At 48.3% G+C, this 141,857-nt stretch overlaps 4 protein-coding genes across 12 annotated transcripts; 2 read left to right on the top strand and 2 right to left on the bottom strand.

Annotated features, from left to right (window-relative positions):
• Positions 1 to 3,947: 3,947 nt before the first annotated feature.
• mymx (myomixer) lies at positions 3,948 to 34,614 on the top strand. Of its 5 annotated transcripts, none has more exons than XM_076018989.1 (34): positions 3,948 to 4,603; positions 5,084 to 5,170; positions 6,553 to 6,681; positions 10,406 to 10,552; positions 11,098 to 11,289; positions 12,180 to 12,263; positions 12,456 to 12,574; positions 12,674 to 12,788; positions 12,863 to 12,940; positions 13,065 to 13,180; positions 14,089 to 14,251; positions 17,293 to 17,459; positions 17,567 to 17,633; positions 17,920 to 18,069; positions 18,293 to 18,442; positions 18,904 to 19,160; positions 20,448 to 20,583; positions 21,131 to 21,325; positions 22,136 to 22,288; positions 23,843 to 24,060; positions 24,423 to 24,606; positions 24,680 to 24,835; positions 25,487 to 25,846; positions 26,044 to 26,163; positions 27,790 to 29,709; positions 30,350 to 30,484; positions 30,576 to 30,650; positions 30,791 to 30,877; positions 30,985 to 31,076; positions 31,708 to 31,793; positions 31,878 to 31,929; positions 32,009 to 32,226; positions 33,422 to 33,547; positions 33,676 to 34,614. In XM_076018989.1, exons 1-34 carry the CDS (start codon positions 4,097 to 4,099, stop codon positions 33,942 to 33,944), a joined length of 7,110 nt encoding a protein of 2,369 aa, XP_075875104.1. In that variant the 5' UTR covers positions 3,948 to 4,096; the 3' UTR covers positions 33,945 to 34,614. The 5 variants fall into 5 exon arrangements, with proteins under 5 accessions (XP_075875104.1, XP_075875105.1, XP_075875102.1 ...); XM_076018990.1 differs by having other exon boundaries at positions 12,177 to 12,263; positions 17,570 to 17,633; XM_076018987.1 differs by having other exon boundaries at positions 12,177 to 12,263.
• A 5,975-nt stretch (positions 34,615 to 40,589) lies between these two features.
• ntpcr (nucleoside-triphosphatase, cancer-related) lies at positions 40,590 to 44,903 on the bottom strand. The gene is made up of 5 exons (XM_076018986.1): positions 44,795 to 44,903; positions 43,956 to 44,118; positions 43,773 to 43,875; positions 42,292 to 42,501; positions 40,590 to 41,328 (listed from the first exon to the last, which is right to left on the bottom strand). Exons 1-5 carry the CDS (start codon positions 44,886 to 44,888, stop codon positions 41,251 to 41,253), a joined length of 648 nt encoding a protein of 215 aa, XP_075875101.1. The 5' UTR covers positions 44,889 to 44,903; the 3' UTR covers positions 40,590 to 41,250.
• A 680-nt stretch (positions 44,904 to 45,583) lies between these two features.
• On the bottom strand, positions 45,584 to 48,591 carry map10 (microtubule associated protein 10). Its single transcript, XM_076018985.1, has one exon. The coding sequence runs from the start codon at positions 48,482 to 48,484 to the stop codon at positions 46,055 to 46,057; it is 2,430 nt and encodes an 809-aa protein (XP_075875100.1). The 5' UTR covers positions 48,485 to 48,591; the 3' UTR covers positions 45,584 to 46,054.
• Positions 48,592 to 49,235: 644 nt separating this feature from the next.
• On the top strand, positions 49,236 to 138,528 carry LOC142883785 (signal-induced proliferation-associated 1-like protein 2). 5 transcript variants are annotated; one of them, XM_076018980.1, is made up of 22 exons: positions 49,236 to 49,396; positions 80,317 to 82,088; positions 87,207 to 87,340; positions 89,093 to 89,281; positions 94,181 to 94,355; positions 94,668 to 94,771; positions 95,714 to 95,871; positions 96,408 to 96,984; positions 102,969 to 103,243; positions 110,116 to 110,370; positions 114,826 to 114,972; positions 116,413 to 116,516; positions 116,983 to 117,071; positions 118,073 to 118,446; positions 121,426 to 121,692; positions 123,317 to 123,370; positions 124,961 to 125,099; positions 130,311 to 130,515; positions 131,815 to 131,946; positions 134,473 to 134,590; positions 135,580 to 135,655; positions 136,142 to 138,528. In XM_076018980.1, exons 2-22 carry the CDS (start codon positions 80,576 to 80,578, stop codon positions 136,286 to 136,288), a joined length of 5,232 nt encoding a protein of 1,743 aa, XP_075875095.1. In that variant the 5' UTR covers positions 49,236 to 49,396; positions 80,317 to 80,575; the 3' UTR covers positions 136,289 to 138,528. The 5 variants fall into 5 exon arrangements, with proteins under 5 accessions (XP_075875095.1, XP_075875098.1, XP_075875099.1 ...); XM_076018981.1 differs by lacking the exon at positions 49,236 to 49,396 and adding an exon at positions 68,891 to 69,190; XM_076018983.1 differs by lacking the exon at positions 131,815 to 131,946.
• Positions 138,529 to 141,857: the final 3,329 nt, after the last annotated feature.

Genomic DNA, 141,857 nt, shown 5'->3' with positions numbered 1-141,857 from the left:
CGGGCGAAGCTGGCGGCGATGAGAGCCGACTTGTTTGGCGGAGGCCTTGTGTAACAGGACTCGCGGGATAAGATAACACAGGTGTGAGTGAAAGTCATGAGCAAAGCGCGCAAGGAAAAGTCTCATTAGGTCAAGTTTAGCCTCAGGTGATGAGCAGAAGTACTGTCTCCCAAGAGTCGGGGGTGGGGAGGGGTGTCTGTTTACAAGAGCGACGATTACAATTCATAGGTTATCCAAGAGGGTTTGACTCATTAACTCATCAGGGGTGTTTTTTTCGAGTCCAAAAATGCACCAGCTGGACTTTTAATTGTGGGTTTATGAAAGTTTCAGAGACGCACGTGACCGTGAGCCGAGTGCTAAAATGGCATCGCATTGGGGATGGTGTGCAGACTTTTTTATTTTGTCCATAAAGCGCAGCTGAGAGAGGATTTGTCATTGTCGGGATGCGGGTCTGGGGCTGAGCTCAGGAGTGAGGAATTTAAAGCTGCTGAGATCAACAGATAAGCATGAACACAAATACATGACTTCATGTGAATTTTGCTGGCGCGACGCCTCAACTGCCTTGTCATTTTTTTGTCTTCTGGAGCATCATAAAACTTAATCTCTCCCTTTCGCCAATGTTTTTTCGCATCGGCTCCCACAGGGCGAAGAAAGAGGAGCCGGACCAGCGCGCATGTGGTTTCACGTTGCTGCAGGCCTTCGCCAAAAGACTCTTTTCATCGAGAGACGTCTGTTTATTCTCCGTCTGACCCGCTTGACTTAGAAAATACGATTCTGAAATGACATTTTGCCCAATACGTAACAACGCTGTGCGGTTTGAGCTCATGGCGCAAATATGACAGTGAAACGCTGTGTTGAATTTATCCGCCCGCGTTATCTTTGGTGAAGTTGGAGGAGAAGCCTGGCAGAGGATGCCTGACATAACCCATGTCAGGCAACTATTTCCTCTGCATTTCTTTCCACCTTTTTTTTTTCATATCGTTCATTTTTTTAAAAAAATTCTTCAACTTTCCTCATAATTCCCGACCGAAAAACATCATCTTATCTGCGCTGGAAGTGCGGCATGCCGATCATGCCTGCGGGATGACACACGGCCAGTGGAAAAGTACAGACCCCCTCCAGCTCCCATGCCTATTCTCCCCTTCGCCGCAGCTATCGCTCACCTTTCATGCCTAGGCGGGTGCCGGCGGTGACGTCACCCGCCGCCGACGGCTCACCCCGAGATGTATTTACTGACTCCATAAAAATACGGGATATCTAACAAGGGTGATAACTGTGTGTGGGCCCCGTATAGAGGAGAGAGCATCCGGACTTTATTATCGTCTTGGGAGGCAATGATATCAGCCACCGGAACAGAACCAGCTGCTGGCTGAGGGCGCGTCGACCAATCGAATGGCATGAGCGGCGCCGACGGTGGTGATGGTGGTTGGTGGGGGGAGTCGGTCTGGGACGGTTCGTCAGTGATGTGGCCGGCGCAAGTGACACGCGACACGTTAATGAGAGCCGTGGAGACGCGCGGGCTCCCAGGGTAAACAACATCAGGAAGGTGTTACAGTAGCCTAATCGGACTCGGTTGGCAGAGGTGGGACACCTGGTTCAAATCTAGTAACCTGACAGCGGCTCAGCGAGCAAATTGACTTTCCATTCTTTCTAAATGTTTGCAGGCCGAGTGGGAAACACAGTCAGGCCTCGTTGTCAAGTTTAGTTCATCTGGTTTTGGTAAAACCCTTGCACTGCAACAACGAGAACAGAGATTCTAATCTACAGGCATATCTTTACTGGTTGTCTCGATCTGGTGGAAAACCAGATTTAAACAGATTTAAAGCTGTTTGGAAACACATTATAGATGTCTTTTTGGTATATTGTTGGTAGGATAAATGGTCATAGGTTTTTGTTTCATGTCTGTGTTATATTGTGCTTTGCTGATAAAAGCATCATCATGGAAAACAAAACCCTTTAGATATTGAAATTCCAAAAAGCTCTTTCGGTTTCCAAGATGGAGTTTTGTAAAAGATGTAAAGCATCAAAGTAACTAAATGAGTCCCACTATAATGTGTTAAACTGAAAAATCCCTAGCAGTTATTTCTGATACTCTCAGTTGAACAAAAACGAACAATGAAACCTTTTTTTTTTTTTCCTACATCAGAACACTGTTCTCTGGGAATGTCTTTTTTTGCCCTCACGGACCATGACTTGCAAAAAAAACAAAAAAAAAAAAACATACCCGCCCGACCACACACATGCGTATTCGCAAGTGTCAAAACATAAAATGTCTGATTAAAAATAATGCACCCTTAAGGGTCCAGTATAACCGAAACCGTAATGGTACCCGCCGGAGACATAATTCACACACTTTTGGAGACGCTCGCCAGGGCTGTATGAGGAAATGGCGCTCTGAAAAATCATCCAGGCCCTGCGATGAGCTCTGCCCATTCAGCCTGCCGCGAGCACCACCCAGCCTGAATTTATCTCTGATTCCAAGCTGCAACGCATTAAAACTCGTCTCTGGATGACTTCACCAGCGGCGAAACCCGAGCCGCTTTTTTTTTTTTTGTTTCAAGCGTCGTTAAGAGCAGCGTCCACGCCGGGGCCACCTCCGTCACATGGCCCCGCTGGTCCCACTTTGGTACTGTAAAGGGCCGCAATTCCTTCAACGTGCCCTTTATGATGTCAGCGCGGCGGCGGCGGCGTTTCGGTAAAAAGTGCTGAGCTGTGAAACAAAGTGTAGGCCGACTTTGTTTTCAAAGCAACCTCCCCCACCGCACCACAAGAGGCTCTGGACCAGGTGCTGGGGGGGGGGGTGGCGGGGGGTCGAGTCAGAGGGCGGCCAAGCGAAGAGTGAGAGTTCCTTTTTTGGGGAACGCTTTCACCGGAGGAAGCACATTTTCTTCCTTTAACGCCCTGCAAAATATTTTCTCTGCTGTCTCCCCTCCTCGTGACCCCCACTCACCCCCTACCAGTCCGATCAGTCAGCCAGACTCCGCTGAACCCTGCCGCTGTTGTGTGTGTGTGTGTGTGGGGGGGGGGCATCACCTGCTCGGTGGCCACCCCCTCTCCCCCGGGCAAAACACTTGTGATGCCAGGCCCCCCCGAGCCCTCGGGAGAACAACGTCGAAGGGGGGGGCTGCTCCAGTGCAACCCTGCGCGACAGCTGCCCCTCCACAGTCACAGAAAGAGGAGGTCTCCCAGTTCCCAGCCAGCAGTCCACTCTGCCTCCCGGATGAGACGGCGTTCACATCGGCCCGATTGCGCGCTCCGTTTATTTTATTTTTTTTGATCTTTCACTTTTTCGAGAAGTCCATCAGGGCCACGAGCGCTTGGCAGAGGCTCTGTGAGACTCGAGGATATTACCTCACAGAGGATAAGCAGCGATTGAGGAAGAAGTCTGACTCGGTCCCCCACCAACCGCTTGACTTTGTTACTCTTAGCCTCTTATCTGGGCAGATTTTCTGTTCGGGTTCAGAGGGGAAGTTTTGACAGCCAGGCTTTACCGCCCCCTCCACCTCCACCCTCACCCACTCTGCTCTGTCGCTCCTGACAGAGAGCGAAAAGAGAGTAGAGAGCTGGTGACTTCATCCCCTCTCTTTAACCAACCCTCCCCTTCCCTCCTCCTCGAGAGAGCTTTTTTGCTTTTTTTCCCCTTGTCCCGCTCTCTCTCTCTCTCTCTCTCTCTCTCTCTCTCTCTCTCTCCCTCTCTCTCCCTCTGTCTCGCTTGCACAGTCAGGCAGCATGCCAGCAGTTTTCATCCTGCTCCGGTCCCTGGTTATCAGGCTCCTCAGTAGCAGACTGGCAGGCTCAGCGGCTCAGTTCCTCAGGAGAAGCCTCTCGACAGGCGCTGCCCACCTCGGAGCGGCGCTGCGCCACGTCTGGGACCGCGTGCGATCCCAGGAGTCCAAGGAAGCCGTGCTGGGCTGCGTGCTGTGCATTCTCAACATGCACAAGAAGGTGGAGAACTGAGCTCTCTCCCCCCCGGAGAAAAAAAAAACTAAAGACAGACTGACGGACTGAGAGGCAGGGTGAGTCGGAGTGGCGGGGGGAGAGGAATCTAGTTTTAAAACAGCTTGTATTTTTTGGACTTTGCTGTTCTGAGCGGACCATGTCCGAGAGCATCGCGAGGAAGGTTCAGCCCTTCACCATCGGTACACGGCTGTCGGCCCCGGCCGTGCCAAAGTGCCAGGAGTTTGACCAGGGCTACCTGCAGAGCCAGAGCCTGGACAATTGCGCCCTGCAGCGCAACCTGAACTCGCTCTACCTCAGCCGCTCCCAGGTCCGCGCTCACGGCCCGCGCCTGGTGTCGCCCGTCGCCAGGCAGGTGGACCCGCCGGCCGAGAACCAGCAGGAGGACGCGGCAGCCCAGCTGGACCAGCTGAACCAGAACCTGGTCCCCGGCTCCGCCGTGTCCAGGTCCATCAAGAAGATCACCATCTCCGGGAGTAAGAACAGGTCAGAGGGCAAGGTGCCGGCGGCGGCGCAGCAGCTCTCTGCGACGAGGCCCAAGTGTGAAAACAACAATAACAACAACAACGTGAGCGGCGCATCGGACCCACATCTGCCCAGGATCGTGGGTGTGAGCTGCGAGAACAAGCCAAGTTCTCAATTCAAGGTACGGCCATCTTAACCCACGCAAACATCTGATAATATTCATGGGAGGAAAATAATTCTCATCAAACTATCAGGCACATGTGCTCTTTGTTTTTACAATTGTGTGGGGAAAACTAGCCTTCTGGATTGCAACGTAAAAACACTTTAGATTTAGAATTTCTCAAGATGATTCTTGTAACTTTAATTGTAACAGTATTTTTGTAACTTTTCTTTCAAATGCCGTGTCAAGACTTTGCATTAAACGTGTTATACCAGGTGACCTCAAACTTTTGGTCCTATTTGTGAATCACTTTTGCAAATTTTCTGCTCCGATAGAGGACTTTATTGTGACATAGCTGAACTGATTTGACTGTGTGAGATCTTGCTTGTTATTCAGTTTTTATAATCACTTCTTTCCCTGCTCCTGTTTCCGTCATTCTGTCCATCTTATTTAAGCCTCATTTGAGCTGCACTCACCACAATTTCTGTCTAAATGTTTTAGGTTTTACTCAGAAAAGACAGCTGTGACAAATTTCAGCCATCGGGACAAAGCAGCATAACACTGAATGAAGAGAGGTCAGGCCAGAAGGTGAGATGCTGATTTAATACAAATAGTTCAAATAAAAGTTTGAATGTAGTCGTAGCGAAGAAAATGATTTGTCTAAGCCTTTCGCTATGGCACTGATGAATGTCTTGGTGTTACGGGAATGAAGTCATCTGTTCTGTTCGTCAAGCTCGGCTTTTTATGTAATGTGTTCAGGGGCTGCAACCCCAGGTGGGGGACAAGTCACAAGGTGCGACAACGTAGGACGAGTTTAGTTTCTTTTCATCTGTGTGCTTTGTTAAAACCGAAAGAGGAAAAACGGCGCGAGCGCACTGTGGGTCATTGTCTCATGTCAATCGGCTGTTGGCTTTGGCCTGTCGCTTGTTGAAGTCATCGGTGCGTGATGTGGACGAGGTGCTGTGTTACAGCGGGGACTCACTGGAAAACATGAGGTCAGGGAAGATGTTAAAAGAAAAGGCTCGCGCCGGTCTCTCCAGAATAAAACAAGTAAACGAACTCAAAGTAAGGTCCCGTTTTCCCCTTTAATGACAACAGTCACATTGTATAACTCTGGAAGTTCAGATCATTATTGTTTATCCTGGACTCAAAGAATCAAAGAACCTTTGCGTGATTCATGATCCAAAACATTTCCAGGAAACAGCACATTTCACCTTCTGCAAAAGAATATTTTGTTGTTCCTGCCAATTTTTTGGGAACTTGATCAAATGGATGGCAGATTAATGACCTATTGCTGAGGGATTTGTGACTAATCAGGAAAGTAATGTTGATGTGCCCTTTGTGGCGTCACAAATGGCTGTTTTCCATAATTGTGCATTTTAGGGTTAGGGTTACATACGTTTACATACGTGTGTGTGTGTGTGTGTGTTGTATGTTGTCTTATCTTGTATTTAGCATGAAGCGTACATTTTCTGAAAGTGGAAGTGCAGGAGGACTGAATGTTCTTCACCCGTACTTTTGAGTCAAACAGAATTGTTCGAGTGACCATAATGATTAAACTTAGCTTTCAAAGGTGAGCACACAAGGCTGACGGTAAAAACATCCAAGAGCCGTGGTGTAGCTCTCCTCTCCTGCTTCCCCTGCGCGCCCAGATGTTTCCTGATAGGAGCGCAGCAGGAATGCCCGTTCATTAGTGAACCTGTGCCAGCTGTCTTCATTTTATTTACGACGTGCCGACAGGTCGGTAATATCAGAACAAACCTTGAGCCCGGGCAGACGCAAGCTAGCAACGTCACCCGATGCTATACCGCGAAGGCGTGAGGTGAAACTTCCTGTCGTCTGTCTATGCGCGGAACGTTAGCCCTCCTTCGCGCTCGCGCATTTCATCCGAGGTTTTTTGACGTGTTCAACCTAAATGCCGTCTAACCGGCTCGAGCTTTCAACACTTGCTGTCCTGTGCCCCCGCGCAGACCTCAGCGCCTCAATCGCAGTCGAAGGAAAGTCGTCCTCGCACGCCGACGGAGGAGCCTGCAGCTGCTGCGTCCCAGAGCGACTGCTTCACTCAGCGCAACTCCCTCTTCGGCAAGGAAGCACTGCAGGTAAAAAAAAAAAAAGAAAAAAAAAAAAAAGAAGAAGAAGTAGCGTGAACACACCATTTCAGCAGGTTGTCGTCATCAGCCAGGGGACCGTGTGGACGTCTGGCCATGAGAGAGAGAGAGAAAAAAATAAATAAATAAAAAAAAAATCCTGCACATTCCTCCAACTTTGAAGTGTTCCCCCTGATTTATTTGGAAACGTAATTAAATGATTGAGAGTGCGCTCCCCCCCCCACCCCCCTCCCACCTCCACCTCCACCTGAAGGTGGAGATATCACGATTCATTCTGATGGGAGCAGGCCCGTAGGACTCTCCTGTATCTCCTTTGATCTGACAGCGTCTAATGAGAAGAAGCTGGGTTATCTGACGGGCAACAAGTCACGGCGTTTAGATGGAATCAGAGTGGGAAGCTGCCTGAACACATGACCCTTGGAGGAAGGACAAAAATATGAACTGGTTCTTATTTGGTCCCGAGAACTGTGTGAGCTGTGTTGGGCCTCAGAGAGGAGGGGGGAGGCGGGGAGGGGGAGGAACCGCCACAAGTGAAGCAATTATTTGAGGATGAGATCATTGTTTGGCTCCATCTCTTCACGCCTATGGCTCAGAGAGGCTCAGCTCGCCAAGCAGCACAACTGGCTGTGTTATCTCATCGCTGAGCCCGCCTCGTTGTGCAAGGACATTTTTTCTTTCTTTTTTTTAGGGGAGTTTTGTCCATTCTGTCTGCCGGCTGCTTCAGTCATCATAGCCTTTATCTCTTCAGCAACAATGAAAGCCTCATTTTTGCAGTTTGAAAAATAGATGGGTTCATACGTTTGCGTGTTTTGAACGTCTATCACGCGATGTGCGCACACGCTTTGAGCGAACACGGCTCGGAAGCAGCAGGCCGTTAACGTTAACAAGGTTCTCAGCCCATTCGCTCTCAAGTGGAGCTTGCATATCTGTTGCCTTTGGAAGGACTCGGCCTCTTTATGGCTTCATTTGAGTTGATGTTATTTAAATAACCCCAGGTTTAAGAGGCCAAGGGCCTGCCTGTTTTACGGTGACTCGGCTGACTGCTATCGCCTGACGAAAATGTGTTATTGCAGCGTTACGCTGCTAAGTGGGAGTGAATTTCAGGGACGGACTTTTAAGGGGCCCCCTGTATTTGAAGCTAAAAGAGCAAATCAAGTCATGAGGAACAGATCCGCTAAGGGCCATCTGTCTCAGCGGCTGCTCTAAAAACATTTTGCCCTTTAACCACTCATTTCCATGACACGCACTCCCATAAGCTTTTTTGAGGGGCTTAATTACTAGAGAGGCTAAAATTCTGGCTTGTTGGTAAACATAAAAAAACATAGTAAAATCTGCGTCCTGACGTCCTTCTTTCGATGAAAAAGCTGTTACTCTGAAGCTTCCTGACAGGGAGTCGTTTTCTGCCTGTGCGCTGCACTCAGAGCGAATTGATGTTTTCTGTTTGGCCTTTTTTTCCCCTGGGTGGCCGCACATTTCAGAGGCGGTGATGCAATCCGAGCGTTTTCGCCGACCATTTTTCCAGAGCGAGACAATCAGCTTCACTGTACATTTCGATAAACACGCGATTGTTGTGGAGAGCTGACGGGAAGAAACAAAGAAATCGCAGACTTCCTGAATGAGGTCACTGTAACGCCATGGGAGCCAGTGTTCAGAGATACCGCGAGACCTGATTTGTCAAGCGCTTTTCCTTCTGTTCAACGCAGAAATACCTCTTCTGCAGCGAGTGCCATGTAAAGTTAATGGCTTGCCTCTCGAAGGAGAAGGGACGTTATGTAGTAAAAAAAAAAAGGAAAATATCACAATGTTAATTCATGGCAGTGGCCTGTCATGGCTTTTCTATACTCTCATTATTAGTTCTAAACAATCTATCATATTTTAATGAATAGTGAATGTGGTTTGGTTTAAATGGAAGCATGTTTGTGTTTTCACAGTTAGACGACTTGCACGAATACAATCATTGTCGTAATTCAGGACTGAGCAGGGGACACTTTTGCCAACTGCTCTGCAAGTCACTATTTCCATATGAAGGATCTATGGAGAAAGGGTGAATGTCCTAAGGGAGGGAAAATGTTAATAGCTTAAAAGCCATTAGATATTCTTTGTTAACCCACGCCTCAACGAATCTGCATGAAAGTCACAGGACTGATATGTATGTTTAATTTGGCATCGGGTTTTACATCTAAACACGTTTTTCTCGTGACTCTTGTTATAAGTCACAAGTTGATCAAAGCATCTGACCATTTCATGTCAAGACTGTACACACGAAGCGAACATTGACCAGACTTAGAAATGTGCGCCAAAATATCCCGCTTTTCAAAACAACTCTGCCTTTTACTTTCCTGTGTTGTGAACAATAATGAATTGCTTCAATTACAAAGTTTAAACAGAACGTTTTGTGAGGCCAGTTCATCCGCATGCAATCCCTGGGCCACGTAGAGTGCTTAGAGATCGCGCAAAAAGCAGGGATATTTTCACATCACTCGCTGAAGTTAGCGCTGTCCCGAAGCGCTGAGAAAGCTGCTAGCTTTGTCCCTTTTTGTATCGCGGTGCCAAATTATCAAGTTGACAACACCGCAGAGTTAACTCGATTCATCAGTCCGTTTCATTGCCGTGACTGGTGTCGGGTCAGTGACTTCAACACCGGGCTCTTTGCGGAAAACAAACATGTACTTTGCAACACGTTCTCCACCTGGTTTGCAGGTCTCGCTTTGCGCTGACGGTGCCAGAACAGGCAGCGAAGCGAGACAAAGCCTTAACCAGGCTTTGGAGTCGAGTCACTTGCCAAGAGAAACGTCTGCACTGCATAACGTGACTCTGGAGAACAAAAGGCTGCGCCTCATGTGTCTCTGGCTCCTTGCTGCCATAAGTCAAGAGGGAAAATCTTGCCTGTTTGCCGCCCTGATGTGGAACACCATGACTACCATTTTGTTTTGTATTATAATTTAGCGTTCAACCGGGTACAGCCCATTGGGCGTAAGAACTACGAATGTAAACTTAATAGAAAATATTTTTGGAATATCGATTTCAGTATTTGGGGTGGACAGAAAGAATCCCATCAGCACTGACTCAACCGAACCAAACCAAAGAATAACAAAATGTTCCACTCAATTTCACAGGTGTTCTTAGTTAATTAGAGCGCTGAGCTCACGGTCATCGCTGCGATGAACTAAAATGACGTCAATACTATAACTATTAAGTGGTGTTGAATGGTTCTCACAGCTGCACAGTTTTACCAAATCATCACCTACAATATAACCAGAACCATAACTAGTCAGTACAGTTTGATTAATATTGCAACCACATTTTTTTTGCAGTCGAAACAAAAAACAAAACAAAAAAAAAGAAGTTCAATTGGTTGTAAATCAGTTACCTGGACGGTGTAAAGGGTTTAGAGTATTTTGCTTTCAGACTATTCACCTAACTTGCCTTTGTTTTGCCAGTCTGATTCTTTCTATTAGTTTGTATGATCAAAGAGAACCACATTTTTTCCCCCCCGTGTGTTGTTCAGACTTCTTCCCTGATGATGCGGTAATGGAATGACGCTGTCTGTTTCCACTTTAAAAGACTTACGGTCTAGAAAATCTGCTCCATCATAACCCCAAAAGCGAAATAGAAAGAGGCCTGCCCTCAAACAGCAGCTTCAGATCTACAGGAGGACAGGTCACAAAGTTTACCTTGACGTTTTTTTTATCATTTGTGTCTATTTTGGACGTAGGCCGAGGCGTGGATCAAAGGCAAGCTGCAGGACTTAAAGGATGGATGTAATATTCAGCGCTGCCCCCTGCAGGACTGGGATGAGGCCTCGCAGACGCTCCAGCGAGACCTCAAAGACTTTGAGAACACTCTGATTCAACTCAACCAGGTGAGGAAAAGTGATTCAACGTGAAATTCGGCCTGAACCGAGAGTTTCAGGAACACATCACAGTGAGCCCCACTTAAAGTGAAATGTTTACTTTAACTTTTAAACTGGTGATGGGGATCTGAATGTAATCATTAATCACCGGCCGGTGTTCTCAAACAGTCTGTCAGATCACATAACGCACAACATAATGGTCTGGTCTGCTATCCCAGCCAACGCAGAGAGAAAGGCAAGGCCTCCGTGTTCCAGACAGCCCTGTCAGCCGAGTTTACACTTTCTCCCTCAGGAGAAAATGTTTGGAAATGGTACATTGCTGATAATTAACCTCCCCTTACACTCAGACAGCCCAGGAAGGGCAGAGGCGGGACAGGGGTTCTCAAACTCCAAGAAATGAATGGCAGGCTTCCAACATTTGTGAGCCTGACTGGAACATATAAGCAATGACCGTCAGACCTTGAGGTGTCAAAAACGCTCTTTCACCGTCCCGTGTTTGTCTTTTCCATCCTATCTTTGCCACGCTCATTGTCGTTTCTTTTGCCCTCTAAAAGATGGGCGAGCAGCTGATCTGCAAGACCAACCCCACCTCTGATCTGGTGCGGAAGCAGCTCAGCCAGCTGAAGGATCAGTGGCAGACCCTGAAACAGACAGCCGCCAATCAGAAGAGGGCGCTCGGGGGAGCGAAGAGTCAGCAGGAGTTCAACAAGAAAGTGGACAAGCTGGAGGCTTGGATTAAAGAAAAGGTACAGAAAGTTTATACATATGTAACTTGCAGAGTTTTAGAACTTTAGTCATTTTTGTCCTGACTGAAACCTTATTTGTTTGTGTTATGTGGAAAATGTGATATGAATTCTTTCCTGCATTTAAGTCAAGAAAAATCTCAATAGTATGAATTTGTTTCCCCCCCCCTTTTTTGCTTGAAGGCAGCGTTTGTATTTAAAGGTACCGACACAGATGAAATACATTAGGAACACACATCTGGTTTGATCACTACAATCATTAATACAATTATTAATAATAAGATTTTGCAGTACAATATATAACATAAAGGGGTATTGGGCCAACTCAAGCTCAAAGTTTAAGATTAAGCAGGGCATCAGGAAACAGGGATCAGGCTTTCATACATTACGGTAACATTAGATGTTACTTCATCTCACATGCGGGGCCTTCTCACAATTCTCATTTCCTTATCCTTAATAACTCCAACGACTGCTAGAATATTGGCTGAAAGCAGTATGGGTTGATGAAAAGCTGCAATCAATTACAGCACAGATAACTGAAACAAAAGCCACCACTTACTATTACAGGAAATTAGCTTAACATCCTGGAGACAGCTCTTGTTTGTGTTTATCCGCCAACATCTGCCCGAAATTATCAAAAAAGCATTTCAGGCTGATGTTTATCCCTCTGTTTACACCTATGTCCTGCATAAGAGATAAACGACCTGTAGGGTAGAACAGCGGATGTGGCTTCCTGAGTCATGAGACTATTTTCTCCAGTTACTTCTGTTCATCGCTTCCTTTGCGGCTCAGTGTCAAGTTCAGAGTTCCCCTACTCAACGCTGGAGGCTAACGTCTCCTTTGGTAACGCGGCTTCCGTGGTTTCACACTAACGCATCTGACTGTGCCAGCAGGAAGAGGAGCCGCATCTGGTCAACGTCCTGGAGGGGAACGTTGACAAAATGCAGTTGACCAGGAAGATTTTGGATCTGAAACAGGTAACAAAAGAGTCGGTGTGAACGAGATTGCCGAGGCCGACCCTCGCGCATTCCCATATGTTCATCGTTTACATTACAACGTTGCCTCGCCGTCATTAATCTATGGATGACGGTAATTTGTCTCCCAGCTGGCTTTCCCATGGTTACGACAGCTGAGCTCATACTTGGACGGTGTTGTGTGTTTCGCTGCAGGATGAGCAGCTCTACAGGAACCTCCACGAGGAGATCAACCACTTGGCCCTGAAACTGGAGAAACAAGAGAAGACAGATGGCAAAAACATCTCCAGCAGGCGGAAACACATTAATAAAATGTACACTTTGGCCCATAAATTGTGCAGGCTGCATAGAATAAATATCGTCAAAAGGTAAAAAAAACCACAACTACACAAACTGGTCTCTGGTTGTTTCAGGTGGCTGAAGGTCCAGGCTCATCTGAAAAACTACCATGAAAATCTTCAGCTGGCCCTGGAGGTCTCCTCATTCTACCAGCAGGCTGATAACACCATGTTTGCGATTGACAACATGGTAAGATACCCTGATCTCGGACCTCAGGTTCACTTTGTGATTCCATCCACTGACTGGTGTCGTCGTCTCTTCAGAGGGAGAACATATCTGCATCCAAAGAGATGGAAGGCCTTGGCGACAGAGAAATACGGGACATTGCCAGCCAAATCATGGTAGGAGACACATTACCCCATCCCCCCCCCCCCCCCCCCCCCACCTCACTGAGGCCGTTGCCCAGTGGTCGGATGTGTGTTGCAGAAGCCTTCTCCACCTAACGTGCAGGCCTGTGTGTGGCAGATACTGGATGTCAGCATGTCCCAGCTGTCAAACCTCCACCCTGGCCTGGCTGCCGGCATCACGCAGAAGCAGAGCGAGGTGAAGGACTGCTGGTTGCTTCTGCAGAAGGTTTTTAGGTAAGAAGGTCCAGCATGGGCCGACGGTTACGGTGGCCCCTGGGGAAACGTGCACATTTCACCTAGAAATAAGTCCTTCACAGGTTTCGCTTGAGCTCGAACTCCTGTTTTCTGTTACCGCTCTTCTAATATCAGCTATTTTAGTATTTTAGTATGGATTAAAACCAGATAACGTTTACCAAATGAAGGGTCATTTTATGTCGATCTACCTTGAATGATATAATTTCCTTTGATTAAGATTTGAATTGAATTAAACATCTTTTTGGGGCGCGTGAAACAGCAGATTACTGTTCAAACACATTGCAAATCAGTGCGCAAACGATAAACCTCGTGGATTCATCCATCCGTTGTGCGTGACGAGATACAGCTGACCTGTTTCAGGCCAGTGGCACCGAAAGATCAGATGTAGTAAACACAAAAATTAAAATGACCATTTAAAAAGTTAGAATTTAATTTCCATACAATCTTCATTTTTCTTTAAGAAACCCTTTATTAATGTGATGGTGACTATAACACATTTGAATGTAAATCTTCATATATTATGTAAGTCTGTTTTCATCCCAAGTAGGGCCAGTTGACCTTATAAAACAAATACTGTTACAGCTGCTTAAACAGTCTGTCATAACATATTGCATTTTTGTCGCGGTAAACACATCCACATGTATCTCCAGCACACTTTTCAAACGTCTCTTCTTCTGCCCTGCACATATTTCTCAGGCTTAGAGCTTTTCATGGCGGTCTGGACTATCTTTAGATCCAGGCGTTACATCATCTCACTGCTCCTTATCAGCTGCGTTTTATAGCTCTTGAAAACGACAGTGGTAGAAAACTTGTTGGCCCTCAGAAAGTCCTCGCTGTCATCGCTCATGGCAGCCCACCCCCCTCCTCTGATCTGCTCTCCCCTGCAGGAGCGACAGGGCCGCTCTCGCTCCCAATGGCTCGGCTTTCGCCAGGGAAACCGCCGACCCCCCGACCCCAGGCCGAGAGCCCCAGTGCATCGTGGGAACGGACGCTCAAAGGATCATGGGAAAGGAGGTGAAGGAGGAGCAGAACCGTCTGAAAGGCTGCGGCGTAAGTGGCTCGAGTGTGTCCCCGTGCTATTGCTGGAGAGACCGCAGCGCGACTGACAAAAGATGAGCTCAGCCCTCCGCAGGGCCCGACCAACTCCTGCGACCGCACAATGTGAAACGCCTCGGATGACGGACAGGCTGACTTTTCCTCAGGGCCGGTATTTTTAGAGCGGGCGCAGACTTCCAGACTTGGTGTCCATCACAAATAGTGCTTTTCCACCAAAACACCTAGTTAGCTGCACCCCACACGGCATCACCTGACGTCCAAGCCGTGTGGAGGCCCTTAATGGGTTTTGGCCCCTAGAAAAATAAAAAAAATAACCCAACGCCGTCGTTGCCGAATAAGTTTGTCCTCTGTTTTCCGTCCAGTCATCCCCATTCACTGACAGGAACCCTTAGTCTGCTAATGTAATGAATACCGCCCTGTAGGAGATGCAGGAAGAGCTTTAGAGAGGTGTTATTTGCACTGGCACGGGGATCCCGCGGGTTTTCCATAAAGAGTGTCAAGTCGTGAACTGACAACAAGGTGGAATGGCGGGCCAGAGCAAACAAGCCTTTTACCGCGACACAGAATTTCACGTCGTCAGCCGAATGAAGTCTTGGATTTCGAGTGTCTGACAACAGTGGGCAGGCACTAGGAGCTGCGTGGGTCACTCCAGGGTGAGAGGACACTCTGTGACATTCCTCAGGCGTGACATTGTTCATTCGGGAGGCCCGCACCGGCTCTTTATTGAACACTTGGGCGCGCCAATGGCAACCCCCGCCGCCCGTAAAAGCTCCGAGGAAATTATGAAGAGGAGATCTCCAGGGACGTGACTATTATGCGGCATGTTTAAAACCGGTCATTATGTTTAAATTTAGTCTTTTAAGTTTTGCACGTTGGGCCTCTTTACGGCCCTTGAGCGAACGCACAGAGGGCCATGTGTGTCGAGGCCGCAGGCATCCGCCGCCACAGCGATCCTCTCCTCGTGTTGACCCACTGTTTTTTTCGTCGAGTCCCTCTGGCCTTGTTTCGCCCAGTGTGAAAGTGCCCAGATGCTCAGAGAGAGAGAGAGAGAGAAAAAAAACTTCTCTCTTTCCATTCTAGTTGCGTTATTTCCACCACGCTCATGTTTTGAGCTCGTTGGCCCCGCAGCCCCAAAAAACTGTGACAGGAGCCCATCAGGCCAACTTTTCCAGCCTAAGTATTTCTTTTTTTAAAAAAAAACAGCACAGAGTTTGCACAGCTGATCTGAGGCCTTTTTGCAATGAGGTCTAATGCCTTTGTGGCAGAAGATTTTGTTGCTTTCAAGACACTAATATAATGTTTCGAGCAAGCGTGAAGCTGTAAAAGCCATTTCTCTTATTTTCACTTCTTGGTTTCGCGAAAATTGATGACATTGTTTGTGTGCGATGCATCGGAGGTTGATATAATAAGCGCTCCTGGTTGTAACTCGGGATTGTTTGCAGGCACACGCAAGAAAACATTTTCTTGTTCTCTCAGCCCACGCTGATTAAATTGAACTGTAAAGTTTCAGCATCCAGTTGCACGTGTATCGCATTCTGCACGTCTGCGTGGGCTGCACGTAGCCTCTCGTTGCTGGGCCATCGCCTGTTTCTCCCGCTAATAGCAGCCAGATGCCGGGGCTGTGGACCAGATGGGCTGGGTGCTAAGTGATAGTTCTTGGCTGACATCACTTCATAGCAGACGGCAGAGAGAGGCGCAGGATCAGGAGATTGGCCGGACGAAGATAAGAATGATCAGATACGGAGACGTGCGCTGAAAAGGCGGCGATTACATGGAAACGGGATTGGCGTAAACTGACGCGGCAGCTGATTGAGTGGAGGCTTTCGGGGGGGGGGGGTCCGTTTTATTTGCTCTAGCTGACAGAAGTTGTTTACAGTGGAGGCCGCGCGGGAGACTAAGGACAGAAGCGAATATCTGGGGAGGAGACGTCAGCGATGGTTATCGACCCTTCGGTTCGGCTGCCTTGTAACATAAATTGGCTAATAATGTGCCGTCGCCAAACTCAGACTGGCCAAAGGGCTCCGCCACGTCACTGTGTCTCTTGCGTAATTTTGGAGTCAACTTTTTTTTCTTTCTTTTTTTTTTTGCTCACCCCTGACTCACAGATTTTATAAGCAGGGTCAGTAAACACTGCGGTTAAAACAAACCACTCCATAAAACGCTGTTATTTATTGCTGCTTCCCTGCGGCATCTCTGATTATTCGTACTTTTTTACATGCATGCGAAGGCTGGTGAACACAACTGAGGAAGGAGAACGTTTTAAAATACATATAATAACAGTCCGTCACAAATGTCTGTTGTGATCCCAGCATGCTGTTGTTATTGTCCAGACCTTACTACCAAGTCCTTCAGCCAACTTTTAAAGCCCTCGGGCGGTTGTAAAGCACTCCTAGTGGCTGTTGAAGTCTTTAATACTCTTTCTGCACTCAGTCCAGGTCTATAGTTTTGGCACTGACCTTCCTTAAAAGTCACGCACAGCTCAAAATAGAGACCGTTTGGACAGCAGCACAAATCAGAAGTCTGAGGCTTTAAAAACCTCGCAGCTATTAATGGAAGCCGGGAATGGTGAATCGAAAAGCGGTCATACCTTTGACTCTGCTGGACTCCTTTTGATCATCGGAGTGGTGGAGCACATGTTGGCAATGGTCTCGGACACGATGAGTTCATTCATAATGTGATTCTGATGTATTTAAGCATTTGTTTCCATCTTTGGAGATTTTTTTTTTTTTTTTACGACAGGCTTTGATGCCGTCAAACAGAAATTATTTTGAATCTCCAGCTCGGCCTGCGTTGCCTCACCGAGGAACAGCGCGGCCTTTGTGAGGAACGGCGCTTTGTGTCACAATCAGGAGAGACTGTAGCTCTGGGCACACTAATTGTTTAGCGTATGCTTAAAATCCACCGATTGCGATGTTTACGACTCCGGCGAAACCTTCATCCGGTGTACGGCTTACAGAAAAAAAAAAGCAAAACATTACTCATCGGGTCTTGTCACTGAATTTTTCCAACAGAGTGTTTTACACTTTTGTCCACAGAGTGCGCCGGAGTGTGGGTTTGGAACGAAGTCGTCGGGCAGCCAAAGCCAGCAGCAACAGCAGCAGCAGCAGCAGCAGCAGCAATCAGCGGGCCACGCCCCCTCACCCATGGGAAGCCCTGCCTGTGCCGATGATGTCATCGTCAGGCATCAACAGAAGGGGGAAAGGTGACATTTTCGTCTCAGCCTCCTTTTGTGCCTTACATAATGAGAGGTCTTTTATATAAGTCATAATTGGAGTCACATGGCTGGTACTGTTTTTTTTTTCTTTGCAGCAGGAAGCCCAGAGCTGAGCCCAAGCTTCACGTACAGCTCCAGAAGTTCACCGTGTCTGTGGACAAGGTGGTACAACGGCTTCCGTGACGCACCTGCAATAAAAAAAACATGTTCCCTTACTTAAACGAACATAAACAGAAGTTGTTTGTTTTGAGCAGAATTCTGTGACTTTTATTGCAGTATTCAGAAGGTGTACTATGAGGTAGTCAAAGAGAGTGTTCAAATTGTCTTGACACGTGTAAAATAGACCTTAGTAACTGTGTTTGCTGTGGCTCTTGGCATCAAAATATGACCTGTGTTTTTTTTTTTTAAATCCTAAACCTGCGTCCGTCTTGCTGCCCTGTCCTTTCAGACTCTGTCCTGGCTGAAAGATAACGTGTCCATGGCCACGCAGGTGTGCTCGGTAGCCAGTTTCGAGGGCTTGGAAGCCGCCCGAAGGTGCCAACAAGCTCTGGAACAAGAGATCCGGACCAACAGGGCCAGGATAGAGGTGGTGAAGAGAGTAAGCCAAGACACACTGTCATGTTCACTTTTCCTTAGACGCTGAGCAATACTGAATGAGTACCCTCTGCTGAACTGGGCACCTCGTCCGGCCTGGTCAAAGTGTTAATCTAATCGTCGGAGACAGCTTAGTTACCCTAAACATCACATCATGTCTGTATTGCCCAACATAAATAGCCGTTAGTCATCGCCTGGGTCCCATCGGTTTAATGCTCTCTCCTCAGGAGGGCCGCGGGCTGGTCCGTGCACGGCACCCGGGCAGCGCCAAGATCGAGGAATTCCTGGGCCAGCTGGAGGCCCTGTGGGAAGAGCTGCAGAGGAGGCACCAGCGCAACGCCGTCTTTCTGCAGGCCTCAGGGGAGCTCGGCTTCAGGGTGAGAGTCAGTTTGAAAAATAGACAAACACCTCCCAGCGGTGGTGCGCGCTTGAGTTCAGGAAGGTATGTTATTGATCCTGCGAGATACCGGAGTCGTAAGAGGGAAGTTCATGGATATGACGGATCCTTCTGGATGACTTCTTCCCATTGTGAAAGAGCTCAGCTCTGGCCGAGAGCCTTGTCTGGTCGCATAAAACTCATGTTTCAAGGCTGCTTTGATCCTTCCTGCTTTAACTGGCAGGCTCATAAGGTACAATTCCAATCCCAAATTTCCATTTATGAAGACTTTAGCGCCTATAAATTGTATTTATACAATATAATTACACTGTAATGTAATGTGACTACATGATAGAAACGGAACCAAATAGCATTAAAAATTTATGGCGAAAGATGTGGGTCAAGGGAGAAAGCTTGTTCTTGCGCCCTGCCTCATCTGACGCCTGCCTCTGTTCTGTTCAGGTCGTAAAACTGCTTCAGGCCCTGGGGAGCCTGGAGGCCTGGCTGGAGTCGGTGGAGCTCTCCATGAAGGAGTCCGCGCTGGCCGGCGACCCCGAAACCATGAGCACGGCCGAGCGGGAGAGCTGCCTGCTGGAGAAGGAGGTGGCGGCCCGCAGGACGGAGCTCGGCGCTCTGAGGCAGGAGGTTGACTGCCTGCACGGCCACAGCCACCCCCTCACGCACGGCCTGCAGACGCGCATGGAGACGGTGGAGCAGAAGTAAGTCCAGGACGAGGAGGACGAGGTCTGGTCTCCCTCTTAAAGGTCCAGTTTGTGAAATTTGGCTTTATTTATGATTTTTATATTGGTAAAAATTTACACAGTGCCCATAAATACATTCATTTAAGTGTATACTCGATGTACAATAAAAGTAATTTGGTTTTCCTACCCTTAGAATGGTTCTCATAGCCATAAGACCATACATAGAGCAAGGTTCTTGCTCCTAATTAGCTGCCCTTATGCGCTGCCATTTTTTTTTTAAGAAAGCCCAGTATTTAAAGAAGGAACGTGCTGTCAGACGGGTTGCCTTCCTAATAATTGTACACACTGGACCTTTAAGTCCTGTCACAGAGCAACCCTTATGCTGAGGATCCGCAGAATCGCAGCACCTGGGTGGCTTCATCCCGCCGCTGGTGGTCGGGAAATTAAGTCAGGGTTTGTGTCAGTGTTTCCGAGAGGTCGCGGGTGTCCGCTTGCCATTTTCTCGCCATCCAACCTTGGAGGGTTTCCTCGTAAAAATCACCCCCGTTCCGATTTAAGACAAACAGTTTCACCTCATAAACCACAAAGTATAAATCCGTAATTCACATTTGCTTGCCCCCCCGCCCCCCCCGAAACCCCATTTCTTTGGATCGCCGAATACTCTCCATGCACTCACTCGTCTGGGTTTATTCATTCGTGATTCATGCGGCGCTCGGTGAGCCTGACACGTCGCAGGGTCACAAACAACGGAGGGTTGATGCCTTTTCCCGGTTGGTTTTCCCGTTTTCGATGGAAAGTCGGTAAATATCCGCAGCGTCGGCTGCAAAAACTGTAAAAGTCCACACTGCAGAAGGAACAGAAGTGAAAACAAAAGAATTGGAGCTTGCGCTCCAAGATGTGGGTGTTAGATGGCAGCAGGGGACGGAGGGGCCATCTGAGGATCCATTCATCCAGGTTGAGGATCCTAAAAAGCAGCTGCTGGACTGTTGGGATGATGTCAGAAACTTAAGGCCGTGAACAAGCACAGCGAGGTTCAAGTACTTTGGAGTGAAAACACCCTTTGAAATGACTTCTTTTTTACTGTGTCAAATGTAAACTGCGCACAGCCAGCATGCCGTCATGCCCTGAAGGGGCAGGATGTGTTTACGCGTCACATGATATATGATTATTTAAATAAGGTGGTGACATGCCCTCGGCGCGCCGCTTGTGGTCTGTGTGATGTGGTTTTGCTGACATGTATAGTCGGATGTGGATTAGCCAAGTGACGTGCGTGTGTGTGTGTGTGTGTGTGTGTGTTTTTTCCAGGTACCACCGTGTCCAAAGTGCCTTGACACAGCAGAACTCGGAGCTCCGGGACACTCGAATGCTGACCGAGTTCTTGGAGCGGGTGGAGCTGGAGGAGAGCCAGGAGCTCGACGGCGGTCATTATAGTCTGGGTCAGGTGAGACCCGTTTGTCCAAATGAAAAGTGTCATTTTAAGGAGGGGAATTCTCCAGTTTGGTGTGTTTTTCCTCTCCTGACCAAAATGATTTGTTTGAGGATACTTATTTCTTTGGCGAACCAATAACAGCTCTTTAATATTAGCTGGAAACTGAGTCTTTCACATCAGCATACGTGTCAAAAACTCGATGCAGTTCTCCCAGTGCAATAGTGCAAAAGAGTTGCAAACAGAACGCGTGCTAACATATTAAAAGAAGGAGAAGATCCTGAAAAGCCAATATAGGAGAGCTTGCTGGACTGAAAAAAACAAGGAGAAGCAAAAACAGGAGAAACTCCAATGCACTTTCATAGAAAAGTTAAAAAGCCTTTATTGTAGCAGCTTGGTTACATTCAAAACCAATAAGACCCAATCAATCCTTCCTCAGAGAGTCAAAAAAAGCAAAAAAAAAAAAGAGGAGAAGATCCTGTTTGGATGAAGGTCGCTGTAAAAGAAAGGTCATGTGACAGGCCTGGAACACTGTGCTAACATCGCCGTCTGCCACTGCCAGCCTCTCCACAGCGAGATCTCCTCAGCCCCAACACTGCTGGGCCTCCAGAGCGGTAGCAGCGGCGAGCCCCTGATGGAGAGCATGGGAGACCCCGTGGAGGAGCTGCGGGAGGCCGTGGAGATGCTGAATGACACCGTCCGAGAGAGAGGCCGCGCACAGAGCCACGACCACGCTGTGCAGGAGTTGCTGAGCAAGGTGAAGAGACCGACTGCTGTCTATGCAGAGCTCGCTTTGAAACCACAGTTGTTGTTCTTAGAAGTTTGCGTATGAGGCTGTTAAAAGTTTTGGATTATATATGTGAATCTTTTGCTTCGTTATCCTCGACAAAGAAAACAGAGATACAGCGTATTTAGCCCCCTTAGCTAGGCTCAGTGCTGATGCTTGCCTAATCCTGATGCTGTTTTGAACAGGACAAAAGCACCTTGTTCAGGTGTTACTAACCTGGCAGATGTATCAGTGTGACATCAGAAAGAGCTGCTTTGCAAACTGTGTTTTTGAGCTAACACATTCTAAAAAATGGGGTACAAAAAAAGCAAGAACAAACTTTTCTCATTCCTGGCTGGTAGGTTGACCTGCCAGAGGCGCATATTTCTATTAGAGAACACTGGCAAAGTGAATCTTTACACAGTGTGGGAGATTTAAGTAGTAATGGTCTCCGATTATATGAAATGGTTTTAACAAAAGCCCAGAGAGTCACATCTGGTTTCCTTTTGTCCGTGGCTGTGTTCAGCCCCCCAAAACAAGTCACTTACTCCTCCTCGTATCAGTGCTTTTTGTGTTAATTCCATCAACTCTGAGTTTAGAAAAAAAAAAAAAAATAGCAAAGCACACATGCACACGCGCGCACACACCCAAATGGGACTTCGCTCCGTTCTAATGTGGAAAACAAACAAGGCAACAGTAAAGCGTAACGACTTAACACCAAGCCTCGAGCGCTCATGAAATGACCTTTTTTTTTTTGCCTTCTTCTTTTGCCCCCCCCCCTGCCCCAATTCCGCTCGCCAGCACGCCAGCCTGCTGGTGCACGTGGAGGAGTGCGTGTGCCGCTGCAAGGAGCTGAGCCTGGACATCCTGGAGAGGGAGACGGACATGGCGGTCCAGTGTGAGCCGGACCGCTGCGGCCTCCGGGCTCTGCAGGAGAAGCGGGACCACCTGGAGGTGAGAGGCACCGGTCGTGACACGTGTTGCGGCGCTCGCAGTGATTCACAGGCTGCGCGCCGCTAATCGGTCCCAGCGACTGCGTGGATCATGTGCCTAGAAAGTGGAAACCACCGCCTCCCGGTTTCTTTCCTCTCCAACGCATTGTTCCACCGTCTGTTTCCTGTTGTGCCAGAAGTTTTTTTTTTTTTTTCTCACATTTAAATAAAAGGGGAGCAGCCCACCCTGCTGCTCCGCGGTGTGTTTTGATTTATAACGTAAACTTGCGGCACGGTCACACGGAGCGTTGCGGAGGTTTATTATTCACACAGGATATTTATCCGCGTCAGCGTGAGTCATTGTGTGAGACATTCGTGCCTGCGTGAGTGTGCCTGTGCCTGTGTGTGTTTGTTTGTGTGTGAGCGAAACCTGGTGGGCGTGGATACGCAGCCAAAGGGTCACTCACTTGGAAAATAGATTTGAGTCATTTTCTGGGTACGCTGCTGTTGAACACAAGCAACGTACAGCTGCCTGGGCTTGACACCGCAGAGGAGCGGAGATGATCTAACTTTCCAAACACAAAAGCAATTAATAAAAATGTACAGTCGGCTGACAGGCCAGGGGATTTTTTTTTTCTTTCTCTGTCTCTTTTGCTGGGAAATGACATGAATGATTCCCACTGCTGAGACCTTCTACATCATAGGTGTCAAACTCAGGCCCACGGGCCAAATTTTGGCCCACACTGTCATTATATTTAGCCCGCCAGGCCAATAGAAAATCACTGCTAGAGCTGCTGGCCCGCTGCTGTAATACAGCACATGCACTGCTAATACTACAAAATCCCAGAATGATTTACTTGTTTTATTGTTGTTATTTTATTTTGAAATGTATTATCAGCCCGTGGGAAAGGTTGCTGCTGAAATTTAAATCAGAAGGCTGCAAATAAAAGAGACGCATTTTTATTTACATTTTGAAATAAGATAAACTTTTACTTATTTTGATGAGTTTTTTAAATATGAAATTCGATTTTGCATTTGTGCAATATTGACTCGTTTATTATATAGTATTAAGCTTTGCTTTCTCCATATTCAGCGTTGAAGCAAAACCTCTTTAGGTCCATATAAAAAGGTTTAAGGTTAACCTTGTCTTTGTTCATCGACGTACACAATCATTTTTAATATGTATTAATACATGTGTGTTTTCAGTGTGTATAAGGTTCTCTGACCTGTTGATTGGCCTGGATTTTGTTATTGGTGGAAACTAGACACTTGGAGAAGAAATTTATTGTAACACTAACCCTGACCCCAGGACAGTTGGAACTAGCCGATATAGCTTTATTATCAATATCAACATTGGTGAAGCTTTGCTTCTAATTCAAAGGAATGATGACATGCCCACTGTTATGAGGTCACCCTGAAAACATTTAATGAGTACAAAAAAAAACTACTGGAACAATTGGAATAACAAAAGCAGTCATGTAGTCATTACAGGTATCGACTTACTGCCACCTCTGTGCCAGTCATGATCTCACCCTGTGGCCACCCCGAGGAAACATGTCTGGTTCTCTGCACGCAGGTTGACTTTGAGGCCATCGAGGAGAAGGTGGAGGAGTTGGAGCGTCGGGCTGCTCAGCTGGAGGAGCTGTGCCCGGAGAGGATGCACTCAGCGGGGGCAAAGATCCAGGCCTTGCTGCAGGGCTGGACGGAGCTGGAGAGGAGCGTGGCAGAGAACAGGTTCCGCTTGGAGGAGTTTGTGCGTCTCCAGGGCTTCTTCAGGAGTTACCTCGCGATGATGTAAGCAGGGGCACGGGGAGGTCGTGACCCCCCCCCCCCCTTCTCTTCCCGGGCGAGACTTTCTTTTTCGCTGTGTTAGAACATCTGCCTATTAGAGAGCTTCAGAGAAAGAACAGGATGTTCTCATTTTCAGGCGCGGGTACCGTGGGGAAATGTATGATTTAGGATTTGCCGGGGGAAGCTGAGAAACACTCGCGCCGGCCAACCGTGACAAGGCGATGAATGTGTGTCCTATCAGAGAGAGTCTGGCCATTCTCATGTAATTTTTTTTTTTGTTGTTGTCATTCCCATGGCTTCATTCACAGACCTGTTTCTTCTCTCCTCCACCACCTGATACCCCTACCCTCTTCTCCTCTGATCAGCTCGTGGACCGAAGACACAAGGTCGCGCATTTTCTCCGACGCGGCCCTGCAGCCGGGGACGGACGGACGGAGACCCGTCGCCGCAGAGCTGGACATGCAGATCGAGCAGAAGTTCGACGAGTTCGACGAGCTGGTGGCGACCGGCCAGAGCATTCTGGGCAAGGACCACCACCTCACGCAGATGGTGAGCAGGGTCACTGAGCGCCGTCCCTGCGGCTGCTGCCCGTCCCCTCTCTCACGACGTGGTTGCGTCGCAGGTGAAGGAGCGCATGGAGGAGCTGAGGAGCATGCTCGGCTGGATCCTGGTGCACTGGAGGGCTCAGAAACAACAGTGGCTCCATCGGAAGAGCAGACGGGAGCCCGCGCAAGATAATATTTACACCGAGGCCGCAATGTGCTCTCCATTAGCCGAGGTAAACAAGCACAGGTGCATCTGCTGGAGGCACAAGTGTGCTTTAAAAGCACTGGAGAAAATGTGTGTGTTATTTTCTCATTTAACATTTGTATGTCAGCATTAAACTGGAAACATGGAACAATAAACATATCTGCATTTAATTTATATAATTATATATAAGTATAATTATATAATTATAATTACGGTATATATAATTTATAATTTCATAATAGTTTATACAAATTAATATTTATGAATACTAATACATTTATAAATACTTATGATAATAATTATAAGTATATTTTACTGTAATAACTACACATATGTAGTTGTTTTTTTTTAAGTAAAAAACAGATTTTATTTTAAATAATGTAAGTACTTCTTTCACCTCAAATAGCACACTGGGCAAAGTGTGCCTCAAACCATTCATTCATTCATTCATTTATTTTTCTAAAACTTGAAAGGCAATTGGCTGAGCCATCTTGCTCATCATTACATCATCATTGAACAAAACTGAAGCAGAACCAGTTTCCTGATGCTTGCTTAGCAGGAAACCAGCAGTTAGTAAATCAAAAACACGCTGTGCACCATGAAAAGCCGCCAGTGTCAGCCTCGAAAACTGGAAAAAGGTTAATATTTGTTTTCTATTTGCCTTTGTTTTTTCACGTAGACTTCAGTCTCGGAGCTTGAATTTCACCAGTCCCACCAGTGCCCTGCTGCCACCCCGGATGAAGACAAACTAAAAGCATTGTGCGACAAGCAGCCTTTGTTCCTGCCCTTCACACACGCTGAGGAGCAGGACGGGGCTCAGCTAGAGGACGGGTATGAGGTTATGAAGAGCATAGCGCCCCCTCCTGGCTCTCCTAAACCTTCCATTGTGCTGCTGAAGGAGCCCGGCGGCCCTTCGGCGGGAGGCACAGTCAACCTGATCCTCAGTCTGGGTGCCTCGGGGGACGGCCAGGTGCAGGTGCTCGACTCACTTGCTGCCGCAGATGAAGTAACCAGTGAGGCCTCTGAGCCTCTGCACAGGGTGAGGAACGCCGGGCGCCTCAGAATTGAAAGTCTGCCACAACTCTTTTATATGCATTAGCTGCCGGTCCTGCCCAGCTGCATCACCAGATAAGACGCCGCACCGCAGGGGGGGGTCACCCTGACCACCGCCTGTCGACTCTCTTCCGCTGTTCATTCCTCCTTCTTGTCCTCCTCTTATCCCCGTTTCTCCCTCAGCATTCTGTGCCTCCGTCTTCTGCCGGTAAAAGCTTTTGGAGGCGCTGCCAGGGTCTTTTGGAAAATACTTTGGGTAGTTTAAAGCGAAAGAGAAAGATTTATCGGCAGAGTGCGAATGAGGTAATTTGCGCTGTGTGAAGCTGCCCGTTGCATGATGAGTGTGGCCGGGAGCTGCTGCATGCCAGCGTGCAGTGGGGCGTCTTTGGGTGTGACGGTGTGGTTTACTAACTCGTGATACAAGATACGGCCGGCCTGCTGCAGTGTCTGCATGCCAGTCACAAGACTGTTGGGGAGGAAGTTGCTGTGGCTGAGAATTTACAGTTTCAGTGCAAGAAAAAAAAACACGATACTCTCAGAACTTACAGTTCAGTGTTCGACCGTTCTCACAAACCAAACCATTTCTGTGTTTTTTTTTGTGTTTCGCCGTCTTGAAGGTGATAGTGATTGCACCACTGTTTGTCATTGCACAAAATCAAATGACTGCAGCAACAGTTGGGACAATAGTTATGCCCTGAAACCAACTTTTTTTTGATTTTACTACAGGTTTCAGGTTTTAGCAAGAAGAATAACATTTTTTGCCGCAACTGTGATTTAGAATAGCTTAACAAACCACAGTACAGATTGCTTTAGGGGCCTTTTCATTCAAAAGTAAACTCCTTTAATTCAAAAGTAAACTCTACGGTCTTGTAGCGGAGTCACAGAACCTGGGAGACATTCCAGCCTAAAGAGCCAGGAGTGCTCTGTGTTCCCCCCCTGAGGCCCTAAAATGAGCCCGTGTGTGTTTATTGTCTGCTAGGATGGATGTGAATTCATCCCCAGCACTCGTCTGTCAGCAGTGACTTTTCTCTTTCAGTGCGTCTTGTCTAAACTCAGATACAGCCCGATAGGATTCTGTAATATCAAGAAACCGAATCAGTGGGGTTTCGCAATCCAACTTTCCAAAGAGTCATTAAAACTTCTTCGGGGGCTCAGCTCGGAATTAAAACCTGGGAGCCGGCGATGACAGAGGCAGAATGGCGGCGATGACGCGACGCGCTGTCGCTGCTCGTCACGGCCTCTGACTTGGACTCCTCTCTGCAGCTTTGCCACCATTGTGCGAAAAGCGGTGACCTCACCCTCGCCTTCCTTTGAAACCTGCGCCGCAGAATGCGGCTCCCCGGCAGGGGGCTCCTCCCGCAGACGCGGGGAACTGCGGCTGAACTCTTTTGCGAGCGGCCCCCAGACGCCGTTGCGCTGTGATTTATGGTCTGCGGCTTCCTCAGAAACAGGAGATTAGTCACAGAGTTGAAAGGTCAAGCCATTACAGCTGCACATGACGACATGCGGCGGCGGCGGTGCATTTGTTTTTAATTAAGCGTCGGCAAAGTGTGCAACTGCGTCCACGTCAGTGCTTTCATCTAACTTTTTTATTTATTTGTTTTTTTCATTTTTGCACCGCTGTGCAGATCTTTGGATCCATTGTTTTCTCAGATGTGTGGGATTTGGAGGAAATGGCAGTGCTATTTCTCAGCTAAAAAAGCCACTGATTGCACCCGGTCATTTTTTTCCCCCCCCGCTCTCATATCGTCATTCATCGGTTAATACGCGAAGCGGCCCCCTCGCCCTGTCACGCTGCAGGGGCTGCAGGGGCGTCGGAGGCCCAGCGGCGCCGCTGCATGAGTCGTCCCTCGGTTAACCCCGCCGCAATAGCCGAGCTCCGCCGCCGATGATTCCCCGCGTGCGCCTGACGCTTTTCTCTCTCGACAGGTGAGTACCTACCTGCATGTCAAGGACAGCTGCGTGGCCGCGGCCCCCGTGTACGAGAGCATCACCCTCCCCCGCCAAAAGTGCCGCCCGTCGGCCTCCCCAACTTTCTCCACTCCGTCGTCCACCTCCTCCTCTTCCTCCTCCTCGTCCGGCTCCTCGCCGGCCTCCACGGCGCCCACGCAGCCTCAGGCAGCCAGCGTGACCTTCCACCACCACCCCCAGGCCGGGAGCAGCTCCCTCTTCAGCAGCCTCAAGAGGATGGGGAAGAAGAGGAAGAGGAAGCGGGACGCCCGCAGGCACACCATCCAGAAGATCATGGGGGTGGAGGAGCAAAGGGAGGTCCTGTACGACACGCACACGTGGCCTCTGAAAGAGGGCAGGAGGAAGAAGGGCGGCGGCAGGGGCGGAGCCCCGGCGGCGGCCTACGTGAAGAACCCCCTGCAGGGGGACATCGAGACGGAGTGCTCGGCGGAGTACAGCATCACCCCGTACGCCGTGTCAGAGGGCCAGCCGGCGGCCGCCGCCACTCACGCGCGAGGCCACTGCCGGTTCCTCTCGCTGGGCTCGGTGCTGAGCTTTGACCTGCCCAAGGACATGACACTCATCCCACCCAGCATTCAGGACATCATCACCATCGCCCCACCTGAGTCCAAGACGCTGGCCGGGGCCGACCCCGACCCACTCTCTCAGAGGCACACGGCCCTCAGCTCTTTCAGACAGACCAGGGCCAACCCCGCCACGGCTCCCCTGGCCAGCGAAGATCAGACCGTCCCGTGTGATGACCTCCATGAAACCCAGCTCAGCCCGCATGAGGACGCGGAGCAAGAGTGGGAAACGATGTCGTCTGGGGTTAAAATCGGCGCCGCAGAGAGAGAGAGAGGCGAGAGCAGCCCGACAGCCCGGCCGCCTATTTACGTGAATCAGGTCCAAAACGCAGCCGAGTGCAAACGCCACCACAAGTGCCTGAGCGTTCACACCCGCATCCGAGACCTGAACGGACACCTGTACCACAAATGCGGCCCAGGAGCCCAGGCTGCGCACGGGGACGGCGCGGTGGGGCCGCGGTGTCACGGCCAGGCCTCCTCCTCCTCCTCCTCCTCCTCCCACGTTGTCGTGAGCCTCAAGTCCACGGTGAACGTGAGCGTCCGCCAGGACTCGGTGGACTCCGGGATCTCCACCGCCAGCAGCGCCAAGCTTGGCGCCGACACCACCGCCGCCGCCGCCGCCTGCCTGGACAACGCTCAGCCGAAGGGGGTGGTGGGGAGGCTGGTGTCCCTGGAGGTGGGAGGGTTGGACTGCGGCAAAAGCAGAGACACGCCGATGTGCTCGCCGGAGTCGGAGGCGGAGCCCATCCACCCGGACCACCAGCAGTTCGAGGAGGAGGAAGAGGAGCTGGAGGACATCTGGAACCGGACGGCCAGACACAGGCAGAGCGTCTGCTCCGACATCATGTACCAGCCGGGCCACGACCAGCTCCCGCCGTCGGAGGCGTCCGTCAGCGAGGTGCCTTCCCGCTCCCCTTCGCCCAAGGCCCCTGCCGTGCTCTACAGGAACCTGGCCACGGCCTCGGCGCCCAACCTGCTGGTGGCCGAGTTCAAACTGCCCCCCTCCGTCCAGAGCTGGTTGGGATACAAGGAGCAGGGTCCCAAAGGTCAGCTCCCCCCACTGGCCACAGGGGACAGGAGGTCATGGGCGGCGTTCCCCAACAGGGAGCCGAGCAGCAAGGCCTCCGTGGCGGCGGTGAATGAGACGGCGGCGGAACCAGTGAGGCTGCCAGACGTCTGCGACAATCAGAAGTATATCTATCAGTACAGAGAGGACGAGGAAGAGGAGGCGGAGGAGGAGGAGGAGGAGCAGGAGGAGGGGGAGGAGAGGGCAAAGGTAGGGGAGGAGGGCGATGAGCACGGGAGCTTTTCAAAGGTGAGGTCGGCACCTGATGTCCTGTAGTAATGTCTGCACTTGGATCACTTCACCCAAATAGCCCATTTATAAATGTATATACATTACCTCATATAGAATATAAGATTGTCACTGCTTGTAATAATCAAGTCATTATAATTTTTTTTTCCGCAATTTAAAAGAATCCTGTTAGAGAAGGAATTTCTTTGAAGATTTGGAAGGAAATTAGATGTGGCGAAAAAAAGAAAAAATTGGGCATTCAAAACGTACAACCTGTAATAATGATAATGTGTTGGAGGCGAGCAACAAAGCAATCAAAAGTCAATTTGGCCTTCAAACTGCATTATTATACTGCAACTGTAGTTTAACACTGTTGTGAATGTAGACTTTCCTCCTCCCTTTCCAAACATATTATCTTAGTGGTGACTGTTTTTGTAACATATTCAACCTAAATACAGCTTGTGTAAGTAGTAGGGCATAAGAAAAACTGCAACTCAATATATATTTGAATGTTATTTCGGTGAACTGAGACTTTCTGAGTCTTGAGACCCACTTGCCTCATTCTGTTTCTTCTGACCACAGTGTTTATAAAATGAAGATAGAACATTTTATCAGCAATATATTTGTTTATTAATAAGAATGCATTCTTCCCCCTCGACAGGATGAATCCATGAGTCTGCTGTCCGTCCACATGGGTCTGGAGAACCTCTGCCAGCAAAGAATTCCCTCCCTGAACCTGGACAACATGGACAAGCAGGAAGGTTCGGTGGCCACAGGAGGGCGCTGCTTCACCTTGGTAAGAGGGCCTGAAGTCAGACGCAAGTGCCTCATGCACGAAGGCGCAGCAGATTCTTTTGCTCAAAGTGTGTGAATGAAATGTCCCTCAGAGTGGGAAGCCCGAGCTGCAGACCATGGAGGGAACGCTGGAGAGGAAGCAGAAGCTGCAGCTGGGAGGAAAGAAAGTGAGAAAGGTTCTACTTAGCGTTAAAAAAAAAAAAAAAAAAAATATATAACAATAAAGCCGACACGGTCAGCAAACGCAAAGGCCGCAGTCAGCAACAACACTGACTTACACTGCAACGCTCTTATCTTATTTTCACAGGCAGCCTCCCGGGGCTGGAGCTCCTACCACGCCGTCTTACACCGGCACACCTTGTGCTTCTACCAGGACAGAAAGGACACGCTGAGGGTGAGCGCCGCCCCTCCCGCTGCTGAAAGAAGCGCAGGAGAACCGTTATGGAGATGGTGGTTTGGTTTGCGAAGCCGGTTGGTGATCAGGCTGTTCTGTCGCTGCAGAGCTCGGCGTGCGGCCTGCCGCTGAACCTCACAGGGGCCGAGTGTTCGCCCGTACCAGAGTACACCAAGAAGCCCAACTGCTTCCAGCTACGGTGAGATGTAACCCTAATATCATCAAAGCCATAATGGACATGTGTGACGTAAAAAAACAAAACAAAACATACTAACGCACAACAGATGGAACATTTCCCATATTTGTGTACTTGTTGTTTCACACAAGCGTCTGCTCAAGAAGCCGTTGGTAGGTAATTCGACAACCCTTCTTGCCTTTGCTGCATTCAAAGAGGGACATTTATTTTTTTTTTAAACAGCAATTTAAACCAGCTAGCTACACACAACACTTCTTATTTGGCCAATGGATGCTTTGTTCTGAGGCTGTGTTTTGCAGAACTCCTGGCGAGAGGTTCAGGAGCACAGTGAAATTTGTTTCTCCAAGAAAAGTCCATTGTTTGTTTTCCTCCATTTTTATTTTATTCCGTCTATGTGAGGATACCGTCTTGTTTCAATATAAGAGTAGCACAAACCTCTGCGCTAGTTTCAAGCTGCGGCAACCTTCTGCTGTTTGTCTCGACAGAAAGGAAGGTGATTTGCTATGACTGTGAAAAACACTTTTGATCCCAGCTCGGCAAAACATCCCAGCACCGAAATCTCCGCGATCCAGTCACCTTGCAAGGTCATGTTGGAAATCTATGAATGCTCAAATGTATTATTCTGGCTCTACAGGCTCCGTGACGGCTCCGAGTACCTGCTCAGCACCCCGTCACGCTTCATGATGAAGAAGTGGATGATGAAAATACAAGCAAACACAGGTAGGAAAGGCTCACCCTGCAACTGATGCACGCATATTCTGCACTGGATCCTCACAACCGTGTTGTTTTCCTTTGTCTCCAAAGGCCGGGATGAGTCTTTCCTGTCAAGTGTTGATCACGACTTCCCTGCCTCCATGTAAGATTTCTGAATATAACCACACCTACTGGTTTAAAGGTTTAATATTCTAACACAGTGCCTCCTTTCCACCTTTTAGAAAGCCTTTCTTTTGCTCCAGCTGCAGCGGTTTCGCCCAGTGCCGCTGCCCGTCCCATCATGACGTAACCTCCACGTTCCCCAGGCGCAAACCGCCGGGCGCCGCCCAGCCCAAGGAGATCGTTGTCCTCACCCGAGAGTTCACCCACTTGCCGCACGGCCATCTGAGGAGCGTGGAGGAGCGGTCGACCGTGGCGCCCGCAGACCAAGGCCGCTGTGGTAAGGCCTGCCGCCACCGCCGCCGGTGACGCTGCTGCTGCTGCTGCTGCGTTGACAAAAACTAAATTTACATGAGCGAATGGAACTGATGTCAGTCAGTCAGTCAAACCTTTATTTAACCTGGCAGGGTACTAGGAGCGAACTATAAGGCTTATAGGTGGAAGCAGGAGCCCCCTGGGGAAAGGAATGGGGAGTTACATATAACAGATAAAAACAAAAGATAGTAAAAATGACAGACTTAGAAGAATGATTTTTTTATGCAAACAAATGAATATATCTGTTCATTATATATGTATATATATATATGTATATATTATAAGATAAAAAGACAACAAAAAGAGAAACAGATAAACAAAACCAAGTGTATCTTTTTACTATTTTACTATTCATCACAATTGATACAATTGTGTTCTATACAATTCAATACATGTAGAAATGTATATTACATATCAATATACAATATATATACTAAACAAATACAATAAATAAATACAAAAATACAATGTACAATTTCTTCTAGTTTTATTTACATGCTAAACATACTCCCAATTAATACCCTTCCTCTTGCAGAGACCTATTGAAGCACACGGACCAAAGAAACAGTGCAGTACAGCAGCAGTCATAGAGGAGAGGGATCACATAATGGAATAGATATCACAGAACACACAAGAAAAACAAGGGACATAGTTAAAATGACAGACTTGAGCGCAGGACGCGACGAAACAACACGACATGAGTGTACAACAATCACAACGAGCAGGGATGAAATAAAGAAATGCTTAACTTGTGGAAGTGCTGCATGTTGACATACACCATGGAAGACCCTGCCTCTACTGTCGGCCACTAAATATCCCCTCTGAGCCGCCGCTGGTTTGAGGATGCACTCTTGTGCTGTTGTTATTGATTGGATGGGGTTTTTATGGGTTTTCTTAGCAATGACATCACTCAGCTTTTTATTTCATTCTTTTATTTGTTTTACTCTTGAGGCCGCCGTTGAAGGTTTCCACATTTTTATTGACCTCTGCTGGGTTTCAAATTGCTGTTAAAGTGCTTTCACCACAAAGATGGGGACGAATCACGGCTGTTGCAGTCCCAGTGCCTCCCACTAGGGGGAGGTAGGGTATCGTCTCGACGGTGGAGGGAGCGTCTCCTCACGGCTCCTCGGCTCACTCTCCGCCTCTTTGTCCTCGGCCAGGTGATGATGAGGAGCGCTGGAGGCAGACTGTGACTCACAGGATGTCTAAAGCGTCCGACACCTCCCCTGCATCTGGCGGCCTCGACTGGCTCGGCAGCAAGCGTCGCTCGCACTCCTTCACATCAGGTTTCTTTGCAGTTATTAGCCTCGGCGACCCTACAGTGCGCCTCCTGTGAATCATAAACATCTATTTTTTTCCCCCGTTAATGTTTCCTCATTTTTTTTTTTTCTGGTTGGTTTTCTGCCTCCCTCAGCAACCTACCAGAAAATCAAACCCGTCACATCCCACACACCCGCGCTCACAAGTCTGGAAAAAGGCTCCAACTACTGCGTGACTCTGGTGGTCGGGGACAAGTCATCAGACAGTCAGGCCCCGAGCAGGAGTTCCGACCCCCCGCTGCTGACCCTGGCTGGATGGCAGCAGGAGGCCAATCGGGACTCGGCTCCGAGGAGCTACGCCAGCCTGCCGCGGCCCTGCAACAAGTCCGTCTTCAAAAGGTTCTTTGGGAAAAGAGACCTCTGAGGTGTTGAATGTGTATATGTATATATATATTTTTTTTTTGCTCACCAATAAAGGGTTTTGGAACCATTACAAATGTGCAGCGCACATGTCGACGGCACCGGCAAACTACTACTGACTATATTTATGATATAAGACGAGCAAGCACGATTGTTTTATTTTACTGTTTTTTTTTTATGATAATCACTTCTGCAGTCTGAAAAGGTCCTCACTATGAGTCATCTCGGAGTGTTTGTATTATTTTTTTTAAACGCAAGTGAAAGACAATACGTGTGTGTGTGTGTGTGTGAGTGTGCGTGTGTGCACTTTGTAACTGTACACGCGGCCCATTGACAAACTGTGTTCGCCGGTCTTATTTGCTCTTTTCCTGTTTTGTTGTGTTGTGTTTACTCTGCTAACAGTCTCTGTATAAAGAAACCTCCCACTTAATATGGAGTCCATTCAGACAGCAAATTCAGAGAGAAATCTTGTGTTGACTCAGCTTTGACAAAGTATTCACAGTAACTAGGGTGCATGTCGACTTCCAACGGTCTTCCTTTGCATAAACAGCACGCGGCGCGCCATAGTATTTCCTTTCTTTTGTTCAAATTAGCAGTTTGACACTGCCTTGGTCTGCTGGCATCACTTTCTGAATACTGCTTGTGACAAAGACTATTCGCAATAAACATAAAAATCAAGCTATTGCTTGCCCTCTGATGGAGGGATGCGGGATTTGTTCCCGCAAATGTGTTATTTGTGTGTCTGTGTCCCCTCGGCGGGCTTTGAAGAGACAAGAGATTAAGCGACGAGATGGAGATTAAAGGCCAGGAGCGTTCTCACATCATTAGCTGTATCTTTGCATATTAAAAACCTGCCGTCTTTCAAAGATTAAATAAAAAAAAAAATCCATAATCAACGTTGCGTTTCCGCAGAGGAACCAATTGTTCTCCACAGACATTATAGCTGCATAATGAGTTGCATGCATTAAGAGTTTGGCAAAAAAAAAATGCTGTTCAGAATTACAAAGTAGCCACTCATCCCCTACAAGATCTCCCTATAAATTTAATTTATGATTAGGCCGTCTGTGATAATAGCCACCTCAGGGATTTGGGAACCAGCAATTTTCTTACATCTGAAAAGCTTGAATCTAAGAGCGCTAGTCAATTAAAGGGAGGTGTAGGTTTTTCCTCAAATTAATTATCACTGGTCACCAAAGGCTGAGGATATTATACAGTAAAGTGTTTAGACCAACTATACTATCATCAGTATACTAATAAAATGTTTTAGGCTTGATCATTAGTCTGTGTGTGTGTGTGTTTGTAATAATATGTTGTCATCGAGCACCTATATTAACATGTGCCACTACCTAATAGGATGAACAGAAACATGTATTGTGTGCACCCTGATGACAGAAGTTCCTCACCTGTTCCTGGTTTCCTAATCAAGCACACCTGTTGTTCATCAACTCATCAGGCCTCAATGTATTAAAACTTGGTTCTCCAGCACCCCCCATTGCCTGATTGTCGTTCAGTCCTGCATGCTGTCTGGTCCCATCCGGTGGGCTTACGAAGGCCCCCCCCCCCCCCCCCCCCCCCCCCATATAGATGTATGTATTTTTGTGCTTTAGGACTAACAACATATTTTTCCTGACCAACCCCCCCCCCCCCCCCCCCCCCGACCTGCATTCTGCTCTGCTTCAGCCATCTTGCCTGCGAGTGTTGTTTGCATCATTATAGGTTCTAATTCATCACATATTGGCAGAACCTGCATCTGGGTCTGCCAGTTTGTGGAATTGTGACAACACCAGTACAACCGCAACAATTCAACAATACACAGTTTTGTAATATTACTGGAACAAGACGACTTTTTAAGATGAAATGACCTGAGTGAAACGTTTTACTTTTGCATTAAAACTGTTTTCTACACAATTGGGAAGAATGATATGGACAAAAAGTGAGGCGGGGGGGATGAGATCATAGCTGAAGTGTTGCGAGTCCCGACAGAGACACACAAAGGATGTGGTTCTCCAGTGGAAATTTTAAAAATTCACAGCATCAGATTAGACGCGGCGAACACTGATGCTTGACTGGCATGCGAGCGCGGAGAGCAGAAGATAAACGCAGGTGAGTTGTCAGTTAAAGAATGACGAAACCCGCTGAAACGTTAAATGAAGTGAGAGCGGATAAAGGCATTGTGAAATCTCACTCGAAGCCGAAGCCCCGGCTGAGGCGCGGGGGAGCGCAGCGCTTCCCAAATTGACAAGGGGCATGATGTGAAATTGGGCGGAAAACAAAAAAAAAAAAAAGGAGGAATCCAGTCCTGGTGCACCTCGGAGCGTCATTCAGCCCAGTGACCCAGTGCGGACCTCAGCACGTACGCGCAACGTGCATTGCTTGCAAGGCACCGAAAGCAGCTGACAAACATCATGCGTGAAAGTGGTCAAAAGCCTCCGGGAGGAGTATTAATCATGGCGGGCCAGCAGCAGTCTGTGAGTCATTACTGCACACCAGCGCTGAATACTGCATGACTCAACCTCCCGCAGCCAAAACTCTCTTTGGTTCTGTGTACAAACTCCCTGCGTGCGTCCACATATCACTGCTCCCTGACAAGGTGATCGCTCATTTTGATATTCAGCGCAAAACGGGAACGTTCACGTGCTGCTGATGCCGCACACATGGCACCTATTTTCTTCATGTGTGTGGACTTCAAACACTTGTACACATAAAAGAGTATTGCGTGTATTGCGAGTGTGTGTGTGTGTGTTTTTTTTTATCTCTCCTCTCCCGCTGGGCAGCTCGACAGCCACTGCAGCCCCGGAGGCTCACGCATGGTCAACAGCCGATGGATTGATCACCGCCCTCGTGATCTCCGTGTCCTCCCCGTGCCCTTTGACCTCCCTGCCATTCGCCGACGAATCCCATCGCGGCTTTGAGGCTTTCGACCCATTTTGTTTCCCTCTCCTCTCTCTCTCTCCCACCCTTCCCCCGCCGGCAGAGATGACTCCGCACTCACTTGCGTGTCACCGCAGACATCCGGCGCAGGGGGGGGGGGGCGAAAACCCAACAAACCACGACACCCTGTCTCACTCTCTCTCTCTCTCTCACACTCTCTCTCTTGCTCGCTCCCCTCTCCACGCTCGGCCTGCCGCATTTCCGCCGTTTAACCGCTAACAACAACCGGCACGAGGTGACCTCCCCGAGGTGAGGGCAACGTCCAGGGTTTGGTTCCGCTTGCCGAGCGCGGGGGGGGGGGTCATTTAGATCACAGCGAGCCACGGAGGTAGTGTTACAGGAGGAGGATGTCCCCAGGCCTCGACCACCCCTCCCCCCCCCCACCGTGACGCAGGCATCCGTCATGACCCTCACGAGCTGCATCGCGCAGGGAAAAAACAAAACGCCATCAGCTGCAGCAACGCATTCCAATCCTTTGTTCTGTGCCCCAGTCGGTATCAATGAACCCGCCTCGCATTTTAGGAATGCGAGAAAATTGTGTAGCATGCATGAATACAACTCAGCCGACCTCCCGACCTGTTTTTATTTAACCTTCCCCGGTCTCTTTGAACTGGGCTCCCAGACCCAAAAAGGTGGGCTTCACAGTGGGGAAGGCCTCACAGCGGGGTAGGCAACGGCAGCCAAGCGACCACACTTTGAAACCCAACCCTGCCCGCCTCCAGCAACCCCGGGGAGCCCATAAAAGTGATGTAATGGGAAGCATCATAGGTGGCGTGGAACAATGTGGGATAGCGATGAAGAGGGCCGGATCAAATGGCTTAATTTCCAACCCCATTTGACATCGGCTCCCCACCTGTCAAAGACTTTGTCACGCCTATTTGCCCGACCACATTTGACGCCCAAATGGCCCCGGTGTTCTGTTCTCGACGCCGCCGAAGTGAAACTGTACATGGCGGAAAAATCACAGACGTCACGGAAGCTAAAATAACTCGTCTTTTCATCAATCACGTCACCATCTGGGGAAATAAACACTGAATTTAAAGTCCGGCTTTGGAAACATGGAAAGACCAAAAAAAACAAAAAACGGAGGCTGTTATGAGCTTATATTTCTCCCCCGAGGTCTTCGGACAGTATGTCAAATTTTCATCGGCTGCGTTTGGCATTTTGGCCGAAGACTTCTGGGACGGCTCATCATAACATCTTCTGGCCTCTGCAGCTGTCACGCTGCCTCCTGGGCCGCGACCACACAGTGCAATAACTGGAGAGAAATGTCCCCATTTGAGCTGCGGCTCTCTGCAACCCGCTTGCAACCCTCCACCACCACCACCACCACCACCACCACCGACCAGCAGCAACCAACTCCCCCACCCAACCCCACCTCTCCTCCCTTGCTTTGTTCTCAGTGGTCGGGTAAGCTCCTGCCAGCTCTGTGACCCCCATGCGTAAAGGGATAAAGAGTACAGGGTGCTCGCAGACATCTGTCCTGCAGATATGGCGTGAATGCATCCCTGCGATATGGATATCAGCCCACTTCAAATTCATTCACGCGCGCTCGCCGTAGCTTTTCACGCGTCACTCGCACAATGGCTCGTGCGCTGTCTGCGCGCCACCATGGCGTCCCCGACGTGAAAGGACGGCGGGCGGGGAGCACCTATCTGCTCAAAACATATACAGCGGCGCCGAATGCATTTTGTGGAGGATTTGTTCTTTGCGCGTCGCTCTTAAATCAAATTATGTGCGGTGCAGTCACGCGGCAGAATAGAAATTCAACACTGAAGTGTAAATTGAGGCTTACAATGCATATTCAGGCACAGATTTGTCAACAATGTCAATATAAATGCTGATTATACATTATCCTAAACCCATTGTGAGCATTTTTCCAAACATATCATTTCCATACAATTTATTTAATGTTATGTAAAATTCATTCATTGTAAATATGTTATTTTAAGATGACAGTATACTCTACTACATTCATTCTTCTGCTAACCCTTTTATATTGTTCAACACTACAGAGCGAGGAGTATCTGCTCGTTTCCAGATATTTCCGATACACGTTAATGTAATGATAAATATAGGACGGACTGTTTTCTTGCTGCTGGTTGCATGAGGAAGTTTAAGTGGCTTTGTCTCTTGGGTCCATGCAATAACTTAAAGTTGTTTATATGCTGTGTCACGTTTGACCAATAAGATGTTCCTCATTATCATTGTATTTATGTCCAGAAGGAAATCAATGTTCTTAAAATTTAAATATAATTCTCTTCTCATTTTTACTTTTGCATAAAAACAAATGGACAAAAACCTTGAATGTCTGGCGAACTTTTTATAGAAAATTCTTTTGACTCTGATTTTGCCTAAAACGGAAAAACTTTTAAAAGTCACCCATGTTAAATTCTCCTCTCCTGCCCCCCATCAATGGTCTAGCAGTTGCATTTTACATATCTAATTGTTTCACTGAGCATCCTATAAAGGGTCAACTACTCTAAGAGATACTCAGCATAATATCACATATGGTCTGTAACTGCATCACAACACATTGCACGCACAGACCCACACTTTGCTCGCTTAAAACTGGCAAGGTCACCGTCACTGTTGCGTAACCCATCTGCTGTCCGACCGCAGGGTGCCGAGGATCACCTTCCAATATCAGCAGTCGAGTCCGTGGGCCCATCGCCGCTACTTGGCTCTTGACTTTCCCGAACCGCCGACCCCACCGGCTGACTCCGGCGGTCAGAGAGGATGACGCCGGTGCAACGTCATGCTTCCAACACCACTTCAAAAGCGCGACCCTTTTGCGAACGTGGACTCCGGAGCCAGTTCGGCGGCTGCCAGTTCGGCGGCTGCCAGAGGCGGCGGATCCAGCTGTACGTCAGCGCCGGCCGCAGAACAGATGCTGGCACAGCAGCAGGTCTGATGCAGATCGCAGCTGGCAGCTCCGTTCCGCAGCCAAACAGACAGGTCACATCAGTTACAACAGCAGTGTGACAGAGGCACACGGGAGGGGGAAACAGAAAAGGCACAAAAGCTTTTCATGAATTTCACATTGAAATGACCGAAGGATGTTTTGGTGCTGACACGAATATTGGTGCCAATGAGCTTAATAAATAAAAACAAGTCATCCTAATCTAACTCACGAGATGAATTTACTTGACCTTCCATTACGACCCAAGCAAACACTCACAAGCTCAGTGATGACGCCCAAGATAAAAATCACAGCAGTGTGTTTTGCTCCAAGGTTTGACAGCTCCGAAGTTGGTGTTCTACTTCACTCAACCTCCCCCTCCCCCCAAGTAACCACAATATCTATCCTCCAGTGTAATCTGACTGAAGTCCATTATTGGCCACAATGAAAACCATGTTTGTAGTGCAGCCGAAATGTTATATAATATTATGATTCTTTTCAAGATTAATGTTTTGTGTTTTTGCCCCTATATGCGTTAGTCCATCTGTAAATATGTAAATCTAGAAATGAGATGTTGAGGCTGAGGGGCAAATAAAGGCAGCAATTCAACAATGGCGAAAACATTTAATCAAACGTTGGAAACTGGTGTTTTGTTTGTCTTTTGTTCCATCATAAATTGGTTGCTCATAATTTTATTGCTTAACGTGGAAATGGAGATTGAAAACAAGTCTGTTGTTTAGCCTGAAAACTCTAACTGCTCAACAAATGAATGGTTTTCCATTAAGTATGCGGGATGAATATCATAAATACGATCTCGGCGCAGGGAAATAATAACTGTTTATTTTTTAATATTTGTGTTCTGTCTCGATACATAAACCATGAGGGGGCTGGATGCAGTTGCACTTTTAAATATTGATTGGTTTTCAATGAGTATCCTCTCAGGTTGACAAAAAGAACACAAAGGGAAGCTCAGGCAGTAAAGAATTACAACAGGCAAACTAGGACGAAGCTTTTTCCTCCCATTGTCATTTCCAAAATAATAATTTGTGCCTCTTCAACGAGAACAAAAGAAATTTTATAAACTGATTAATCACAATTGCCTGCAGGGGTCTTAACACAAACAGCAGCGCGAAAATAAGATGGAGCAGTTTGGGGGCACTTACAGTCCAGGACAGGGGGGGGGTTTACACACTAACTGAACAATTCCCTCGCTGCGTTCCATCTTGCAATCAATTATTCAGCGTGCAATCCATTTTAAGGCCGCATGTAGGAAATAAAACGAACGGTGTGCATAAATACATGCATGTGACACACTAACTCTTCGGCAGGACTCGGCAGCTCAGCGTGCCCTTGACTTTGGGTCACAACCTCGAGACGCAGCCTGCACGGCTCCGCTCCGAGCGCCGGCTGCGTGTGGCCGACGGAACCGATAGTCCTCGGCGCAGAAACGCTCTTCTACGACGCTGACGTCTCCGCGTTAGGCTGCTTGTCTGAGGCAGGTCTGTACTGCCTCTAGAATCTCCTGCAGAAGAGCGTTTCTGTTCTCCTTGGACACCTGATAGGGAGCAGAAACAAGGGCACTTTAAGGATTGCATACGGTATATTCATTGTCAGATATTTCACTTGTTTCATCTCAGACTCTAGCGGAGCAGCGCCACTTGAAACATGATTGAAGAGGGAGAAAATATATATATATTTAGCCCTCTGTTTACAGCATCTACCCTTCAGCACCTGCTGGGGTAAACCTGGTAGATTTTTTTTGAACTATTAACTTCCCTTTGTGACATCACAATGGGTTGATACACAGACGCGCACACTTCCAGCAAGCAAAAGAGGTAAAGGACCGGCTTCTTTCATTCCTGCGGAGGCTGCAGACAGGCTAGACACACAATGTTAATATTTGAGAATATGGGTGAAGTAAATTTTGCATGGTCCGGGACCTTTAACCACGGCAGGGAGTTTGCGTGCAAGCACGATCACAATCCGGGCTGCCAGAGATAAAAACAAAAAGCAAAACAAAAAACAAACATACAAACTGCGACAATCGTCTCTGAGGCCCGGGATCAACGGGCTAAACCTTAGGAGAGCGCACGACCACTTTGAGATTACAAAAACACTCAATCTCTGACCCGCCGTCTCGCAAGTGAAAAACGCAACTCCGACTGCGACGCTGCCTCGCGAGCCTCGCGTCGTCTCGCCTCGGTGCAACGGCTACGCACGGCGCGCAGTTTTGCATGACAATATCTGTAAGTGAGTCTTCCGTGAGGAATCATTTTGACATGTGAGACCACCCTTTGTTGTTGAATCAGTCACGCATGATTTAGAGTTAATCCCGCTATAAGAGAGGGATAATGCAGGGCGTGCCACCTCTGCATTACTGAGCAGGCTCGCTGCCCCCTCCTCTAGACTGCGCAGATACAGCGCGGCCACTGTCCTCTGGCTATTGTGAGCCTGGACAATCATTAATGTGACCTAAATATACGTGTCTCTCCACGCCGGTGTGTTTTTTTGTACTCACGGTGAAGACTTTGACGTCTCTCCGGTTCCGCACCTCCTCGACGAGGCCCAGCGGTTTCCCCTTGGGGACGGGGACGGTGCCCAGGATGGTGAAGGAGGAGCCGTCCAGGGTCTGTCGCACCGCCCTGATGAAGGACTGGCTGAAGAGCTCCATTTTGCCGATCTCGTCGATGACAAACACCTTCCTGCTGCCTCCATCCGCAGCAGCCACCTTGGGGTGGTGGGGGTGGGGGTGGGGGTGTGTGCACGTCAAAGTTAGTCAAGGACAGGACTGCAGCTAAAATGGCTGAGCCATATGTAGATGGAAATATTTTCATTAGACCATAAGCATGCATATCACGTCACACAACATTTTCTGGAGAGTCAAAATTGAATATGATACAAAAAGATATTTACCATTGCAATATTTTTGGACAAATCAACTTTTTAAATTCAGCATCTCGGGACAAACATCCATGAAGGATCCTGCCCATTTGGCTCAATGAACTATTGCACCTCCTTTGGGATGTGGCCACAGCCAATCATCTACCCTTTGTTTCTTCTTCCCTCACAGCAGCTAACCTAATGTTCTCTTTCACAACCTGGTTGCTCTTCCTCAAGGGACCCAGTCCTCCCAGTCCCAACCTCAGCATCCTTCTGCCCATGTGTTCACTGACCATCTCAGTCTGGCCTCTCTGGCTTCATCTCGCAAACATCCAACACGTGCTGTCCCTCTGATGCACTCATTCCTGATCCTATCCATCCTGGTCAAGATGGATAGGATCAACTATTTAATCTCTGCTGCCTCCAGCTCTGCCTCCTGTCTTTTCCTCGCTGCCACAGTTTCTAAACAAAACAACATCGCCACTCCCGCCACATTTTTGTCTGCCTTCCCCTTTTATTTTTGCCCTGACACCCTTATCACAAATCACATGCATAATCAGATGACACATGAAGTAAATGAATTAGAATCAACCAATAGGCCTTGAGTTTCTAGTTTCTAAACGTCTCATTTTGACCAACCCTAACGCCAATGTAGTTCCATAGCTTTTGCAGAAGGATAAAGTAGGCTTATCAGTCGCCATTTGGCTGATCTGGCTGGACATAGTTCACCATGCTAATGTCTCCTGTTTGATCTCACTCGCGCACAGTGTGCCATGTTTTTGTGTTGCGTGCGATTTAAAATCTGCAGTCATTGTGGGGAGGTTTAAAGCGAGATGAAAGTAGAAAACGCGGCGCCAAATCACACGTTCCTTCACAGCAAACGTGTAGGCGTCACTCTAGGCTCACTTTACAGGCTGGATTAATCACGGTCAGTGACAGCCAGACGGCACCATGAACACTAAAAATGCCAGTTTGGAATTTATGTGTTTTTGAGCTTACAATTACTCCATCAATTCTGCAGGAATCAAAGGCTTGACGATTGGTTAAGTGGGTAGACGGGGAGCTGTTTGCTAACTGGGATCCATTGATGTGTTCAAAAAGCACGCGGCAACATCTTACATTTCTGAAGAGGGGGAGAGCCAGGTTTTCAAACGAAGGCAGGTCGACCACGTACTGCCCTACAGTGTATTCCCTTCTGCCTTGAGACGGACCAGAAGTATCCCTGGAAGTTAAAACAACGTTAAATGCTGCACGTGACACCAAAAAGAGGAGCGGTTGGTTTGAACTGGATATGCACACTACCTGATTCTGGACAGGCGGCCCCTTTCTCCCGTTACTGTGACTACATCAAAGCCCACTCTTCGACCACCGTCCCTGACCTCCTCTGTATAAAAGCCTTCCAATCCCACACCTGATGACGCCAGAGCTTCACACGCCTTCTGGACCAGAGTGGTTTTTCCAACACCTGGAATTGAAAAGTCATGACAAACCAACAATAACCATTTGAAACATGGGAAACAGTAACTTGCCATGACCCGTTTGAAAATCTCTCTGATTTAGATAGTATCTGTTGAGTATTGACATATTTTTCTTTAGGGACAAACTGAATATAAAAGACTGCAATATAAGAAACAAAAAGCACGCCTGCGGAAATGTACTCAAGTCAATTTTATAATGGCAAATAATAATAGCAGTTTAATTAAAAATTTAAAATCTCAAAACTGATGATCAGAAAACCCATATTAACATACCGTGTTAACTACAGTCGTAATTTATCGACAACATTTTACGTAACTATGAAATAAATTAGTCCAAGCTAGTTGTTTAATCATCAGGACTGCATTATGCGCTTCTTCCAACCAGAACTACGACGGTAATGTCTTCGCGACGGTCGCTTCTCATGTTTAACAGTGGAAGCTCCTCAAAACAATGCTGACAACAAAAATAAATCCCGTGTTTGAAGACCTTGCTCAGAGTCATTTGATTTTGACAGGTTACACGTAGCCGCGCAAGCTATGGTCAGTAACAACAGACGCACTCGATAAGTGGCGTGGTAAGCCTGGCACGGTAGTGACGGGTAGAGACACGACTTAACATTTAACAAAGCCGGTCCCAGACACTTGGAGATATTTTGTTTTTACCTGGAGGTCCTGTCAGAAAAACGTGTTTGAACATCTCGAATTCCAGCGTGGAGCGAGCTGCAGAGGCGCTTCCGTACACAACGACTTTACGCATGCGCACTACGCCGCAGACTATCGCGAAGCAGGCTGTCTTGAAAATGGGTTTTAATGCACCACTTTTCTAGAAGAAAAGCATTTTTCTTAAGTAGCAGCGTCATCAAATACAGCCTGAAATGTATTACTATTCCTATAAAATGTGAATACCAAAAAGTAGGTTCCCTTTAAAATAAGATTGTTACTTGAAGACATGAAATCAAAATCATAATCAAAAAGCAAATGGAAGAGAAAACACCACAAATGCAAATAGATGACCAGATAGCTCAATTAAAAACGAGTTCTGCAAGAGCAAAGCCTGTCACTGTGCCATGCAAAACACATCACAGTGGTATTTAAATCAAGCGTGACCCCATTCCATAACTCTGTTTCCTCGTCAAATAAGGGAGACGGTATGCAAAGTAGCAGGTTCCTTTCAAAGCAAACATTGGGAGACCAACGGCTTAATTACAGCTCGTAAACGGCTCTTCTGCAAATGAGAGCTTGGAGTGAAAGTAATGTGCTTAAACAGTGCATGCATGACTATTTAAAAAATTGTATTCTATTAGAAAATTGATCCTTTTGTTACCTGGGTCCAGTTGCAGAAGACATAAAACAAGAACACTGACCTTTTCTTCACAATATGTTTATTGACATATAACAGCCAAAACATTGCAAATTCATTCATCTTCTATACCTGCTTATTCCTATTCAATGTCACGGGGGTCTGCTGGAGCCTATCCCAGCTGTCTTAAAGCGAAGGCAGGGTGACACCCTGGACAAGTCGCCAGTTCATCGCAGAGCCACATAGAAACAAACACCCATTCACACTCACATGCACACCTACGGACAATTTAGAATGTTCAATTGACCTCACATGCATGTTTTTGGACTGTGGGAGGAACCCGGAGAGAACCCACGCAGACACAGGGAGAACATGCAAACTCCACACAGAAAGGTCCCAGGCCCAGGCCCCCGGAATCAAACCCACGACCTTCTTGCTTCTGAGGCGGCAGCACTAACCACTGCGCCACCGTGTCGCATTGCAAATTTATTTAGAAAAATAACATCTTAATTTTCAAACTAAGGCTTCCATATCTAAAACCTCACTGAAGATTTACTTAATTGCTATAAAACAAAAATACTGCAGTAATACGACATAATATTGAAGCTAATATTTTCTTTACATTACAAGGTATAACCGGGAAGTTTATTTACAATTAAATTAGAGATAGGCTGACACTGCATTCTGAAGTCTAGACTTCCGAGCTCATCACTTAGTTCCTCCACCTCCTCTGGTTCAAAGGAGGACACAGATTCTCTCGAAAATCCACAAACATGTTTGCAGTTTTTGTTTGACTCGCTGTGTTGACCTTCCGAAGACATAAAGCTGTCACCTCCAGGGCTCCTCCTTGATCTCCCCGACTGTTTTTGTGCGATTTGTGAGGAACCTGAACTGTGTCTGTCGCCGGGGCGGAAGCTCCGGGTGGGTGTATGGGCTCGTGGCCGGATGATGTGCGTCCCCATCAGAGCACGATGTGGAGAGGTGGAGGCTTTGATGGGCACGGGGAGGACTGCTCTAGACCGGAAACCTTCGGAATCAGAGTCAGAGACACGGCGACCGTGACGGCGAGGGGACCTGGGAGTTTTGGCGGACTCTGGGCTGGTCACAGGAGAGTCGGCATCGCTGGGCTCCAGACTGTTAAAATCATCATCATAGCGTTCCTCCTGGTTTTCTTCTCCACTGGAATATGACGATGACGATTTTGGGCTAATACCTCTGCTACTTCCTAAAGATTCAGCCTTTCCTCCGTGCCTGTCAGAACCACTCAGTGATTGATCTGATGCGCTGTGACGCCTGGTCTTGTTGCTGACACTTCCATCAACAGCCACACTGGGGAGACGGATAACTTTCAGGCCTCTTCCAGAAACGGAGGGTCTCTCTTTACTTTGTTGTTTTCCAACTTCCTCCTCCAGATTTTTCTGACTAGTTGCCACTGTTTCTTGTATTGCAGTGTTCACTTGCATGCTTTGCATTATTGTCTCAACATTTTCGTCAAGACCGGCGCTTCGATTCAGTGCAGATTTTCTTTTATTGGCCTTCATCTTATTAAGTGAAACTGTTTTCTCCTTGGAGATACTTGTGTTTGTTTCATTCTTTATTAGCTCCAGACATTCGTGCCGCTCATTTCTTGGACGAGAATTTAAATTCCGCCTCAAATTAAATGTTTTTGTTGTTCCATAAATAAACATTTTTCTGGGTGATGTCCTGGAAGTGTTAGCATCAGCTTGTCTATCTTTAACTCTTGCAGATTCACTTTTTACAGGTACAGAACAGTTCCTTGGAACATGCATCTTTGCATGGGGACTAGCTGATTTTGTGGTTTTCTGAGGCCGCTTTCTTTGAGCCTTTTGCAATGAGTCAACATGTACGCCTGCAGGCTCTGCGGAAGCAGGTCTGTAAATCCACGCAAGGTTGGGATGAATAGATAATGGCCGTTTTGGGCCCTGGTCATTCAGCTGTGCTAACTCAACAAGAAGAGCATTCAGTAGGGGCAACTGTTGTAAGGCTTCTCCTAAATTATTCAGGTTGGTTCCACTTTTACATTGGGTTCTGGCCGTTTGAGCGTCATGCCTTAGTCTTTGATTCATAGTTGGAGAGCTTGTTTCCTCCACTTTTAAGGAGGGCTCTTCCTCCGAGTCTTCATAGGTAAAACCCACAGACTGTGGGGTCAGATTTCTGCAATCCTCTTGTTCATTTTTGTTTTCACTCTCGAACGAGCTGTTGTAAAAAAGATGTGGTGGACAAAATACATTTAAATAATCGTCAAAACTGTTGTCAGTCTCTGTTTGTTTCTGAGGCATTTCATTTTCTGGCTCAGGGACATTCTGCACAACGGACACTCCGTCCTCTCGATTTGCTTTCCCCGGGCCATGGTCATTCAATTTGATATCTGTCAAGTCCCCTGTGGCTGAGGGTGCATTCCCACATTCAAGAGGAAATACATCTGCAGATACCTTTTCCACAATGACACCGTCTCCTTGTGCTCCAAGAGCACCACATGATTCATCACCCCTGAAGTCCGTGATATGTGGCAAAAAGCTCGCTCCCACACTTAACAATTTATAATTAAGTGAAATAGATCCAATTGTGTCCCCTTTGAGGTTGCAAACTGCAACAATCCCTCGTTCACCATACGACGAAGGAGAAGAAACACCATTTTCAGTCACATCCAGCCAGATCCTGGCCACCACTTTAGCCAGCGAGATGAGCGACGTGCCAACTAACCTGGGGAGTTCCTCTTTCACATCTAGCACCATAATGTAGAGTGGGCTGTTCAGTAGCTGGTTGTGCAAAGAGTTCAGGTTCATTTTGAAGAAACATGACTTGCCCCTGTTAAAGATGTATTCGCCCTGCCGAGAGTCTCCACTCTGCTTGAATCCGTCACTCCGCTGTTGAGGCTGATAAATGAGCAATGTTGGAAAATCCAGCAGCCGAACTCCAATAGCCAACTCGTCGGACACTTTGCTGGCTTCTTCCGTAATTGAGACACGTTCGACTAAAAGCTCGAATGAAAATAGTGTCTCAGCGATGTCACAGCTTTGTCGTCCGGACATTCTTTCGCCCGCGAAAACCAAAAAACCCGAACGAGCTAGCACTGTAGCTATGGGATAAACACAACCGTCTAGCTATTTGGGTCCCATGGAAACAAGATTTGTCGCGAGTTTAATACGTCATACAAAAGGCGTGGGGCACATGGGGAGTGTAGTTTTCAGGTCACAAAACAAACCTCACCAATGTTTAGACTTAAATTCAACATAATTAATGTTTACATCATCATTTTGAAAACAAAGACATCATTTTCTTAATATTCAATAAACGGTAGAACGGTGAATATGTTTGTTTTTTTTTTTTTTTTACAATTAAATGTGGTAGTAATACTGAGAAAACAACATCGGCATATTTTGTTGCATCTCAGTAGAGGAGGATAATTGCATGCTTAAGACAACGTATTGTTTGTTTTAAACAGTATTTTGGAACATGCCTTCTGCTGTTCACCAGATGGTGCCACTGTGGAGGTTATTTGGCTTGCCGACTAAAATAGTCTTTGGTGAATGACACCAAAGGGCACCGGACTCGCTTTGCAAAGCGAACTCGTTATTCGCTTCTTTTTTCTTTTTCTTTAGTTTATCTTGAGCACCTCATGTCGCCCCGTCCAAAAGACAACCTTTCAGAATGTGACCGTCATCCACCAGGGCACGAAAGAAGTGAATGGTCGGAGTTTGTACGGGCGTCGAGTGGGCGGAGTCTCTCTCTCTCTCCCTCTCTCCCTGTATGTTGTCATCATCAGCGAAAGGTGGATGGTTTTCGCTGTGGCTGTGCCGCTTCAGTCTGGAGGTTGAGCCTGTTGGAGAGCGATGTGAACGCCACTGTCCAGCACTGCGCCGCTTCAGCTGGCTCCAATAAGGATAACAGACAGCGTCGACAACACCTTAAAACCGAGGCGGACGCGCCGAGCTCACTGAAAGGTAGGCGACATGTTTTAGTTTTGTTTTTTGTGGGTCCGAGCCGACCGACAAAGTAAAAACTCGGGCTGGTCGCTGGAAGTGAGGGCACCGCGAGAGTCGCGAGAGCCGATCCAACTCACTGCTGTGCTGATACAAAGAGAGAAAGTTGTTTGGTGGCCAATGGGGCCAAGATGTCAGTGCAGTGGGAGAACAGACCAAAGTGGAGACCATGGGATTTAATTTTATTTATTATTATTTCTTTTAAATCAATCTGTAAAGTTTATTGTGTGGGCTGATTGCGACTTATTGTTGTCACACGGCTGCTTATTTATCCCTTGAGTAGCACTTATCCTCCGACGTAAACACTGTTCAATGGCAAATACACACTTCTTTTTCCATTGCAGTAAACGCACGTGTATTTTATGAATATCCCCCCCCCCCCCACACACACACACACGCTTATTAACAGTGTTCGAGTTGACGTCATACTTTTGAGGTGCCAGGTTGTGCGAGCGTTCGAGGCAAGGAGTTTAATTGGACTAGATTCGCGCAGAAGCGCCGGTATTTGATTTGATTTGATTTTTTTCCTTTTTTTTTTTTATAATGGATCCGATCAGTGGAGTACCGCCATGTAATCGGTTGGGGGCGATAAAGGCATCATTGTCTGTCTGGTCATGGGTAATAAAGCCTCAACTCATGCCGGCTGTAGGTTTTGAAGCCTTCAGCTGTAATTTAACAAATCATATTTAATTGTTCTGCGGATCAAGTGGGAGCGCGTTTGTTTGTCTGTTTGTTTCCCTCGTGCACCTAATCAATTATCTCACACCCCTCTGCTTTTGCTGTTGTGCTTCTGCATCTTTGCAGCTCTGGGAGCTTGTTCAGACAAAGGACTATTTCAATCTTAGAGTTGTTTGGATACTCCATAAATTATATCTGCCACCGTGCTCATACACGCCAGCTACACGGCCGCGCTCACCCCGTGGCCAATACAACACACAGTCTCCTGGAGAATAAACAAGTGAAAGGCTGTTTGTTATCTGCGCACCGTATCCTTGGCTGTTTTTCCTGCAGGAAGCGCAGCCTCCAAAACAACCAACTTCCTAATAAAAGGCAACAAACAGGCCCATTCCAATGCTGGTGGCAACATGCAGACACAACAACACTGCCGGTGCTCGCCGGGTTTGTGTAATTTTCCATTGTTTAATTTTGCTGCTCTGTGGATTTAAGTCCTCCTGGCTTCACGGCTCCCATCCGGGCGGATCAGGCGAGAGAGACTTCTCCGCGTCTGGTGCGTTAAAATCAATAAGACATCATTATTTTTTCACAGGGTCTAATGTCTGGGAAAGATTACTTTTCTGTGGGGCTGCGCTGAACTAAGTGGGCACAGGAGTGTTTTTAAGAGGCATTCCGCTTGGTGATTGCCTGGTGTAAAATTTAATGTATTTTCCTTCATGCCAATTGTGTTTGGCTTAAACTCTGCTATGGCTCTGCACATCAGAAAGGCAATTTCACAACTGACCACTCTCCGGAATGAGCACCAAGGCATCTGCAACGATGTGGTCATAATTTGCTATTATTGCGCACAAAAGCAAAACAGTTCTGTAAATAACAAAATAGCATTTTGTCAAGCTTCTGGCTATTTGCCTATGGAGCCATGGCGATGACAGGGGAAGTGTCATCACCATGAAGTCTGAGCTGAAGTCGAAATCAGTTGCGCTCTGCCGTCACTTGGGCGCAAAGAGTGACTTGGAAAAAGTAGTCTACATCTGCCTACAACTATGCAAGACAAAAGGTGATAGAGCCGTATAGATTTTGTGCCAAATGTATGCTCAGCTGAACAGCACTGACTACCCTGACAGACGCTCTTGTCAGGGTAGGCAGTCTGTCTGTGACATGCCCACGGGCCAAATCTAGCTGTTATCGTTGCAGAGCTGCTTCGGATGTCTCCTGGCCTCTTGGGCACGGAGACGCCTCGCTTCTGGTTACAGCTGATACGTTGGCATGGCGCAGCCGAACTTTCCCCTGAAGATGTTACCATAACACTGAACACACCGCAGTGCAAACAAATCTGAAGCCATTCAGGTTTTGGCGATGACTAAACGGCGGCGGCTGATACAAGCCGTCTTGCTGCACCGCTCCCCCGGTGTGTCAAACACCGTCTCCTCCCCTCTGCGTCTGCTTGTTCGCCTCAGTTCCCACGCTGCTTTGCAACTAGTGTGCTGCCTCGCAATTTGGAAAACGTCTTAAAATGGAACAAAAAGAGACTCAGACCACATGTGTGAGAGGTGATGCGTGTATCTTCACTGTATCGCAGGAGCACGTCGAAGCCATGTGGCCCCTTTTCGAACAGATTCCACCCCCCCCCACCCCCCGCGCATGTGACGAGGATCAGGAAAACTGGTCTGGCTTGCGCTGGCTGACTGGCTGACTGGCTGACTAGGCTGGCCAGGAGTCACAGTAGGCCTCCTGACAAAATCCTGTTGCTTCAAAACCAACCAACCAGCAGACAGGGGATCACATGCTGCCTGCTTCTGTTGTGAGAGCCAGATTTTCTCGTCGGCCTTTTTTTCCCCGGCAGCCTTTGTTTTGATACCAGTCTGGATTCAAGGGATTTTTTTTAAAAGCCTACTCATCATCATCATTAGCATCATCAGCATCATTGTGAAAAGCGCAAATGCTTTGAATGTTGTGCAATTCTCTGTTTTATTATCTTTGGCAAAAATGTAGGAGGTTAATTGAGCGATGTTTAGAAGTTGTGTTAAGTTCCTCTTTTAATTTTGGGTTTAGGTCAACTGCTGCTTGGTTAATTAAATTTATCAAAGAAATAAGAAATGGGTTGTATGATCCTCTCAAGGCTGAAGCATTGTCTGATTGTCCATCATACATCCATCATCCCTGTCAGTGTCCATCTTCTCATGTGTAATGGGTGTATTAGCATCAAGACGGTATGTTCAACAGCTTGCTGTGCGCGCTAACGTATGGCAGCAAGGAGACAGCAGCCCCACGCGGCACAATATTTGCCGCTCTTTAAGTAACATGCGCGTGTGAGAAGCTGTGTTTTGCTTCAAGACACGTTTCCGATTGCATGCCCTGATATGTTGTTTTGCTTGTTTGCTGATTTGTGTCAAACAGACGTATGTTAATCTGATGTGGTTAAGCCTCGCAGTAGATGGCGGTAGATTAGAGCCTGAAGGGCGCTATATGCCTATATGGACGTAATGCTCGCCATGAAAAAAGGCATTTAATGCAGGGATATCTGCACCACCACGCCTGTGGTTTTAATGGTGAAATGGATCAGTTGGACCATTTTCATGCTTTGCGTTGCATACTAGAGGACCTCGTCCACGCTGTTGGCTGAAGCGGCTGTGAGTGTTCCGCCAGCCGCATTCCGTTGTCTCTTGTGTGTTTTGTTGATTGTCGCCTTTCCACCGCCCATCCAGTGGCTCGCTGCCGCGTCGGGCACAATTTGAGTGAAAAGGCAGCGGCGTGGCCGGAGGGGAGGCAGCCTTGCCGGATGGGGCGGATCGTGCGGTGACAGAAGTCAAAGGCTGGTTTGCTCCGTGGCTGGTGTGGATCCGGTCGACCTACGGTCACACGCTCACAGCTGAGCTGCTGGAAGGCCAGGGAGCAGGAGGTGGAGGTCGAGCGTGGTGCCAGAGGAAGAGGGAGGAGGTTTGAGTCCCGCGATGACCAAATCTGCCATCATCGTTGGCTCACCAAGACCAAATTATGGAAACGATTTCACACCTCGGACAACTTCAGCCAGAGCCACGATTATGAAGAGTATGTTTCCCTTTGTCCTTACAACCTTTTGAAATTCCCTTTGTTGGACTACAGATGGCCAGTGTCCATTAGATATATATCTATTTCTATAGGTCATTGGTCTTATCTACTAATTGTAAGGCCAGCTAAGGCCATCTTTGGCCTTTTAACAGGGATGATCTGAATGTGGATGAAGTGAAACCCGGACATCGTTTAACATTATTCTCCTGGCAAGATTGACCCCGCAGAGCAGCATATGATACGTAATTGTATGTTTGTTTTCATAGGGTTGAAATCCTCATGGTTAACACAGATGTGACTATAAGATGCATTTCCATCAGAAAGAAAACCATTAATCCCCCTGATAATCTGCCCCAGCTTCAGACACAATGAGGAAATGTAGGTCGACTTGGTTTGTAATGGACAAACATCCCTCTCATAACGACAACAATGGGTGAAGATTTTTCAGTATTTCCATACCATACTGGTGATATATAGTATATATCTGAGTACATACTCAGATATATACTGAATATTGGACAATCAAGACTTACGTGTTGGGTCAGTATAGTAGTATTCATTTTATATTTAACTCTTGAACACGCTGGTCATCATTTATTTTTCTAAAATATTCTTGAATTATTTTACCCATCAAAATACTGGCTTTGTTGCTTGTGTCAATCCTGAATAGAGTTGCTTTGCTGTTTCTCATCGGCCCAAGACAAATGTCAAAAGATCATCCATTGTTTCACTAAGCCAATCATTTAACCGTGTCACTCCATGAAAACATCGTGGTCATGCATTATGGATCCGCATTCGTCGAGCATATAGAAAAATGTGTCTTGCGACGATGAATTATGTCTGCGCCTCCTGTTCCCTAAGGGACTCATTAGTGTCCGTATCAGGAATGTTTTGGAAAAGGCCGCTGAATGTTGCTGACCCTGCTTGCATGTTTTGTCTACGTGTCTGTCACTTGGCCACAATGGGGAGAATGAGCGCTGGCCAGTCATTAACCCAATTGCCACTGAGTCCAAGGACCAGTCGTGACCCGTGGGGGGTTAACTCAGTCTGTGTACCCCTGAGTGGACCCAGACAATTGGGACAGCTGACCTCTGTGGTGGAAGCCAGCTTCCAATGGGAGATAAGAAGGGATTTGGTTTAGCACTGGTGTGCATACCTCCTCCCTACTGTAGCGAGAAAGGAGCGGTCTGCCTGAGTCATGACAGCTTAGACAGCTAGCCACAGTCCACTCTGCATACCACTGTAGTATCTATCTATCTATCTATCTATCTATCTATCTATCTATCTATGGTCTATAACGTCACTTGAAACCATCAATAAGTCAACAAGATAAAATAAGTTGGCTGATGGTTGGGCTTATTTCACATTCCATTATTCCATATTAATATATTTAGTGTTGGATGAATAAAAAAACATTATTTATGCCTTATTGCCTCATCAGAGCCTTTTAGGAGGCAGTACTGAGCCAAGCTGTGGTCATTTAATCTACGTCACTGCTGCAGGAAACTCCAGCTGCAAGCATCTGCGCCTCTGTGCGTGTTAAAGTGACCTCTGGGTTAACCAAGTAGCAAATAGCCATCGGATGAGCTGTCCTGAAGCGTAAAAGCGAGCCGACTTTTTTCTGATGCAGGCTGATTGTAATTAACGAGTCAAATGGAGCAGAGCTGTGACAGATGTGCCGTAAAGTGCGCAACTAAAGTGTGTGGTGCATGTGTTATTTGTTAGCTGTTATCCTTTACGGGAGCCCTTCGCAGCTCTGCTCACGACGCGCACACTGTTGCTGCACCGGGTGGAGGCGGGGGCGGGATTTATGAACTCAGCTGAAGTGGCCAATTGACAAAGTTGACAACTGGCCTGTGCTTGCAAGAAGAGAGGAACACGTTCTGTGTTAGCATGTTCAATGTAGCTTCATAAAGCTAAAATGCTAAAAGCTAAAATGTTTAAAAATGTAATGTTTATTTAATGTTCATTTTTGTTTGCTTGTTTTAATTGAACCATTTTAGTGGCTGAACAAGTCTACTTCTGCTTTTACTGTTGCTTCATCTTTTTGCGATGTCACATACTGTATAATGTTTTAAATGACATTCATCCTGTTAATTCTTCTTTGATATTGTCAAAAGAAATGTAAAGATTTCTGTTTATTTGAAAACATTTTCTAGTCTGAGTCAGAAAGGCTGCGAAGCTCAGATATTCTGTTTGAGGAATGAAAGAAAAGGGGAAAAAACACATTTTTTGTGGGCTCATATGAAAGCTATATTGAATAAAGAATAGATTTATAGCACTCTATGTTGTTTCAAACAACATGGAACAGCATCTCTTTGTCAAACAAAGGCTACATCTTGCCCTTGTGAGACTGGGGTATTTTTGGTTTGTTGTGTAGTGCTGTTCGGAATGCAACTTTCCTCGGTATCAGCCTTTTGACAGGAAGGAACTTTCTCCAGAACAGCCCCTTTATCAATTGTGAGACAGTGTCTTTTTTCAGGTTCCTTTCATGTTAGCAGCCCTGTGAAACATGGAAAAAAAAAAAAATTCAAAGGTCTCGCCGTAGTCTGTAGCCTGCCTTTGTGTTTTTAAAAGCGCTGACAAAACAAGTCAGGAAGTTATTTTTGTTGCGTGTTTCCACTGATCCATTAGTCAGATGATGATTAGCTTGGTTTATACAGCGTATGCAGTCGACCCTGGGAATCCCAGAACCCTCACAACAGAACCCAAACCAAACTCCCAGTTCAGTGTTTTGTGGCTGGTTTCAAAGTGCTGCAATATTGTTGCGATCGTGTTATTCTTTGATCTGACAGCGGTGGCGAAATGTCAGAATCCGGTGTTTGCTACAATAAATCGTGAGCTGTCTGCGTTCTTTAAACAAGCCTTTTCAAATTTGGTCAGGGCAAACATTGTGCCTCCCGTACAATATTCCCAGAGACCAAATACCGCGTCCCGTGTAATTCATTGTGGACTGTACCTCTGAATTATACACACCATTAAACAAGGATATTACTCTGTCATCCTTGTACCCGCTGCGCTACGGGCCGGGGGGGGGGGGGTGGATGTTCGGGACGTCACCTTCAGCCTGCTCTTGCAACTCGCTGTCGCTTAAGACGCGGCGGCCCTTGACTGCTTCAGACAAGCCTGGGATACTGGGGCTTACTGGCGTGCACTGGAAGCCCTTTTTACCCAGAGTGGAAGAGGAGGTGAAAGCTGAGTGGAGTTGAACTGGCTGGCAGTTGAACCCGGCTTTCTCTCGCTCTCACTCTGTCTTGCGCTCTTGCTAAGCAGCGCCCGTCCAGCCAAGCACGTCTAATTCAACGCCAGAGTGGTTGTACTCCGCCTCACATCCAGCCCCCCCCCCCCCCCCCCACTCCCACCCCCACCCCCCCAGTCTCGTTCTTTGCAATGTCATTCTAACTAGCCTCGCTTTTTAAAGGCTGTTTGTTAGGGACGTTGACGACGGATAATGATCCGGAGTGACAGCGGCCTGATTTTTTTTCTTTCCCCCGTCGCATCTGTTATCGCACTGTCTGCCACCGCGGAGGAGATCAACCGCGCCCCTCCTCCCCTCCGCCGAAGCTCTGCGGAGAGCTTCAGCGCCACCGGGAGGTGGGTGGGGGTGGAGTGGGAGGGCAGCATGGGCAGTGCGCGAGGAATCCTGAATGCCAGCCTTTGTACGGGTTTTACTGCCTTAAAAGAAGAAAGTGGGGGGTTGGGGGGAGGAAAAGGAAGATTACGTAACATCGAGAGGGAAGCGCGTCCCAGACACTGTGTCACGATCCTTTACAAAATGTCCCAGACACTTTTTTTTTTAAATGTATTTTTCTTGTTTTTTTTTTTAGGCCCTCAATCCTCCTTACACAAATAATATCCTGCAGCTCCTTTTTTTTTTTTTTTTTTTATCCTTCACTGTATGCTCGGCCCGGGTGCTTACCTTCCCCGGGCTGTGTTTACTGGAAGCCCCCCCCCCTGAAGCTGCTCCGAAATGTAAACAGGGCCGCGGGGCCACATGCAGTTCAGCGCCGGAGCTGTGTGGGCTCGGCACCAAAACACAGTGAGCGCAACTGCCCTGGAAACGCAACCAGGTGCCGCGTGTCGAGGCCGCAGAAGCAGCTGTGTAATTACACCGCGCTCATCTGTCCCCCGGGGTGATCTGCCTTTAGGTGGGCCAATCTCGTCAATGGATTTGCGATACATTTACTTGAAGGTGCTCGAAAACTCCTGTTGAATCTGGCCAAGCTGAAGGAACCCCCCCCCCCCACCACCACCACCACTGTAAGCCCTGTGCCGCAATTAAAGCCGCGCTCTCTCATTTACGTGACTCTAAATAAATCCCATTAACTCAGAAAGCCCACAATAATCAGGTTAGGTAAGTGCATGTAAACACAGATGCTCTCATCAGAGCTGCACTCTCAGGTGGCGACATTTGACTCCTGGGGGGGTGGGGGGGGGGGGAGAAATAAGCAGCACAGGTTAATTGCTTCCTGTCATTTTGTTTCATTTGCGCTGAAAGGAGGTCCGAAAGTCCCCGAGGAGACCCCGCCCCCCCCTCACACCCCACCCCCCCCCTACACTTCCCCCCAGCTCTGTTTGTTGACTTTATAGATTGCACCGCTTTGTCACCCCTGTGTGTTTTTGTTCTCGCGCCACGGCGTCAACAGCGCGCCGATGGCTCGGTTCACAAAAGGCTCCGCGTCGTGGCTTTCACAAGGTTTTGTTTTTTTTTTTCATTCCGGAGCCGCGGACGCTGAGAAATGATGTGCACGCTGAGTTGGTGTGTGTGTGTGTGTGTGTGTGGGGGGGGGGGGTTCGCTCTGATAAGATGCTGCCCCCGGGGGAGTCCCTTACTGGAAGACTGCCTGCTATTGATTTGCCATCGAATGCTATTACCTTCCGCTTTCTGGAGGAAGAACGAGGCCGCCGATTATTCTAACGGCCCCTCTCTCTCTCTCTCTCTCTCTCTCTCTCTCTCTCTCTCTCTCTCTCTCTCTCTCTCACCCTCCCCCCCCCTCTCTCTCTCGGAATGCGTAGCGGCGTCGGAAGGGCCAGATGCACACGTTAGCGTTTAACAGGTTTAAACTGCTAAAGGGCTCTTTGGCTCTCTGATTAAGCGGGCAGGCTTGCTAATGCCGTATTTATAGCAACAGCTCACGCCGCCTTACCTGGACTCTCACCCTACCGGCTTTGCGTTCGCGGTCAATTGAAATGTAAACTTGAAACAATTTCTCCCTCGTCCGCCTGCTTGGTTGGTTGTCCCGGGGTTTCGTGCCTCAAAGCTCCCGTTGCCCGATTTCTCCCCCTCTTTTAATTCCGCCACCTTTTGGCGACATACTTCGGGGCTGCGCAGGCTGCAGCTTGGAGATAAGGAAGTGTGGAATAAGGAAACCTGCGCTCATTTGGTATTCCGCCGCGAAGTCCGTCCAGCTCTGTGTTTAAGGACGTCCACCCTCCTGCAGGCCTCCTTTCATTTCGTCTGCCGCTTGATCTCTTGTGTGATTGAGGTGAAAGTGTGTTGAAGATCCTTTTTTTTTGTGTGTGTCTGTGTGTGTGTGTGTCTGTGTGTAATGCTGAATTGCATAAATATTAATGCTGAGGACTGCGCGCACTCACCAGATCCCCGAGGTGGGAGGGTTGGGAGGTGGGCTAACCAGGACGCAATCTTAACTCCTTGTGACCGTTGGGATGTTTTCCTCCCATCCCCCCCATCCGTCCCGCCCACGCCGCTCCCTGCCCCCCCTCCCGCCCCCGTCTTCATGAGAGCATCCCATCAGATCGTTGGCCTCGATCAGCTCGGAAGGTCAAAGGCCACTCGATCGCAGGGGGGCACCCCACCCCCACCCCACGCCAACTCGGATCAGTGCACTTGGCTTCTGGTGGAAGGAAGGAATCCATCGGCGCTCATCTCCCTGGACAGTTTTCCCCATTTAGCTTCCAGACAGGAGGGGAGGGGGATGGTGGGACGTAAAGGAGGTTAGAGCGAAGACATGGCAACGAAAAGATGGAGATCTCCTCCGCTCGCATTTTGTTATGCTCCCGAGTTCCCCTCACGCTTGCGCATTTTTTTTTTATCCTAAATGGCAGGAGAAGGTGACGCAGGAATGGTCTTGCTCGTCGGAGGGTCTGCTTCCCTCTCCGGCTGCTGACTCTCCTCTAATTCAGCGGCGTGAGGGATGAGCAGGAAGTTGACTTCTCTCAGGGGTCGTTTACACGAATACGGGATTCACTGAAACCGCACAAATATTTATGCGGTTCGGCCTTGCATTCACACAAAGCCGGCGTTTTCACTGAAACCGCACAGACCGAAACTGTACTTTTTCTAAAGCGCCCCACAGAGTGTATTGTTTCCGCCTTGCCTTGAGTCGTGTAAATGCCAAAACAGATATTTTTTGGAAACGCTGATGTCACACCTCTAAACCCCACCCCCGCCCTGCAACCTGAGCGGCCGTGAGGTGCAGACGACCGCTCACAACAACAACAACCACGTCGGGCAGCGGACTGACTGCTACTAATGATCAGCCTACAGTCTTCCCATTTACCTCTACCACAACCGTAAACAGTAGTGAACAATAACACACGGTGCTCGTGGATCGATCGTGGATTGTGTGCAAAGTGAAAATAAACACAACATAAACGATTTGCAAACATCCTGTTTTACTTTTTATTGATTTTATTTTGGGTCGTCGGACTGGGATATTGAGGCAATCTATCTGAATCTTAACATGGACCTTTTAAGGCTTTGTGTTTGAAAGTAACTCGAAGCAGCAGTTCAACTCTGTCGTCTTTTCACCAGCAATCTCTCTTTCTATTCTCAGTGGTCCTCATGTTGTTAGCGAGCTGCTGCTTCTTTAAGCACGCCGTGCTTCATGTGTTCTTCTCCTTCCTCCGCCTTCAGGGAGTTAACTTGCGGCACCACTCCAGGCCGGGCATAGGTACTACATCGTTTTCAGTCGTTTCCAGCGTATTTGTGTAAACGGGATTTTTTTTTAATATGGCTTTGTGTGCAGTAAACGTGTTTTCGAAAATTTGCGGTTTCAAATAAGTCTGTATTTGTGTAAACAGCCCCCCGCCAGTTGCTTCCGGCGCGCCGGCGGCGTCATCGGCCTGGAGGCGACAAATGGGCGAGACGCAACGGGAGCGTGTGCATCAACGTGGAGGTGTTACCGCTCGCGTGCGTGTGGGTGGCTCTCGGTGGGAGGTTATTCTCCGACACCCTTTCGGCTGGCCCCCTGTCCCCCTACCACCACCGCCGCCACTCCAACACGCCCACCGCATGCCACGCCAGCCGCAGCTGTTGCGTCTCAATGCGGGAGATGTCAAAAATCCCTCTGGCTCCGCAATTAGAGCGGCGGATTGCTGAATGGGGCACATTGCCGCATCCTAAAAATTGCGCTCGGTAACCCCCCCCCCCTCCACACACACACACACACACACACACACACACACACACTCCCCAGCAAGGAGTAAATAAGAGAGCGGCGAAAGGGGATCGTGAATAAACTGCATCGCCCCCCACACACACACGTCTGCCGACAGATTGTGTTGTGTCGCAAGCTGCTCCCTCTGATGTGCCGTTATAACGGCGGCCAGGGGAGGACAAAAAAACCCAAAAGGGTTGAAGGAAAGAAAAAAAAAAGGGCCTCATTGACGGGGTGTGGGTTTCTCACGCCTGAGTGAGAACGTTCGCCCCTTCCATCCGAGTCAAGTGGCGCATTGTGATGCGGCCAAAAGAAATGCAAATACAGGGAACAGATGTACTATTTCTTTTCTCCTCTCGCTCCCTCTCTCTCTCTGCTCGGCCCCGTGGAAGAAATCTCCGCCTGGGACCGAGGCTGGGACTCTCTCCGGGTGCTAAAAAAACTCAAAAGTGCTAACAAGGACGGTGGGGGCGTGGAAGACACATCACCATGGCGCGCGTCGTGGCCGCCCGCCTCTCGGGGGGGCCCCCCTACCTTGCAATACTCAAGATAGATAAATGGAGAGGGGGGTGATGGGGAGGCTTTACCGGCCTTTGCCAGAGGGCAGAGCGCACAATGAAGGACACACACAGAGCGAGGTTCCTTTTGCAGGCAAAACGGCTAAAAGCAGCATTTCCACGCTCCTCTTCCCTCCTCCTTCATCTCTGCCACCCCCCCTCCGCTTTCTCCCGTCGCTCACCCTCACTTCCTGAATCTTCCCCCCCCTCTGCCGTGAGAACTCAACCTTGCTCCCATAAACCGTGGTGGTGGTGGTGGTGGTGGGGGGTGGCTGAGGGAATGGAAATAGCCGGGACCATTTCCCACCGCCTTCCCCCGTCCTCTCTCCGCGGGCCCGCCAATCTCTTTACGGGGGCCGGCGCGGACAGCACTTAAGCACGCTCGGCCCCCTAATGACGCGCAGTGCTTTCACGGCACTGCCAGCAACCGGCCGAGTGCACGTTTCAAGGAATTTGATGGACTGCGGACGCAGCGGCGGCCTCTGAATCGCTGCTGCTTCGTCAGGCGAGCGGGGGGAGAGAGGTCTAGTTGTTCTGCCTGCACTGGTTTTTCTGAGAACCTCTGCACCTTCTCCAGTTTGGCCGAAATCACCCGACTCGGAATTGCCTGCCTTCTCCAAGCTCCTCTAATCCAGGCTTTTCCCCCTCTCTTTCATTCTCCATCACGTCTCCCTTTCATTGCAGCTCTGCACTCATACTCTCAATTGAACTTGTTTTTATTTATTTTTTTTGTCAATGCAGCTCTCAGTTGAACTTGTTTTTTTCACTCACTCTTTGTGTTGAAGGGTTAAGTTGAGGTAACTGTGCTGGTTTCGCTACTTTGAAGACTGTTTTTCCTCCAGTGTTTACGAGTAATCTATTACTAAGTAATCCACTACTGTAATTAAACTACCTTTTGAGTGACGGAGTAATGTAAGGAAGTAGGAAATAATGATTCCATTACTTTTCTGAAATATTTTTCAAGATAAAAATGTGTTATGCTGCTGTGCCGTGTGACGACGCACCGAAACAAGCACAGTGGCGGAAAAAGAAAAAACAGCGTTTTTGCGTTAGCTGGAAGCACAAAAATTATTTTGAGTTCATCTCGTCCAAATCAAAGAATATCGTGTTTCATTGTACGTTCTGTGCAGGAAACAAGATGTTCTCAACTTCGAAAATATCCACGTTGAACCTCATTATTTGTTGAAAGCCATGTTTACAAGTAAGTCAGCAGTACTCTGCACAGTAGAGATCTTTTAACTACTGTGCTTCTAATTATTTTAACAACATGAGCCGTGCAAAAGGCACCAGTGCTGTTCATGAGTTTGTTCTGTGAAATGTGCAGTTTGTGTTCAGAGAGCAAACATTCATTCATGTCGAGAGGACAGAGGCAATATTTGGAATTGCAAAATTTGCACTTTAATAAAGTTCTCCCCGGGTTCTCCGGCTTCCTCCCACACTCCAAAAACATGCATGTGAGGTCAATTGAACATTCTAAATTGTCCGTAGGTGTGCATGTGAGTGTGCATGTGAGCTATGACAGCTGGGATAGGCTCCAGCAGACTGTGACCCTGTATAGGAATAAGCGGGTATAGAAGACGAATGACTGAATGAATGAATGAATGAATGAATGAATGAATGAACAACTGTTACTAAAGTAATTAGTAATTGATTACTTATGAAACAAAGTAGTTAAAGAAGTAATTAGATTACTTTTAAAAGGAGTAATCAGTAGTTGGATTACTTTTATGGAGTAATCCCAACAACGCTCTTTGCCTCTCACCCAAAAGGTCTTCAGAATAGCAAAACCCGTGCAGTTGCCTTAACTTATCACTTCTGCCCAGGATGACTAAGAACCTTCAGAGACGCTCTGTATTTTCTTGCTTTTTCCCCTCCGTGACTCACCTCGTGGGTCCAATTCTCATGTTTAACATGCAAGCTTTCAATGTCAGTCGCCGCCCCGTCCTCATCCAGATGTGTCGTGTGGGTGTCTGTCTCGCGCGCAGATGTTTTTGATGCCACTCGTGAGGAAAGTTGGATGGGGGCGGGGGGCTTTGAAAGTGACTCTATTAAAAACACACCGGCTGCATGACACACCGCTGTTTGCTGCTTCGTTTTTTCGTTGGAAATCCGGAGCAGGAGCCGCTTTTTTTTTCTTTCTCTCCGACCTCTGAAAACGTGGCCTGTTGAGAATAAGAAGAGTTTTCACTTAATCAGACTGTCCCCTTCGGAGAGCTCCCTTAATTACAGGAGGTGGAATCTGCACTTCCAACATTCGCTCCAGATGGCCGCCGCTTCTCCTTGTTATTTTTGCTGCCTGGATTCAGAACATTCACACATTATTAGACCTACCGGTCGCACCTACCGCGCATAAACAGTTTCTATGTTCATGCATTTATTAGGGCCGAGCTTTCCACACCCCTTGCCAGCCACGGCTTTGGCATCTGGATCCTCCGTGTTTACTGGCAACCTTGCCCGTGCTGCTGTGAACAATTTGGTTGTTTTTTTTAAGTGTCAACTTTCCTTCGCTTCCTGACGAGCTGCTCCCTCCCTCCGTGGCACCCCCTGATCTGGCACCCAGCACCCTTCGCCCGTGCCAAGCTCGCAATGAAAAGCAGCTCCCGCGGCCGCCGATTACCGCTCACGTGCTAATTTTGGCCCCTCGCGTTCCTTAAAAGCCCCTATTACGCGCCCTATGGATGAAACGCGTCTTTCGCACCGCACGCAAAATGCGCCGAGCCGGAACCGCCCGGTGCCAACTCTCACCAAAGTATAGTTTGTCGGGTCGCGGCTGTAACGCCGCCCCGGGGAGAATCTTGCAGATGCTAATCATATGTTCTTAGGTAATGAAAGAGGCTGCGTGCAACTGCGGACTATAACCAAGGCTTAGGTAAGCACTTAATTACTGAAGAGATTCTTGGTGTGCCAACGGCAGCTTTGCGGCACTCAAACATTAATCCGCTGCAGTTTGTTCCGCAGCAAGATTACGCAAATGAAACTACACTTTGCTTTATCTGGTGGGAGCAGATAGGGGGGTTTGTTTACTGGAGACTGGCAGATACTTTTCCAACTAGAATTCTGAAACTCGTTGGGCCCTTTAAATCGATGATCTCTTTTACTTTTGGCAGGAGCCCCTCGTGCTCGTGTAACCGGAACAAAAAAAATCCCTGGAAGTGATTTATCCAGTCAGCAAACCTGGTTATTTGGCTGCAGCACCTTTTTTTCGGGAAAGTGCACACAGGACTGATTTAGTAGAACGCAGAATTCGGATGGCAGTTGTTTACAGCTACGACCCCCCCCAAAAAAAACGGTGATTTCACGTTGAGCGAATGAAGCGCGCGTCTCCTCTTTCATCTCGCTCTTCTCAGATCTCGCGTCAACGTTTCACTTCCCGCCGCGCCTCTGGGACTTTGCTATTTTTTTTTTCTTTTTTTTCTTGAAAGCGTCCCCCTCTGCTCGGTGTTTGTACTTTTGATATTCCTTGAAACACTGCGTCCTTCCTCCGCGAGCGCCCCGTCACTTCCCATCAATCCCCGGGTTGCCTCCCTCCGCCGTCTCTTTGTTCTTCGGGCGAGGCCCTGCCGTCACTCAGGGCTGACATGGGCAGGAAAAAAAAAGTTGCCTGGCAACAACACAGAGGGATGCGGTGGCACTGTTTACTCTCTACCCGACCGCCTCTTGTACCCACTACCTGCTTGTCTTACACCGCCTGGCTGAAAGAAACCTCAGAGTGGGGGAAAGGAGGGGGCCTTTCTTTTTTTTTAATTCACTCTCTGATTTATTCAGACAGGAACAAACTCGGTAGGAGGAGGAGAGGGTGGAGAAGAGCCGAGGGTGGATAAGGGAGGAGTGACATTCTTAAATGCCGTTGCTGCCTGTTGCCTGCCAGCTGCTGCTCCTCCTCCTCCTCTCCTCTTCTCTCCTCTCCTCTCCTCCCCTCTCCTCTCGGCGGGAGGAAACGGCCCCACTCTCGCGAAGAGCTTTCGCTCACACTCCGTGTATCCGCGGAGAAACTCGCCCCGCCACAGCGTGCCTGTTTATCAGCGGGGGCTAAAAATACTCAACGGCAAATGCATCACATGCCTGGCCGTCGCCACGCCCTCATGAAAGAGAGCTCGGTCCTAAGAGGAAGCAGGTGCCTTTTGTCTCCCGGTGGATTGTTCAACGTCCCCCTGCTGGAGGCGGTCAGGCGGAAGTCCTCGTTCGTTACCACATTATGCTGCTTTAATTCAGTTAGCCGCGCCAGGCGAAATGTCTTCAGCATTATAATGCTGGGGCTGCTTTTCCTGTCTATTCAACTGTGGAAAAGGCATCAGGCGAGATTGTAAAAGAAAGAAGATGCTAGTTTTGTTTGGTAGTATTTAGTAGCTAGTTACAACGCATCAGGCTGACTAGACTTGGTCTTGGGTATTTGTTTAACAGTGTAGTCCCCAAACCTTTGCAGTTTAAAAAGAAATACCCGCTGCCAATGTTTCATAGGCGTAATAGCAGAAACAAATTAGAGCCAAGTAAAACCTATATATTTTGTTTTGAGCAAAATCAGATGGCAGCAAGTATGTTTTGTTTTTATGATTATAAGTGTTTTTTAATGACATGAACACTGTAGCTATACTTATCCAGAACTTTCATAGTTCTGTTAATAAATATGTCACATCTGTCTCCTTGCACTGTGTTATTACAACGGTTTCCAAGGGGAGAGGGTGCAATAAGCTACTCCCTCTGCACTGCAGACACATGCTCTGTAGCAAAAGGCTATCTGTTTATTCTTCCAAACTGCTCAACAGGTTTTTGGAAAGTTCATACACATACTGAGTGTCCTTTTTCTTTTGCGCAGTCGAGCGCTTTATGTGATGATGAATGAGTCAACGTTGTCTTTTTTTTTTGGTGCTACCATCTTCTTAGATAACCCCCATTTGAAATAGACACATTGCGCTAAGTTTGAGAAGAAAAACAACCCCTCTGCCACTCAGAGGCCTTTGTGAACACAGCATTTTTCAGCGTCCTGAGCTCTGAGGGAGGGAGAGGGAGGGAGAGAAACAGTCGCAACTCTGTGCCACACTTGAAAGATTAGAAGTGAAGGATGTTTGTGAATGTAGGTTGTTCCGCATGTGTATCCGCTTGTGTAATGACTACCCTTGCCATGTAAATTACCCATCAGAGCCGGCCATCCATGTGCAAACGAGCTGTGTTTGTGGAATTGTGTGTTCCTCCGCAGGCCCCTCACTGCACATGCGTGTAGGCCGGTGAATACTTTTGTGTGTTTGCCGGGACGCGCCGACAAAAAAAAGACCCTCCTAAGTGTTACCTCCTGGGGCTTCCCACTCTTCAAATAAAAAAGGCTTTCCTCCCCCCCCCGCCCCACCTTCCCGACTCGAATCAAAGCTGAGAACCTGCCTTCCAAAGCCAGATCAAAGCCTACTGTGGCGTACTCAGACCTGCGCTGGCTGCCACTCATTCGCCTTGATTAAAGTCTGTCATTTCCTGCTATTAACGCGCTTCTGCTTCCAACTATACAGGGACAAAACAAAGCCGCCATCAGGAAGCTGTTAGAATGACACTGTTTTGTGTTTGCCCAGTTAAGCCGCCCGAAATTCAGTTGTGGCGCACGGTCATGGACGATAAAATGTGCATTCAAAAGCGTTTTTCTTGTTTACATTTTAAGGGTGAAATAAGGCGACAGGCTTCGCGGCAGCGTGCAGCTGCACTGCGCGAGCAAAAAGGAAACTTCCTCAAATCTTTTCCCAGTGCTTGCTGACTTGGTGTTTTTTTTCCCTTTTTATTGGTCTCGACGTCTTCATTTTAACCCGACTGCTTCGCAGATTCCGCCCACAGACGCTCACTGTCACAAGTCTGTCTCGGTAACTCAAGTGGGGGGGAAAGAAAACCCCAAAGTGACCTCAAACAACAGGCTGCGGCAAACTTCAACACTCTAATGACAGGTGACTGCGGCCAGCGTCTCCTACATCCTCACTCGAAGCCGAGCGGAGCGGTGTTTGCGTGGCTGACGCCCTCCGCGTGCCCGCTTGCGATTCGGCGTGCGGTGGTTTTCCTTTGTCGGCCATTTTCTCCTCTTTGATGAGGCCTGTTTTGCCACCGAATGGCAAAAAACAGACACATTTTTCATGAGCCCTTTCATGATTAATGATAAAGATGAATAATGGGTTGCAGAGACGCTTCATAAAACCGCTACCACCTAGCCGGGCTCAAATTTCAAAGCCCCTTCTGTACTGAGCTGTTGATTATTAAATGTCAAATGAGTTTTAATATGATAGCATAAAGAATGAAAATCAAACATATGAGTTTGGTCAATGAGTCACATTGAAATCTCATGTAGATATTGAGTAAAAGCCTGGCAGCACTTGATGATTACAATTTGTAAAGTTGTTTGAGATGGTTCAGAAGTCTAATATTTGATTTAAAAAAAATGATGTGCCCTATTAGTAGACTAGGTTAGAATAAAAGAGACTAGCTTTCATTTCAACATGTGGATAAGTTAAGTTCTTAGATATGCAGATGTATTTCTTCAACATGTTTGAGTTGATTCCTCATCATCGCACAAAGGAAGCAACACTGTGTTTCTGCTCTGAAGTATGATTTTTTTTTTTCTTTTCTTTTTTTTCATGGACCAAATATTCGCACATCGCTGTCAGTGGTCACCTTGTTTTGCAGCTGTCGCAATTTATACTTTGCCTCACATCTCCTGATAAAAGCAGCACTTCAACGGCCGGCCGCCAGCCTTTGTTTGACGCCGGCTCGCTGGGCGCGCTGTGAGTAGGCCCTTCAACCCTGCAGCTGTTTGCACAGAAGAGCCGCGTCCTGCGGAGATACAGACCCTCTTTCATGGCTTTCCTCTGGGCTCGTACCTCCGCCTACCTACCGGAGAACCGCAGAAAACGCAGCGTTTCAGGTTGATTTTGGTGGGAACCCCTGCAGCGTTGCCTTGAGTTTTCTCCTCCGACTGCATCAGCGGCTGTGTTTGAGCTCAAAGCGTCGCCGCTGCCAATCACCCGTCTCAACTCCGCAGCGTAAGACTACTCGACTCAACGCGAGAATGACATGAAACTCACTCGCTGTCGAGCCAACGCACCTTCCCGCCTTCTTTGGTTGCGGCGTTAGATGTGGTGCGATTGCAGCTTCGCTCCTATCTGCAACTTTGGCCTGTGCCTGATGCTGAAAAAAAAATTAATAAAAAAGAAAAATGCAGCCTCAGCATATGGCATGCAGCCCGAGGGAGTGGGAGGGATTATCAGTTTTGAAAAGACCAGCAGTTCCCCTCCCTGCCGTTGTCGTTCTTCCCTTATCTTGATGTGTTTAAGGTGGTCATGGTTGCTGACTCTGTTTGTCAGAGAGACCTTTTCCACCGCGCCGCAGTTCATAGGACAGGGGAGCGGCCGCGCAAGAGGATCCCTGCGTCTTCCCACCGCCCCCAAATGTCAGCCATCGCAAGAAGAACTGAAAGGTCACAGGCCTGACCTGGACATCTTTTCTTAGGAACAATAGCCCCCCCCCACACACCCCCAACCCCACCTCCCCCACCCCCATCCTTCCTGTCAGCCGGAGAAGTTGTGAATGTCACGGCTCACTCCCTCAACTCACCCAGCTCACCCCCGACCGCCACCACCCAACACACCCCCCCCTCCGCCTCACACAACCACCTACTTTCCCTTACATATGCTAATGTTGCAGTCTCATTCTGTTGGTGGCTTTGTCAACGGGCAGGGGGAGGGGGAAAAAGGCCGCGTGCATTAGGGGACAGCTGTATGCATTTCAACCAAATTGACTCCTCGGTGGCTGCCAGGCTTGTCCTCAATCTAGTCTCTCCTTCCTTTTCATTCCCTCTTTTTTTCCCCAACGTCCCCCGACCCCGGACTGGTCGCTGGATGAAGAGCCGAGGGAAGACTTGTTTGTTTTTACATCTCGGCTGCAGAGCACGGCGGCTTTCTCCATCAACAAGTGGCTGACGGGTTTAATGCAATCGGACGGGCGCGTTCGCAGTGAGCTCATTACCGCAGCGGCTCGGGAGGCCTTCTCGTCCTCTTGCTCTTTGGATTTATGGTGCCAATGAAAAGGGGGGCGGGGGGGGCTTGCTTAATCAGGTAAGCATGGCAACGGATCTCTGACGCTGATTGTCAGGAGCGCCGTGGGGGGTAAATAAAGGCTAAATAATGCATGTTGGCCACGGTTTTATTTGCTTCAGACAGGGGATTACGCAGACTGAAGTGCTGTCATTGACTTGTGGCTTTAACGCGTGGCGTGAATCGCTCCGGGAGATGTGGCCGCTAGCGAGCCCGGACGTTCCTGCGCGGTGAATAAATGTGTGATTCACTGTCGTATCTGCGCTCAGCCCAGTCCTCCCTATAAGATGCGTTCCTTCTGCATCTCTCTGTTGACCTTATTCTGTCAGCGAGCGAGCTGCGAACCGTGCTGGAGTCCAAATTTTTACTTCCTACATCGGATTCCCAACAGCGGGACCAGACCACATTTTCAAAACAAACCTTGAAAGGAAACTGAGCCCTGCTGATGTTAGTCGTAGGAGGGACATCTGCTCCAGAGCGCTGACACGCTCAGTGCGCCGAGTGTAGAAGTTTTTGGAATCCTGAACTGAGTTCTGTGCTCGGGCAGGGACTGCGACGTCACACGGCCGGCCCAGCTCGGTCTCTGCGCTAGCATGTGATGCTGCGGTCTCTGAGTAACCACCGTGGAGAAGCGCAGGCGAGAATGCTCTCAGAAATTTTAACAACTTCCCTTTTAAAGAGCTGAGAGTGCTCCTCGTCCCTTCCTCTCCCCTTTATGACTTTTTTTCCTTCCTCTCCCTGAGAGAGCCGCTAAAAAGCTAGCAAGCCTTTGAGTTTGCGCTTATCAAAACTGGCTCTGGTTTATTCTGGAGGCCCGCTGGGTCGCATCCACCCTGCACATCCCCGAGTGTCTCACCACGGCGGCGGAGGCCGGCGTGGCCGGGCCAAGTTGGAGAAGGGGGACAGATTGTCCCTTTTGGATCGTGGCCACGGCGCTGTGTGGCGGCGGGGTGCCGCTGAGGCCGCCAAGAACAAACGCAATCGCCGTCTGTCGGACGCACGCGGAAACGTCAGCGCACGAGACCTCGATAGGCTCTGGGCGCTGACATTTAAAAACAAGGCGAGCTCGTCTGGGGTGTGGCGGCACCAAAGCCGGATGTCACAGCTAATCGGTCGTGCCAATGACTTTTTCAAACAGCGCTACACGCGAGCCGGTTTGTTGCATGCTGGACTCGGCAGCGGATGCTTTCTTTAGTTCAAACGTTATAGTTGATCCCACCGTGCGCCTCTTGTTTACCCAAACGCCCCATTTAATTTTTATTCTGGACGTATAAGCAGGAGGGGAAAAAAAATCGGGCGTCCTGACTATTTTACTTGTCAGATCACCCTGAAACAAGAGAGGACAATGGCAGTGTGCCGCCTGGCAGGCGCTGGGCAGGTGGCCAGCTGGATGGGCATCAGGGCGGGAGACTCCCATTCTCAGCAGTGCCAAGGCCAGCTTCCTTCCGAGAGTTGCCTCCAGCCGCCAGCGCCGGCGCTCTGATGTTTTATATGCAGCAAAGTCTCACCTCAGAAGCAATGAAGAGTCTTCTTTTGTTACTTGCTGCCACCGCCGCCGCCACCGTTGCACCTCGTGCGAAGCCTAGCCTATTTGGAGCTACCAGTTGATTGATCGCGTCGACTAATTATGTTAGATTTTGGCAGCGAGAGTTGTCATTCCAGATCCGCCGCGGTAATTTCGTTTTTTTTATCACGACTTTCATCTTAACACGTTGTTTGCTGTCGGCTCGAGGAAACGGCACACCTGGAGCGCAAGGTGTGTTTGACGTTTGCGCACAACGTTTGCGTTTACGAAGGACTTGATGAATGGGAGCAGTTGCAGCTGGTTGATAAGAGCCAGGTCTCCTAAAGCGCCTCAAGAACATCTGTTGCGGGTGTTTACTTGAGCGTTTAGCATATCAAAACGCGGCTGAGTAAACAAGCGGAAGGTTGCGTTTGGACCTCCTTTTTTTTTGTTTTTTCTCTTTCTCCGTAAATCTCCGCAGCTTTAAAAGAGACGCTTCACTTTGCAATAAGTTCCACTCCGACGCCGAGTTTATGTTTTCCGAAGGAGCGGAGATTAACGTGTACACGTAATGCGATTTCGAGTTGAGTCGCTGCTATGCACGATCATGATGCTTGGAACCACTTTTCCTGGCAGGCGCCTTCTCTTTTGTCCGCCACTCGGCATATGGTAGATATTAGGAGATTCAAATTTGCACAGGAACGAAACCAAGCACTTGCGCTGTGGTTAAATACTTAGCCGTTCCCTCCGCCGAGTGAAATGAGAGACCGATCACAGGTGACCCTCAGCCTGCGAGTGTTCCACATGGAGCTACCGTTAGCACAGGGCAGAACCGACTACTGGCAGCGCCTCCTCGGTAGATAAACGGACCCACATGACCACGGAAGCAGCCGCCATTGTGAGACGACAGCAAGAAACAACCAGGAGTCCAAACCACAAAGTCCACGGCAAAGCAAACATGCTATCTTTTGTTTAACTTTACACGTGGGAGCAGGACTGTTGACGGATGAGGTGTGGCGGGATGAAACTCGGACAGGCCTGACCTCGGGTTTAGCTCTGTAACCACAGGGGCAGATATACAGCCTCACGCTGTATCTCCCTCTCCTTCCAGATGTTGTCAGTCTTATATCTGTGGGAAGCATTTATGGACTTAATTTAAATCCCACTTGCGGTATGAAGCAACTTCCCCTTTTCTCGCAGTGACTCACGTCTGGTTCTCTCAATCACAGAACAGCTGAAGACTGTGAGGTTCAAAACTCTGGGGGTGAGGAAGGAATAAAAACACAGAAGAAACGATTCCCTAGCAGAGATAAAGCCAGAGGTTGTGTTTCCGAAGACAGTGCGGCCGTTGTTGGATTGATGTTGTGTTCTTTGCAAGTCTCCGCACCTGTGGCACTGACCGGACGTTTGTGTATGTGGGCATTTCCCACAGTGCACTGCACCGTGAGGCCTAGCGTCAGGGGGGATGATGAAGCGGTGAGGGAAGCACATATGTTTACTCTGCGCTGTCTGACTGACCTCGTTTTTTTTTTTTTATCTCCTCCTCTGATTGTTCTTCTGTTGTTGGGTCAGCTTGGGACTGTGTGCTCTGAGATGTAAACACACGGCTCGTAATCGCCGCCCGCAGAAACCGCCTTGGCTCTGTTCCTCTTCTTACCTCTAGAAAAGCTTGTACTCTTATGTACGCGTATTCCTGCCTTCTGTGGCGCCGCCGATATTCTCCCAGTATGCTAGTACCCAGTTCTCCCTGTATATCAGTATCCTCAGCAGCCCCGCCCCCCTCCGTCCACTAGTTCATGTTATCTCCACTTTTGGGAGGATCAGGGGGGTCTTTAGACTTTTGCAAGGCGTTCCCAGCTTGTATCTGCTACACATCATAGCGATTTTCGTGGCGTATTCAAATCAGTTCATAGTGCTTCAGAATCACGCTCGTAAAAACACACTGCTTTTCAATGCACCATTAAGAAGAAAATCTATCAAAGTCAGTCCAGCATGCATGCTTAAGCGGTAAAATGTACGAATTCTCAGTATGCAGTAATGGTCCAAATAGTCCTCGGTGGGTTACAGTGCATGGTGATTGAAAGCATCTGTAATAGCAATGGCGACTGAAGTGCAGTGTAGAATAAATTTGAAAGCGGTAGATTTGTAGATTTTGACTGTAAAACTCTAAAGCCTTGTGTTGACAGGCGTTGTCAATATATCAGAGTTTATACGATCACTGATTTGATTTATTTTTTACTTGTTTTTTTACAATCGGGTAGTCATTCAATTGATTTATGTATTGTGTCAGAAAGCATTGTGTGTCTCTGGGTAAAAAAAATTGAAGCGCTGTAATGTGTCTTAATGTATTATTATCAAGCAAAACTGCATACCAACGCAAATTGGTTGTACATAACCTTAGCCTTAGACAAGTTGTAATAAGCAAACGATGAATGACTTTGGCAGTGACATAATTATATCCTTTTTTAGGGGTGATTATGTCCAAAAGCCAGAGAAATTATTAGCATTGTTATTATTTTGGATTTGGGATTAAGATGAAGTTTAGTGAGATTAAAGCCTGACTAGTGTATGAAGTAGTTTCCTTTTTCCAAGTCTATCCTGGGACCATGGACCATGTGTCTCCAGTTAGATTTTAACAGTTTGTATTCACTGTTCAGGACATGCGTGGGATTGGAACAAACATGGTTTGCCATTCTTAATATGTTATTGTTGCAGGCAAATTTATGGAGTTTCGCAAAAGACAGAGCTATGATCTGTGAACTTTGAAGCAGCGGACAAACACTTGTACCACAGAGTATAACCGTTGGCGGAGCGCGCTCATTGTCTCAACAAAGAATTTGTCCGCTCGTCTCAAGTTAGGGGATAAAATAAATCCTGGGCTTGGTCTTTTTACAGACATTTTTATGAAATGTTTGACTTGCAGAAGTGTTTCCCCCCTCCCTGTAAACTACGGCTTGGTTTACAATTGTTTGGCTGCAAGTTTCCACATATCGGTCTCGATAATGCAGCTGGCTGGAACTCATTTCATTGGTTTCCTTACCTCCCACTGAGGGTGTGACCCTCCTTTCACACTGCCCATTAAAATCGCAGCATCGCTCCCTGCAGGCAATATTGGCACATTGGGCTGTTTAAGGCTGGTGGTCTGGCCACAATAAGGGTGGGTGGAGCCGGGGGTTGATTGGGTTCTCGCCGCCACTGATGGAGTTGAGTTATCGCCGCGTTACAGGAAGGACCCGGTCGGGCCGTTCATGGCGGGGCTTTAGCATCGGTGCCAATTTGAGTGTCAGCCGGTGGGAGATTCCTTCCTGTTGTGAGGCTGAATGGCGAGTGCAGGACATGAAAGAGGGAACAGTTGAATGGTTTGATTTGGTTTTCTTTGGTCCTCACTTTCATAGAACAGGCACACACACACACACACACTGGTTTTGAAGGCACGTGGGGAAGATGCTCTGCCCATTTTCCCAGGCCCCTGGTCTTGAACTCTCATGGAAACCAATGCCAATTAATTGGTGGTTTGGTTTAATTGCACATATTTCCTGGACCAAGATTTGGCAACGCTCCCACTTTTTCCCAAGCCCTCCCTCTCCTCACTTTCCTTCTTCACCGCCTCTTCATTTAAAGAGTTTAAGCCAAGTACCGCTCCGCTGAAGCGGAAACGTGTTCCCAGTCCGGCTGCTGTAGATGGTTGTGGATAGCTCGCACCCTTCCGGGCCGCCGCCTTCCCCTCACTCCTCAATCTGCAGGTGTGAGAGTGAAGCTCCCGTCCCGCAAACACCTCTGACGCGCTTTTAAACGGACCCCTGTGCGGAGACCTGCTCGCGGACTTTGCGGTGCAAATCTCATTGTCACGTGGAATGTGATTGGCGGTTGTTATTATTGCGAGGCTATTGAGAAATCAAACTGCAGACGGTGAAGCGTAAGCAATGTGCCTTCAGGTCTGTTTGCTTTCTGCTTGGATTTCTTCCTTCAACCCCGACTTGATGATGAACGCAGTGTGACACATCCAAGTATCTGACTGGCTGCCAGCGCTTGGCTGTGGAAGGCAGGTAGCTAGAGACTAAAACAGATGGCGGATGGAATGCACAGAGAAAGAACTTTCACCTCACACGGAATCGCCGCCTTTCTCCCGCTATATGACGAAGTCCATGAGGTGGAAAATTGTTGTAATCATCCCGACCTCTGACCCCTACTGCACCCTAATTTGGACGCCGGAGGACAAGATGACTGCATCACGGCATGGCCTCGACTCCAAAGGTTGAGGCGTCTTGTGGGACGGGGGCAGCTACTACTTCCTGCCCGGCGAGAATAAATGAGCATTAATGTGCTTCAATTAGGCCTGGGGTTTATTAAAGATAATTGTGTGTAATCATAGGTTCTTGTGTTCACCCTGGGGGTCAGAGCGGCCCTGCAGCTCGGTAGAAGCTAAATAAACATGTCTAGCTCTGACCCGGGGTCAGTGGAGCTGGACAATATAAAGGATGCCACATTAGACATGAATGTACGCGTTAAAGGGCGAGTGTGTAACATTTCAAAGGGGTCTTTCTTGCACGGAATGTGCATTAGGTGTCTTTTCAGAATTATATGCTTTTTTTTTCTCCAGCAGATGCTACTGTCTCTGCTTTAAAAAGGTACCTGGCTTAATTAAAACTACTGCATGGGAGGACTGTTCTTGATTTAACTTACAATATAGTTTTTTTTTTTTTCGTACCAGGCAGCACACTGTTCTTCTCTTACACTATCCTGTAACCCTTCAGACAAAGTGTGTCTTGTACACGCATGCGCATCACACTAAATTGTGCCTGTGATGGCCAAATATATGCAAATCTTGATATTTCACTTTTGACATCGAGTGTCCTCGGTGAGATTTCGCAATTTAACATAATACCCCCCCCCCCCCCCCCCCCCACACACACACACACTCCTCCATCCTCAGCTAACCCCTGAAGATAATGCTGCAGAAGATATTTTCCAAAGGTAACCTCGTATCCTGATTAGGTATGCAAATCACTTGGCATTCCTCTGAAGAAGCATGCTGAGGGGGTTTCTGACACAGACAAGCTTTTCCGGCATACATTCTGTGCCTAATTTCCTGGAGTGCTGTCAGCTCTCAGCGGAATAGTCTTAATAAGCTGTGCGAAAACGTGTTGTGCGCCTGACATTGAGTAGATCTGCGGTGTTAATATATTCACTGCCGCTTTGTAGATCATCCTCGCATCTTGGGCTGATTTCCATTATTTCCAGTTCATTTTTTTTTCTTTTTTTTGAAATCACTCTTACCTTTTAAACGGCTGGGGGACAAACTGAAGAAATGTAAGGAAGCTTCAACCAGTCCACAGTGCTGTTTAGTAGGACTTTCCCTTTTCAATGGCAGTCGTAGAGTGTTGACGTGTGCCTGTCAGCTGCGGTTGACGCCGACTGTGCATTTCACAGCGCAGCCGATGGTACGTATTAATCTCAGGATGGTGGACAGGACGTCGTCACTCCTCTGACAGTGGCTTAATATCTGCGAGGCCTTTAATCAGGCCACAGTGTCAGAATTATTTTAAGAGCCGGGAGAAGCGACGGGCCACTCCACTCTCCAGATGAGCTGAGAGGAAAAGGACGGCTCTCAAACATCAGGGACAGAAAATGAGTTCATTACTGTAATTAGGCCCGTCCTTCTCTGCCATCTTTCCCCCGTCTTTATTTATACCCTGCCCCCTCCTCTTCACCGGGCCCCCGTGTCTTAAACAGCTACAATGGCAACGCATTACTCCCCATAATAAAGGCCTGTTTGGAAAGCAGACCGCCCACCCCTTCATCTGCCAACCTCCCTTCGGCGCATGGCTACAAAGGAATGGACAGAAAACAGCCTTCTTTAGGTCACACAGAAGATGGATTCTGCTGACCAAGTAGCTTGTGGCGCTCTCCCTCGGCTGGGGGTTGCGGAATGACACAACTGGGTTCATTAATCACTGTCACAGGCAAAGTAGCTAATATAGAAGGGAGGGAAAGGAAACACAGGCCACCATGTGCAGCCGGTTATCCTGTCCACCATTTCAAATAAAGGCCAGGTCACCCTTCCCTACACCCTGGAGGAGACAATATATATTACCACCCTATTTTCGTCTCCCTTGAAAAAAAAAAAATAAAGGAGTAAAATCACAACATACCAAAAGTAGGTGGCGTTTGGTAGCCAATCAAACATCTGAGAAAGTTCACACTAAATCAACCTTGAGGCTAAGTCCTTATGTTCAAACTCTTGACTTCTTGACTCAAAGAACTGGTCACATCGAGACACATTCTGACTTAAGTCTAAAAAAGAATATGTATGTCATATCATATTTTGACTCTTGAATGAGTTTATGGTACTATTCACAATGATATAATTTGTCCCGTTAAATTGCACATAAGGTTTACCTTTGCAAGTAGTGGCTGAAATAAGCTGAGAGTGCCTGAGTAATAGCTTAAAATTGTTTAAAATTTTCTGGCCATGTCTGTTGGTCCCTTCATTGTTGTAATACACAATGACTGCTTTGGACGTTTGTAGGATTCCGCCTTGGCAGCATTATATTCCTTTTATAAGAGCTCAGCCGTGCCGTTGCGGTTCCTTGCTTTACAATCACAGTCGGCGAGTGTCTTTGTCCTTCCTGATCTCAGTCACTGATAAAATCATTTGTGCAGGTGGCAGCATTTTTGCTCTCGCCTGCACACATTGTTAAGTCAACATGTGACACTTAGGCCCTGTTTGCACTTGGCCATTTCATGCGTTTTTTGCCGATCGGAATACGAAAAACGCATGAAGTGACCAAGTGCAAACAGTCCAAATCCGTTTTGACATCCGAATACCGTTTTGGTGGTCGCATCGTATAAAAACGCATTCGTCACGGACGTGCGAACAGAATGCAGCTCAGTCCGCATTAACGACCGCCTACTCCACTCACCTCTCCCGTGTACGTATTTGGTCGGCGCCCCAAGTACGCCCCAACTCCCGCCAAACAAGAAGCGAAAACAAATCATTTTTGTTAGACTCGTTTATTAGCATGCTAATAAATTTCATTCTGGATTAACGTATTTTGTCAGCGGAGCAGCGGTCGCAGTTTCCCCACATATGTGATTAAATGTGCGACGTTGCATCCGAAAATTTGCCAGCCACTGTTGATCCGAAAATAAAGTCGTCACCACTCTGTCCCACCAGTCGTTACTCCTCGTTCGGATCCATACGAGCTGCAGTAGAATTAAAACGAGTGACTAGATATAGTCCGCAAACAGGAAGTTGATTCTTATTTGCTGTCATGTAAAACTCGCCGTGGTTTTGCGCTTTACTGCCCCCAGTCGTTAAAAACGGAAATGACGCATGTTGCATTTGCATAGGTTCTGCAGGGGGGGGCGTGTGATGCGATCACAATTGGCACGCTCGAGACGCATGTTAATGGCTAAGTGCGAACAGATGCTTCGAGATCCGTTCTCGTGATCCAATCCCCCAAAACAGTTACAAGTGACCAAGTGAAAACAGGGCCTTAGGTGTCAGCTGGCAGACTCCTGTAATCATCCCTGTTCCTCTGTCACGCGTTGGAAAGACACCTAAGGCTAAGATTTCAGGTGGTTGAAGAGTTAAAAGCTGGGAAGATTGGCAGTAATTTACTGTCAATTTTTTCTGAGATTGCCAGTTGTTGCTTCGTAGCAGCCACAGTGTCTTTCAATGGGGCAGGGATTTCATAGACGCAGACCCACGACCCCCTTGACTTCGTAGATTGCAAGTTGCACCTTCAAGAAAGTACCTGCTCCTTTAAAGTGGATGTCAAAACCAGCCAAGCTCGTCCACAGTTGGTAATCGGCATTCACAAATCATACAATAAGATTATGTTTGTGATGAGCGTGCACCGTTTTTAAAACTGAAGGTTATGCTTTCTAAATTAAAATCTGCACTGCATTTGGAAGTAGTTTAAAAACAACAACATTGAATCATGAAAATAAATTCAATTCTGCAGACTCCTTGTCTCCAAACTAGGCATTGTTCATCTCATATTTCATTATTTATTATTCCCAGACAAACATGTTTCCCAGTGCTAGTCTTGTTGCTACAATATGCATCAGCATGACAAGACGATGCCTTGCTGTCTTCTGTGTGTCCTGCTATGCACACCAACGCTGCACTTTGCCACCAATGAAGGAGGCCTCGGTCTAGGCCTTCATGGCCAGACCAGTCCACTTGGGCACTGAGATCTGAGCTAAGAGTGCATCATTAACAATCTATTCCTACATATCTGGGTCATGAATGCATTAACTTCTTCTTGCCCAGGCTGAGGTGCATACTTTATTATTGGTACGTGTCTGACTAGAGTCTGTTTGGTCTCCTGTGGCCTGTAGCTAATCTTGATGTGGCCCATATTCAAAACCCAAAATAGTTGGCCCCTCTCCTTAACTGTAATGCTTGTGTAATGTAAACAGTTGTCTGGTGCACGAGGCTCTCTTATTAGAAAATGTCAGTGTTGTTGTATTCATAAATAACTTTTTAAAAAAAAACCAAAAAACAACAACTTGTACAACGTATCATCTTCCCTGGAACTCCAATTTTGTGACTGGTCCCCTGTGATGCATGAGGTTATTTAAAATCAGGAAGTATTTGTGTCAATGCTGCGTGTAGAGAAATGAAGCACGCCGCCAGCTTTGAAGAACAAGAAAAAGCATTTAGGGTAATGGGTCGAAACACTCAGGGTACCTGTTATGTCAGAGAATCGGAGCAGAAGTCAGTCTTTTCCTCAGTGCAACACATCAAATTGCACTGAAATAAATAAGATCTGGGCCAGTTCTTGTTTTTCCACTACCTTATCTCAAAGGCTTGGCTTCAGCATCAGAAACATTTTGTGATGGTTTTCAGAGGTTTTTCTGTTTTCGCTTGATAGAGACACTCTGACTTGAAAGTTGTGGATGAACTCACCTTTCGTTGTGCTCATTGATGGGCATAAATTGTGTGTGAGTTTGAGTTTTGCAGTGTGTTGATTTGTAATATGTGAAATGTTTAAGTGGGAAAAGCAAGCAAGTCAGTTATTTCATTCTAAAGTAGAGCAATCCCGAAGACCGAACACAAAGTTGTTTTCGGAAATTCCTGAGGTTGCTGTTGAGTGGTTGTCAGGTTTTATGACCAGTTTTATCTCATCTTGTCCTGATTCATTTTCCTGCCAACCGACTAGTTCAGATAAGAAAAGGCACTTGCACTGCCAATGCATACGCAAAATTATCCCTCCCATATAATTTGCAGACTTGACAATGCTGCGAGCGGGCGGATCAGATATTGGTACACGCCGGCATTTAGCCGAACATCTGCCTCAAGTTGCTGTAATTTGCGTCAACACCATCTGTTGGCTGGAGGCACCGACAGAGCTGCTGGCTGTCTTGTTACGAACCCATAATGGCCGCATCTCCTTTCTGAAAGCCTACACTAATTAGCTCCGCTTTGTGATGTTCTTTACAAAGTTCTCAAATCATTACAGCCATTAGTGGGAGTATGTTGTAAGCTGATAGGATACGGACAATGGGTATCAGAAGTGAGAAAAGCTTTAAGATTGGTTTTCAGGAATTTAAGTCAGTCTCACTCTGTGGTTTAACCCACCACTCGCAGTGTCTAAATGTTGTCCTCTCTGTTTTGTTTCCTGTGCCACAGATCCAAGTCTTTCAGCTGTCATCCTGTGTTGACAGCACGCTGTGAGGAAAGACTCGGCTCCGCTGTGCCTCAGCAGCTCCTCAGACACTCGTCCTTGACATCCAAATGCTGCATGCCAGCCACCGTCCGTGAGTTATGAAGACTCCTGCTTCGCTGACTCGGGAAAGAGGCTCCACCTCCGCTTGCCGCCGAGCAAATCACATGATGTAATGAAGAGGGGTCCTGAGAGTCTGGTCCTCAAGGAGTCTGCCAGCAGGATATGAGTATTTTGAGCCCTGTGACGGATAACAAATCAAACCTTGTGGGAACTGTGGGAGGCCCAGAAGAATACTTGAGAGCCATGCAGTCCGAGGAGCTTTTTACTAGGAAACTCAAAGCCCTGAACGGTAGCATGGGACCACCAGTCTCCAACATGCAGGGGAAAAGCGAGGGTGTGGGCAAAGCAAACGGCACACCGGCCATGCCTAAAATGGGTGTCAGGGCCAGGGTGACGGAGTGGCCACCGAGGAAAGAGGGGTGGGATGGACGGCCGTCGCCGAACTACCAGAGTGTGATACCCGTCTTTCAGAACGGCCAGCAGGAGCACATAGAAATACTGGAGCAAGGGGAAGCAGTGTGCGTGGAAGTCGACTACACTGATAAATATACCCTGAGCGACCTCCTCAGCCACTCCCCGTTGAAAGGTCTCAATCCTATCCGCCAGCGCAGCAACAGTGATGTAACCATTAGTGACATCGACTCAGAGGACATAATGGACCAGACTGCCGTCAACCCAAACACTGGGGCCTCGCTGCACCGCGAATATGGCAGCACGTCCTCCATTGACCGCCAGGGTCTGAGCGGCGAAGGCTTCTTTACCATGCTGAAGGGCTACCGAGTGGACACCATGGACCACCGGAGCATACCGCCTATGGGTTTCCCGGAGTTGTTACGCTGCGATGCCTCCCTATCGCCTAGCCTGCAGACAGCAGCCCAGATTGCAAGGGGTGAGATAGTCCACGTTCCCGGCTACGAGTACATAGACAGTTCGCTGATTTACAGTCGGGAGCGGGAGAAGTCCTTCATGAGGCGGCTCAAGTCGGAATCCTCCGAAACCTCTCTGTTCAGGAAACTGCGGACCATAAAGAGCGAGAGCGACGCTTTGCGGCTCTCGCTGGAGGACGACCGGCGGCCGCTCAGCTTCCAGAAGTGCTTTTCGCACTACGACGTCCAGAGCGTCCTCTTCAACATCAGCGAGGCGGTGGCAAGCCGAGCTAACCTGAGCCAGAGGAAGAACACCACCACGGGCGCGTCGGCTGCCTCGGCTGGAATGGGACTTGGAGCCGGCGGACTGTCCGGGTTTGTGGCCGCAATCGGACCCGGACTGGGTCCAGAAGGCGGAGCAGCAGGGTGCAGCAGCGGGAATGCCCCCCTGTTTGAGTCACCGGTGGGCAGCAGGGAGGAGCTGAACCCGAAGGAGAACCTGGACGCTGACGAGGGGGACGGGAAGAGCAACAACTTGGTGCTCGGCTGCCCGCACTTTCGCAACGAAATTGGTGGCGAGAGCGAGAGGAAGATCTCCCTCTCCAGAGCCAACAGCGCCAACTACAGCGGCATGTCGGAAAGCTGCTCCTTTGAGTCGTCTCTAAGTTCACACTGCACCAATGCAGGGGTGTCGGTGCTGGAGGTGCCTCGAGAAAACCAGCCCATCCACCGGGAGAAGGTCAAACGCTACATCATCGAGCACATTGACCTCGGAGCGTACTATTACCACAAGTACTTCTACGGAAGAGGTAAGTCGTCTTTATTGCGGATGCGTGCTTATTTAAAAAGGGATAGGTCAACCCAGATCAATGGTTCGCCCATGTGTTGCATGCACGATTTTGTGAATGTGTGCACTGGTGACAATTCTTGATCTTTTGTGACCGTGCTGGTGCGATTCATTTTGATGCGGAACTTCATGTTTTTAGTAAAAATATCCACTATGGGCTCCAGGGACGAACCCTTGAGCACAAGATCAGCACAATGCGACACAGCTGCCTTTGTTTACATGCTCCTGGAAGTTGCTGTGCATGGGCTGTTTCATAGCGAGAGACAGAGAGCTGTGTGTGCACTTTCCTCAGATGCTACTTTATAAGAAATGCATAAAAGGGAGAACAGACTGGAGCTTTTATATATGTATATATATATATATCTATAGATATATATATATACGTATATCTATATATCTATGTATATATGTATATATATATATGTGTATATATATATATATATATATATATATATATATATATATATATATATATATATATATATATATATGTATGTGTATATGTATGTATATATATATATATATGTATATATATATATATATATATATATATATATATATATATATATATATATATACATATATATATACATAGATATACATGTATATATATATGTGTGTATATATGTGTGTATATATATATATATGTATGTATATATGTATGTATATATATATATACATATACGTTTACATATTCACAGTCACATTGCTTGCTTGAATGACACCGTCTGAGTATTTTTTTCAGATTATTATACATGACAATCACCTTTGACAAAGCCTCAGATAGATCAGAAAATGTTACAACAGCCTGAATGCACCAAGTGCTGAGCAATAAATGGGTGAAATATCAGCTTTTAGACGATCCATTACTTCAAACCTTTGCCCGGCCAAGTTCATTTCCTCATGCAAAGAAGACTTTGCACAGTGCCGTGCGAGGGCTCCCTCCTGGAACAGCCTCCACACATTGGCTCAGATATCTTGACGGCCCGGTTATTTTTGTAACACCGTATGAAATGAGGGGCCAGAACAATAGCAGGCTTGTGTTGGGTGCGAGGGTGTGTGTTTCACTTCCTCTGGAGTGAAGCGGTCGTGTCCTCTCTGTGATATTGCCCGTAACCCTGCAGTGAAGCCGTGATTAGTCATTTGAGAAGAGAGAGGTGAGCGAGAGGGTGTGTTGCAGCTGTTCCTTGTTGGGGGCGGGCTGGCGGGCGGGCGGGGAGGGAGGGAGAGGGCACGGGTGTGAGGGCAGCCCCGCTATGTAACGCATGGGTCAGCAGAAATATGCCAAGGTCCCAGGTCCCCTTCGTTAAAGCACCTGGAAGAGACATGCTGGAAATACCATCAATGACCTCGACCCATCAGCGCATTATGCATATGGGCTTTTCCCACTGTCTGCTATTGCTGCTCTCAGCAGATTGTGTTACCCATTCTTAAGCCTCCGCCGAAAAACAGCTGCTTCACCTTTCACACCGACGGATTCTTGACCTTCCCGACAAAGGGGAGGAAAAAAAATCAGTGTGTTTTTAATTGAGGATCAGCGCCTTTCGCAAATTTCAGTGACACCGCTCTGCTTGTGTACCATTGACGTTTGTCCGATAATCATTAACTACCCAATGGCGCGTTGTTTGCCGCCAATCTCACCCCAACAACTCTCGGGCTCTGTTTAACCTCTTTTTTTGGCAGCGGCGCAGGTGGATGTATAATTGAAATGCCCCCGCGTCGCTGTCACTTTCGTTTTGCCGGGACAAGCTTTCACCCGTGGTACTCCAGAGTGTGTGGACGTAGCCCCTGCCCCTCTTTCAGGAGGTGTTATATCAGAGAGACAAGTCTGTCGTCGCCCCTTCGGACACACGCGCGCGCACACACACACACACATGAGCAAAGACACATGGTTGCGCGCAACCTGACGCAAACATGACCGCGTGTCAACACTTAAGGCCAAGCTTTTATCAGCCCGGGCTAAACATTGATCCTATTGATTGCCCCAAAGCACTCCTTCCCTTTGCAGCAGAAAATGCTTCTCCCCAGGCTGCTCTAATGGAAACAGAGGCTCAGTCACACCCACAGGCCAGGCCTTGTTACACACAGGTTACGGGTCTATATCATAGGTGTGGAGACTGCGACGTGCGCATTGTCCGGACCTGCGTTCTTGCTTTAAAGAGTCTGGTGGTCTGGTGGACCACTTGCACTGGTGAGGAAACAGGCGTTTGTGTCTCGTAGCTGAATGTCCCCGTTCAGCTTTAAGACGTGGTGGCGAGCCGGTTAATTCATGAATAAATTCCCCGACTTTTACCGGGGAAAAAAAAGGTCTGTATGTGTTTGATGGATTTCAGTCATTTTCAGGGGAGAAAAAGGTGTTTTGGAAAATTGCTGGAGTGGAAGTGAAAATAATCTTTCAAGGCAGAAAAGCAATTTCCTCCCAATAACATTTTGGCATTGCGCTCTCACAAACCCGGAGTCTATGAAAGTGGAGTTGAGCTTTAAACATCACAAAGGTGCGATTCAATTCAAAATTAGCCTCTTTCTTTTTCTTTTTTTTTAAACGCGCAGTAAGCTTATTGCACTGCAAGCTCGACAATGTCTGCCACCATGAGAATCAGTGGCACAAGTCACCGATGGACTGTGTGATACCAGTTGAGAAGTTTAAAACCCTTGCCTTATCAGTTGTGTTATAGCGCAATTTCAAAACAGATTTTTCATGAACATATATATGCCAACTGTTAAAGTTTAATTTTTGCATCTATTCTATTTTTAATTGAGCCACGGCAACGAGTCTGGACCACCGAAAACAAAACCCTCCGTGAGGCTCAGCTGCCCTGAAATTAAAATGTATAAACCCTCCGAAAAGGGGACGTACGTCGAGGGTAAAACGTTTCAAGGCTTCAAAATCTGACGCGTGTCGTGGCAGGCAGACAGACAGACGGACTGACAGACAGACAGACAGACAGGCGGGCAGACGGGCGAAGGAGCGTTATCTGTCGTGACAATCTCGGTCCTTCCGTGCTTTCAACCTTTTGGCAAATGTCAGCAGCGGGTGACGAGCGCGAGCGGACCAGGAACGGCGGGGAACGCGGTGACGGGAAGCTCGAGTCGTCCTCGTCGACTGCCGCCGACGCCTCGCCGCCGGCATCCCGCCGCCTGGCAGCCTCGCTGCCACCGTTTGACCCAGTGCCTCTCGGAGCAACCAGCCCACCGCTTCAACCCACTCACCCTCCCCTCCACACACACACACACACACACACACACACACACACACTCCAGCCCACTGTCCTCCTCAGCGAGCCGTGCATTCCTCAGACATTTAACCCCGCAGTGCCCTCCTCCTCCTCCTGCGGTTCCACTGCTCACTCGTGCTTCGCTGGGTTTTTGCCCCATCATTAGTGCCGCGGCGGCCAGAATATGCATATTCGCATTATGTGCGCTACACGGCGGGCGGGGGTGCGTCTAGATCTCCTGCAGAAATCTCTCTGGGCGATTGTCACTTGACTGCGTCCAGTTCTGAGGGCTGTTTTTCTTTTTTCTTTTTTACCTCCTCCCCCCCTTTTGTCGTTGGCTGAATCCAGGTCTTTCTCCTCGGCTTTAGCCCGGATTAGGGAGTGTTTGCTCAAGGCATTTCTTATTGTGTGCAACAGCATACAAGTCCTAAGTGACACACACACACACACACACACAACCTTTATTATCTCCGTCGTGTGTTTTTACAGTGTTGCACAGTGTTACATTTATTTATTTTTCAATTTTGTTCTCATTATTGAAGCAGTTTTTTTTTTTTTTTTGTTTTTTTTTTTAATGCAAATAGCAAGAGCTGGTTCATCATGTACATGTTTTAAATTAATGATACAAAAAGTCTGAAGTCCATTTTGGTGACTTTCCCAGTGTCCATTAAACTTTTCTGTCCAAAATGTTCAACCCCTTACTGCTGCTTTTGCAACCTCATGACATTAAAAATTCCCATTAAATTATTATGATGATGTTCACCTTGAATATTTTGAGCATGGAGAGAAATTATTTACTGACCATGGATAAAAATTGTTTGGTTGATGCGACCTTAACATGAAATTTAATGAGGATCTGCCCATTAGTGTTTGAAAATTCTGTGTTGCGTTTGTGTGCTTTGCAAAGTAGGTTTACCAAAACCTCAAACAGCCTTTGCTTTGTCTCAACGAGGCATTCTGATTTGCTGCGGCCCACCTTGGTCAAATATCCAGAGGAAGTATCCAGGGAATACGATCACAAGCTTTTGAGATAACTTTTTCTTTTCCAAGTGGATCAAAGTTGGGCCTCGCAAACATTTCCTGTAATTTCTTGAATGTAGCCCGGAAACGTTGCATATTTTATCACAGCACACGCATTCCTCTTCTTTGCTTTTTAGTCATTCTGTTTAAGCGGCATGCAATCAAAATTAAATCACAAGCAGGCATTTCCAGCGTGGTTCAGTTTAACAGCTGGAGCAAATTGTATGTAATTGTGCACATTCCGGATTCGGAAACATCTCCATGTCTCCCACAGGTCTGAACGTCTGCACCTTGACAGTCATGTTTTCATAAACGGTGGTGGGCTCATTGGTTTAAATAACACGTTTTAACACTAGCGTTGATTGTAACGGAACAAAATCATGTGACTGCAGTGCTACTTTTTAGGAAGCAGTACGCAGCGTTGAGAATCTGGGTCAGCAACGGTTCAGAGCGGGTCAAACTTTCAGAGGCTTTTTTTTTTTTTTTTTAAAAATGCGTTTGTTTACTTTTTAATTCCCGCCTCGGCTGCTGCAAGCCAGGCTGTAATCCAAAAAGCATCATTTTCATCTGTCTGCGAGCGGCATCTCAGCTGGCCCGCGGCCAATCCACAGTGAATCCTCACGTCGGCAAACTATTCCAAGCGTCGGAACATGGAGAATCTTCTGACGCAAAAGTAAAATGTTGATTGCAGCTGGCGACCCGCTTCTGCCTGCCGGACGCGTGTGATTTTTCGCACCTTTTCGCAGGCTCCACAGTTCACCGGTGTTCCACGGCAACGTGGTGCGCTTAATGTGATGCTTGGCGCGTTTCTAATTCGCACATTTCTCTTTGCTTGACCCCACCAGAGCATCAGAACTATTTCGGGGTTGACGACAACCTGGGGCCCGTGGCCGTCAGCGTCCGCAGGGAGAGGCTGGACGACGGCAAGGAGAAGGACGGCATGCAGTTCAACTACCGAGTCACCTTCAGGACCAGTCAGGTAACGTGTAACACCCCGGCGTGCACTCCTTCTGCTCTACTTCTTGTGTTAGGTGAGCGTTGCGCGCTCAGGAACGCATGGAGGGAGAGAGGTGCGTGATATCCCCGCCGTTACTTAAAAGCCCAGTGTCAAACTAGCTTTTAAAAGCTTTTTTTTTTTTTTTTCTCCCTCCCGTGTTTCCAATACACTGCAGTCAACAGGGCATGTCGTGGTGACTCAGCCCACGGCTCACTCATGCGTCAAAAGAGCTCGCAAGGCAAACAAGAGGTGGCTTTTTGCGGCTTTTCCCTTCCCCACATCAGCTCCCGCCGCCCTAATGTGTCTGGCCGTGCCCGCGCCTGTTGTGACTCACGTTGTCAGTCATGCAAACGCCGATTCCTTCTTATCGCAGTTGGCACGTGCGAATGAGCGCCCTGCCTGGCTTTCCGCCCCGGTGTAGGTACAAAATCTGCCCGGCCTACGGAATCTGTCTGGGGTCCGACATTTCCTGCGGCTTCGGTCGGGATGTCCGGCAACTTCAACGACGTGGCAAACGCGTGTCATTGGCTTAGCGGCGTCTGTTCGGCTACGGGATCTGTTTGGGGGGGTTTGGCGATTGTCGACGGCGTCGCATACGGCAACTCTATTATGACGAACTACGAATGAACGAACGATAGATAGATAGATAGATAGATAGATAGATAGATAATGTTATATCTATCTGTCTAAGCTCACATTAATTTTTCATTACTGTCTGGCCCAAAAGATCTGTTCCTACCCATTTATTGCCCTCCCAAAATTTACCATCTTGCATCTATCTATCTGTCTATCTGTCTATCTGTCTGTCTGTCTGTCTGTCTGTCTGTCTGTCTGACCGCAAAGTTTGTCCTAATAGTGTTGCCGTAAGACCCCGGACAGATTTTGTACCGACACCGGCGTGGCTTAAAACTCAAGATGCGGTCGTGGCTGCAGAGCCCCTTTCCCTTTTGATTGATGCGGTGCGGTCTCGTAGCGCTGAATAATTCAGGTGCGACAGATGCGTCGGGGCGGCGAAATGTCACCGATATCCGCTTTGTTTGAAGCGCCGCTCCTCCCTCGATGAAAACAATATATCTGGGTCACGGTAGCCCTGCCAGTGGTGGAAAACGCAGAGACTCCCCAACCTGCTCGGGCATCTATTTCCATCTGTTCACACTCCGATCGTTTAGCCGCTCGGCCTCCTTTTCAGAAAGCCGCCGTGTCCGGCAGCCTCTGATTGCTGATATTGACGGGCGGTGCGGGTAGAAATGTGTTTGTGTGCATTTGCGTGTGCGAAGTTCTCCAGCAGCAACGCCTGAGGTTAAAGAGTGGGTGTTAAAAAGCTGTTTGGATTAACGTTTACTGGCACATTGACAATCTTATAACAGTGAAGTACCACTTAACATGGAGGTGCCGCGTGAATTATTTAGAATGGGGACCTCCGAAATACCTCCCAGCGGGGCCCAAGCACAGGTGCCACTCTGAATTATATTATATAACATTAAAGTGTGTCTTGTTAATGTGGCAAGCGCGCCCCAATTTATTTTGCGAACTTAAAGAAACTGCTTCAAGACAAAGCCAAAGCGGAGTGTTGACAGAGATCCAGATGATGATAATCATAATGATCCCCAGACACGCCAGCACTAGCGGGAGCGCCGCGGCACACCTCAGTGCTGCTCCAGGTGAAACATCTGCCACCTTCGAGCGGCGCTTTCACCGACTCTTCCCCTTTTTTCTCCCCCCCCGCCCCCTCAGCTGACCACCCTGCGGGGGGCCATCCTGGAGGATGCCATTCCGTCCACCGCCAGGCACGGGACGGCCCGCGGCCTGCCGCTGAAGGAGGTGCTGGAATACGTCATCCCCGAGCTCAACATCCAGTGCCTGAGGATGGCCATCAACTCGCCCAAGGTCCCGGAGCAGCTGCTGAAGCTGGACGAGCAGGGGGTGAGTCGCATCGACCAAGACGACCAGCACGTGGACGCGTTGAAGTGAAAGGGGCCAGAGAGACAGAGGAGGCGGCGCGGCCGGGTTTGTAGTGGGAAATGCTGAGGTTGTTATGATGTTCATAACTGCCGTCATATGAAACCTGCGTCTTGCCTGAACAGAGGAGGACCGTGACGGCTTGAAACCACGGGACTGTTGCGCAAACTGATTCAAACACAACATTAATAAATGATGAACTATAGGCGTTAGTTAATTGTGTGGGATTCTTTCTGTGTTCATTTATCATACAGTTTGACAGTATTTGCGGTTTATCGCAGACGTGTGTATGGAGAGATTATTTCATAACTTAGCCTGTTAACGATTCAACTGACTGACTGATAATGCCAGCTGATAAGAACTTGTCACACAGTTCCATCTGTGTGACCTTTTGCGGAAGACGGAACTGTTGTAACACGTTCAGGTATGAAAACAATAACATCTCTCCAGTCACGAAAAATATAATAATCTAACTAAAGAGATTGTGTTGGTAAAAAAATGGTCTTTTCTTCCTGTCCAACAATCTGTCATCATCATGTAAACTATGCTTATATACTACACATTTATAATAACTATCATATTACATTGTGTGATTGTCGGCATCTATATCAGAGAACTTTTATCCACTCTTTCCGGACAGACACATTTGAGTGACTCTACTGGGTTTTGTATGTCAGAATGGGATTAAAAAAAAAGAAGAAAAAAAAAAAGAAGCTAATTTAGCTTCACACATGAATGAGGTAAATATGCAAGATTTAAATGTATAACAGCTTCAGCTAGCTCTGTACATAGATATAGAGCGGGATTATCCTCACCAGGAGCTTTTGTCTTTTTTGTGAGTTGCTCATTTTTGATGAAGACAGACTGCCAGGTGGTGGCGCAAGACAGCCGATATTACCGCAAATACATTGTCATCCATCCGTATGCCTCTGTTGACGGCATCGACTACTTTTACGCTCAGGTGCTCGCTGACTTGACAATCAGACGCCGGCTAAAGTTTCTTCTCTCGCGTGAGTGCAGGCGATTTGCTATTCAGCCCCGCTAGCAGACGGAGGTGTCATCTCGCGTTAGATCTGTCAGAGCAAAATGACCATCAGTGACGGGGGCTCTCGGCGTTCGCAGGTGTCAGGGGATGAATTCACTGCGTGATCTCGAGGCCTTTATTTTCTCTTCTAATAAATTGCGAGATGGGAAATGGTGGGCGGAGGGAGGGGTGGCGCGAGCTAGCGTCGCTTGGCTTATCTTACTGTCAGAGAGCGGGCAGCACATTAGTCTAATTACATTCATTAGCATGAGCCCATCCTTCCAAGTGACAGGGGGAAAGGCTCTTATAATAGGAAGTGTCAGCCTCGTCCCGCTTGTGTATTAGGATTCTGTTACGCACACAAACAAGCCGAGTGCGGCTTCCTCTCCGCAGCAAGTGAACTCCGCCACAAACTTTGTGTGCCGCTGAGCAAAACAAAACAGCAGAGCGCTCCAGGAAGAAACCTTTCTGCCAGATTTCAAACAGATATGAAGGTGGAGGGGGGAGGGGGGGGGGGGGAGTTTCACCGCAGTGCCTTTGGAATGAGGCCACGGACTTTGATGTCAGACCGAAACTGACACATACGGAGGAGAAAAGCAATAAAGTGATCCCAGAAACTGGCTTTCTCCAAACAAGTGTCTCTCCGCCACACAGACTCGACCCCGCACAGAGGAGGCTAGTGTTCAATGCTTGAGCGCTCTCATTTCTTCACCCTCCGTTTCATTCATTAATGCCCTTTAATGATTTTGTTGTCATCATTACATCTCATTATTATTTTAATAATAGCGAGGAAGCGGTGCAGTTCAATAAGAGAGCGATCGCCCTGGGGCCTTTTTTTTGTTCCCTCTGTTTGTTACTTTTGTGCACGTGAGCCCTGCAGAAGAGACATTAGTTGTGCCTTGTTATGACGGGGTCTCTGTGTGGGAAAAGGCTTGTTGTTTTTAGAACAGTCTGCCCGGTGATTGAGAGTGTCCTCAAGCCAGACTCCATAATAGGCCGTGATCAGCTCGGAAAAACAACATCCCCGAAAGCCGTGGATGTAATGGCCCCGCTGTAAGAGGAGAAGTGGACATATGCGAATGCATTTTAGATCGCACTGCAGGTCCTGCTCCGCAGACTGGCTGGGATATGCATTAGGCACTTGGTTCATATTTTTGACATGCCATAGGAAGTGATAAAAATGGGAAAATCTCGATGAACGCGCTCGCCTTTTGCGCATCTCGCGCCACGTCCGAAGGCTGACATCGGCAGATCGCCTCGGTTGCCAGGAGCAGCGTTGGTTTCTGCGGGTTTGGGGAAAAGTCGTTTTAATTCATAATAACAAGATTGATCTGATAAAAGGCAGCGGATAAGACAAAGAAAAGCCCAAAAGCTGCGGCGCAGATGCAATCGCAAACGGCGCGGCGAAAGCGAGGAGGTCAGTAATCTTTTCATCTCGGTAATGCCGAACAAATTACCCTCTCCATCACCGCGATGCTCCCTGCGCACAGCTCGGCCTAATAAGCAAACAATGCGAGCGTGACTCCGCCCACTCGCTGCTCAACCCGCATCAGCCGGCAGGTAAAAAGCCCTCCTCGGAAACGGAAATCTCTCCCGGCGCTCCATGTGAAAACTCCACTCTCCAAGTATGATTCGGGCTTGAGTGAGATTTGTTTCCCAAAGTTCAAGAGAGTAATCTACCACCCACTGCGGCTGTTATTGCACTGCCAGAAAGGAAGAAGAAAAAAAATCCCCCTCCCGCTTATGTAAATCCATCCCCTGCTCCTGACATTGAATCTGGAGGATTACCTTTGAGACGGTGTAGTGACCAGAATTTCTCCCCCTTCATTTCCCTCCACATCTCCAGCCCGCTTTCCTCTCTCGGATGCTGCTGCTGCTGCTGCTGCTGGGAAACTTGAACACTTGTGCCCCCCCCCCCCTACCCCCCCAAAAAAAAAAAAAAACTGCAGCAGATTGCAGATGATTACGGTCGGCTGCATTTTTCAGCCGTTTCCTGAAGAAAACTTTTTTTTTTCTTTTTTCTTTTTTTTTGCTGTGTCGGGACACTGCAGTGCACGTCGACGCCACCGTGCTCTGCGTATGCATTTGTGTGTGTTCTTTGAGGACACTGCTGCTGATCCCTCAGGTGCGTCTCTGAGCACTCCCAGGAAAAACACTGCCCTGGTTTTTCCTCTCCGCTCATTATCTTTGCTTCTTTGAATTTTCTTTTTTCTTTTGGGGTGGGGGAGAAGGGGGCATTATGGAGCAGGACAGGAAGAGGGGGAGTTTTCAGAGCACTCAAGCTCTGGACAGACAGATGGAGGGAACATATCTATATATAAAGAGGGACCAAATCACTGCACTCCAGAAACTTGAGCTCCGGGTTTGTTGGAAAGGGGGAATATTTAAGCTAATCACATCCCCATTAAATGCAATTGGGTCCTCCTGGCTGCTTCCATTAACAAAACACATCAAAAAGCAGGCTTCACCTGAGTGGCATTACTCATTCGTAAATATGTGCTGCTGTAAAAAAAAAAAAAAAAAAAAAAATTGATGGTTTTGCACTTTCCACGTGGCGGCCGAACACGCACCGAAAGGGCAACGTGATTGTCCCGGTCATCTGGCCGCCCGCAAAGAGGAGCGGAAGGTTAAGTGAGCCCATAAAATACTGGATGAAAAAAAAAAAAAAAGATAGATATATATATATAAAACGGCGAGACTGCATCATCGCACATCACGCCATTTCCACAGGGCTGCGCGATATAATAGCTTTTCCGCCCGCGCCAGAGTGCAGAGCGGCGTGATGGAAGGGAATCATGGTGGCAAGAGGGTCAGGGGCATTCCCAGAGCCGGAGCGGCGAGGGCCGCGGAGAGGACAATTCCACGTTGTCTCTGTGTGTACAGATGATTTATCGGCTTTCGGCCTCTCAAGAGCCATTTCATCTCGCTGCATTGGCACATTCACCCGGGGTCAAGATCGCTCCGTCCTCTGTGTGAATATTGCGCAACAGGTGCCAGATACAGCGGGGCTATTTTTTCCATCTTTCATCTTTGCCAGCCAGCTATAAGCCATGAAAGATTCATGCAGCCGGAGGAAGCGGGGGGGTGGGGGGGGGGCTTTTTTTTTTTTTTTTTTCTTTTTTCTTCTTCTTTCGCTCAGCAAGCCTAGAGAGTCACTCTGGATGTTTTATTCCTTCTTGCGCGTTCCCTGGGAAAAGTTCACATCAGAGCTGCCACTTCGGGATATTACGAATGCTTTCAGCGAAAAGCTGTGAGCTTGTGGCCGGATTGCCCGTGTGTCTGCGAACGCTGCTCTTTGTGAATGAAACGTTCATCTTTATGGAGGCCTTCTTTGTCTCTCTGCGAGTGGATTAGGAGTTTTATTAGAGCGGCGTTTGGGGGGGGGGGGGAGGGGGGTGAAAGAAAAAACAAATCAATGCCGTTTCCGTTTAAAGCCTGTTAAAAGCATTTTCGCGAAGACTCAACACAGGAAAAACAGAGTATCATTGGAGAAAAGTGTTTTTGGAAAGGATTAAATTGCCTTTGCTAGCGGCTTCAAAGCTACCCCCGGCTGCACGGGTCCCTCGCTGCCTCACGGCCGCTCTTAAGTAGCGGCTAATAGCTCGGCCTGATTTATGCTGCGCTCAGAGCTCAGGAGGGTTCGCAGCCCCGCTCCTCAAAAAAAGGGGGATTTCAGCGCTCTCTCCTTGAAAGGTTACGAAGGGGCGTCGCATGGCTGCGACATGATGGAAAGTTGCGCGCGTGTGTGATACGAGGAAGTCATAAACTAAGTGTCTGCGTGTCTGCGTGTCTGTGTGTGTGTGTGTGTGTGTGTGTGTGTGTGTGTGTGTGTGTTTCAGCTGAGCTTCCAGCACAAGGTGGGAGTGCTCTACTGCAAGGCGGGCCAGAGCACGGAGGAGGAGATGTACAACAACGAGAGTGCGGGGCCGGCGCTGGAAGAGTTCCTGGATCTGCTCGGCCAGAGGGTGCGCCTGAAAGGCTTCACCAAGTACAGGGCTCAGCTGGATAACAAGAGTAAGATAAAAAAAAAAAAAAAAGAAAATAAAAGAAAAAAAACGCAGCGCGAGCTAAATTCTCCCAGAGTGCAGGCGGCCCACACACTTCTAATCCTGCTGAGTGCAGATGTTTTTCCTCTGTTTTCTTTGCTTTTTTTGGGGGCGAAAGCTGCTGTGTTTTTCTTTTAAGACCGCCTATCTTTAATCTTCCATCCGATGACATCATCGCCTCGTACGACACAGTGTGGCTTTCTCTCTTTTTTGTCGTTTTTTTGCGAGAACGTTCCCGGGACCTCGACTGACCCGCTGTGCGCCCTCTCTTGTGTTGCAGCGGACTCCACGGGCACGCACTCTCTCTACACTACCTACAAGGACTACGAGCTGATGTTCCATGTGTCCACCATGCTGCCCTACACGCCCAACAACAGGCAGCAGGTCAGCAAACTGTCTCACGGTGGTCCCCAGGCACCTTTAAACCTCCTTTTTGTGATCTTCCCCAGAGGTTCATTTCCCCCATGGTAATAAACCATCGGTTGAAAGCATGAGCATTGTCATGGTAACGGCACCCCATGGTAGGATTTTAATCAATGCATCCCCAGGAGTTGGAGCTAACATGGAATTAGTGGAGACTCCTTCTCTGTGTGTGTGTGTGTCTAACAATTGGGTGAAGTCGATGGGCTGCGGAACCCTGATGAAGCCACAATGAGAAAAGTTCTCCGCCTCCTTCCTGGTGCGTCTCGTTTGGAAGTACCTGTTGTGCCCATAATAAAACCTCCGGCTCCAACCCTGCGGAGATGACAGCAGGGCTGGATGCCGAAGAAGCAGAGGCCAGATCCTCGGAGGAGCGCCGCCAACGCGTAATCTGTCATTTGCCTCCAAAGCCTCCGCCAGGGGAGGGACTTTCTCCTCCGCCTTCCTTCCCCAGTTGCGCGCCGCCAACTGGGGGAGTTTGGTTTTAATCCGCTGAGGTAATCTCTCAGCGAGTCCAAGCGCAGCCCCCCCCCCCCCCCCCCCCCCCACACACACACACACACACTCATCCCGTCATCCTGCCCGTTTCACCTTTGCTCCCTCCTAATCCCACTTGTTTCCAGCTCCCACTGGCCCTGGCTGACAACTGTAGTGGCAGCCAGGGAGACTTTGGGTTCAGTTGAATTCAGTCGAGTACTCTTTCAATCGATAACAGGTTTTATCCTGATATCAGACCACAGCATCCATCCATGACTGAATCAGTGTTTTGTCTTTGAAGGTCTGTTTTCTTTCCGTCACATCAAAATATTTGGAGGAATCCTCGACTCCTGCTTCAACGAGGCAATCGAAATCTGCCCTCCTGAACTATATTTTTAACACCTCAATCTTTTTTTTCCCCTCTGCCAGTTGTTGAGGAAGAGGCACATCGGCAACGACATCGTCACCATCGTGTTCCAGGAGCCCGGGGCCTTGCCTTTCACCCCGAAAAACATCCGATCCCATTTCCAGCACGTGTTTGTCATCGTCAAAGTCCACAACCCCTGCACTGATAACGTCTGCTACAGGTAAATAGGACCAGCGTGCGCCGCCCCCGCTCGGCTCTCTCAGAGGCTTTCCGCGGCTAGCCGAGAGATAAGAAGCTATCTCACGTCCTCCGGGATAATCTTTCCGGGGGGGGGCGAAACCTGTTTGTCTTTTCATGTGCTCTGCATAAATCTCTTGGCGGCGGCAGCGGCGGCGCAGGCGTATAGGAGCACTTAATTTGAAAGAATAATAATGATAGTCTGCTGAGTGCCTTTTGTGGTTTCTGTCGCGACTCCACGGTGAATCGAGGGAGCTCTTGTGATCTGTTCAATGATGATACGGTCATTATCTTCAGAGACACCTCCAAATTATGACTTACGTCTCCGTGAGTGCTTGTGAAGATAAGGCGACTCTTACTTAATAACACGGTGCGTTGGGAACGTGCCGGGATTAGTCTGAGCCAACCCGCCTCCGTCTGTCCATTTGAAATCATTTGCATCTACTGTACCGTGTGAAATAGCTGCAAAGTCCATTTACTGTGTCACTTAAAACAAATAATCTCTTGATGTTTTTACAGCGTGGCCGTGTCCCGATCCAAAGACGTGCCTCCGTTCGGCCCTCCCATCCCCAAGTTGGTGACGTTCCCCAAGTCGGCGGTTTTCCGGGACTTCCTGCTCGCCAAGGTCATCAACGGCGAGAACGCCGCGCACAAATCGGAGAAGTTCAGGGCCATGGCGACCCGCACGAGGCAGGAGTACCTGAAGGACCTGGCCGAGAACTTTGTCAGCACGGCCACCATCGACAACGCGGTCAAGTTCAGCTTCATCAACCTGGGCGGCAAGAAGAAGGAGAAGGTGAAGGCCCGCAAGGACGCGCACCTGTTCAGCGTGGGAGCCGTCACCTGGAGCGTCCGGGCGCGGGACTTCGGCCAGTCGGCCGACGTGGACTGCCTGCTGGGCATCTCCAACGAGTTCATCGTGCTCATCGCGGAGGAGTCGAAGAACGTGATCTTCAACTGCTCCTGCCGCGACGTGATCGGCTGGACCTCAGGGATTATGAGCATCAAGATTTTCTACGAGCGCGGGGAGTGCATCATGATGTCGGCCCACGACAGCTGCGGCGAAGACATCAGGGAGATGGTGCAGAGGCTGGAGGTAAGAACTCCGGGAGACTCTCCGCTCGTAAAGTAAGCTCTGGTTTGTCACTTTCGCTTGTCTTAATATCGACAGGAGGCTGGCAGGTTTTAATAGAGCGCTTCAAAGCTGTGTCGGGCTCCATTAGTCTCAAGTCGTACACGTTGAAGAGGTTTCACAAAACAAAGTGGCACGGTCTGCTTTAAAGTCGGCACCAGTCACCTTCTGGAGGGGTTCATTGGTTTTTCCATTGATGACTCTGTTGCTTTTTATCCGTTTTCGTGAGTGGCTGTCCAATACTGGCAGACAGTTTTCTTTTTTTCAATGCTGTCTGAGAGCACTTTGTCCAAACAAACAAAGTTTGGCCAAAGTATGACACAATTCAATATTGGTATTATTTCTAATGTAACATTATCCGCATTTAAAATCAAATGAGAGCCCTCATCTAGGTCCCCTCTACAGGTTCCTGAGCCGACATGTGTGATTCACACTCTCGGGTCACAGGCTCCACCTTTGAGAATAAAACTGCCAGCCGTCATAAAGAGAGTCAGAGCCATTTCTGCTTGTCATTATGGCCAGACAGGACAAAGGGAAAAGAATTAAATCAAATCAAACTACGAACACTGTTTTACAGGTTATTTTCTTTGTTTCTAACAATAGAAAAATCTCGTCTCTGGTCTGTTTGTGAGCTCCACAGAAATGAGCAAAGTCCACCCGTCACATCTTTCGCATGCTGTACTTTTCAAAAAAAGTGTTGTCTAAAAGCCCTAGTTCTAATAAATGACACCTCTGTGATGTCACCAAAAGCAGTTACACCTCCCTGGGATTAAAGTTAAAAAAATGGGCACACAATGTCACCTTTCCTTGTCTCAGCATTGTCACAGTCTTTGGTTGGTACCACAGTCGCAACAAAAGCTGCAGCTTTGTGTCTGGCAGCTGGCAACCGTCCCCTTGAAAGCGCTCCCTCATTCAGTAAAGAGAACCTCTGGCTCGACTTCCCTTTTCTGTCCACTTCGCTGTGACCGAGAGGTGTTTAAGCTGATGGATCCAGCAGGTCCGCAGCTCCGCCGCCCGCAGATTTCACAGCTGTTTCTCAGCTTTCCTAACCTATTTTGCTGTGTATTTTTAGCGGCCGCGTCGCCATCGTGCGCAAGTATGACCGTATTCTTCTCCCCAAGTACAGACTATAACTTAACCGAGGCCGTAGTCTGTCATCAGAATTGCCCAGTGGATAGATTATAACCGTGCTTTACACATGAGCCGTCCTGCGTTCAAAAGGGAAAACGGCTGCACTTACTTTTAATGTTTTAGCGAGGCTTTTTTTCTTGGGGAGGGGGGAGTCGCGGTCGCTCTGTGGTGAAACAATGGATTTCTGTCGTATTGATTTAGCCATTGTAGCGTTGCCGCTCACCGCAGACCTTGTTATTTTATTTCCATCATTGTGTCAGCGGAGCAGCGCAGCGGAGCTTATTTTATCTGTCCGCCCGTTTTATTTTCTCTGCCCACCTCTCTTTTGCGACCCCTCCCCTCCACATTGTGAGAACATGGCCGACGCTTTTAACCCGGATTTTGTGTGTCTTCCTGCCCCCCCTTTCCTCCTGGATGCCTTTTTTGAGTTACACGGCGACAAAGGGTTCGGCTAAACGTGGCGACACGGGAGTGAATTTTCGTAAAAATTCCCCGAGAGGATTACGGACCCCCTGTTGATAGCTTTCTTTGGCTCATTGCACAGAGTCAGCAGAGGTGTACACTCAAACCTTCGGGTCACATGTGCGCGCAGATGTTGTCCTGATTTCCCCCCCAAACAGGATAAACTGTTAAACAAACTACAGCCACCGCTGCTGCTTTTTGGTTAATTTAATGGAGGGAAAGATTAGCGGTAATGTGATTGTGTTTCTGGGCGCAGGTACAGGAGGTAGCTTAAACAGGGCGACAACCCAATTTTGTGTGTGTGTTAGGGGTAGGGGTTGGGGGGTGGGGGGCTGGGGTGAAGGCCCAGGCACATTTTTTGGGTCTGTCAGACTAAGAATAGAAGAGACTTGGCCTTGGTCTGCCTCGCTCCTACAGAGAGCTACCCACTTAGTCCAAGTGTTTATCCCCATTTTGTGATTGTGCCCCGGCCATCTGCACAAGCTCTGCCGTCCTACCTGTGATATTTGGGGTCGGCTGCACTTGGAGGTGCCTTTCAAGGCATAAAAATGGGTCAAAATATGCCAGCTTTCCCCCCGACTTCTGTTGTTCCATTTCGCCTTTCATGGCTTTTTTTACCGGGTCTTTAATCAGGGAGCCCTTTTGTTCCTCTCCACAAGTTCTCCCTCCAAAACCGAGCTGTTTCCCGACAGACTGCTTCCCTCATTTTGCCGACACCATCAGCAGTTTCATCAAGTGCCTCAGCCAGCATGACATTACCTCAGTTAGAAAAATTACTTAGGGGAAAACAGTTCACTTCCTGCCAATATCGTCAGCCCATCAGTCTTGTACTTGGGTGACAGGAAGTCATTTTCCCAGGGAAGTGCACATTACGAAGATGGGTAAATGTGAGCATGAGCGCAAAAGTTTTTGGAGTACCTCCCCTCCCCTCCTCCACAGCGCCAACTCTCCACCTCCTCAGAATTCACAAGATCCTGCAGGATTATTATTACCATAAATAATTTGAAAAGGACGTCCACTTGGCTAATCACGGGAGAGGACACTGCAGGATATATTAGCATCCGTGATTAGCCAGAGATCATCACTTTCTCATTTCCCATGCTCACAGTCTCACACATCTCCCGTCCGCTCACCCCGAAGATGTATTATTTTGCACTAAATGTCTCATGATAGCGGCTAGCAAACGGGTGCCTCTTTGTGTTAAGCTGCAGCAGCAGCAAAAAGCAGCGCTGGGCACGTTGTACAGTGCGAGCTGACCGTGCATTCCTCGTCTCAAAGGTGTCTGTAAAGTCCCAGAGGTTGACTCGAATCATCTTTCATGGAGAGGATTTACGCGCTGCCAGACTTGTGATGTAATGTGAACCTAAGTGAGCACATTGCACACAGTTACACAAAAGAGCACAGTGTGGCGGCTCAAGTGAAAGCTCTGCGGTAACGTTTTGCTCGCCGGGGGGGAAGGCGGAGGGCCACGCTCATGTTTTGTCGTTCATGAGACGACTCGTGTTGCCACTAGGATTGTGTATTCTTTGTAGTGCTTTTGTTTGTGTCTGAACAGATTATCTACGGTTGGTCTCGTTTTTTTTTTTTTTTTCCTATTCTCTCTTTATTGGCTTTTTAGTTTAGAATGAAACAAAACAAAAGAGATAACAAAAGGTAAAAAAAAAAGGAAGCGCTGCGCAATACGGATTCATAAAATAAATAAATAAATAAATAAATAAAAAGACAACATGAGACAAGTAAGTAAAAAGCACATACATGAAATAAAATAAATGAAAGGGCAAACAGTTCCAATCCTCCAGGGAGAGACAATAGGTCAGAGTCTCCGCAAGAAGGACTGTAAGTTTGTCTGTCTCATTTTTAATGAGTTATTTTCCAGTGTCTTAGGAGTACTGCCTTTACTTGTTACATCAAGTGTAATGGCAGTAGTAGATGTTGTCAAACTTCCTTGGTGTGCATGCACCACTTGGAGGTTTACCACAGAGTGAAGAAGCTGCGAAGAAAACAAATCAACAGACTAAAATTGACCTCATCTGTTTCAGCAGGACACTCAGTCATGGCTTGGAGGGATAGCTCACTCTGCATGAATAATGTGCAGTCGACGCAATGGACAATGTGTTTCTAGACAACATTTCCAATTCAGCTAGAAGCATATTAGCTGCAGTGAGTATGGAGAGTTAATGTACTTACTGCTGGGACTTGGTGCAGTCGCTCATGGCTCTTGGCTACGGGGCTGCAATGTATATCTTGGCTAAAGACACGCTTTTAACGTCACCGTTTTGTGACAAAGTGAACCGCTAGGTCTTCCAGATGCCACATCAGATGTCACCACATGAGCAATTACGGAAAAGTTGTTTTTTTTGTTTTTTTCTTCCCAGCAGATTCTGTGGCCACACTGGATTTCAGTAGGCACTAAGCTTCAGTTCCTTATTTTGGTTTTGCTTGTTTTTTCTCAAAACAGATGTGAAAACACATGATACAAAACCTGAGAATCCTCAGTGCGTCAGCGCCGGAGCTGCTTCTTATTGTCGCAATAATGCTGGAGACACTTGATGACAGACTGAAGCAGATACTAGTTCTCTTCCTCGGGGCAATGTTGTGGTTTTTATGTCACCAGCCATTAAAGTCTGTCATTACGGGTCTACAGGAAGTACTTTGCTCAGCACTACACACACACACACACACACACACACTCACTTCATGTCACCATCTTCATCAAAGTTACTGTACAGACCCGGGAGATAGTGAATGTCCTGTTTACTTGGGCCATTATAGACTTGGGCCATTCACACTAACATGGGCACATTCATCTCCAGGATGGACTGGATAAAAGGCCTTGATGAAGGCATCCAAAAAAGCTGTTATTTAGGCTGAATGAATTCCAGACAGAGAGCAGTGGGATTCAGGCCAGACCATCGTCATCCTCGTGTATGTCTACGACTTTGCCCGTTAAGAGTTTTATTTTTATTATTTTTTATGGAGAGTGAATGTTTAGCAGTTGTCTTGTAAAACCGTGTCGTGTATTTATGGCGAAACTGACCCGGCCGACTAAACTAACCCTATTAAAACAGGTTGAGTCCTGTTCTCAGTTCATAACGATTTTTTATTATTTTTTTTTTTTTTGGGCCGCATCGCACCGTGAGGTCCATCATGGTCGCCCTGGGTCCCTTCTCACACAGCAGGGTAGAGTTTCTGCCAGTGTGAGAATCTGGTGCAGTGTTGACAGGCCCAAGTCTGAGTTAATGTGTCCCTGAAGCCAGCTGTCACTCCGATGCCAAAGGAGGCAGTCACCCACAACTGAACCGAGACAAATCGGATGGGTGATTAAAACTCATTTGATGCTGTGTCAGTTGTTTTTTTTTTTTTTTTCCTTTTTTTCTTCAAGGGGCATCACAAGAGGAAAAAAAAAAAAAAAAAAAGCCCGGCCACTAGGGCCTCGATTACAGTTTCATCTAAAGTACCTTGTGTAATCAAAGACGGTGCGGGCAGGAGTTGCGCGCTAGCGGTTCCTGCTAGCGGGTCGTTTGCGTGCCACCACTGTCGGAAGCGCCGTCTGAACTTCATCTGAACCTGGAGTGCATTAAAGCTGAGGCTTATGCCAGGCTGCCGCTGCGCTAAGTGAACATCTTAATTTGCGTGCAAAGGCCCGACGCTGGACGGGAACCAACTCCGCGTCTCGTCCTATAGCCTTGCAGTCGGACAAGCGGTGGCAGTCCACCAAGTGTCCGAGGGAAAACGTCTCAACATCTCTGGCCGCTGCCTTCCGGAGCTGTGAGAAAAGGTCGCGAGGGTCGTGTTTTTTGTCCGTCTGCTGTCTGGTTGATGTGTATTATGTGTCGCTCCATTAGTGCTGCCTGTGAAAAAATAAATAAATAAAAAACGGGGCCGAGTTCTTTAAACACGTTTGTGTCTCATGGGGCCAGTCTGGCCCTGATTCTTACACAAGCGCGTCTGTAGTTAACATTTATAGAGGAAAGTGTGTTTTTTTTTGGAGGCACTGCTGTTTTTTTTGTTTTTTTTATCATTACTAATATTTTAGCTCTGATGTTAGCTTGCAACCAGCAGAAAAGGTGCCGTTCAGCCTAGAAATGCATTATTTTTCTTTTCTTTTTTTTTTTGCAATTATGGGTTTGGAAAAGATGAGAAATGTAAATTGTTGACCACTGCAGTGGAAAATATTATATTGCCCCGAAGGCACTATTAAGATCGCTCAGCATTCTGCCTCTATTCATTTGGACTTTATCTAATTTCTCAGCTCAGCGTGTGAAAGTATTGCGCCGCAGTCAAAATCAGCTCCGTCTCAGTTGAAAAAAAAAAAAAAAAAAAAGAATTACAATCCAATTTATTTCCGGTTCCAGATCACCACCAGGGGCTGCGACACGTCGGAGATGACGCTGCGACGCAACAGCCTCGGCCAGCTCGGCTTCCACGTCAACTTCGAGGGCATCGTGGCCGACGTGGAGCCCTTCGGCTTCGCCTGGAAGGCGGGGCTCCGGCAGGGCAGCCGGCTGGTGGAGATCTGCAAGGTGGTGGTGGCGACTCTCACCCACGAGCAGATGATCGACCTGCTGCGCACGTCCGTCAGCGTCAAGGTGGTCATCATCCAGCCTCACGAGGACGGCACCCCCCGAAGGTAAACCCCTCCCCTCCCCCAAACCCCAGCTCCTTGACCTTCCCCGGGCCGCCCCTCGGCCGCCCTTGAGTTTCAGCTGTTGTCGTGCTGTGGTTTTTTTTTTTTTTTTGCGAGACGAGGAAGCAGCTGCCTCTCGACGCTGCGCTAAGGCGAAGCGAGGAAGGAGAGGGGAAAAAAAATGCTTTCTTGTTTTTCCATGCAGCTGGGATAAATTACTCTGACATTTTTGCTCTCATGTTTGAGATGATTAGCAGACGAAAAGCTTTCATATTTTGTGTGTGTGTGTGTGTGTGTGTGTGTGTTTTTTTTTTTTGTTTTTTTTTTGCTGTTGTTGTTGCACAAGGTTTTATGTTTTTCCCAACGATCCTCCTGGAGAGAAGGCTCTCTTTGTACTGATGTGGCTTTGTTGCTGGCGAAAACTCCAGCAGGGCTGCGGGAGAGTCACGCAGACGCAGCCCAGTCAGTGTTTCACTCTAATGATAATGAGAGAAGCGTTTTGATTAATGGCTCGTCTGACGGTTCGCATTTGCTGATAGCTTTTTTTTTCACACCTCGCTAGACACTTAAAAAAAAAACAAAAAAGAGACAACTAAAAAAGCAAAAATCAGGACAGGCCAAGTGTCTGCTGTCTTTTCAGTGAGACCACACCCCATCTCCCCTTTAATAGAACAAGAGAGGCTTATTTCATGCAATCTTTTGTTCTGGGGAGAAGGACAAAGCTCCTTGTGCTGGAAGCGCATCTGCTCTTGCAGAATCACATCAGTCCGCTCACATTTTTGACATCCCTGTTATGCCTGAGCTTCGGGCTGGCAGCTTTGCGCTCCGGTAAATTCAGTTTCCTCCGTGTCACAAGTCGGCAACAGATTGTCTTCGGTGAGCCAAGAGAGATTCTTCATTTGGCTGCGAGCGATGTTGATAGGTAATGCCGAAGCTGCTCGCGAGAAACCCGAATCCAACATCCTGGAGGAAGCCGTGCATTGAGTGATTGACTGTCTCAGGTTTCAGCCAGAATAATAGGAAGAAATCAATTATGTTGATTTTCCCTACTGTTGCTTCACATTAAGAGTGTCTTAACTGGGTCACGTCCTCTTTTAGTGCCATTCACAGTTGTGGAAAATGATGTTTTCAGAGATGTGTTAAGAGATACTCTGAAGTCTCCGAGAGCAATCTTCTTTAGCAATGCCCCTTGTTACACATTCAGTGCAAGTACGAGAGTTTAGTTGTGTTATATTATAATTATATAATTTTCCAGCCACACTTTTTTAAAGAGCCAGCAGAATTATCTGCAAATATTCGCATGCACCTCTATACATGAGATTGCATGTTTTGTTTAAAACACAAAAAACTGAGATCCTCCCTTGTCAGGCTTTGCTGCCTCAAAGCAAAATAGGATGTTTTAATGACCCTCTGCTACATTAAAATGAAAGCTATAAATGATCTTTTTGTGTTGAAGAGTTTTATGGGTGAAGCGAAGCCAATGGTATGAAAGCATACCATCGTTGATTAGGGTTGCCATGCATTGACAGTTGTGCAGGTATGTGTGTTTCCGGAAGGGTAAGTTCTACTTCGCCCCCAATATGCAAGTCACATCCAGGCCTTTACGTTGTGAACCAAACATCCCTCCTGATGGTAGCTGTGATTGGCTCCTGCTCTCGTGGTCCCGCAGGGGCCGAGAGGTGATGGATCGTGGATGGATGATATCAGTGGCGGGATTGACGAGGGTTCTGAATAGTCTTGAAGAGATGCTCGCTCTCGTCTAGCTGTTCTTCCAATCAGGGGACGTTGCGCTGATCCGCCTCTCAGCTCTGCGCTCCGGCCTGGCAGCACCGGGGCAACATATTTCCTCCCCCAGATGGCGAGTTAACGTGCCTCGCCGGCGAGTCCAACAGAGCGGCAGCCACTCTGGCGAAAACGGGCATCTAATCCTCTTACTGAGATCTGGTGGCGGCGATACGCGATGATACCGTTGTAATCATAGTTCAAGGAGGCAGAATGCCGGCAACGGCGGCATCTCCCCGAGAGGCCTTTGCTCGACAGACGCGCGTCCCGCTCCCTCGGGGAAGGGGGCGGGGGAGGGGCTCCGATTCTGGAAAAGAGGCTCTTGACATTTGTGCCAGCGGAAGACATCTGGCTTGGTTTCACTGACGCGGCCAAAGCCTGCGAGAGGATTGGGGGGGCATCGGACAGCCAATAAAACACGGTCTTAAAAATACACATGCTACACGGGCTTGTGTGCGTCTGCGTGTCCGTGTGTAAGTATGGCATGACGCTTAATGCACAGGGGCCTGACCCATATATGGAGCTGCTAACAGATGCATGCGGCAGATTAGATGTAGGTTTTATGGTGAGGGACCGGAGTGGTCAGAGCCGCCCAGTCCTACTGGGAGGGAGGCTTCGCATCTTATAAAAGCCAATCTTTCATCGCCGACCCATGAGAACCGAAAGGCCCGTCGGAGGGGCCCTGCGAATTTTTCACTCCCAAGGCCCTGGCGAATCCAGAGGTTAGAGGTCAGGTGAAGAATCTCGAGGGCCCTCGGTCTCCCTTCCCCGCCGCCGCCTCCTCCTCCTCTTTGAGTTGCTAAAGTGTTGCAGTCAACAATAAGTGCTCCAGTTTCTCCGCTATTATCTGGAAGGAAAGGAATCCAGCGGGGGCCCGAAGGCCTCAGACGCTCCCCTACGCCCGGGGAGATGTTGCTTCGTCTAACAACAATGGACAAGAGTCTCATGACCTCCAGACAATGTTCTCCGGCTCCACGCTGCTACCATGACAAGGAGAAATGCTTTCACAAAGCGCATGTGTCATGTTTCTGGAGGGTGGCAGTTTCCCAAAAATGCCACAGTATCGCTGTAGCATCTTTATCTGATGGCTCTATCAGAACATTGAGATCCTCGGGTTATTATTTGATTTAAAAAACAAAACAAAAACACACAGCTGTACGACATGTTTTCGCAGCATGTGTGCTGAAGCCGTTTGTGCCCTTAGCGATTTTAACCCCACTCAAGAGCAAGCCAGTGTGGGTTACGCCTCCAATAGTAGCCTTATACCTTCTCCTGCGTGTATTTACACTGGAAGGAAGGATGTGGTTTTTAGCCCGGCGCAATGCCGGAGGCTTTTCCATCATCACCGCTGAAAAGCTTTAAACAAGTTCAGCATGTTAGCCTTGGAACAACGCTAATGAGCAAAAGATGACCGAGATTACGTCCTGGAGGCAGGAATGCGACGTACAGAACACGCCAGTGATTGAATGTTTTGGTATATGGTAATAAGAGATGCAAACAAAAGGATTAGTGTAATATGAACTGAAATGTGTGACCACTGCAAGACGCACTCACGGCAAAATGAAGCATGAAGAGCCTCTGGCTTTTTCACCGTATCAGCCTTTTTTTTTGGGGGGGGGGGGGGGGGAGGATACGTCGTTCATCGGTTCTAAGCTTAAGGATGATGGGGAGCCCAAATTTAGGCAGCTTCCACCTGCATTAAGGCGCCGCTGATAATGAGTATTGCCAGTGACATTCGGTTGGCCACTTGTGACCTTTCCTTTGAAGTCTCATCAGACTTGTCATCGCGGATTTTCGTCTGGCACAAAGTTAATCCGGATTTCTCACTTCCCATGCCAACACCCTGTGAAAAAAAAGAGCGCAGCTACACCCAAACTCGGAGAACCTGCATCGCAAATTGCTTGGCTTAATCCCCCCCCACACATCATTCACGGAAGCCCCCCGCTTTCATTTTAGATCTCTTTGCAAAGAAATCACTTTTTTTTTTAATTTCCATTATCAGCAATCCCATTCACCTTTTTCGCGATCCCTATTGAATGGACCTCTTTAGAATGGTCTGCAATGGGCTGATGGAGGTCGCAACCTCACTGGCTTTTTGGCTGTGACAGGGACTCCGGCGGTGGGAATGGATTAGCATGTCCTTCAGTCGCCGGGCATCTCATTGTAATGACATCTCCCCCGACTGAGGGGTCTAAGGTCCTGTCGTCGCGCTGATCTATTGAAATTCACTGAAAGCCAGCTGCTGAAGGAGTTGATTGTTTATCGCCAAGTGGCAACAAACGCCGCTCTGTGCTTTCATTTGGAATTTATAATATCTGTTATGCAAGAGGCGCTAATCAAGAAGAAGCGCTGGAAGCACTTTGGGACGAGGTTAATACACTTTCACAGCCTCAGAGTATTGAAAGCATGTTAAATGGCTAATGATTAGAAGTAAGTGGAGTAATAAGAAAGGGCGAGCGTCAAGCCTGTAAACAAATGCACCATCCAGTCATACCACTGCTTCATGTTCCCTCCCTATGCTCGACTTCGGAGTCTAGTGTGCAAGGCCATTAATTCATCCGCTGTCAGGAAGTCACCAAGAACTATTGGTTGCAGAACAAACAACTGGGGAGGACAAACTTCATCGAGACTTATTAAAATACGTGCTACTGTAATGGACAACAGCTGTGCCTCTGACCTTCTTTTGCTCTCAGACATTGACAGAACCGACCGTAACTTTGGCCCCTGAAGTGCTTTGTACACATTTTTTTGCCTACTAAATCAGGCACGTGTGTGACTAAAGTACATTTTTTGGCCGGTGCGTGCATGCGGGAGAAATATCTCCACCGCGAGGCGATGCCTCACGCTGACTGGATGTTGATATAAAGTTGTAGGTGTTCCCGCTTTGAGGACATCTGCAGGGCCGCCTCGGCGTGATGTATGGCGCCCAGTGTGTATCTGCAGGAGCGCGGCGGGCCGCTCTTGGTGGAATCTGGAGGAAGCAGACGGTGTTAGTTCTCGCCAGCTCCGAGTTTCCTCCTCTCGCATAGCAGCCTGGGTGACTGCCTCTCCTCCGCCGCTAGCGGGGCCTCCGGAGCCCAAGTCCGACTGTTTAGCCAAACACAAGCATCCTGCTCCCGCCCCTTAAGTGATTTACACACAGCGAGTTATTGACTACAAACGTTAATAACATTCCACATACATCAGACCGGCAGGATGTGGAACCTACGGCCTAGCTTCGGCGACGGAGGTTTAGCCGTTAGCGATTGTGAACGTCACGTTCACAATCGTCGGTTTTGGATGACCCTGGTGCAGGCAGCAGGCCGAGGCCTCAGTCTACCCCCCCGCCCCCTGTTGATGAGCTGTTGGCAGGAGTTAGCCCTCCGCGGAGGGTAATGGCGTGTGGCAACCTTTCACGGCCGCACACTCGCAGAGTTAATCAAGCTAATGAGTGGGGTTAGCGAACCTGTTAATAAAGCAATCGACCGACAGTCTCGGGGATTTAGCGCCCTTGTTAGCGCCCTCTTCCTTTAAGGAAAATAGGCATTTAAAGGACTTTGGCTTTAATGAGGCTAAAGAGGGAAGACGGCGAAGCCGCGCCGAAGGGGACGCTTGTTTCGTCTAACGGGCGCCTCTTGAGTTGCGTTTGCCACCTCATCGTCTCACACGCCGAAGCGGCCGCGCACGATAGCTACACGCGGTCAATAAATATTGAAGAGGGCTTGGAGAGCCGCCGTCCGCGCTCCTTCAATGTGAATGAGACCAGCCCGCCGGTGATGCGGAGCATATGTGGGGCAGCGGCGACGTCGCCGGAGTAGGACGAAGCACAAGTTGATCCCCTGGTTGGCTCTCATAACAGCCACAGCTGCACTGGGAGGCCAGCTGTGAACGAGGTGGCCCAGTTCGACGAAAAGGTCTCCGCGACGGGATTACTCGGTCGGCGCGCGGCAAGCCTTCCGCAATCAGCCCCGCGCTCCGCCGTGTGTGTGTGTGTGTGTGTGTGTGTGTGTGTGTGTGTGTGTGTGTGTGTGTGTGTGTGTGTGTGTGTGTGTGTGTGTGTGTGTGTGTGTGTGTGTGTGTGTGTGCGTGCGCGGCCGCAGACGAGTACACACAGTAACCATTGGGGTTATGCTTGAGATGCCTCCGGAGCTCCAGGGCCGTTCAACCCTGACCCATCACTTCCTCAACCAGTCCGGCTCGTCCCAACCTCAGTCCCGCTAAGCACGCACACTGTAGGCCTCTGCCCAGAAACCCAAAGATTAATGTTGCATGAAATGGCATCACAGGGCCTCGTCCATCTCCGAGATCTTCAGTGTCGTCAGCAGCAGGAGGAGGAGGCGGCGGCAGCCTAAAAGCCTTGCGAGATGGGGAGTGGCAAAGCGAGATTCTTGAATATATGTTTGTGCCGCAGTCTGCATACAAGGAAAGCGTCTGAGAGTGATGCCATAGTCGTGTACTATATGCATGAAAGCCCGCACTGAACGTCACCAGCAACTGCTTTTGCTGATTTGCAGGGTTTTATGATATGTTGTGAGTTAGCACAGTGAGGCTAACTGATGCACCTCTGTGGAAACTAAAGACTCATCTATTGTAAAAATAGATGTTTCAAACTCAAGAATGTGATGTGATGTGAGATTATTTATTTCAAAGTGCCACAGAGCAGAAAGATTTGGAAGATTTGTCATCATTTTTTTAATTCTATTTTTGGATGTTGTCATTGAAAACTGACACAAAGAGGTCGAGAGTCTGATTTTGTTGTCCGTGGATGTCAAAACATTTACCAGTATGACAATCTCAGACACGAGGTTTGCCACTTTGCCTTGGATGGTGTTTCAAAGTTGTTTCGCTGTGAAGACGCTGTGAACAATATAAATAATTTGAAGGCATTGCGTATCAGTTGGAAAGATGTCATTTGTCATTTTTTTTCGTGAAATGTTTGAAACGTAAACAATAACACTGACCCAGATGATCGTGGCAGTAAGTGAGTAAAAGAAAACAGCTCTGTTGCCCAAAGCTCACTGAATCACCTCAACATTCCCTGCCTGAAAAAAAAAAACAACTTCTCCACTCCGACATTACCGACCGACTGTGAACCCCTCCCGCCCTCCTCGCAGGGGCTGCTCGGAGCTCTACCGCATACCCATGGTAGAGTACAAGGTGGACAGCGAGGGGACTCCCTGCGAGTACAAGACGCCCTTCAGGAGAAACACCACCTGGCACCGGGTGCCCTCCACGGCCGGAGCGGCGCTCTCCCGAGGCTCGCCCACGCAGGGCCCCGACCGCCTGCAGTGCCAGCAGATCCTGCAGCAGCACCAGGCGGCCATCCCGCGGAGCACCTCCTTCGACAGGAAGCTGCCCGACGGGTCCAGGTAAGCCTCCCTCTCGTTCTGTTGCAAGGGTCGAAAGGAAGCGTCGGAAAAAGGCAGCGTTTAAACACTGGTTTTGAATTTGCCCTCAGAGAGATCAATTATCTGATTTGTATGACTTAAATGTTATTTAATCTTTCAACTTTTTAAAACAAACACTATGATACATATTTACTGTATACTGACCAACAATACACATTTCAAACCACTAATGGACTATTAGGATCAATTTCTAGAACTTTCTTTTTTAAAGAACAACACATTTACCACAGTGAAAGGTACAAGTCTTGACAAAGATTATTGGGCATTAGTGTATGTATATTAGTATAAGTGCCGGTGATGCCACCTCACATGTCCCATATTTGTTCCAAACGTAGATGCACAACAAAAGCATCTGTCTTGGCAGGAAGAGAAAAACTCTTTTTAGGCAAACTGTAAACAGAGGGCTAAATGTACCATTTCTTTTGGAGTTCTACAGATTTCTTAAGGGTTCAGTAATTGTCTGCAGTTGCTCCGCAAGAGTCAGGATGAAAACTGAAAATGAGTTGAAAGTCAGCGGCGGGGGCTTGGATCACAATGGAAGGCTTTTTAGACGTCGCTGGATGTCAAGTCTTGCCAGTTTTGCGCGAAGGCGAGGCAGAGCAGCGCTCGCCATCAAACATAATGACGCTCAAAAGACCCGATCCTGTGAGACGAAATCTTTGAACCCCCGGCGTTCCCCACTTCGAGGGGGAGCCATTATTGTTGTGTTGCGTCATTTTGCGCGCATTGCAAATGGAGCGTTTTAGTCGGACGAATTCCCGGCCTGCTTTCATCTCCCTTTAGATGATAAGGCCCCCTCTCAGACTTTGTTCCTGTCTCTCCTTTGGACATCTCCATTGAGCCATGTAAAGCAGCTATTTGTTCGTCCTAATGAAAGCGCCGCAGTCGTGATAACCTTTCCAGTGTGTCACACCGACCCGCTCTGGTGTTGCCTGTTCCGACTGTACGGGGATAATAGCCGCTGCCTCCTCCTCCTCCGCCTAATCAGAGTCCTCGCTAGCCAGAGAGAGAGAGAGAGAGAGAGAGAGAGAGAAATCCATTCCTAGCCCGTCTCTCCCCTAGCCACCCCCCCCCCACCACCCACACACCCCTCACCGCACCCTGCTGAGGGAGGAGGTGAGAGGGACACCGACGCAACTCAGCTCATCTCATCCAATTACCGCAGAAACAAAGAGAGTGGTCTTTCCTGGGCCGCGATATGTAGCGCCCCAGTGGGAGCGTCAAGTCGAGGAGGGGGACGGAAGGGGGCAGTTTCACGGAAGGCTGGTGTTAAAGAACAAAAGCATTTGCTTATTTGCTTCTCCCCTTGGTTTCCCTTGCTTCTTTTTGAGTCCAAAGAAGAAATACTCTAACACATAAGCACAGAAAAACCCCTTCATAACGAATCATTATAATAATCATCATTATTATGATTACAGGTATCTTTATTGCTAATTTTAATTACATTAAAAGTAATACAGAAAGGTAAAATTACAACTTCTAAACCAATTGAAACCACTTTGCAGAGATGATTGGAGAGCTTTATCTACTTCATATATCTCAGCCTATCATTATTCCCAACTCCTAGCTATTGGCTCTCCCACTTACAAGATGTCAGACATCGTCATTAGCTATGTACATCATTAATCATTTGACTATAATAGGTATCATATAGTGGGGGGAAAGAAAACAAAAAGCCTTTTTATCTACAAATTATTTGTCCACTTTGTTTACTTCTTTCATATTATGTCACAATTTGATGATGGTTGATTAATTGTTTCCAAAATAGAATAGAATAGAATTTAATTCAATTCAATTCAATTCAATTCAATTCAATAGAAAGCTTTATTTATAAATGCATGTGACCATGCAAAGAAATTTCATGTATTCACATAAAGACGTCTTATGCACACGTGATACCTTTTGACTCACACATCCAAAGCAGAACCGCTAAAATAGTGCTCACAGTCATGAACTTATATATAAAATACAAAAGTAAAGGTATGAAAACATTGCACGTCATCCTTTTAAAAAGCAGTGATTGCACATTAATTTGTAGAGCTACAATTATGATTGTTATGGTGGTGGGAGAGGGATCGGGGAGTGGGAATTCAGTTTGTGTATTGCAGTTGGATAAAAACTGCTCCTTAGTCTGGAGGTGCAAACTTTCAGGATCCTGAAGCGAGCCGGACAAATTAAGGTGATATTTACTTTTGTAGAAGTCTTAAAATACAAGAATATCAAATTAAATTTAAAAACGCCCTTTTCGTTCTTCTCCTGTGACCACGGGTCACTAAAACACTCCATCCATCTGCTGCTGCTCCGGCCCCTCTGTCCAATTTTACAACCCATTGTGGTGCATGAGTCAAAAAGTTTGCCCACCCCTGCTGTAGTGTCTGTAAAGTGGGCAAAACACAGTCTTCAGTGTAGCCTCTTGCACAGTCAAAGGTGCGAAGTGACATCCAGTGGACATTCCAGCTAGTGTGCGTGGAACACGACAGGTGGCACTGGTGACGGGGGATTGGAGTTCAGCTGATAGGGTGAGCGGGGGGGTGAGGGGGGGTTATGACACATGTTGATATTTTAGATAAATCTCCGTCCCATCCAGACGCAGCGCCATTAAACGTAACACCTTGTCTGCAGCCGATCCGGGACAACTGCTAATCTTTGCAGCCATGGAAGTTATTGCGGCGCAGACGGGGAAATAATGTCCAATATCTTGGCCCCGCCAGTTGACTTCGTCTCGAGGGAGGAGCGTAAAGAGAAACGAAAAGCAGCTGCTGCTGTTTCACATTAAGGGCGCCGGGCGCCCAGGCCAGCGCTCCCGGGGCCGGGGAGGAAATGTAACAATGTGGCCCAAGTGTCGGAGGATGTGTGCCGCGACTGAGTTACGGAGCGTTAAAGGGAGTTTCCACTGAGGTCCAGACAAATGAAACCTGATGACAAAGCAGAAAGGGTCGACACTTGAAGATTTTCACCTCCCTCAAAGACTTTTTATGGCGTGATGATTGAACCATCGACTTCGTGACTTCAACTGTCTGGAATTAAACGTCTGTGAGCCTGTAAAAGAAAAGCGGGTCCTGCGGAGCAAAACTACAGCTTTCAATTTCAAACTGACCGTCATCATCAGCGGTGTCTTCCACACCCGTCTGCCTGCTGTTGACCGTGTGTTGGCGCTTACTCTGCTCTTTGTGCTGTAGACGATTGTTGTGTCCGCTGCACCTGTCTCCTAAATTTCTAGTATTTTTCCCATGTGTTACAATACCTAGAAAATGGAAGTAGAATTCCAGGTGTATGTCATGGACTTGACGTCCATATAAACACAGAAGAACGGCGGCTCGGATGTCAGAGTGAGTAGTACCAGAGTGGGATGGGAAAGCCATCCTCCCTCGGTTGGTCTTATTTCCAAACAGTCATCCAAACGACTCCTTTTTTTATGTTGGTTAAAATAAGGGCTTCCAGGCTTCAGACGCCCAGATCCAGGGTTTTTTTTTTTTCAACATTTTTCCAACCAGGCGAAAAGCAAGCGCAGAAATCTTGAAGTCAGGTTACTGCAGGGGCCATAACGCATACTTCAGGCATGTTCGACTCTAAAAATATCTGCGGCTTTAGGTTGAAAAGTGCAGATCTAAAAATGGGCACCGTATGGAGCCTTTAAGTGACTTTAAAGGAGCTTTGAGCGAAATTCAGCCCGTTGGAATTTAGAGGCCAGAAAAAACACACACAAGCTTTGTTGTGTTCAGTGCTAACAGTCCAAAGTGGCGTCACAGCGCCCCCTGTGTGTGTTGTTCTTCTGTGCCCGGTTTAACTTCTGGGTCAGTTGCGTTAATGCGTGCAGATCTTCTGCAGAAAACGATAAGTTGTGTTATATTTGTTCTCTTGTTGATTGGTGAACGTTCAGTGCAAGCGGCTGCTGAAGTGCACGGATCTGTTTAGTTGTGGTGAACGTAAACGAACATTGAGGTGATTTTACTTGTAGACAGACAGACAGACAGACAGACAGACAGATAGATAGATAGATAGAACTTTATTAATCACCAAAGGGAAATTCAACTGTCCTGCGGCTCATAAATAAAGTATAAGAAATAAGTGCAAAAAAAAGCAGATAAAAAGTTTCATTCAAAAATTGAATTCAAATTCTAATTCAAATTGTGTGTATTGCTGACAGCGTCGGCCAGATTTTGTGATATGCCCGTTGTTTATTCTTTATTTTAGATCCCCATTAGTCGCTGCCAGCTGCCAGCAACTTTTCTTCCCGGGGTCCAACAATATACAATTCATATTCATATATCTGTTATGTTGACACAAAAATCTAAATAAAGCTAAAAAAAAATAAACAGACAGAAACAAAAATCAATTATCCCAAGTGCCAGTTCTAACCCACTGGTCCGTTCGTCCTTTACACAAGTCTCTCTCCTGTCCCTGGTCTCTCCACAGAATGATGCAGGATTTGGAGAACCCCCAGGTCACCTCGTGCAATAAGGGGGACCAGCACTACCGCAGCTCCCCCAGCAACCAGTCGTCATCCAGCGACCCAGGGCCGTGCGGCAGCAGCGGCTGGTCGCAGCAGCCTGGATACGACGGGTACGGAACCACAGCGGCGCTCCTGTTTTTTTTTTTTTCTTCCTTTTCTTTTCTTTTTTTTTTTGCCAGCAGCGCCTCCAGGAATATTCGGTTTCAGAGTAATGAATGCAGCTCCAATCAGTGCCCAAGCTTTTGCCGCCACATCGCAATTTTATCAAATGACCGCAATTTTTCCCCCCATATGAAATGACCAAAATCATCAGTGCACTTTTTTTTTTTCTTTTTTTTTTGCCAGTTGCCACTTTCTTTTCCAGCAGGAAGTGCTGTGACAAAGGAATAGAATTCTGTCCATCACGGTCACATGCAACTTGTAGGGCACAAAAGCAGGAACAATTTAAAGAGCATAATGAGATGTTTCATCTGTTCATCTTTAAATGCTCATTGTTCTTTTGTCGCATTCTGTGAATTAAAAGTGTTGGTCGGCCTCAATCAGACGACAAAGCACCACAGAACGAAGCTCGGACTTAAAGTTAGAAATCAATCCATTCTGTTGAGCAGCCATTAGGAATCCCAGCCGAGCAGTTAAGCATTTCAAGTAAAGCATCTTCTTCCCTCTCCTCAGAAAATTTAAAAAGAGAGAAAAACAAATGTGGAGAACTTGAGCATAATGGAAAGTGATTATAAAGTATTCTTTTTTTTGTCCTTTGCCGTAACCTACTGCGGCTCCAGTGCCACTTTAGCAGAGTACACTGTAATTTTTGAGAAAGCCGTTTGGGGAGAAGGAGGCAGAGAAAAAGTACAAAATGATGGCGGATGAAGTGAGCTTCTGGAGGGAGTGGAGAGAGAGAGAGAGCTTCATCAGGGACCTCTGTGCTTCTGTCAACATCATTACAGCCACGATTTGTTTGTGCAGTTATAATTCCAGAGTGGATTCCACCACCCCCGTTTTATTCAAGCACGAGTCAACCAAGGGTGTCTTGTCATTGTGCCCTTCCTCTGACGGTTGCCGGGGCACCAGTCGGGCCCTAACATCAGCCGTCCTGTGTCTGGTACACGAGCGCGGCCCCGTCAGGGACCCATGTCAGTCTGCAGGAAGTCACACACCATGACAGGACGGCTTAGCCCCGCCCGGCTGCCCCCCGCAGCACTCTCGAGGATCACCGCAGCCCCTGTCAAGAGCGGCCGCGGTGCAGAACGGCCGACGTCCCGACTGGCAGACTGAGCTCCACCTCCAGCCTTCATCAGCTTCTTTTGGCTTAATGAAGACCCGCGCTGAATGACCTGCTGCACCTTCCCCTTTCTTTTGCCGGGGACTGCGGCAGCAGTTTTTTTGCGTGCCAAGTCGCATGAATTGAAGCCTGCGGCAGGTTTCTCTTCACTGTACTGGAGGAGCTGAAGTGATTCAAAGGAATTAATTGCTGTGCGTCGGACGTTGATGTCTTCATGTGGGCGGCACATGAGAATAATTTTTCTCCCTTTTTTCACCTTTTCATTCTCCAGGTGCCCGTCTCCCATCCTCCATGAGCGAACAGGGGACATGCAGGGGGGAGACGGGGAGATGCACAGGGAGAGGGAGCCCACACTGGAGAGGACCAGGTCTGCAGGTGAGCCAGGACGCCAAGGCTTTAAATGAACACTCTTGGTGCCATTTGTGGCCCCAGTACTATTCAATCTTGGCTTTGCCAACTTGTTTTAAAGACAGTACTGTGTCTGGACTCTGTCAGTGAACGGACCACACAATTTTGGGAATCAGCCCTTTGTGATGTCACCAAGGGCACTGATAGCTCTCCCAGGTTAATGACAACCCAAGCCAGTTTTATTTGGCGACACACCAGTTTTATTTCGCTTCCCTTTGGAGCTGCCTCGATTTAAACAGACAACAAAGCATCAGTTTTAGCATGTAGCGAAAGCTTGGGCGCAAACATAGGGCTAACAATAGCCTTTTCTGGATAGCTGGAAAGTTTTTGTCAGTTAGAGCTTGAGGCTGTAGGATGAAGAGGCCTGAAAATTGGCTGTATCATCATCACATCCACGTTGATGCCTGGTTCTTGTCTCCATCCTGGTCTGCAGAAGCCAAATGGCACATCCCCTGCACCAAGATCCTCAACCCTCTGAAGCAGCGAGAAGGAGGCAAAGACTCGCCCAACAAGCTGTCCAGGGTAAACGCCTCCGCTGCTTTTCATTTCAGTCTGACAGACCTCCCCCGCCTCTGATGGAAGTTCTCATAAGGTCAAGGGGCGTTTTTGGTTTTTTTTTTTAAAGGGGCCGAGCGGCGCTGCTCCACGCTGTCAGAGCTGGTTTGCCCCTCGCGTGTGATATTGGCCGCGAGGACAAATTGCCCTTGTTTACGGGCTGTGCGGGAACCAGCAGCTTAATCACGACGCCGGCTCGCCCCGGCGCCGTCCTCCCTGCTCCTCGCACTTATCACTTTCCCTTCATCAGCATGCAGACGGCCATCTCGTCTCATCACCGCTTTTCTGGCCGTCTCGCGCTTTTCCTAGGACATTTTTTCCTCGAAGGTGGAACACATGAAATGCTGGAGTCTCTCGGCTTTTTTTTGTTTTTTGTTTTTTTACTCCTCTTTCTTTGTATTTCCCTCTGTCATCTCTGCCTTTATCTTTTATAACCACTCTAAGAGGCTTGTAGGCCGTCACACAGTGTTAACAACACCCTGCAGTGCTTTCAGCCCCTGTGACATTACCGGATAACATTCTACCCGTCCTCCTGGCGTTCTAGAGCTGTAGATTTTTTCATTCATATTAAAAATATATATATATATCCCTGATCTGGTTTAAGTAAGAAATGTGTCTTCCGGTGAGTGACTTTCCATCCCTTCAGTTCTCAGTGAATAATTAGCTGGAAATGTTCCCGACCCCAAGCTAAGGGCAAAACTCCAGATCGCACCAGCGGCAGGATTACTGTGAGGCTTCTCTTTGTCTGTCAGGAAGCCTCACAGTATCCTGTCTCTCATGAAGGGTGGGTGTACAGGGGGGTAGGAGGAAAAAAAACAACACAGATTGAAACCCCCCCACCCCCCCACACCCCCACACCCCCTACTTGTCTTATTAAAGCAACAATTAAAACGATCCGCACCTTCTGTCCGACCTCGTCTCATCTGCCGCGTTTCCTTCACCCCTCCCCCGTCTTCCCTCCAAACCAGACGGGCGATAAAAACTCCAGCCACTCGAGTAGCAACACCCTGTCAAGCAACGCCTCCAGCAACAGCGACGATAAGCACTTTGGCTCCGGAGACCTGATGGACCCCGAGATGCTGGGCCTCACGTACATCAAAGGAGCATCCACCGACAGCGGCATTGACACTAATCCCTGCGTGGCCCCCGGGGTGCGGGTCCTGATGCAAGGCAGGGCCGGGGAGGCGGGGCACCCCTGGGTGTCGGAGCACCACGAGGACGCGGCGTCGGAGGAGGACCACGGGAAGCTGTACCTGCCGCAGGGCTACGCCTCGGCCATCATGTCGAGTCACGTGACGGAGGGGAGCCTCGGCGATCTGAGCGAGATCTCGTCCCATTCAAGGTAAAGTGCAGCGGAGGGATTTTTTTTTATTTTTAAAGTTTTTTTCGAGGTTGTATTCAATAGGACAAATTGTTTCTCACTTGTTTTCAGTGACGGATTTCAGTGACTCCAAAATCACTCAAACTCCCATCAGGAGTTGTCCATTCAGTAACTTGATTGCTGCTACTTGCTGCTACCCCTTCAGTGTGGTTCCTACGGACACTGATTGAAATTGCTCAGAATTCGACGTGATTTGACCGTCTCTACAAATTCTTCTCCCCCATTTCATTTTACTCTCTGCCTTTTGTCTTTGCGAAAATGGATCGGCTGCCCTGTTCGTGACTTGAAAAGTGGTGCAGTGGTCCCTGGAGTAGTGGGTGCACTCTTCATTCACGGCCTGTTTTTTAAGCAACCCATTCGGCAAAGGATAAACACCCTCTGATGCTGTTTACGCAATGCTGACTGTACAATCCGTGGGTATACTCCATATATTCTTGTGTGCCCTGCGCTACTCCATTGGACTTGAATGAGTCAAATCAGTCAGTGGTTCAGTTCATTCACCTTGCAGTTGAGTGCCCATTTAGCATGGGGAAAATTGCCTCAATGCAACAACAACAACAACAACAACAACGACATGGCGCTGTTGGATCGTACACATTATGCAAAGTGCTCCAAAGCAAAGTGCGCGAGTCGGTCTTTCTTTACAGGTGAAAGAGTTGGTGCTTATTTGTGCGGAAAACAGCAGAATGAGGTCAGATGGCAAGATGTTACTGCCGGGAGAAAACCCACAGGAGCCTCTGTCACCCAGGATGGATTTTAAAACAATGTGTCCCGGGGGGGGGGGGGCACCGGCGCGATTTTGTTCTGGCCTGATTCTGCCGTGTCAAACTATTGATTAGTCCGCCGAGGAAAGTCGCACCCTTTTTTTGTGGCCTGCAGCTGAATCCACTGCGTTCCAACGGTGCCAAGTTTGCACTCAGACGCACGCAATTCCGCATTGACGCCTCGCACTCGAAACGCATTAACCATTTTGTTAATAAACACAAACAAACACGCATGAGTGTACACACACACATACACACACACACACACGCACGCAAATGGATGGTTGCTAGCTGTCAGTTGACCTTTTCACCCTGTCGTGCTCCTGACCTCGCCGCCTGACTCATCCAGCTGCGCTTGAGCCGCGGGGTGCAAAGCCCGATGCCAGGCTGGAGCAAGGTGTGTGTGTGCGTGCGTGCATGCGTGTGTGCTGGGGGTTAATCACACTGTCATCCAAGTCCTTCTCACTGTGGTACAGGACCCATCTGGGACGGAGGAGCTCTGTGGCAGCGAGGTTCTCTATGCTGCTCAGTCTTTCTTTCGTTAAATACAATGGGTGTCCGTTTATTTACGTCCCACAGGACTGCGTCCCACCAGCCTTTTCAGATCGGCCGCTCGCGCACGTCGGAGCCGTCGGCTCCAAGGCGACGGACGGCCCTTCGCTCCTCCGTCTTAGACCGTTCCGACGCTCGCCGCCTTTTTGCGCGGCGGTCTCTGACACCAGAGTGTCATCTGAGCGAACGGCGAAGCAGCAGGAAGCGCGTTCTGCAGGGTGTGGCCCAGATGGTCATGAATATGGAAGAGCCAGTGTGCTCTCGCCTCCGGCGAAGGCCGCCGCCACTGTCTCCCGGTGTTTCAGGAGAGCGCTTCGTGTTTGCTGAGAGTTGTGCGGCAAATTGCACGGGAGACGTTGAGAATCAACAGTGCGCCAGTGTTTACGGAGCAGGTCTAAAGGTCTAAAAAAAACTGAAAACGATGCTCTGCAGAAATGTATTGTCTGAAAGAACTGACAGTCAGTAACATTTATAACACATTTTTGCTACGTATTAGAACCAAAGCAACCAAGGAGGAGTTCTCTGAAAGAAGAAGAAGAAGAAGAAGAAAATGTTTTTTATATGTGTATGTATGTATGTTTGTATAAATATAAAAAATAAATATATATATATATATATATAAATAATATAAATATATACATACATACATACATACATACATACATACACATATATAGTCATATTTTCAATGGCGCAATCCACCAGTGGGTGACATCTCAAAAAACTCCACTCAAAATCAGACTAAATTCCGCCGTAGCCAAGTGGGAAGATCCTCTTCCCTGTGATCCGAGTGCGCTGACCTCATGATGGCGTTTGTCAGTTGATATTTGGCGAAATATTGAAAGGGCAGAGTTGAGCGAGGCGAGCCCGCTTTAAAGAGTGGCTGCGGATCGTCCTCCAAATGTAGGTTAGGGGTGAGTTGGCGTGACTCCACTCAGCGCCGAGGACGTGGCGTCACCCCTTTGCTTCCAGCAGCCGCTCGGAGTTGACAGTCATCCTGTCAGCTTCTCTCACGCCGCCGCCGCTGCCTCGCTTTGCTTTTGTTTTCCCGATGTGTGCCGATGTTTTAAAGGTCTCGTATTATGCAAATCCGGGCTTTGCTGGCGTTTTATAAAGTGTCAGTGAACTCCCACAGTAATAAGAAAATGCCATCCTTCCCTGCCCTTGAGTAAAAGTGTGCGTTAAAATACGCAGTTGTGGGAGAAGGCCTTTGTGATGTCACAGAGGGCGTCGATACCACGCTGTGGCACACCGAGCCAGGTGTTCAATGCCCACCCTCATGGGTCACCTGGGGGCTGCCTTGTTTTTAACCCCCTTATTGAAATATGTGAAAGGTGGAACAGAATTCTTTAGCACGTGACTGGAAACAGGGGGCTAAATATGCTAATATTCAATACCAATATTGTCTAGACTAGAGGACATTTTTAAATGAATCATGTAAAGCTGATCCAAGTGGAGTCTGGGATGAGCAAAACCAAAACTACAAATATGGGACCTTTAATTGTTCTTCATCTTGCCATCATTTCATTTGTTTTGGTCACTTTTGAGTTGCATTCCACTTTATTTATTTGTTGCTTTATCATGTTTTTGTTTTGTTTTTCCTTTCTTTCCGCTGTCTGCTCAGCGGCTCGCACCACTCTGGCAGCCCGCTGGCTCGCGGTGCCAGGTACTGTATGTCTGCTGACTCGTCCAAGGTGTACACCATCCCCCAGACCAGCAGCTCAGGGGCGGGGCCTGAGCCGGAGCCGAGGCCGAGCTCAGGTCTCGGCTCCGAGGCCTGCGGACAGACACGGGTGCAGCCCGCGTGCGCACTGGGCACGGCGACAGCCGCTGGCGACGATGACGATGATGCCCACAGCAGTGAGGGACCACCGAACATTTCTGAGTGTGGGTGAGTGTGCGCGCGAGGGAAAACCACAGGGGGCAGAAGTTTCGGATCTCCGACCGCAGTTGCGACCACAGCGTCAACTGCGGCGGTCGTGCAAAGTCACACGCAGTGTTCGCGAGTTGCGAGTTACGTGTAACGTTGTTACGTCATGTGATTACAAAATAAAGATAATTGCAATGAGTTACGTTACTGGAAGAAAATGTGTAATCAAATTACAATTACTTGTGAAATCACTCATGATTACTGCTTTAATTCCGTCTGACCGATTTATACAAAAAGGCCGCTCTTTATTTAAATCATTTTATTTTTGTTGCTTTGCATGGTTTTCTCTTGCACCGTCCTTCTCGGTTTCCCTCCACAGACCAAAGTTTGATACTACTCTGATGCGTCCGATTGGTTCTCTTGTCGAGTTCAGAATTGCAGCGCCCCCTACCGCTCGCCCTGCCGGTCGAATTGTCTCTCTCTCGGTTTTGAGTACTGCTGTTTTGAGTAATATACTTCTTTTATATTTTCGGTAGGGTAACTTGTAATTGTAACCCACTACATTTGCAAAGTAATCTTTGGTCTATCACTGGTCACATGAGCCGAGCAGAAATTAGGCTAGCCGGCGTTCGCGCCCCCCCGCCCCCCTCCCTTCAGTGTTTCCTCCAGACGCCCCCCACCCCCTCCATCCCGTGTATCGGCTCGCCCGGTGTGCAACAAAGACGGCCCTGATTGAAAGCGACAGCCACAAAATAAATAAGCTCAATGAAGCTACGGACATAATACGCTTGGCACATGTCACTTGTGGTTATTGATCGGCCCCGGCAACGCCGGCTCCCTGCGGACAGCCAGACTGGGCTCTTCTGCCAGATCAGCATCTCTGCTTGTGGGGGTGGGGGAGGGAGAGGGAGAGAGAGAGAGAGAGAGAGAGAGAGACGCAACACGCAGCTGCGGCGCACACTTTCAAGGACACCTGCCACCGAGTGTCCTCTGGAAACGAAAAAGCAAAGGACAGAAAAGGAATAGGAAGGTGTGCAGCTTCTAGAGGGAGGTTGAGAAGATGCTCCTGCTCAGTTTCGACTCCGTCCTGCAGCCACCGGTGATTAAACAGCAAACAGAAAGCGGGAAAAATATGACACGGTGCATATGCAGGTGTGCGCATGCGCATGCGTATCGGCAAGGACGACACCTCTGCCCCAGAAGAGACCCTCCGCTATCTGCAGTAATTCTATTTTGGAGGTGGGGGGGGGTTGCAGGATTTTTCCACTGAGGGTCTCCGTGATTGATTGCGCTCACCCCAGTCTTCCCCGCGCCGTGTTATGAAAACGGCCCCGTGATTCAGTTACCTCCCCCCCTGTTGTTTGTTTCTATATTCCCGTGCTTTTATTCCATCTTACATAACCGGACCCCCACAATCCCCCCCATGATGAATGGCCTAATATTACTCGCGGATGCTGCGCCGGCATAATGACGTTTTCCGTTTCTAAATAGCTTTCTCATTTCCTGTTAGATCTGAACACTGTGTCTCATTCAGCTTTTGTAACAAACGCCTCTAACCTTTGGGCTGTTTCTCTCTCGCTGCCGCCGCTGCTGCTGCCGCTGCCGCTGCCGCCGCCGCCGCTGCCGCTGCTCCTCGTTGTTCCAGAGGAGCCGAGAGCTTGTTAGCCTTCCTTCTCAAAATTCTTTCCGAGCGCTCAAGGTACAGAGTCAAAGTCTCCCCCCACTACACCCCCCCCTGCCCCCGTGGCCCCGGTCTAACCCCCCCTCCCCTCAGCTTGCTACCCCCTTTCCTCACAACCTCCCTCCCCGCCCCCCACACCCTGTTATCCCGGACCACCGGCCTCCCCGTGCCTCACGGTGGCTCTGAAGCTCGCAGCAGCCGCCACGGGGGCCACACGCTGTGCGTGGAGGGCGACCAGCTGCGCGTCGGTGGCTGTGACATTTCTGCCGCATCTCCAAAAGGGATCCCGCTGACGCGCGTCGGCCACCGGTGGCTCCCACTGTCAGACCCCCAGCCGCCGCTTGTCTGGACTCCTGCAGTTGTCCTGCTGATGAGGCCCGAATCAGAATTAATGCAGCATTTTCAGATTGTGCAAAAGTCTCCATGAGCCACTCTAGTATAGTTATAATGCACCTGTACACAAAAAATACATCTGATTTCAATTAAACAGTCTATATATGTGTGTGTATATATATATATGTATACATACGTACATACATATATATACATATATATATATATGTGTATACATAAATATATATACGTACGTACAAACATATATATATATATATATATATATATATATATAAATATATATATATATATATATATATATATGTGTATATATGTATACATATATATATGTGTATACATATATACAGAGAGAGAGAGAGAGACATAGATAGATAGATAGATTTTTTTTGCAGATGTCTTCTGCCTTTAAACTGATGTTCATTAAATATATATTTCATAGCGCTTTGTTGACGCCAGAGGAACCCGACACCACAACGTGGCTGAGGTGACCTTTAATTGCAAAGGTCGCGGCTCAAGTGTTGTTCCAGTCTTGTTATAATCTTGACTTAATGTGAGGACAGACTGGGCAAGTGCCAGGTCAGGACAGAATGAATTAGTGGAAAGCTAAAACACAGGCTTCTCTTCCTCTTCCGTGTATTGGATGACATCTTTTCAACGCGTATCAATGCCATCGTAGTTATTGTAAAAAAGAAAAATAGCATTGCGCTTCTCAGCACGGCCACTCAGACTGCAGGTTGGCCACTCAAAGCAGAGCTTTCACAGCCACAGCCCTTCCCCAGCCACGCGCTCACTCCTGCTGAACCATGTCTGTGTTCTGTCCCAGTGCACAGCAGCTGGTCACCGTGCAAAAGCCGTCCCCAGTCTAACCACCACCGTGTCTTCCCCTGTTTGCACTTGTCTCTGATTGTGACTTCTGTCCAGGATCCTTATATTTTCCCCTCCGTCTGCCTTGCCTATTTCTCCGTGTGCCCCTGTAATCTGCCCGTTTGTCGGAGTGACTTGGGAATGGGGGTCGGATCGGGAAGAAATTGCATCCCCTCTTCTCCCCTCTTCCCCTGCTAACACAGGTTGTCGCTTTCAGCGAGCGGACGCCCCTGAGCTCCTCGCACGGAGGCCACGTGATTTTCCCAAACTGTTTAAGCCAAGCTGCGAACGGCCCGAGCAGCCCCGTGCAGATTGCCATTTTTTCCCGAGGACTCCCCTTCTTTTTTGATGAGCTCCGGTTCTTCTGTGCCCTCTCTCTATCACCCGCAGGCAGCTGTACGCGCAGGAGGCGGCCTGCCGGCTCCAGACTGCCGAGCGGGATGGAAAATCACTGCAGAGGCTCTCCAAAGAAGAATACCTGAAAATGATGCTGCCTGACAGCCCTCCAGGAGAGGACCACAGCCGGAAGGTAAGGCCGCTGGAGCCAACCCATCCTTCCATTTTCACTACCGGTTCTTCCTGCACTCAGGGTTGCTGGTCGTGCTGCCGTGTCACCCCCCCCCACTGGAGCCATCTACCCCCACCCCAAAAAAAAATAAGAATATGCAATAAAGAAGATAAAAGAAACTTTCAGGATATGATGAGAATTAAACAGTTTGACTCGCCGCGTCGTGGGGTTGCTCGACATGCTGATGATTTACCGCGGAGGGCTGTTTTGTCACGCTGGCTAACATTAGAAGGAGGCGCAGGGCCTGGAATTAAAGCAGATAGCCTCCCGCATTCGAGCACCTTGAAAGCGGGGTTGCGGGGGGAGCATCTGCTGCCTATCAGCTGGCACCGCCGCCGAGCTCCGCAGCTGATGCGGCTCGTCTTTCCCGACGGCCGACGAGACCCCCTCGGCCCCTCCCCCCGCCGACTGGCACGCGGCGTTTGCCTAATTCAATTCCGAACGGGCGCCTGGTTTTGCTCCGTCTGGAAGTCGTGGATAAAAAAAATAAAAAAAAAGCACCGGAGCTGCTGCGGCCCGGTGCGTTGCCGTTTGATGTTCTCGTGTCCTGCAGACTTTATTAATTGCATCTAGAGCCCCCACCACCCTTCCCCTCCATCCATTATCCACTAGGAAAAGGCCCTGGGGACAAACAAATCAGTTATTTTTGGATGCTGCTCAAATCTAATAAATAGATGCACTTCACCCCCCCCCCCCCACCCCCTAAGAGTTGACAGGCATGTCCTCTGGCGTAAGCGTGTCTTTTCTTCTCCTTCTTCTCCCTCTCCTTCCTTTCTTTCTTCTCCTTCTTCTCCTTCTTCCTTTCTCCTCCCCTCACATGAAACATCTCAACGCAGCGTCATGCTTGTCTTTCCATTCCCCCCAGAGTGCAAATAGAAGCCGTGCCGCCTGCGAGTAAATCTTGGAAGCGTCCGCGCCGCGGCCCTAAATGAAAGCAAGGTGTATCAGCGGGGCTTTTTTTTTTGTGATTTCTCTTCCCCTTTGATGCCGCTTTTTGTTCCCCACGGAGAAGGGAAGCGCCTGCAGTCGGCACAAAGGTGCGCCAAGCTCCGCCAGTCGGGCTCGAAAAAGGGAGCTTTGTTGCATTCTCGCTCTCTCCGGCGTGATTCGCCCGCGATAAGGCAGCGTGCGGAGCGGCGATCTTGGAGGCAGATGCAAAAGAGGAAGCAGCGCAGGAATGCAAACTGCTTGTTTTTCCCAGCAGCTTCAAATATGACAGTCACGAAGCATCATATCTAAATGATTTAAGTGTTGTTGTTGTTTTCAATATCCCTCCTGTTGTTTGTAGGTTAATTCCTCTGCTGCTTCCGATGCCTTTGTGTCAGTGGGCAGGTGCCGGGAGAACTTCCTCGCTCGCCTCGACGCAGACAGGCAGACCATTGTTTGGCTGACGTCAAGGAAAAACTTTTTTTTTTGTCTCTCCCACGGCGGCGCTCTTGCGACCCTCTTGTGGGAAAGAATGTGGAAAAAAACACCCATCTGAATAGCTGGCGGTCCAACACATCCTCCCCAGTGGCACGTCAAGGGGCTCTAATGCCCGGTTGGCGTCTTTGTTCGTGTTGGGGCAAAAAAAAAAAAAAAAAAGAAAGGTGATCAGAAAAAAAAATACGTAAAATGAAGCACGGTGGATGTGTCAGCTCTGCCTCGACCGATAAGAAACTCGAGGCTGCGTCAAAGAATCCCGACATTCTCCGCAGTGAAGTCGGCGCCGCAGCTGCTGAAGGGATTGAAGACGTCGGCTTCGCTTGGTTCTCCCAGCAGCAGGTCCCGCGGACCGGCGCCAAGAGCCTGGTTTAGACCGTCGCAAATAGGCGGCTTCTGAAAAACCATTAAGCGCAAATGTTTTCGTTCGCCGCGCCTCCGTTTATTAGGGCTCTCGACTTTGCGCTATTTTCGTTTTTTACATGAGAGAGCAGCAATTCCCGGCTAATGTTGTTTTTGAGGGACGAGGGCCGTCTGGGCTCGCGCTCTCGTAAAAGTCGGGCGGGGGAAAAGCTTGGCGAAGTCGACTCCTCCGAAAGAGCGTCTCGGATGGGGGGGGTAGTACGCCTTGCTGGGTGTTTGCTAAAATTCTCGCGACGGGATTTGTGGGGGAACTCTGCCTTTGAAATCGAGACGGCTGGGTGTTGGCGCTCGGGGCTGATCATCCCCATCAGGACGATGGGTGGCGGCCCCATCTCGTCCCGTCCCGCGGCCACTTTTGATGTCACCCCTGCAATATTTACGTAAGCTAGAAGGGATAATGACAGATTGGACTGGCCCTGGTGGCTTTGCGCCGCTTAAGCCGGGCCCGTCCCCTGTCCAAAAATTCCGGCCCACCGTCACGAAAGCAGGAGGATCTTAATCGTCCTTCTGCCTTTAATTCTCCCCCTGTGTTGTTGAGGATATTCCCTCCTCACCCCCTCCTCCCCCCTGGATGATGCTGCTCCTCAATCCCCTTTTTTATCCCTTTGTGATTGTTCGCCCTGACCTCGGCTCGCTCGCCTTCTGAACTCTTGCCTCGACTTGACCTCTTTCCGCTGCATTATGCATTTGCTGCGTCGTTTGAATAGAATCCCATATCAAATCGACTCTATTGATGGCCCCTCGTCATGCTCAGGATGCAGAGAGAGGAAATGACTGCGTTTGTCTACCTGCCTTATTTGACAGTGGGCTGCACTCGCGACAGCCGCACAGCCCAGGACACAGAATAGAAACAACACAGGCCCAGTGTGCACCAAGCAAAGCCTCTTACTGGTTTTACAATTTTCCACAACTGTTTTTTTTTTTTTTTCCAACAACATTAAAAACTGCGGTGGATTGAAAATGAGCAACATGCCGTAGATCATCTAATTACAATGCCATGTTTTCTGGGAAATCCCTGCGTTCTGACATGTGCGCAGATGCCTCTTGACACAAACCACCCGCCCAAACACACTTGCACGTCAACCACAGCGGTCGCAGACTTTTCTTGCCAAAGCCAGTCAGAAAGTGAAGGGGAGCCTCCGCTGCCGCGTTTCCCTCCAGTGCTGCAGATGTTGATTTTCAACTTGACTTGCGACAGCTTCCTTCACTAGATACACCCTGCCCAGCTACTTCCTCCTCCTCCGCTGAGTCTGATTGGTCCAGTCATATGCCGACCAATGAGAAACTATTTCAGCGTGCGGTTTTCCAAATGGCTCTGCAGGATTCCAGACTTGAACCCTTAACAATCCAGCTGCCTTGGAGGGTTATTAAAGTTATTAAAGCTGTTAGAATCTCGCTTCAGAGCACACCAGCTTTAAGCCTGATTGGGCTGCAAAGGACACGCTGGAAATTACGATTCGAAGAGATTTGAGTTTTTGGCATGAGGGGTCGAGCAACATCTGTGCGTTGTTATTTATTAATAGACCAAGAAGAAAAGAAATATGGTCGTATTACTCACAATTAAAGTGGCAGTTTGACAAAATATCTCATCATAGGTTTTATATCTTTTATTACTGCGATGACAGTGTTACTTGTTTTGATTGTCATGCATACTGTCAGTGCAGTTTTGTTGTTTTTGTATATGTTTTTAGGCACTGCATCCCAGTAAGATGATAACATGGTTAATGGTTTTGCGGCCTGCAGTGCAGTTACACCTTCACCAGTCAGAGTTGAGGGCATGTTTGATATGTTCTGTCACTTATTCACTGTTAAAAATGAGTTGCATTAGTCGTGTGTGCAGCACAATATTCAAGGATTCAAGCAACTTTATTTGTCATGCCATTTCTCAACAGTACGAAATTTGTACTCAGGTCCCAGATTATCAGTGTTTGGCTGTGAATGAAAAAAAAAAATCCTCAATTTATGCCACGTGTGTCCCCGGTGTTCTGTCAAGAGCGTATCCCAAGTATTATTAAATGCGGAAAGAGGCTTACGTGCAGGATACTGGAGTCCGTGAGGGCTCAGCCACAGAGACTGTTGGCTGGCCTCGGCACCGTGACCCCTGTCACCACCTCCACACGCGCTGTCCCCTGTTTTCTCTCACTCGCCAGACACTCTCCAGCTGTGCTCAATCCATCTGCGTTTCGCTGAGAAGCGCAGACTGTAATTGATTCCCGACTATGTTGCCCTGACATACCCTCCGTACCCGCCCAGCTGCCCTCTCGTATGGCGGAGCACGAGAGGTAGCGGGGCCCAGTGTTGTAGTGGTCCCTGGACAAGTGGCTGTCCTCTTAATTCAAGACCGTCTTATAAGCAGCCCATTAAGTAAAAGCATAAATGCCCTGTTTTATAAACAGTGACATGTAAGACTATATTCTTTTCAGTTTATCCAACCGTGGGCCTGTAGTATTTGCACATTGTCACATGATTTCTGCTGCTTGACCTCGGGGATTCATGAAGTTATGACCCAATGCTGCTCCACAGACCAGTGAAAGACAATTACAACTTTGACTTATTTCTTAATCCATCCACACCTGAAAGTTGGACAACTACTCTCTCACCTCGCTAGTATTCCAATATAGGCCAGTAGTTTCCTTTCATCCCTAACCCTTCGAAGGCATCGCCCGCCCTGTTCTGCTCTGATTGGCTCACCAGTCTTCCTCATGCCTAAATTTCACGGACTCTAACCTCAATCGAAGCAACGGAAGACAATGAGTTCTAGCCAATTAGCTGCAGCGTAGGGTGGATAATGCCCTGACCATCCTATGTGGGGCAGCTAACATCAGCGGTGGCTCAGTTGGTAGAGCGTGCTGTGAATTGATGATCGAAGGGTTGGCAGTGTCCTTGGGCAAGACACTGCTCCCAATGGGGCTGGCAGCGCCTTGCATGGCAGCAGCCACCCATTGGTGTATGAATGTGTGAGTGCATGGGTGACCGACCCATTATAAAGCACTTTGGGGTACCGTGAAGGTCCTGGAAAACGCTATACACTTGCAGTCCATTTACCATCTATGAAAGAGGGGTATGGAGAAGTGGGTATACCCGTGTATACCCACGTGAACCCTGTACTACACCGCTGAGGATTCTCTCAGCCATTTACTATCTATGAAAGAAAGTCGTACCAACCACTTGGCTTGCAAACACGACTGAATGATGCGCATCAGAGGGGGGATTGAGAAGTGGGTATACCCACGTATACCCACGTGAACCCTGTGCTACACCGCTGAGGATTCGCTCGGCCATTCGTTCGGTTTGGATATTTCATCGTCCTCCTTCCTTTCCCCGCAGGACACCCTGTCGCCGAGGCGCACCCTGTACCGGACGCTGTCAGACGAGAGCGTGTGCAGCAACCGGAAGGGCTCCTACACCAGCTCCCACAGCTCCATGCTGGACCAGGCCCTGCCCAACGACATCCTGTTCAGCAGCACGCCGCCGTACCACTGCACGCTGCCGCCCCGCATGGTGCACAGCCAGGGCCCGTCCAACCTGAGGAGTAAGTAGACGCCCCCCGAGCTCTTTCTCCGAGCGGAGAGAAAACACCTGAGCGACGAGGGCCGCCGCCGCCGTCAAGGGCCCTCGAGAGCCAAACAAACAGAACTCTTTCTCTCCGTCTTATTAAAATGCCTGGGCGAGGACCCAGAGGCGAACGTCGGCCTCCCTGCATGTCACTCTCGGATTATCCTTCCTCCTCCCGCCCCGATCTAGATACTCGTTTTGAAGTAGCCACTTTGGTCTCACCAAATATGGCTGGAACAACTGGCACACACTCCAGCGGCACTCCTCAGTACTGCCGTCTGATTGGAGCTGGGTGGGCAACTTGCGAGGGCCCTCCTCCCCCACCCCCACCCCCAACCCCAACCCCAACCCCACCCCCAACACCCTCGCCGCTGCTTACCCAGCATCCACTGCTGCACCTCCTTCAAATTCATAACACACAAAACCTGCGCCTTTTTCTCTGCCATCAGGAGCGTCTCCACCGACAGTTGGCGCGTACACTTGTGTTGTATATACTCAGGCGCCCCCCCCCCCCCCACCTTTCCATTTCCATACTATCACTTGTCATCCGTCTCCGCCATTAGGTAGAAAATGGCCTGGTTTTTTTTTGGGGGGGGGAAGTATGTTTTTCAGACCGCAGCCTCTTCCTGGCTGTCATCCTGATGGATCCGCTGACGCTTTGCGAGGGATAGTTTAGAACGCCGGCTCCTTCTCTCGGTCCAATTTGGTAAGCCGCGAGTCACTCCGCTCGCCAAGACGCCGGCTAAATTGAAAGAAGAGTGTCAGCGTCACCTCCAGCTCAACTCCTCCGCTCATCCTTTTCCTCCCTGTCCCCACCCTCCACCGCCAAATGGCTCTCTGCCAAACGGGAGCTTGTTTATTGCAGTCCCCGTCCTTTCAGGGTAAGAGAGAAAAAAAGAGAGGGAGCTGGTTGCGATGGTGGGGAAGTAAAGGAGCTACTGATCGATTGGACCGTTGAAGAAAAGCTTCAACGGAGGCGCCGCTCTGCCGTCACACCAAAACAAAACTTCTCTTTGGGAAAAGTTAAGCATCTCACTCCAGCGCGGCGGGGGTCGGGGGTCGGGGTTGTTCGCAGAAGGACGGACGGGTGCCCCCACTCCTCTCAACCCTCTTCTGCCGTTACCCACCTTATACGCCCCACACACCCCACCCTCAACCCCCCCGTCCCTCTTCCAAATCCTCCCGTCTGCTCTGATAATTGGCTGCCCCCCCTCCACTCGGGCCGGGCCCAGACACTGATCAGGGCGCCTGCCTGCCTGCCTGCCTGTCTCTGCAGGTGAGTTTTGGTTCTCTGACGGCTCCTTGGCGGACAGGTCCAAGTTCAGCGACCCAGGCCTCATGCCCCTCCCAGACACTGCCTCAGGCCTGGACTGGTCGCACCTGGTTGACGCAGCGAGAGCCTTCGAAGGTAACTGGCCCTGGCTGTTAGCTGCTGGCGCCTCCTGTAACCCACCCCCCCAACCCCCCGACCCCCTTCAACCTCAGCTAACCCACTAGCCGCTTAGCTAGCTAGCGTGCGTTTAAAAGCTGCAAGTGCTAGCTCGCTTGCATGTGCAGGTTTGTGTGCGCTTTCCTTGTGTGTGTGTGTGTGTGTGTGTGCGTGCGTGTGTGTGTGTGTGTGTGTGTGTGTGTGTGTGTTTTCCCATAGGGTCTGTTAAGTGCTTTGGGGTGGTGACATATGGGAATCCTTTGTGCTTTTAGCACCTCTTTCCCCAATTCCCATTGTGATTCCCGGAATTGTTACCTGGAATAAACAAGCCCTCGTCTCTCAGTGTAAACATGGAGCCGATTTCTTTCCTTCTTTCCTTCTTTCCTTTCCTTCTTTCCTTCTTTCCTTCTTTCCTTCCTTCTTTCCTTCCTTCTTTCTTTCTTACTTTCTTTCTTTTTTTCTCTTAACCATAAAGCTAGAGAGTTGCCGCTCAGGAACCCTTCTTCCCGCACAGCCTATTACCATTTGGGTCTCTGGTTGGTAGTTAGGCGTAATTTTATTTCCCCCGTGGCCACTCCGCTCGCAAAGTCTGAATCTTGCGAGAAAACAAAACAATGAAAGTCGTCCTAGCCGGAGCAGCCTCTTCTGGGAGAATCGTTTTTTTTTTTGTTTTTTTTTTCAAGGCGGACTGTTAATTCCTCCTCGTCATCTCTCATCCGAGACTGTTCATCGACTTACATTGGCGAGTGTCGCGTTCCAATCCGACATCGGCCTTTTCACTCAGTCACAAACTGTTTTCAGTTAATTAGCATTTCCGCTTCACGAGCAGCTTCCTCAGGAAGCATCGTCGCCTTTTTACCTTAAGTACTTCTCTACTTACCAAGCGCGTTTCCCGTTCGCCGCGCAAACACTGGCACGCCACTACTTTTTCTCCCACCCGCCCCCTCAGCCTTCACCCCTCCCACCCTCCGCCACCAGAACTCTGGTTGACCCCCCCCCCCCCCCCATCCCCGCGACCGCCTTCAGCAGGCAAAGCGCAGCGTGCGACTGTTCATTTGTCATAATTAATGTATCCTCCGCGGTGCTTCCCTTCTTTCATACATTTTCCTGCCGCGTCGCTCGCAGCGCACCATTTAACCAGGGCGGAATCGGTGGAAGTGACGCAGACTCTGACTGGCAGCGAGAAGGCGGTTGTCACGACAGCCGTGTCTGTCCCAGATAAGCGCTGTGTAAACTGCAGGCTTGTCGCGGAGCAGAGAGTTGCTCCGGGCTGCCTTTGTGCCGTGTACGTTTAACCGGCTCTTGTTTGGGCCGGAGGGGGGGGGTGGGAAAAAAAAAAAAAAAAGCATTTATGGTATTCACAACTCGGGTCATGCAGATCCTGAGAGTGTCCGCGTTTTCCAAGCACACTGTGGACTCCTGATTTCGAAAGCAGAAGCAGGCGGAGTTTAAAAAGCGGGACGAGGGGAAATTCATCACCGGCATTCACCAGAAAGCTGCCTCTGTCAGCTGCAGAGTATGTTTTTTTTAATAATCCATCAAGATAAATAAGCCGCTGCACGTTGGACTGATAAATCATCCAGTTTTTTTTCCCCGTCTAATCTGCCTCTTCTTGATTCTCAGTCAGTTTGTCCGGTAAATCTGGACAGTGGGTCACGCAAAAGAGGAAAAAAAGAAGGAAAAAAATCAACCAACAGACAGGCCTGCATTTCCGCGCTCGCCCAGGCTCTCCTAGAAGTCTTTAATCTTCCTGATGCAGCCGTGGAATATGTGTAAACGTCCATTCATATGCAAATTCACGGGCCGGGCTCCTCTTCCTGCCTCGTCTGAAGACGCAACCCGAGGCTCCGCCGGCTTTTGTCTCCGAGTGGATTAGCTTTCATTTGGGGGCTAAATTAATCGGAGGGGTTTCCTTAATCTTTTCTATGAATATGCAGTTCCCTCCCCACCAATCCCCTCCCCCTTCGCACCCAACCCATCTTTAGTCTCAGACCAAGAGGCTGGGAAGAGCGAGCGAGCGAGCGAGCGGTCTTCTAAAGAAAACTGAGCAGTCGCCGTGTGCAAACCTGCCAAGTTTGGCTTTTCTTTTTTTCCTCTCTGCGGGGCTTTGAGCAGGCTTAAGGGCCTGATATGGTGAAAACAAGCATAACTGCCGCCTTCTCAAGGATCCAGCCCATTATCAGCCAAAAACGCTGTCAGACGGAGCTCAGAGGGGGCGAGGCCTGCCGAGTGGCACCCAGGGGACCGTCTCTATCCCCCACTCGTCCTGCGATGCTCTGTTTACCGTCTGTTTTTTTTTCTGTCTGTGTCTGCGGCGCCTTTGCAGCGGCTTAACCGGAGCCACTCATTCACACGAGGCGGTGAATGAGTGGCCCCATTCTGTCAGGAGCTCAAAGCGCATGCCAGAGTGTTGCCCAACTTTATCGGTCTGTCACCTCCCAAAAAAAAAAAAAAAAAAAAAAAAAAGGTCCATTTAACGTCGCCCGTTCTCGTCCCCCTCCCCAGACCAGCGTGTCGCGTCTTTCTGCACCATGACGGACATGCAGCGGGCCGAGGCGCTGCAGATCTCCAAAGAGCTGACCAAGCGCGTGGCGGAGGCACAGGGAGCGGCGCTGGACTCAGGGTAGGCGACGCGCACCGAGCGACACGACAACAACTCCTGTAGCGAGTGATTAAGCGGCTGAGAGCGGAAAAGTGTGCCCCCCCACCCAAACAGCGATCATCCAATTACGGCGCAGCAGCCGTGCCTAGACAAGGACAAATTGATGAGAATAAGGTCTGAATAAGAGCAGCACTCTGCATCTGATGAGCTTCCAGGGCGGCGTCTTTAATTTAATGGCCTCAAACAAGAACAAACACTTGGGAGCGAGAAGTGAAGCGTTTAACAACGGGCGATACGTGTATCTGACTCTCACTTTGCCTTTTCGCCTGCCCCTGGCAGTATTTGCCAGAATTATTATTAGCTTATTAACACATGAATATGCTAGTTCAACAGTGGAATGTTTTATGTATATTATAATGTATCAGTTTAACTTCATTTTTAAACCTTGTTCTTCCACCTTTACTTCATGGTCAATCTTAGTGCGCACTTCAAACGAAAAACAGCACTGGTGCTGGATGCTAAGTTCTGAAAAACTGTCAAAAGTTTTCAAATATGCTTCATGTCTGTTTACTCGGATATCAATTTGATCATTTCGTATATTTTCCAAGTGTGCAAATATCAGTTGAGTTTGCTATACTGTCCAATCATAAGCAAGCGCGTTTTCCCTTTGTTTTTATGAGCGCTAGCGTGAGTGCTAGCACGCTGACACCCAAAGTCAGTGAGCTGCCATTATGTGATTACTATACTGGTGATGGTAAATGGACTGTACTTACTTATATGGCGCTTTTATGCCACTGTAATGGTACCCAGGCACTTTACACAGTACCCCAGTAGGACTCGAGGCTACAGATAAGAGGTTGTCTCGTGCTCCTGCATTTTAAATGAGGAACCACCGTGGGGGTTGTTTTTTTTTTTTGTTTGTTTGTTTTGTTTTGTACATTCAGGATTACACCCCACCTTGTTATTACCTCAGCCTTTCTGAAACAGTGCAACATCTTCTTCCGCCGCAGCTCTCCCTCCACCCTGACGGGGAAAGTCAACCAGTTGGAGCTGATCCTGCGGCAGCTGCAGTACGACCTCAGAAAGGTAAGTCGCCGCGTGGCAGCCCGGCAGTGTTTTCCTTAACTTGTGTGATCAGAGCTGATCTAATCAGCTCGGCTCAAAAAGAGACGTGGACGGACAGCAGCCCTGTGATCTTTCCCATATAAAGTCTCGCGCCTAATTCAATTTCCTGCTTCCTGCCTTTACTGTTTCCCATGTTGGTGCTCTCCCGTGTTCACTAATGTATTTAGAATGAAGAGAGGAAATAGTACTAATAGAGAAAAGAGGCTGCTGCCTTCTTAATGCCTCTTCCATTTGCACGATGTGTGTTCTTGTCATAGCGCCGGGCCTTTACCAGCCTCTCCTGCGTCTGTTTGATTTCATTTTATCTCATTTTATTTTTGTTACCTGCCAGGCCCCTGCGACCTGAGCTCTGGTATTGAAAATGGATAGATGGATGGATGGATGGATGGATGGATGTAATTTTTTTTGCCTCCCGCTCCGCCGCTGATGTCTCTCTGTGCTCGACAGGAGAAAGAGGACAAGGCCATGCTGCAGGAGGAGGTGCAGCACCTGAGGCAGGACAACATGAGGCTTCAGGAGGAGAGCCAGACGGCGTCGGCTCAGCTCAGGAAGTTCACAGAGTGGTTCTTTCACAGCATCGACAAGAAGCCCTGAGACGGGGAAGAGGAGAGGAGCCGATGGGGAGCTGCGTCAAAATGGAAAAAGAAAAAAAAAAAAAAAAAAAAGGTGGGGAGGGAGGGGGGCAAGAAAGAAGGCCTCCACCCGCCCCGGGCAGCCCCCTATAAGACTCCTGAACAATCAACCGTCAAATAAACTTGTCAAAATTCCCCCTGAGAGTGGTGGAGACCCCCTGGCAGAACCCCTGCTTCAGTGACTGTACTGGAGCAGAGAGGAACCCTGATCTGGACTGTGGGTTTCTGGGGGCCCTCTGCAATGTGAAGTGCTGGCTGTTGACGTTGACGCTTTTCTCCACTTGCGGGCCGAGCAAGACTCTTGAGGGAAGCTCCCGGCCCCCCTGGAGGGGAATTTGTGAAAGGCACCCCACCCCCCCACCCCGGAGACCCTCACCCGGGGATCTTCTTGCAGTAGTGGAATGTAAAGCTCATTTACTGTAGTCAACATTTAATCTACCTACGTCCCGCCAGTCTACTGTAGTGTATACTCAGCTGTACTGTATCGTACTGCGCACACTGTCACGCAGCTGCTCCTTGCCGACGCGTGTGGAGGGGTGGGGGGGGGGGATGTAAGTGGACGTAATGAAGTGGTACTAACTGTCTGCTCGCAGCCGAGAGGAACCCACGCGCCGCCGTCTCGAAACGTAAGTTTTGGAGCGGGGGGAAACGGGGAGGGGTGGGGGGGTGAATGTAGCTCAACTGAGACTCTTGTTTTTTTGGTTTCCTGGTTCCCAAAAAAGTTCACTCAAGTTTTCAACCTTTGATTTTTTTTTTTTTTTTTGCTTTTTCTGAAATGATTCTGACAACGGACCCACCGCTTTCCCTCAGTGTCGTCACGTGGAGTCACGCGGCAGTGATTTAGATGTTTTAAAGGTGCTTTCCTCCCCAACCCCCCCCCCCCCGAAAAAAAGAAGACACACACGCTAACACACGCACATGCGCTCGCACGTTTCGTTCGTAGTTTTTTCCGTTGTGTTCCGCCACTGTCAAAATGTCCCCCTAGCAATAACAACGTGGTAGTTGAGAAACTGTGTTTGGGAAAAAAAGAAGAAGAAGAAGAAAAAAAAAAAACGTTAGCACAACGCGTGAAGAGTTCCTGTCGAGAGGCGGTTTTACTTGACATGTATTTATAAGAACAGGAAGAGACTGTGCCTAAAAACTCTTGTTTGTAAATGGATTGTTCCTCTCTTTTGCTTTTGATTCTCTTTTATAAACACATGCCTTGTCTGTGGCTCACTGATATATATATATATATATATATATATACATATATGTATATATATATATATATATATATATGTATATATATATATATATATATATATATATATATATATATATATATATATATATATATATATATATATATACATACTCATGTGCGCGTGTGGGTGCGTGTGTTCATCGTGTGTGTGCGTGTGTGTGTGTGTGTAACTCATCACAGCAAAATGTGGTCTTATGCAGTGGTTTCTAGAGCATTAGAGCAAGCGCCAGTGAACCACACCTACAATGCCAAATGTGTTTATTTTTCTGTACATATCCGCCACAGAAGTGTCTTGTATTTAACACCATTATTTAAGCTTATTTAACCTAAAGTTGTTTATTTTATTAAGGGTATTTGTTTTGGTTTTTTTGGTTTTTTTTCTGCACTAAGGAGAAATTAAGCTCTGTGTATTGTGTAAAGTGTGTAGCTTGCCAGGGCAAAAAAAAAAAAAAAAGCTATATATTTAAATATATAAATAATGACTTTGGAGATTCCAACATTTGGATGCTGCTAGACTACAGTTTGCTGATTTGTATGCTTTTAAAAAAAAATGTCTCTGTCTCTGTGAACTGTGTTGTCCCTGGTGGGACCCTGGTTGCTTTAAATGTTTTTGTTTTTTGTTTTGTTGTTGTTTTTCCTTTTTGGTTCAGTTTTTTTAAATAAATGTAGTTTAAAAACTAAACGTGATTGTGGTTCTATCACATACTGTATGATAATATCATATAGTGTTGACGCTACTGAGGGCTAACTGACATCCAGCCAACAAAGTCATTTTTGGGGAAATAATACATTTTAAAAAATGGTTTGCCCGACTTCATCCCTCAATTGAAACCGTTTTTGTTTGTTTGTTTTTAGAAAATTTCCACTCCTTGTGCAAATTAAAATGTACATACATGCACATAAATGATTGCTTGCGTGATGGTTAACTAAATAAATGAGCTATTATGTTGAAAGTTTGAAGGCACATTAAGCAACACTTATTTTTAAAAGCATGAAGCAAAATTACTCTCTGTAGAAATGTGTTGATTAGTCTTTGAATTGTTTTAATGCAAGCCTGGGAATTGAATCACCTTTTTAATTTAACTGCAGCCTGCGATTTCTAACGGAAAATATTTTTTATTTTAAAATGTGCATTTTTTCCCCCTATTAGTTGTGTAACAAATGAAGTTCTGCCCTAAGAAACATCAAGGGGGTGAAAAGCAGCACATCACAGTACTAAAGTAATTAAGCCCACAGAAAGAATTCTTCTAACGGAACTTTCACACTGCAACCAAATGCACCAAGAAGGAAAAACTACAACAATAAAAAAACAATACTAATAAACCTAAACGCCAATGTCGTGGAAATATTGTTTGCTTCAATTCCAAAAACAAGTGTTTCCATTGTGTCAGATTCAGAGTTCCCGACGCCTCATGTCAGCGGAGATGAGGGTGAAGTTACGACACCCTGGGCCTGTTCTCCGAGCTCCGTTTGGTGGCTGCACTTGTCGGGCTGATGTGAAAATAACTTTTTTCTCTGAGAATTTGTCAGCCCAGGTTTTGTAAACGGCAGGTGTGCAGAGGCGTCCTGAAGGAAACGCGGAACCGTGACGTGCTTGAGATAAATGACAGATGTGTCTTCCTACCGCGGGGATGGCAGAGGAACTCGCTGAATAATTAAACATAAGCATTTTTGGAGGAGGGGTTGCAGATAGAGAAGAAACAGGGAGATGTGTGTTCCTCCCTCTGAGTAAACCTTGAGCCCAGCTGCTCCTGCCGTGGCCTCCGGTGTGGGGCGGTGTTAGACGTCCCTGCACTGAATTATGGGTAAAGCTGCTTCTGGCCATATGCAGTCTTGGGCTTGTTTCTTTTCTGTTGGACTCACAACCGTAGAAGCCAAAGCCAGATGCGGTTCTTTCATTTCGTTTTTTTTTTTCTCGCCTCTCGTGTCAAAACATCATGTGTCTCTATTTATACCTTCCGTCCTGTGTTTCCACGGAGTGTTATCTCTTCTGTTTGTTGTCAAAAGTAGCTTAAGAGTTTGCACTGAGCCTTAAAAACTTTGGTCTTAAAGTGCAATAACCTCTCATTATACATTTAAGGTACCTAATAATGTGGCCAGGGACTGATTTTCCTCTTTTCTTACTTTTTAAACAGTTGCTTTTTATTGGTCCCACAGTGGCCCTGCGATGGACTGGCGACTTGTCCAGGGTGTCACCCTGCCTCCGCCCTAAGACAGCTGGGATAGGCTCCAGCAGACCCCCGTGACCCTGAATAGGAATAAGCAGGTATGGTCCCACAGTAACTTGTGCATGTCAACTAAGATCAGGAGAAAAATGCTCCACCTACTTCTGTTTCGTCTCAACAGGGGCTGAGATGCTTCGTGGGTTTCATAGATTTTAGTCTCCCGGGTGAACGCACAAGTAGTATCAAAAAGGCTGGGTGCTTTCTGAACCTTTGTAAGAGTTGATTGGACTTGGACGGTAATGTCATTATCCTGTGCAATCCTTTAAAGCACGATGACATGAGCGGGTGCGCTGTGACACTGAACGTCACGATGGTTCATCGCCATCATAGATGGTTCGATTTTCAGGTGAAATTTGAGAAAATTACTAGGAATGCGTTACAGCCTTTAACTTTTGAATCCACTTGTCCAACTGTTTCAGTGCTTATTACAGAACATGCCGTTCTCTCACGAGGTGATTAACCCTAGAAATAAAAAAAAACAAAAAAACCACAAGCGTCTGATCCATGAATCCGCCACTAAATGTTCTGGTTTGTATCTTTGTATCTTGGTTTGTATCAGGCTGGTCGCATTCTGCAACAATTTAAATGGGCTACTTTAGTGATTTAATATCTGTAGCGTGAACTTCAAACATTTCCCATGAATCTCACCCTAAAATCGTCGATCCTTATCCCTGTGTGAGTGGTTTCGCATGGAGTGCTTTGGCTTAGGTTCCATTTTTTTTTTTTTTTATCAAAGGTAGTGTGAAATAGTTAACTCCGCTCTGACCTCAATATCAGGCCAAAGGAGACCAAGAGCGACGCCTCACTGGTTGTATCTGAACGGGCTCTGGGTTTGGCCAGTACCAGCGAGCTGAGGCTGCTAATCTACATGTGTCTGCGCTGTGCCAGGACAGCAGATGGGAGCTCAAACTAGACAACAGTGTAGCCTGTGTCAGAGAGAGGAGGGACCGCGGTGGGTAGTGAAGGATAAGATCACAAATCTGACCAGCGTGGAGCGCGGCCAAATGAGTCTGGCATCGGGGGGGAATCCTGGAAAAAGTATACGTGGACAGATGCCAGATCAGTGGAACCGAAACATGAGCTGCGGCCAATAAGACAAAAAAAAACCAACAACAAAAAAAAAAACCCAGACGAACCAAAATGCACAGGACCGGCTTCTTACATTGCAGTGACATGTTTATTAGCCCCGGCGAAATGTGCTGACAAGCAGCAAAGTTAAACCCAATACAAGAGGCGGAGAAGATAACCAGATGACGGAGCCTGCAGTCACGCAACACATATTGATTTTTAATATTCGCCCAAGTCAGCAGTTAAAGTGGGGTGGGCTGGGAGGGGGCGGGGTGCTTTCCCCACTCCCCTTCTTAGGAGTGACAGACCTTCACCACCACACACACGCACACACACACAGCCCGCCGCTCATCACACATAATAGCATGTGAGTGGGACACAGTTGTCCTTCCTCTCCTCGCTCCCCCGGCAGATGCTCCTCCGCTGCCGGTGCCACCCCGCTCGGGATCGCGTTACTCCCGAAAATGCTTTCCGTGCGCCCCCAGCGCAGCTGGCACTGGCACCGGTTGGGGGTGATTTGGAGGGGTCGCGGTGTGACTTGCGCGTGGAGGTCAGATCTGGAGTGACCTCTGGCAAAATATCAAGTGTCGACCTGGTACGGGTGGGGGTGTGGGTGCGGGCGCTGGAGCTGGGGTGGGTGTTGTCTTGCGTCACCCAAGTCCCTTCCTCGTGTCTTTTTGCCGACGATGTGCTTACGTGCGCGTGCCGTCGCTTCAGCCTTCCTTCGACCGCTTCAATTGTCGGCCCAGTTGCGTCACACTCTGCCCAGGAGGGTTGCCCGCCCTCCCCCCCCACCACAGTGTTGGGGAGTAATCTATTACTAAGCAATCCACTACTGTAATTAAACTACTTTTTTAGTAACAGGGTAGCGTAACGCGATTACTCTGGCAAAACTGGTAATTATATCGTAATTACTTCATCAAGCAACGATTCCATTACTTTTCCGAAATATTTTGCAAGCTAAAAATGTCTTATTATCCACCAAATGTCTG

Source organism: Nelusetta ayraudi, unplaced genomic scaffold, assembly GCF_046127955.1.
Source record: "Nelusetta ayraudi isolate G7.1 ecotype Tasmania unplaced genomic scaffold, CSIRO-AGI_Nayr_v1 ptg000008l, whole genome shotgun sequence".
NCBI classification, from domain to species: domain Eukaryota; kingdom Metazoa; phylum Chordata; class Actinopteri; order Tetraodontiformes; family Monacanthidae; genus Nelusetta; species Nelusetta ayraudi.
This window is presented reverse-complemented; position numbering and strand designations above follow the sequence as displayed.

What these genes read in the sequence shown, in the direction of transcription:
- mymx (XM_076018987.1), top strand. Translation starts at nt 4,097, where the DNA reads ATGTCCGAGAGCATCGCGAGGAAGGTTCAGCCCTTCACCATCGGTACA. An exon ending in TCGGCAAGGAAGCACTGCAG is followed by an intron (nt 6,682 to 10,405) that starts GTAAAAAAAAAA and finishes TTTTGGACGTAG; the next exon opens with GCCGAGGCGTGGATCAAAGG. An exon ending in ACCACCACCTCACGCAGATG is followed by an intron (nt 24,607 to 24,679) that starts GTGAGCAGGGTC and finishes GTTGCGTCGCAG; the next exon opens with GTGAAGGAGCGCATGGAGGA.
- ntpcr (XM_076018986.1), bottom strand. Translation starts at nt 44,888, where the DNA reads ATGCGTAAAGTCGTTGTGTACGGAAGCGCCTCTGCAGCTCGCTCCACG. An exon ending in CTCTCCCCCTCTTCAGAAAT is followed by an intron (nt 42,502 to 43,772) that starts GTAAGATGTTGC and finishes CACCACCCCAAG; the next exon opens with GTGGCTGCTGCGGATGGAGG. An exon ending in GAGACGTCAAAGTCTTCACC is followed by an intron (nt 41,329 to 42,291) that starts GTGAGTACAAAA and finishes GCTCCCTATCAG; the next exon opens with GTGTCCAAGGAGAACAGAAA.
- map10 (XM_076018985.1), bottom strand. Translation starts at nt 48,484, where the DNA reads ATGTCCGGACGACAAAGCTGTGACATCGCTGAGACACTATTTTCATTC.
- LOC142883785 (XM_076018980.1), top strand. Translation starts at nt 80,576, where the DNA reads ATGAGTATTTTGAGCCCTGTGACGGATAACAAATCAAACCTTGTGGGA. An exon ending in TGAAGCTGGACGAGCAGGGG is followed by an intron (nt 89,282 to 94,180) that starts GTGAGTCGCATC and finishes TGTGTGTTTCAG; the next exon opens with CTGAGCTTCCAGCACAAGGT. An exon ending in GGCTCAGCTGGATAACAAGA is followed by an intron (nt 94,356 to 94,667) that starts GTAAGATAAAAA and finishes CTTGTGTTGCAG; the next exon opens with CGGACTCCACGGGCACGCAC.